Genomic DNA, 143,864 nt, shown 5'->3' on the forward strand with positions numbered 1-143,864 from the left:
TCTGTCATCTCCTCTATACCAATTGAGTCCTTAAGTCTGAGAGGGTAACAGGCAGGAAGGCCAGGGGTGTCCAAACGGAGGAAATAGCCTGCAAGTGTCAGACATTTTTATCTCTCTTAAGTGGCAGGAGGAAACAAACTAGCGATATTTTTTCCTTCTCTATACAAATTTAAAAGGAGGTTTCTCTTAAAATACTGTGTTGCCATGACACCTGGTTTCACCTGAAGTTAACTATTCTCAAACCTAGAGATAACCAATGCCTTTTTCTTATGGAAATGTTTATCTTAAGCTATGCTAATGTACTATGCATTTACCTCAAACTCTGTCTTCAAGTTGGTTCTGCCTTTTGGCTCAGAACCTACTTGATAAACCAGTATGTTATACTCAGATATTGTTCCTCCAATCGATGTAAATGAAATTATTTGTATGGTGATCTGCCCTTTTTCAAGATTCAAGTTAATCATTTTATGGTCCAGGATGAACTATTTGGTGCCAAGATTATCCCAAAATGCATCTTATGGGTGAGGGGCCTGGTGCCATTCCTTTCTTTCATTAACAAACTGCTAGTGACTATATAACATCCAGCTGAAGACAAGCAGGGGGATACTCTTTCTGCCCCTTTCTGATGCCTATGTCAGAAGCTTTCTCTATCTCCTTTATACTTTAATAAAACTTTATTACACAGGAGCTCTGAGTGATCAAGCCTCGTCTCTGGCCCCGGATTGAATTCTTCTCCTCTGGGGGCCAAGAATCCCAGCGTCGTGATTCAACAACCTTTCAAGTCTGACTCAGTTATAACCCTGTCTATGCAGATATTGCCAGACCCCAGAAGTAAAGGGCTCGGTCCTGTAAGAATGCTGCTGCCCCAGTACAGATGCCAGTTGTAAGGAGCCGGTCCCCAAGTTACCTACAACTTGTCTGACTTGGCTACAAATCCTTGCCTGGAGAATCTCACATCCAGCCTGTCAGTGGGGTCCACGAACTTTGCAGCACTCCAGGGGGTTGCAAAGAGTCAGACATGACTGAAGTGATGTCACACGGCACAGCTTGCTGAAAAGCTCACAGAACTCAGTTTATTAAATGAAATGATAAAGGGCAAAGATGAATGACCAAATGAAGAGAAAAACAGGACCGGGAGGGTCTCGAGCACAGGAGCTTCTGCTCCTACGCTGTGGTGTGTTCCTCTCCCCAGGCCTGTATGTGTTCATCCATCTAGAAGCTCTCCAAAGCACACACTATTGGGACTTTACGGAGGCTTCCTTACATAGACATGATCAGTTAGTAACTCCGTTTTTAGCCCTTCTCTGCTCTCTGGAGGATGGGAAGTGTACTGAAAATTCCAAACTTCTAATCATGGCTTGATCTTTCTGGTGACCAGCCCCCATCCAGGAGCCCACCCACAGCCACATCAATAGCATAAGAGACATTCCAGATGCTCTCATTATGTAGAATTTTCGAGGATTCAGGAGCTCTGTGCCAGAAACTGGTAACACAGACCAGCAGGTCAATTTTCTATTATTTTACAAGGTCAAACTCAAAAGGATATATGCTAAACAATTCTATTTTTCTAATATTCTCCAAATGAAAAAAGATACCTGCAAAAAGATCTGTGATGCCAAGGGTTAATTAGGGTCGGGGAAAGGTTGTGACTATGAGGATGTACCATGAGGGAGTTTGTGTTGACAAAGCATTCTGAATTTTTATTGTGGTGTTGGTTATATGAACCTACATATATGATTGTTTCTTGAAGTGATATATAAAAATCAAGCAAAACCGAGTGCATGGTAAAACTGGTGCAATCAACCCAATTGTAGTTAATAGCACTGTAACAATTTCCATTTCCTCTGTTTATGGTTAACTGTGCACTTATATAACATTTTAGCTTTGGGAAGAGTGGGCTGAAAGCATTTAGAAAATTTCTGGAATATTTCAGTTTTTGTAATTCTAAACTTATTTCAAAATTCAAAATTCTAAAAATATCACATTTATATTAATTTTATAAACCCCCAAATGCTACATATAAATTTGGCTAAATACATCCAAATACATGGAGTAGTACTTATGAAACGAATAAAGTGTTTCATTTTGAAGTACTTCAAATACCTTGAAATAACACAAACTTAGAACCAAAGAAATGCAAAAGTTAAATAATAAAATGGTCATTGAACACTCCTGCACTGTATACATTAAAATTCAATCTGGGACACGACTGAGCGACTTCACTTTCACCTTTATGCATTGGAGAAGGAAATGGCATCCCACTCCAGTGTTCTTGCCTGGAGAATCCCAGGGACAGGGAAGCCTGGTGTGCTGCCGTCTATGGGGTCGCACAGAGTCAGACACGACTGAAGCGACTTAGCAGCAGCAGCAGTGACAACACTAACTACCACTACTTAAACTGTATAAGATCAATGACAAGGCAACTAGAAATGTGGTTGAAATTATCCTTTCTCTTGGGGCTTGTGAGATGTATCATCCCTTAAGTTTAGACTTATGACATAATGCGCTTCATCCTTTGCCCAAGGCTACTTTCCTTCATTGCTACCAGATATTTTGTTAAAGCCCACGATATTGAATGGGTTTCTGCCCATATTTCCTGACAAATGATGCGGTGATATTACTCAAATCTTGCCATATTCATCGCCATAGTAAAGTATTTCTCCAGAGTTAACTGACATCTGTTGAAATGTTATTTCTGGGCAAAGGCTTCCCCACAGTTGTATTTCTATTAATTTCTAATTATAGAAATATTCACTCACCTGTGATTCATGATGACCACATATGATCTGGTCTGTTCCCACTGAAGGCTTTCCTAGACTTTCACACTACATAGGTTTTATCTCAGTATAATTTTTGGACATAATATGTCCTAATATATTTTCACCGAGGTTGGTTTTCAGTTCAGTTCAGTCGCTCAGTCGTGTCCAACTCTTTGTAAACCCATGAACCGCAGCACGCCAGGCCTCCCTGTCCATCACCAACTCCTGGAGTCTACCCAAACCCATGTCCATTGAGTCAGTGATGCCATCCAACCATCTCATCCTCTGTCGTCCCCTTCTCCTCCTGCCCTCAATCTTTCCCAGAATCAGGGTCTTTTCCAATGAGTCAGCTCTTTGCATCAGGTGGCCAAAGTATTGGAGTTTCAGCTTCAACATCAGTCCTTCCAATGAACACCCAGGACTGATCTCCTTTAGGATGGACTGGTTGGCTCTCCTTGCAGTCCAAGGGACTCTCAAGCGTCTTCTCCAACACCACAGTTCAAAAGCATCAATTCTTCAGCATTCAGCTTTCTTTATAGTCCAACTCTCATATCCATACATGACCACTGGAAAAACCATAGCCTTGACTAGATGGACGTTTGTTGACAAAGTAATGTCTCTGCTTTTTAATATGCTGTCTAGGTTGGTCATAACTTTCTTTCCAAGGAGTAAGTGTCTTTTAATTTCATGGCTGCAATCACCATCTGTGGTGAATTTGGAGCCCAGAAAAATAAAGTCAGCCACTGTTTCTACTGTTTTCCCATCTATTTGCCATGAAGTGATGGGACCAGATGCCATGATCTTCGTTTTCTGAATGTTGAGCTTTAAGCCAACTTTTTCACTCTCCTTTTTCACTTTCATCAGGAGGCTGTTTAGTTCCTCTTCACTTTCTGCCTTAAGAGTGGTGTCATCTGCATATCTGAGGTTATTGATATTTCTCCCGGCAATCTTGATTCCAGCTTGTGCTTCCTCCAGCCCAGCGTTTCTCATGATGTACTCTGCATATAAGTTAAATAAGCAGGGTGACAATATACAGCCTTGATGTGCTCCTTTTCCTATTTGGAACCAGTCTATTGTTCCATGTCCAGTTCTAACTGTTGACAGGTTTCTCAAGAGGCAGGTCAGGTGGACTGGTATGCCCATCTCTTTTAGAATTTTCCACAATTTATTGTGACCCACACAGTCAAATGCTGTGGCATAGTCAATAAAGCAGAAATAGATGTTTTTCTGGAACTCTCTTGCTTTTTCCATGATCCATCGGATGTTGGCAATTTGATCTCTGGTTCCTTTGCCTTTTCTAAAAGCAGCTTGAACATCTGGAAGTTCATGGTTCACATATTGCTGATGCCTGGCTTGGAGAATTTTAAGAATCACTTTACTAGCGTGTGAGATGAGTGCAATTGTGTGGTAATTTGAGCATTCTTTGGCATTGCCTTTCTTTGGGATTGGAATGAAAACTGACCTTTTCCAGTCCTCTGGCCACTGCTGAGTTTTCCAGGTTTGCTGGCATATTGAGTGCAGCACTTTCACAGCATCATCTTTCAGGATTTGAAACTGGAATTCCATCACCTCCACTAGCTTTGTTCATAGTGATGCTTTCTAAGGCCACTTGACTTCACATTCCAGGTTATCTGGCTCTAGGTGAGTGATCACACCATCGTGATTATCTGGGTCATGAAGATCTTTTTGTACAGTTCTGTGTATTCTTGCCACCTTTTCTTAATATCTTCTGCTTCTGTTAGGTCCCTACCATTTCTGTCCTTTATTGAGCCCATCTTTGCATGAAATGTTCCCATGGTATCTCTAATTTTCTTGAAGAGATCTCTAGTCTTTCCCATTCTGTTGTTTTCCTCTATTTCTTTGCATTGATTGCTGAGGAAGGCTTTCTTATCCCTCCTTGTTATTCTTTGGAACTTTGAATTCAAATGGGTATATCTTTCCTTTTCTCCTTTGCTTTTCACAGCTATTTGTAAGGCCTCCTCAGACAGCCATTTTGCTTTTTTGCATTTCTTTTTCTTGGGGATGGTCTTGATTCCTGTGTCCTGTACAATGTCATGTACCTCCATCCATAGTTCATCAGGCACTCTATCAGATCTAGTCCCTTAAATCTATTTTTCACTTCCACTGTAGAGTCATAAGGGATTTGATTTAGGTCATTCCTGAATGATCTAGTGGTTTTCTCCACTTCCTTCAATTTCAGTCTGAATTTGGCAATAAGGTGTTCATGATCTGAGCCACAGTCAACTCCTGGTCCTTTTTTTTTTTTTTTTTTGCTGACTGTATAGAGCTTCTCCATCTTTGGCTGCAAAGAATATAATCAATCTGATTTCAGTGTTGACCATCTGGTGATGTCTGTGTGTAGAGTCTTCTCTTGTGTTGTTGGAAGAGTGTATTTGCTACGACCAGTGCCTTCTCTTGGCAGAACTCTGTTAGCCTTTGCCCTGCTTCATTGGTATTCCAGGGCCAAATTTGCCTGTTACTCCAGGAGTGTCTTGACTTCCTACTTTTGCATTCTAGTCCCCTATAATGAAAAGGACATCTCTCTGGGGTGTTAGTTCTAGAAGGTTTTGTAGGTCTTCATAGAACTGTTCAACTTAAGTGCAGCCAAGAGGAACTACCCCACATCCGAGGTCAGGGGCAGCGGCCAAGTGGAGATACCCCATATCCGAGGTAAGGAGCAGAGGCTGTGCTTTGCTGGAGCAGCCGTGAAGAGATACCCCACATCCAAGGTAAGAGAAACCCAAGTAAGACGGTAGGCACTGAGAGAGGGCATCAGAGTGCAGACAGACTGAAATGACAATCACAGAAAACTAGCCAATCTGATCACATGGACCACAGCCTTGTCTAACTCAGTGCAACTAAATCATGCCATTTGGGGCCACCCAAGATGGACGGGTCATGGTGGAGAGGTCTGACAGAATGTGGTCCACTGGAGAAGGGAATGGCAACCCACTTGCCTTGAGAACCCCATGAACAGTATGAAAAGGCAAAAAGATAGGACACTGAAAGATGCACTCTCCAGGTCGATAGGTGCCCAATATGCTACTGGTGATCAGTAGAGAAATAACTCCAGAAAGAATGAAGGGATGAAGCCAAAGCAAAAACAATATCCAATATCCACAATGTGGATGTGACTGGTGATAGAAGCAAAGTCCGATGCTGTAAAGAGCAATACTGCATAGGAACCTGGAATGCTAGGTCCATGAATCAAGGCAAATTGGAAGCGGTCAAAGAGGAGACGACAAGAGTGAACATCAATATTCTAGGAATCAGTGAACTAAGATGGACTGGAATGGGTGAATTTAACTCAGATGACCATTATATCTACTACTGTGGGCAGAAATCCCTTAGAAGAAATGGAGTAGCCATGATGGTCAACAAGAGTCCAAAATTCAGTACTTGGATGCAATCTCAAAAAAGACAGAATGATTGTTCATTTCCAAGGCAAGCCATTCACTATCACGGTAATTCAAGTCTATGCCCTGACCAGTAACGCTGAAGAAGGCTGGTTTTACCTGAGTTGTCTCGTACATTTTTTCATCAATATAAAATACGCTGTAATCACTAAAGATAATACCACATTCTTTGCATTGCAATTCTTCTCTGCATACTATTTTTTGAGGGTCTGCAACTTACTACACACTTCCCCAAAGAGACTACCTGTGATTTCATTTATGTTTAACATGGATTAACAAGTGGGCAAAAGCCTTCCCACATTTGCTGTATCCAAAGGGCCCCTCTCCGGTATGTTTTCATTGATGAACCTTGAGCCCTGACTTCATGGTAAAGGCTTTTCCACATTCACAGCATTCATATGGCCTCTTTCCCACGTGAATTCCCTAACAGGTGATGAGATCATTTTTGTGTAAAGAGAATTTTCCACATTCAGTACATGCAAAAAAGCATTTCCTGAGTAAAATCTCTGATGTTCTATCAGGCATGTCTTCTTTCAAAATGCTTTACCACACTCGCTGCATTTGTATAGTTTCTCTCCAGTGCAAATCTGCTGATACATACCTAGAGTGCTCCTTACAGAAAGTGAAGTCGCTCAATCGTGTCTGACTGTTTGTGATCCCATGGACTGTAGCCTAGCAGGCTCCTCCATCCATGGATTTTCCAGGCAAGAATACTGAAGTGGGTTGCCATTTCCTTCTCCAGGAGATCTTCCCAACCCAGGGATTGAACCTGGGTCTCACGCGTTGTAGGCAGATGCTTTACTTCCTGAGCCACCAGGGAAATCTAATCCCTTGCCATGTTCATTACACATATATGGTTTCTCTCCAGTATGAGTTCACAGGTGTGCACTAAGCTTCCTTTTTGAGAATAAGCCTTTGCCACACATTTACTACATACATTGGGTTTCTCTACAGTGAGTTCGTTCATGCACAATGAGACTGCCTTTCTGAACGAAGCCTTTTCCACAATCACTGCATATATAGGGTTCCTCTCCAGTGTGAGTTCACTGATGTCTGATGAGGTGGGCCTTGGCTGGAGAAGCCTTTCTGCACTCACTGCATAGGTAGGATTTCTTCCCTGTATGAGTTCACTCATGTACAATCAGTTGGCTCTTCACAGTAAAGCCTTTCCCACAATCACTGCATATAAATGGTTTCTCAGTAGTATGATTGCACTGATGTACAAGATCACCCTTCATAGTGAAGCCTTTTCCGCAGACACTACACACATAGGGTTTCTCTCCTGTATGAGTTTGCTGATGTATGATGAAGTAGTGCTTCGTTGAAAAGCCTTTCCCACATTCACTGCACATATATAGTTTCTCTTCTCTGAGTTTGCTGATGTGTGCTAAGACTGTTCTTCAAGGTGAACCTTTCCCACATTCACTGCATATAAAGGGTTTCTCATATGTATGAGTTCAATGGCGTGCAATAAGACATCTCAGTGAAGCCTTTTCCACATTCACTGAATATGTAAGGTTTCTCTCCTGTGAGATCCAACCAGGTCCATCCTAAAGGAAATCAGTCCTGGATCCTCATTGGAAAGGCTGATGTTGAAACTGAAACTGCAACTTTGGCTGCCTGATGCGAAGAGCTGAGTCATTTGAAAAGACCCTGATGCTGGGAAAGATTGAAGGCAGGAGAAGAGGATGACAGAGGATGAGATGGTTGGATGGCATCACCGACTCAATGGACATGGGTTTGAATAAACTCTGGGAGTTGGTGATGGACAGGGAGGCCTGGCGTGCTGCAGTCCATGGGGTCACAGAATCAAACGCGACTGAGCGACTGATCAGGCTTAGCCTCTCATTTTTCTCATTTGCATAGTAATTAAGACGTGTCCAACATCCACAGCCTTGAATGAATTGAGATGATGTTATCAAGTTTGTCATAGTTCTAATTCAAAAAATGCTTACCAGGGACTTACCTGATGGTCCAGTGTTTAAGACTCTGTTCTCCCAATGCAGGAACCCATGATTCAATCCCTGGGCAGGGAACTCAGTACCACATAATGCAACTAAAGAGTTGGCATGCTACAACTAAAAGACCTCATGTGCCACAACTAAGACCCCACACTACCAAAAAAAAAAAAAAAACACTTCAATAAATTTTAGGTATTATGTTCAGTGTGCTTTTTGGGGCGGGGTGCAGGATTGAATCTAGAGTGTACAAATTAATAAAATGTTTTTGGGGTACAACTTGCAATTGCTCAGTTCATTCTCTTAAAGCCACCAATCAACTTTTCCTTCTCCTAAAGCCACCAATCAACTTTTAAGAATTGAAATTCAGCAGAAATTATCATTGTAAGAACAAACATGCACAAGGATATTTATGGCATCAATTTTGACAGTTTTAAGGAAGTAAGAAATCTTGTGATCATTACATAAACTTACTCTTGCATCTCTGCATTCATACCTTTCGATAGTGCCACAGCATAATGACTCTGATCAATGTGTCCCATGGGACAATAGTAAGCTTGATGCAGAGGGAAGAAAGACTTGCTCATTGAAGCATGTTCTACTCTCTTGGAGGCCTCCTAACACATTGTAATGGAGCCCAGGCGAGGCATGGGATGAGATACTATGTGAAAAGTCACCCCATCCATTCCTAGGATACCGGAGCCCAGCCCCGGTTGGATCCAGGGTATCCGAAGTGTGACAGCGTCGGCGACTAAGATTTATTTAGAGATATAGAGAGAGATAAAGAAAGAATATTGCAGTTAAGAAAATAGAGGAAAGAGGCTGATATTCCTTGGTTTACACAAAAAGCCAATAAAGCCCCAGCATGGGACTTGCTCTGTTCACATAGGCCACAGGCGCCCTCCCAAATGGGGCATCCTCTTGAGTGGGTCTTAGAAGCCTGGGCAGAGAAGTGAACTCAGAGGGCCCCTGCACTCCAGGGAGTCAGCCTGAAAAGGAAAGAGAGAGAGAGAGAACGAAAGAAAGAATGACGCAGGGAGACCAAGCTTCAGTGAGCAAGGCTTGCAACTTTATTTTCAAAAGGAGATTTATACCCTAAGTTGTACACAGAGAATAATGGAAGATGAAGAGTCAGCAGTCCTGACCCTTGTCAAGACCAGGCTTTCTTTCTGCTATACCTATCTGTATACACAGGTCTTAGGTGATTTACATCATCTTCTGGCCAGGAGGCCTATTAGCATTTTATGACCCTTTTCTGATAAGAGTCCGTCAACCAGAAAACTTATTTTCCCTAAAAGTGTTGTTCTTTCCAAAGTCTGGTGCCACTCTCAGAAAGTACTAAATAAAGTTACATTCCTATAGGGCAAAGGTGTAGTGGGCTATAACAAGGAAAGAATTTATTAACTCAAAGTTTAATGTTAATATCAAGGCTATTATATTTCTATATATCAGCTATATTAATTAATGCACTCCCAGGTACACAACGAAAGATATGAAAACTTGGCAGCAAGCATTGGCTCAACAATGAAACCCTTAACCAGTTCTATTCTATTGATTTTTAACTCCCTGAAAGGCTCTACATTCCTAGAATGTTTTAAGCTGCCCATGCCTCTCACAGTTGGGAGGCTGTAAACAATCACATGCGTAGCTGCAAGAGTCTGGAAAAACCTGTCAGCCAAGTTAGAAAGCTATCAGAGGGGTTTGAATTGAAACACTTATTATGCCCAGGAGACTTATTAACTAGAGCTCTAGGTTGATTTTCTTTAGAGAAAGGTGGTCAGGGACAGCCCCCATTAATATCAGAAGAGTTTGGCGAAAAGCTTAAGATAGTAAGACAAATCCTGGTTTGGGGGGTAGATGCTCGAGCAGGTCCAGGGGGTCCCTCAAGTCCTGATTCGCCTTTGCCCGTCAGGTCTCTTCCTCATGACCTTTGCCATGGGTGGGATCTCCTATGCTGGCTCCCGGCACAGGGATATTTCCAGATTTGTGGGAAAAAGCCATCTAGATCATGTAGCCACCAGTCAGGACAGCCCACACTAGACAATTTAACTCTCAATCCACATACTGCTGCTGCTGCTGCTAAGTTGCTGCAGTTGTGTCCGACTCTGTGTGACCCCATAGACGGCAGCCCACCAGGCTCCCCCATCCCTGGGACTCTCCAGGCAAGAACACTGGAGTGGGTTGCCATTTCCTTCTCCCAATCCACATACTAGAGAATTAATAATTAATGTTTGTTGTCTTTAGATATTTTTAGGGAGGTAGGTTTGTAATGCAGTCAAAGGTAACTAAAACCAATAGGAGTGTATATTAGTAGGTGATTAGTTAAATAAATCATGGGATGGATCTTCATGAACACTATACAGATATAAAAAGAATGAAGAAGATTGTAATTGGTACAGATACTAAGTTAAACAGTACACAGGTTCCTCAAAAAATGAAAAATAGGAGTACCATAAGATTTAGCAATTTGGGTATATATCTGGAAAAAAATAAGAACTCTAACTTGAAAAGATATGATGTTACAATGTTCAGGGCAGTGTTATTTACAACAGCCATGACATGGAACCAGTCTCAAGTGTTCACTGACAGATGAATGGATAAAGAAATTCAACCATAAAAAGAAGGAAATCTTGCCATTTGCAACCATGACAGATACTAAGTGAAATAAATCAGGCCAAGAAAGCTAAATATTCAATGATCTCTTTTATTTGTAGAATCCCCCCCCCAAACCCAAACTTATAAATAATAAAAAACAGATTGTGTGCCAGAGGCTGAAAGAGGGGTAGGAGGGCAGAAATGGTGAAGGTGGTCAAACGGTACAAACATCGTTACACCGTTTGAACATCATTAGCGGTGAGGGATTGAACATCATTAGCCATGAGGGAACATCATTAGCCATGAGGGAAATGCAAGCTCAAGATCAGATATGACTACAAACCCAATAGAATGGGTAATGTAACATGTCACAATACTAAGTGCTGGTAAGGATGAACAACTGAATCATGTGTTGCTAGCAGAATGACTAAAATATACTGAAAATACCAAGTGCCAGAGAGGATGTGGAACAAGTGGATATCATACACTGCTGGTAAAGTCACTCTGGAAGCGAGTTTGGTAGTTTCTTTTAAAGCTAAACACAACTTTCTTTATGTCCCAATAATCATACACCTGAATATTTATCACAGAGGAATGAAAATTTATGTCTGTCCAAAACCCTGGATGCAGATTTATAGCACCTTCCTTTATAAAAATTGAAACCAGGAAACAATACAAACTTATCTGAAGAGTGAATGGATAAACAAACTGGTACATCCAATAATGTATACTACTCAGTAATAAAAATAAAGCAATTCAACTCAAAAAAGTCTTAGGAGCAATTTCCTGAGGGACAAAAAATAAAAAGATTACATGGCCCTTATTAAAAAAAATTATAAATTTGTATAAATACAACATATATGTTTAAAATCGTTATAAAAATTAATTTCACAAATGACAAAATTATACTGATGGAAAACTGACACATAGTTGCCAGAGGTAGGTTAGAAGGAGTGACCATATAAAGGTAGCTTGAGGGTGTCTGTGTTGATTAAAGTTTTATGTTCTGGAAATAGCAGTTACATAAAATCTACGAATGTAATAAAGCAGCTTAGAATTCCAAAAAATACTATTTAAAAATTCATGTAAAAAAATCTAGTGAAATCTAAATTCCAAAGGTTGAGTTAATGGTTACACAAAATGTTTTTACGGGGATAAGTTACATAAAGGATACAAGGGAATTTTCTGGACTACTTTTGCATTTTCTTATAAGTTAAAAATGATCTCAAGTTATCCATTTTATAAAAACAACTTTGAAGGTGGTTTTATAAAATATTTGGTTTTATTTATAAACTTAAGCAAGCTGCAAATGTGTATTCCTATTTCATTTCCTTTTTTAAAAAGTTCAGTATGCTTATAATTAGTCTGGAGCCAAAGAAAAATAAGAGCTAATCACATATTGGGGTAGGCATGGAACACTTGCAGTAACAATCAGTGATAAAAGCAAACAGTTTTATTTAAAACTATGGAATTACTGGAACTTCCCTGGTGGTTCAGTGGTTAACACTTTGCCTTCCAGTGCAGGGGGTGTGGGTTTGATCCCTGATTGAGGAGCTAAGATCTCACATCCCTTGCAAAAAAAAAAAAAAAAAAAAGCAATACTGTAGCAAATTTAATTGGAGTTGGGAGATGGTCCATATTAAAAAATATAAAACACAAAACTATGGAATTATTCACAAGGAAATCAGAAACAAGACTCAGGTGCATCATCTGATGTCTGATGAGGTTACATTTGTAACAAAAAGCACTCATTTATTTTCATAAAAATTCATTCCTTTGTAAGTCCACTGATATTTAACTAAAGGTACTCTACCTTTAGCATGCTCCTAAAAGTTTTAATTTCTATATGATTCCCTGACAAATGATGAAGCAGAATGCTTCACTGAAATCTTGCCATATATAGTGTCTTAAAAATATTTCTCCAGTGTGACCTCTGACACTCACTGAGGTCTTCTTTCTGGGTAAAGACATTCCCATGGTCATCGTAGTTTTCTTTTCGAAATCATATTTCTACAATGAGTTCACTGATGATCAATAACAATCCCTGATAATAAAGTCTATCTTCCCACTGATGACTTTTCTAGTCTCTGCATTCACAAAATTTGTCCAAGTGTGTATGGAATATATACTTTTCAGACATATAATGAAGTCAGAAAGTTTTTCCCAAGGCATCTCCACCCTGAACATATCAAGGGTTTTTCCAACATTTTCACCAACAGAAAATGTGAGGTAGGATCATTAAGGCACTACTGCATTCACGATATTCACTGGGTTTCACTGGGTTTATCTCTTGGGCAAACCCTTTCATCTCCTCATGGCCCCCCATCTGATAACAGGTCGTCCCATGATTACACTCTGCTCTGCTAGAACCACTGATGTTTAAAGTCTTAGCTGTCACAAAAGGCATTTCCCCAATCATTGCATTAATGGGGCTTTGGTTCACTCATAAATGATCTGGGACTCTCTGTTAAAGGCATTTCCAACTTGACTGGATCTACCCATTTCTCTGATGTGCATTTTCTTATGTTTCACAAGGTTTGACAAGTGGGAGAAGGCTTTTTCACAATCACTGCACCCATACGGTCTCTCTCCTGTGTGAGTCCTTTGATGGACATTGAGTACTGACTTTGTGGTGAAGGCTTTTCCACATTCATCACACTCATAGGGTTTCTCTCCTATGTGAATTCTCTGATGGGTAATGAGACCATACTTGTGGGAATAGGATTTTCCACACTCAGTACATACAAAGGGAGTCTTTCCCGTGTGACACCTCTCATGTTGTATGAGGCATATCTTCTGACTGAAGGCTTTACCACACTCATTGCACTCATAGGGTTTCTCTCCTGTGTGAGTTCGTTGGTGTATAATAAGAGTAAGCTTTGTGGTGAAGCCTTTCCCGCATTCGTTACACCGGTAAGATTTCTCTCCTGTGTGAGTTCGCTGGTGTACCATGAGATTACTTTTCACGGTGAAGCCTTTCCCACATTCACCGCATATGTAAGATTTCTCCCCTGTGTGAGATCGCAGGTGTACCGTGAGATTACTCTTCACAGCGAAATCTTTCCCACATTCACTGCACAAATATGGTCTCTCTCCGGTATGAGTTCGTTGGTGTACAGCAAGATAGCGCTTCATGGTGAAGCCTTTCCCACACTCACTGCATACATAGGGTTTCTCCCCTGTGTGGGTGCGCTGATGCACAGTGAGATTAGTCTTCCCGGAGAAGCCTTTTCCACATTCACCACATACGTAAGGTTTCTCTCCACTATGAGTTTGCTGATGTGCAATCAAATAGCGCTTCATGGTGAAGCCTTTTCCACACTCACTGCATACATAGGCTTTCTCTCCTGTGCGGGTTTGGTGATGTACAGGAGAGCTGCTCTTCACAGTACAGCCTTTTCTGGGCGCACTGGTTAAGTGGGGTGTGCCTTGTGTTTGAGTTTTCGGATCTTTAGTTAATGTGACATTTCTGGAGAAGGATTTCTCACATGGATCACCTCTACTGGGTTTCTCTCCAGTATGAACACTCTCACGAGAAATAAGCTGAGATTTCCTGCTGCATGGCTTCTCACTTTCAACACAGGCTAGAGATTTCTCTATTTTGTGAGTCCTCTGATGCTTAAGGACTTGGAATTGAGCGCTAATGTGTTCTGTACTTTCAGGAAATATAATTCCAGAATACAACTGTCCATAATCACTATGTAGAAAGGATTTCTCATCTCCATTAAACTCCAAAGGGTTCTTTATTCCATAGCTGCTCTTCTGGTTAACTAAACTTAAGCTTGATTCCAAAGCTTTTCTATGTAAGTTAAATATACAATCTTGAATTAGGGTGAAATGTGTTTTGCTCAAATGAACACTCTTTCTAAATGCATTCTGTTCACTGCACTGTTGCATGCTCTTCAGAAATCTTTGGTTTCGAGAGTGCTCTGGCAAGTAACTGTCACCTTTCCCAATTCCTAAGAAAAAAGGAAATGATAAATTATTTCATGAGACTGGTATGGGATAAAAGGCTTAAAAAATGACATGGTGTGTAGGAGTGCTCTTTATTATCTACCATGTAATCACAGTATAAAATTATAAAGATGTATGAGGAAGTGAATGAATATCAGATCCAAAAAGAGACAAGGAATATATTTAAAGCTAAATACCCAGAAAGAGTTCTCATCTGGATAGATGAATATGGGGAACAGCTGTTGAGGGGGTGCCTCAGTCACCCTCACAGCTGTGACTCCTTCTCTAGAAGGAACTAGAATATGACTTCCATGGTCACTCCCCTTGCTGATTCTAACTCACTCACCTGGACAAATTCTATTCTGCATTTCATTTTCTATTATGCATGGTTCTTTTCCATGTTCCAACTTGGAAAGCAAATCTGGTTTGGTACCTTGATATCCTGATCATGAGAAATGATAAAAGACTTAGATGCAAGAACTGGGTTATGGTATGTCAAGATGGGAAAATACTGCATTTTATTTATTTAACATTTACTGAATTTTTAACTTTACTGGATTCCTACTAAGCATATCACATTTTATTGGATTCTGCTTTTTTAATTGGTGTATAATTGCTTTACAATGTTGTGTTAGTTTCTGCTGTACAATGTGAATCAACCTATGTGGATACATATATACCCCCTTTCTCTTAAGCCTCCCTCTCCGCCCTCCCCCCTTACCTCCACCCTTGCCAAATACTGCATTTTAGAAACAAAATTTCTTGTATGCAAAGCAAATGTTCTCTTTCAGGGTACAGGAGATTACACCTCTTTGGAGCCAGCCAGGGGACAAAAAATCTAACTCTTTGGAAGACCACAGGGACTGCAAAGCTTTCATCAGGTGATGGAGAAAAGTCCAGTGACTCAACACCTCATAAATGACATTGGGAGTAATCCTTACCCAGTGACACCAAATTGTTATAGTTCTCCAGCATCACATCCCAGTATAGGTCTCTCTGAGAAGAATCCAGGAGCTGCCACTCCTCCCTGTTGAACTCCACAGCCACATCTTCCAGTGTCAGCAATTCCTGTAATAATAAAGTCCTGTATGATGTGAATTCCTTTCATCAATATGGAAGAAACATGAGAGAAGTTATTCTGATTTTCACCATACCTCCTGCATCAATATACTTTTCTCAAATACATTTCAGTTAAAAGCAAAATCCTATCTTTCTATGTACATATTTTAGCGCCTACCTATTTGCATAATATGCAAATGACATCAGAACAAATAAAACAGTCCTACATTACCATGAAACTTCACAGCCAATATAAGAATCAACTCTGAACAGACTCCACATCTGAAATTTACAAGATAATGTTTTTAATACATGTAAAAAATAGCAGAAACTATATAAGATACATCTGCAGCAAAGAAAAAAATTAGTTGATTAGGAAGATTGAAAACAAAAACAAAGAAAAAATATAGTAATGAAGCAGTATCCCAACATCTAAAGGTGAAAATTTTCAAAACTGATTAAACTGTCCAAACCCCAGGCTCAGGAATCCCAACAAATTCCAAGCAGGAAATCTCTAGGTAGGGACATCAGACTAAAACTATAACACACAAAATACAAAAGGGAACTATAAAAGCATCCAGACACAAAAGATAGATGACCTACAACAGAACTCAAAAAACATGGAATATTATCTTCAAAGTTCTGATTTTTGTGCCAAAAAAGTCAGACATGAAGCCGCTTGGTACTGAAACACAAGACTCCATAGAATCCTGGGCAGCATTCTCTCCTTCCAGCCACACTGTGTGACAGTACTCAGGAGTACTGCCAACCAAGGAAGCTCACCTAAAGTCCAGTGTCCAGAATTTTTATTGAGGCTCCCTTAAATATGCATGATTTACTGAATCACTGACCACATGGCTGAATCCCACAACCCTCTAATCACACGGCTGGTCTTTGCGGCATGGACAGCCCTCACCTTGAATTGTCTTATTAGCACAAATCCTCTAGGGCCCACATGAGTCACCTCATAGCATAAACTATAAAGTGTGGTTGCAGTGGTCTGGGATGAAAAACAAGACACTCTTAACACACAGGTAATTCCAAGGCTTTAGAGTTTACCTCCCAGAAATTAGGGACAAAAGTCAGTTAAATTCCTTACTACACACTAGGTACTCACGCCCCCATGAGGTACTCTTCCCTTGAGCATGGGCTGAATTGCTTCTAAAAAACAAAAGACAGCAAAAATGCTGTGATACCAATTTTAATATATATATATTTTTGGTCTGCATGGTATGTGAGATTTAGTTCCCTGACCAGGGCTTGAACCCATGCCCCCCTGCAATGGAAGTGTGGAGGGTTGACCTCTGAACCACCAGGAAAATCAAGACATGCATTTTTAAATTAGGCTATATATAAGATTTCCATCTTGCTAACAGAATCTGTCTGTTGATGACTTTAACGAAACAAGATGGCACGTTGGGAGGCCCATGTGATAAGGAACTCATAGTGGTCTCACACAAGCAGACAGATAGAAACTAAGGATCTCATTTCCAGTTAATTCTGGAAATGAATTCTGCCAATAACTATGTAAGTGAACTCAGAAGTGTATCCATCCCCAGCTGAGCCTTGGATCACGGTCAAGGAGTGCTGAGCTATTATCAGTGAAGCTTGCATATTTCACGCTGAATCTATTTCTCACACTCAGAGTGAATCTCCACCACTGTTCACCAAAACATAGGTTGGATTATGTTATTTGATCATTTCAAAGGTTAAATATTTCACTTCTATCAAACTCCAATGGCTGTTTTATTGAGAAATAACTGACATATATCACCATATAAATTTAAGATGTAAAGCATGATGATATGATTTACATATATTGTGAAATCATTATCACAACAGGTTCAGTCAACATCTATCTTCTCGCATAGGTACAACAAAAAGAGAAGGAAAACGCTTTTCTCCCTGTGATGAGAACTCAGGATTTGCTCTTAACAACTTTCCTATATATCATACAGCAGTGTTAGCTATAGCCATCATGTTGTTCATTACATCCCTAGTACTTATCTTACAACTCGCTTTCTTGAGTATGATTATGAAACTCACGGAATTTTATATACCTATATAGGTAATGCTCTTCAGTAAACTGCATTCATCTTTCTTTTAGATGTGTGATTGGTACCAGGCCAGTGGGGAGCCCCTCAGAGTCACCAATGTTGTTAGGAGTATCACTCCATTCACTTAAGTGACATAAACCATTGAAAACCCCAGAGAGCTGATCTGCTCTCTCCTCACAGTCAACACGTATCATGGAGCTTTTCATGTTTTTCTGGTTGTGATGTCTGCTAAGATAAAATCCACAGGTTCCACCACAATCAGACATTCTCTTCTAATACCAGTCATCTGATGTGATCCCTATGAAAATATATTCCTGATTCACTTTGTCCTGATTCTGAATTCAGAGTCCAAATTAATTTCTCCCCAGAACCCAATCATCCCCAGTTTATACTTCGTTTAGTTGAGCTGTTATTTTTTTTTCAGCTTACCACAAATCTATTAGACAATAAAGGAAAGATATAACAAAAAATCACCTGGGCCTTGATCATTATCTTCTGTGCTCAGGAAATAGTAAGTAACATGGATTCAGACTTCTGTCTCTTCTGCATTTACTTTAAAGATGTCCCCTGGAACGATGATATCCAACTCCAAAAACCTCTTTCTTCCCTCATTCCTTGATTTGACCACTCTTTCTCCTGGAGAGCCTGGATCTGTGGGCTGAAAAGCAAACTGACTTTGAGTGTACATTTCCTCTAGGCCCAAACACTGTCACTGTCGATATGCACTTATCCTTAAAGGGACCTCAGTATTTCCAGCTGTTCCTTTATTTGCTACCCTAGAGGCTTTCATACTCTGACGCAATAAGACAAGGTTACGAATGGGTGAAAGGTGTGGCTTTCTTTTGTAAAGAGGAAGTGGCACGACTTACTCTGACGCAATAAGACAAGGTTACGAATGGGTGAAAGGTGTGGCTTTCTTTTGTAAAGAGGAAGTGGCACGACTATTAAAGGGGAAGAGGGAAAGCATAAGCAGAGCATGATACCTCAGAGCCTGATGAAAGCTCAGGGCATATCAAGTTTATGGAAGAGAACACAGGGAAGGTTCCAAGAATCTGGACACTCCATCTGTAAAATGCATGTGTACCCTTACACCACTCCAAAAATTTTTATATGCTCAGTGGGTACACATACCTCAGTTTCAAGAGGATAGCATGAGGTTGATCTTTAAGGTTGTCTTACTTCTCTTTGTGTATTAAAAGGATTAATCTTGCCCAACAGAGGTTGAGATTTGCCCTTAGTTCCTGGCAGGAAACCTCTAAGCCCTCAAATGTCAGGCCTGATTAAGAATGGCTTTGTTTACCTGAAAGGCTAGGGCCATACAGTCTATGCTAATCATGTGGTGCTTATGGTGTGAATTAGAATATGCTATGCTAATTATGGTGAATGCTTATGCTAATTATGGTGAATGCTTATACTAATCTAGTTCAACATTTACTTTAAAGCCATGGTAAAAATTTCAGAAAAACATCTATTTCTGCTTTTTTAACTATGCCAAAGCCTTTGACTGTGTGGATCACAATAAACTGTGCAAAATTCTGAAAGAGATGGGAATACCAGACCACCTGATCTGCCTCTTGAGAAACCTGCATGCAGATCAGGAAGCAACAGTTAGAACTGGACATGGAACAACAGACTGGTTCCAAATAGGGAAAGAGTACGTCAAGGATGTATATTGTCACCCTGCTTATTTAACTTATATGCAGAGTACATCATGAGAAATGCTGTAAATTCAATTTACAAAAATGTTTTTAAAAATATAAACTGACCTATTGTAACATAGAATAGATTGGTGGTTGAATAGATCAGTGGTTGCTTGGGAAGGTGTGCGGAATATGACAGGCAGAGATTAAAAAGGAACACAATGAAACTTCTCAAGATGACAGGTATGTTCACTGACTTCATGGTGTTGATACTTCCATGAGTGTATGGGAGTGAAAACTTGAGTGCACAGAGAATCAAGGAAAATTTCTGGGGTGAGAAATGTTTTAAAATTGAACTGTTGTAACTGTATAAATTCAAAGTACTGAAATGTATATTTGTACTTAGTGAATTTTATAGCAAATAAAAGTACAATAAAAAAGACTTCCTTTTCTATAGTAAAAAAAAAAAAAAACCAACCAACTAAGAAAGAACCCATCAACTGAAATTTCCAAAAAAGGTCAAGGAAAAGAGTTCACCAAGAAATAAAAGTAGCCAGAAATCTTGGGGGGGGGGGGCGGGGGGGGGGAGGGTAGAAAAAAAAGGCGCCATAAATTTTTAAGTGAAGTGGTAGAAGCAGAAAGCAATCAGAAAGTCAAAATGGATTAATGAAATTATAATCGAATACTTTTGAATACTGTATGTCAACACTACCTCCATTAATGAATACATTTGATTCCAGACACCATGCCAGTGGTTCACCAACCTGAGTTGATAGTACTGAAACTATTTTTTAAAAGTATAAATATATCAGATGCAAATGTGTTGAGAACAGAGAAATTAAGCAATACAGTCACCTATCATGCTTACACAGATAATCCAAAAAGTTAAAAAAAAAATCTCCTTTGATATAAAACCGCCTATTAAAAAAATTCGCACTGTAGAACAGAATATAGGGTAAGGGAGAAGCTTTTACTTGAGTAAGAATGACCCTAGGTGGAAATATCCAAAAGTATAATAAACTTGGGGACAAGAGGAACGGAAACTATATTAGATTACATTAAAAACAGTAAATTTATAACTACATCAACCACACTGAATTTTGTGAGGACGGTGAGAACAGTGGTGATGCGGGGAGCGAAAGGTTTTAGTAGGGTCCTTGAGGACAGACCGGGCTTCCCTGTTGGTGCAGAAGTTAAAGCGTCTGCCTGCAATGTGGGAGACCTGGGTTCGACCCCTGGGTCAGGAAGATCCCCTGGAGAAGGAAATGGCAACCCACTTCAGTATTCTTGCCTGGAGAATCCCATGGAGGGAGGAGCTTGGTGGGCTACAGTCCACGGGGTCGCAAAGAGTCGGACACGACTGAGCGACTTCACTTTGAGGACAGACTACAAGGAGAGAATTGTACTCGGATTAACAGGGGAAATGCAGCCTTCAAGTCTGTTTCCGGCATTCGACCCTGATCCTACGGATTCTCCAGGGACCCCGGACCTCCTCAAATACTGAAAGCCCCCGCCAGGCCGTCTAAATGCCAGATTAAACTCCAAACATGACCAAGAAACCGAGACAGCCCCTAACCCAGGTGTCTCTAACAGAGTCGCAGGTTAACCAGGACAAGACATCGCGTTCACCGATACAAACTTTCATCACAGTTCGCAATCACGGAGCCCCACAAGCAAAGCGATCCAAACCGTGACTGAGTCGGACCTCAGGTCAATGATTTCTTCAGACTCTTAATCACAGATTGCCAAAGGCCTCATCATTAACTCCCAGAAATCTCTGAGGCCGAATCTAAATAAAATCCCAATTACGGTCCTTCACACATGCTCCGGTTTCAAAGACCCCCACAGGCCGTGAATACAAGCCCAGAACCCGACTCACTTGATCCCAAACCCGTCCAGACACCACTGGCAGCGACAGAATGCTGGAGCCCGCTTTCTCTACCGACGCCTTTCACGCTCCCTCGGGACGCATACCTGCTGGTTCAGGTTCTCAGCCGACGACCTTGGAGCGCCGCCGGATTTCCGGATTCCGTCAGCGGACTCCGCTTTATGACGTAACATGACCCCACCCACCTCGGCGTTTCTGACGAGACTGGCCGTAACGGCTGTGGGAAGAAATTGAAATCATGCCTGGCGCCCTCAATGCTTTTGCTTCCTGGTTGCAAGGAATGACCAGCCATTCTGTACTAACTGCGTTAAGATTTCAGAGGTCAATGTAGTTCCAAGGACAACGTGGCGAGTTCAGCCGGCTGAGGCAGAAAGAAAAACTGTAGCGCCCTTTGTGAACTTTAGAGCTAGAGCCCGACGGGCACGGCCGTCTTAGAAGGCAGGTGTCCGTACGACGGAAAGGGCTCAGGCGCCCGGTGACTTGGGAAGATTAAAGATAGAAGCCGCGACCTCTCTGGAGAGGCAGCGGCCACTTGAGTTGACAAAAATAGTGGTCACTTATAATCCTAGGTTTGTGGAGATAGCAGTTAAATGTGGAGTGGGTAAAGGCTTAGGTAGTTTAGAAGAATGAACAGCTTTTGTAGAGGTGTGCATGCAAAGTCACTTCAGTCGTGTCCGACTCTTTGCGATCCCGTGGGCTGTAGCCTGCCAGGTTCTTTTGTCCATGGGATTCTCCAACCAAGAACACGAGTGGCTTCCCATGCCCTTCTGCGGGGGATCGTCCGGACCCAGGGCTCGAACCTTGGGCATCTGCATTTCAAGCAGATTGTTTACCTCTAGTTCAGTCGCTCAGTCGTGTCCGCCTCTTTGCCACTGGCTAAACCGGGGAAATAGCTAGAGGTACATGTCGATAAAAACGTTAAGATCCGCATGGGATGGACACATAGCGACATCTAGTGGTTAAGGGGATGAGGTGAAAATGTGTGAACTATGTGTTTAAAAAGTAAATGGTGACAGTGGGGCATTTGAGAATGTAAAATTATGAGATCATGCAATTATCATACTTGGCATAGTTCACAAATGAAAAAAAACAATGCTTAAAATGTTATTTTTATGTAGGCATGGGAAGTTTAATTCTAGAGGGTTTAAAGATGATTTTTTAGAAGGCAACCTAGATCCAATTTAAACTTTTCATTCTTTGACCCAGCAATTCTGATTCCTACGATTTATTTGGTAAAAAGTTTTATTTAACCACAGAGGCTTTTTTTAACAAACAAACGAAAAGCCTAAGTGTACAGTAATAGATGCTTTGGTAAATTAGGGGCTATCCACTCAGTTAACAGTATATAATATTTAAAGATTGTTACTATAAATAAGGAAAATGGTTTTTCCAGTAGTCATGTATGGATCTGAGAGTTGGACTATAAAGAAAGCTGAGCACTGGAGAAATGATGCTTTTGAACTGTGGTGTTGGAGAAGACTCTTGAGAGTCCCTTGGACTGCAAGGAGATCCAACCTGTTCATCCTAGAGGAAATCAGTCCTGAATATTCATTGGAATGACTAATGCTGAAGCTGAAACTCCAATACTTTGGCCACCTGATGCAAAGAACTGACTCATTTGAAGAGACCCTGATGCTGGGAAAGATTGAAGGCAGGAGGAGAAGGGGACGACAGAGATGATTGGATAGCATCACTGACTCAATGGACATGAGTTTGAGTAAACTCTGGGAGTTGGTGATGGACAAGGAGGCCTGGCTTGCTGCAGTCCATGGGGTTGCAAAGAGTTGGACACAGCTGAGCAACTGAACTGAAGTATTCTTTAGAAGATAAAAAGTTTCGGCAGGATAGTATATATATTTTGATCCTTTTATGAGAACAAACCATAAACGTTTGTCTTTTTGAAAATTCTGATTGGTTAAATATTTAGCTTGTATTACTTTAGGGTTTGTGCTTATGAGTGGAGAATATCTTAAGTTTATAGACTTGTCTCATTTTTCTTTTATAAAAAATATACTTACCTGCATTTAAAATTTGGAGGAGAATATATCGTTAACAGTATTTTGCTCTTAGGTACAATATGGGTGATAAAATTTGTTTATATATGCCTTTTAATTTTTATATATTAAGAATTTGTTTTCATAATTTCTTAATAGTATTACATTCCCTTCAGGGATTAAGTTTCAGCCCTATTCACCTGAGATGTCAAACTCTGAAAGGTGAGTTGAACATGTGGTCCAGAGAACTCGGGGCAGCCCATTCTGTGACTCTGACTGATCAGTTTCAGGAATGAGCGGCTGTGACCCTGCCATGGCAGCATGTGTCGGTTCACAGAAGGACAAGATGTAGAAAGCATCTGAGGACCTGGTAGGCGGGGCCCTCATGTCTGATTCTTTGTTGTAGAATATCTGCCCAGAATTCATCCTATGACAGTGTGAGGTGGGAGTGGCTGCACTAATCCGGGATTTAGGGCAGAGCTGTTCAAATTTAAGTATAGATCAGAAAGGTCATTTTATAAACCCAGAGCCTGGGGTCCCCAGTCTCACAGGTTCTGGTTTGGGTCTGCAGTGTGACTCAAGAGCTTGCATCTTTTACAAACCTCTCAGAGAATCCTGAGGCAGGAAGCCCTTAGAAAACACTTAGAAACACATCTAGAGTGTTCTTGGCTCACAACAGATCTTGTTGGCTCCCCCTGGTACATTTAGGTGTTGATTCAAATTACATTTGCCCAGAAGAGCCTTCCTTGGAAACCCTTTCTAAAATAGCTTCCCCGTGATAGCATATGTACTAGGCTTAATATTTCTCGAAAACATTTATCAGAACTGATATTCTGATGTGTATTTACTCAGTCACCTTCACTAGACTGTATGCTCCATGACGGCTGTTTTGTTCACTGATGAGTCTCCAGTGACTAAAACAGTGTCTGGCCAAATGTAGATGCTTAACAAATATTTTTAAAGGAATGAATTACTCACCATGCAGTTGGATATTGATACTGCCACAATACTATATGGCAAATGTCCTTTTCTTTTTCCCCTAAAAGCAAGACTCATCATTTGTAAACTGGGTTAAATATCCTTATTATATCAAAGAAAATAATTGGATAGAGACAAGAGATCTATTGCTTGGAAAACTAAGAATTTGTTGCAAGCAGACCTGCCCAAAAAGAACTGATAAAGGAGACTGACAGAAAATAACAGAAGGAAACATGTGACATCAGGAATGAAGAAAAAGGAATGGAAAGGGTAAATAGATCATCAAATATAATAGGCTAGTCTCCTTTTGAATTTTTTAAAATTACATTGGATGGTTGAAAGCAGACATGATAACTTTACCTGATATGGTTCTCAATGTAAGTAGAAGTGTTGAGATATCATTCACTGTTAGGGAACTGTAAATTAAGGCCATCATTATCTACTACCACATACCTGACAGGATGGCTGGAATCAAGTATGACAGTGCCAACTGCTAGAAAAGACATGGAACATCCAGGCTGTTCATACACTACTGGTGAGAATGTACATTAGTACAGCCACTAAAGAAAAATTTGGCAGTTTCTTATAAAGTCAAACACAAATGTAACATATGACTGCTGGGTATTTACCCCAAAGGAACAAATACTTACTTTCCCATAAAGTTGGGTCCATAAATGTTCATAGGGTTTTATTCAAAACAATGAAACACTGGAAAACAACCCAGACATCTGTCAATAGTAAACAGATAGTCACTGTACATCCATACAAAAGAATATTATTAACAACAAGTAAAACTACTTATACACCAAAAAAATTAGATGGATCTTAACAGCAATTTGCTGAGTGAAACGAAGCCTATCTCAAAGGCTACACATGGTATGATTCCATTTTAACAGCATTGTTGAAATAACCAAGTTGGAGTGATGGAGTTTGACCAGTGGTCACCATGGTCAGGGGTGGGGGAAGAGTGTGACCACAGAGGGGTAACATGAGGATGTTTCTTTGTGTTGGCACAATTCTGCATCCCAACTGTGGTGGGGTTTACAGAAATCTTATGTATAAGATAAAATTTCTTAAAACTATATACTATAAACAAAAAACTTCATACAAATTAGTGCATGCAGAAACCTACTAAAATCCAAATAAGATCCAGTTTACTTAACAGCACTGCACCAACGTCATTTTATTGGGTTTGATGATGTATTATGGTTATGTAAGATAACACCACTGAAGAAACTGAGTAAGGGAATGTGGGAGCTTGGTATATTTTGTAATTACTTGGGAGTCTAAAACTATTTCAAAACTAATTTTAGAAAAATCATTTTTAAAGTGTTTGTAAACTACCTAATGCTACTTATAAACTTAGATAAATACATCCAGTTATGTTGGATTACATTGATGAATATATTCCTTTTTACTTTGAAGTACATTGTAGACAGAGCTGAATTTAGAACCTAAGAAATGCAAGAGTGAAAAATATAATAATATAAAGTGGGCACAGAACACTCCTGTATTGTATATAACATTACAAATTAGTGTCGAGACTAGCCCACTTTAAAATTATGGAATCACTGATATGGTTCAAGGTATTCTGTCCCAAAATGGACATCAGGTGTATAATAAATTTAGACTTGTGATAGAAAGTTCAAGTGTATGTCATTTTCATGAGGTTTCTTTCCTTCAGAATTCTGATATTTTGCTAAAGTTACTCCATATTTAGTGGGTCCATAACCATTTTATTTCTGTGTGAATTCATGAAAAGCAATAAGGCAGAATGTATCACTGAAATCCTACCATATTCATTGCCATCTGAAAATTTTTCTCCAGCATGCATATCAGGCAACTTACTGAGGTTTTATTTCCAGGCAAAGGCTTTCCCACAATCATCATATTGTTACTATGTATGAGCTCATTGGTGATCTATTATGATCACTGATGAGATAGGGTTTTTATTTCCATAGAAGGCTTTCCTAGTCTCTCTAGTCATAGGATTTATCTTAGCACACACTTTTCAGACATATAATTAGTACCTAAAAATGCTTCCTTGAGCTTTTTCTCCATTGAATGTATCAGAGCTTTTCCTACATGTTAATTTAGACATACAATGTGAGGTAACTGATCACTGAAGGCACTAGCATATTCTCTTCATTCATTAAATTTCACCCCTATGCAAATTTCATATTTCCTAAGGATGAAATCTAGCAGCAGGCTAATCTACACTGACGATAGTCAAGTGTGCTAGCACACTGATGTTTAATGAGTTCACTGAACTATCATCTTTTTTATCCTAAAAAATACACTTGTATATAATGAGTTCAGAGTTTCTAGAAAGAATTATGTACTTTGACCTATATGTTTCTCATGTGTATTAACAAGGGTTGACAAAAGATTATCCCCAACCACTGGATTCATAGTCGGTCTCTTTTATGAGTTCTTTGAGGTACAATGAGTGTTGAATTTGTGTTGAAGGCTTTCTCACATTAATTGCATACATACAGTTTGTCTCCTGTGTAAATTTTCTGGTGGGTAATGAGACCAATACCAATGCTGAATAGGATTTTTCACAGTCAGTATATATAAAGTTTAGAAATCTCTGATGTTGGACAAAGCATATTTTCTTCCTGTAGGTGTGATCATAGTCATCGCTTTTATGGTTTGTTTCCATTATGAGTTCTCTGATGTACAAGAAGATTCCTTTTTGAGGAGAAGCCTTTTCCACAATCACTGCATACAAAAGGTTTCTCTCCTGTATGAGTCCGCTGATGAACCACTAGACGGCTTTTCACAGTGAAGCCTTTGCCACATTCACTGCAGGCATAAGGTTTCTCTCCAGTATGAATCTGCTGATGTAAAATGAGCTCTGTTTCCATGACAAAACCTATTCTACATTCACTGCATACATAGGACTTCTCGCCCATATGAATTTGTTGATGTACGATGAGATAGCGTTTCATGGTGAAACCTTTTCCACACTCACTGCATGTAAAGGGTTTCTCTCCAGTATGAGTTCGCTGATGTACCACAAGATTGCTCTTAAAGGCAAACTCTTTTCCACATTTATTACATCTATAGGGTTTCTCTCCAGTGTGAGTTCGCTGATGTAACATCAGTCCACTGTTCACAATGAAGCCTTTCCCACATTCACTGCATCGGTAAGGTTTTTCACCAGTGTGTGTTCGCTGATGCACGACCAGCCGACTCTTCAATGGGAAGCCTTTCCCACACTCACTGCAGATGTACGGTTTCTCGCCAGTGTGAGTTCGTTGATGTATGGTAAGCATGCTCTTCATGGTGAAGCCTTTTCCACATTCACTACATACATAGGATTTCTCTACTGTATGAGTCTTCTGATGTACAATCAGATTACCCTTCCTGGGAAAGCCTTTTCCACATTCATGGCACACATACGGCTTCTCCCCTGTATGAATTCGTTGATGTTCGGTCAGACGGCTTTTCATGATGAAACCTTTCCCACATTCATTGCATATGTAGGGTTTCTCTCCTGTATGATTCCGTTGGTGGATGATGACATAGTGCTTTGTGGTAAAGCCTTTCCCACATTCACTGCAGATGTAGGGTTTCTCTCCGGTGTGAGTTCGCTGGTGTACAGTGAGCATGCTCTTTCCAGTAAAGCCTTTTCCACATTCACTACATACATAGCATTTCTCTCCAGTATGATTTCGCCGATGTAAAATGAGATTACGCTTCCCTGGGAAGCCTTTTCCACAGTCACTGCATACATAAGGTTTCTCTCCTGTGTGAGTTCGCTGGTGTTCAATAAGACGGCTCTTTGTAGTAAAGACTTTTGCACAATCACTGCATATAAAAGATTTCTCTCTCTCATGAATTCTCTGATGTTCATTGAGCCTGGACTTCCGGGAGAATACTTTTGCACACAGACTGCATCCATAAGGTTTCTCTCCTGTATGAACTCTCTGATGATCAGTGAGCTGAGACTTCTTAACAAAGGCTTTCCCACATTCACTGCATATATGGGCTTTCTCTATGTTGTGAGTTATTTGGTGCTTAATGACTTGGGACTTAGTGCTGATGGGTTTTGCCCTTACAGGGCATTTAGCTGCAGAATGACATTTTTCATGTTTACCAAACAGAAATGATTTCCCATCTCCATTACATTTAATAGAGTTTTTAATTTCATAGCTTTGGCTCTGGATGACTAAACTTAAATTTGACTTCAAAGTTTTTATATAGTACTCAAACATATCATGATTTTGCCTGAAACAGAAATAACTTTGGCTTTGAGGAACAGGATTTCCAAATGTATTATGTTCCTGGTATTGTTCAATACCTTTCAGCATTTTTTTATTTTCCCAGTCAACCTGCAGATGATTACCAATGTTGCCAGTTTCTAGGAAAGAAGAGAATAATGAATCCTTTTATTCCTGTTTGGAATAAAATTGGTTAAAAAATTCCTTGGTGTTTTTTAAAAATGGTACTTTAGTGGCAACCTTATGATAACAGTATGAAACAAACACTCCCTGTATAAATGTTCCTTATTTCTTACACATTGGTAAAACCAAAGTAACACAGGGACTTCCCTGGTGGGCCAGTGGTCAAGACTCTGTACTTCCACTGTAGGGCATATGGGTTTGATCTCACATGCAGTGTGGCCAAAAATTTAAAACAAAACAAACAAACAAACAAAAAACACACAAAGATTTCTTCTTGAGCTGAGGCCTGGAAGGTGGAATTCCACAGCCAGGGAAGTGAAAGAGATTTGTGATAGGGTTCAAAGGAGTGAGTATAAAATCCAAGGAAGGTGAAAACAAGGCAAACAAAAATCAAGATGTGAAATAAAATCAAGGATCAAATCTCAGAAGTGAAAACGGGTATATTTCCCTCTCAAGTCTAAAAGTTCTTTTATGGGAGAGAGCTATGCAGAGGCACAGTTTCTCTATTTTCAGACACTCCCCAGCCCCTTCTCCCTCTCTAGCTCAGGACATCTGCAGTTACCAACCAGTACTCACTCACCTGGCCAGGTACGACTGTGGATTTCATCTTCTGTAATCCATCGTTCTTTCCCTTGTTCCAACTTGGACAGTACATCTGATTTGCTGACTCGATACCCTGTTCATGGGAAATGATAGAAGATTTAGTCCCACTGAATTGGGCTGGGGCTGGTCAAGACAAGAGAATTTTACATTTAAGGGACTGGTTTTCCCATCTGCCAAGCAGAGGCTTTGCACTCAGGAGAGACTCATGGGATGTTATGATATGATGATATCTCTTTGGTCTCCACCCCTGGTTTTTGGCAGAGAGCTTCTGCAGCCCTTATAGGGATTTCCCTGGTGGCCCAGTGGCTAAGACTCCAAGCTCCCAATGCAGAAGGTCTGGGTTTGATCCGTGGTCATGGAACTAGATCCCATATGCTACAACTAAAGATCCCATATGCCACAACAGAGCTTGAAGATCCTTTTTGCCACAACTAAGACCTGGTGTGCGTACTAAGTCACTTCAGTTGTGTCTGACTCTTTGTGACCCTATGGACTCTAACCCGCCGGTTCTCTGTCCATGGGATTCTTCAGCATGAATACTGGAGTGGGTTGCCATGACCTTCTCCAGGGGATCTTCCTGACCCAGGGATCAAACCATAGTCTCTTGTATCTCCTACACTGGCAGGCAGGTTCTTTACCACTAGCACCACCTGGGAAGACCTGGCACAGCCAAATAAATATTTTTTAAATTAAAATAAAAATGATGCCCTTGTAATTTCCTATGTGAGAGGCATGGCAGAAACCTCTTTTGTTACAGCATTTGGTTTAAATTCCAGTTCCTGGAACAAGAACTTCCAACACCCTTGGTCTCCAAGAGTGATGGGTGTCCTCTGTGTGCTGATAAGATGACTGGTGACTAGAGGCCCTAGGGAGTTTAAGAGTGGAGACTGGCTGCCAGAAAAACCAAGGCCTGAACTGAAGGTTAAAATTTCAGCTCCTCGTACCCCTGCCATGAGCTTCCCTGATAGCTCAGTTGGTAAAGAATCCACCTGCAATGCAGGAGACCCCCGTTCGATTCCTGGGTCAGGAAGATCACTGCAGAAGCAATAGGCTAACCACTCCAGTATTCTGGCCTGGAAAATTCTGTGGACTGTATAGCCCATGAGGTTGCAAACAGTTGGGCATGACTGAGCAACTTTCACTTTCTTTCACTTTTCACCCCCGCCACACAGAGAGAGGGGACTGGAGACTGAATTAACCACCCACAGCCAGTGATTTTAAAAAACATGCCCACACAATGAAATCAGCATAAAAACCCCTACACAACCAGGCTGGGGGAGCTTCTGGGCTGATGACCACATCAAGGTGACACACTTGGAGCCGTCATGGAAGGACCATGATCCCTCCCCCTTAACTCTGTCCCAGCATCTCTTCCATTTGGCTATTCCTGAGTTTATCCTTTATAATAAACTGGTAATGGTAAGTTAAGTGCTTTCCTGAGTTCTGTGAGCCATTCTGTCAAATGTTGAGGGGTGGAGAATGGGAATGCTTGATTTTTTTTTTTTAATGTAATTTTCTTTTTTGGCTATGCCCTGTGGCATGTGGGACCTTAGTTTCCCAACCAGGGATCACACCTGTGCTCCCTGCATTCGAAGTGTGAAGTCTTAACCACTGGACCACCAGGGAAGTCCCAAAGGCTCAGTTTATAGTCAAGTCAGACAGAAGTGTGGGTACCCTGGACACCTAATATGTTTAACTTACATCTGACGTGAGCCCATAAGTTTCTGGGGTACGATGCTGAATTTGGGTGGTTAGTGTCAAAAGAGGATTAAATTGCGGGACACCCAGGCTGTACATGGAGAGTAGGAGAATTGGTTACTAATATAGAAAAAACCCAGACATTTGGTATCAGTCGTGTTGGGCGTAAAAACAGTTCATAGCACATTGTATATATCCTTTTATCAGGAGTTAGAAGAGGCAATAAGAATCTGCCATAGGGCACTGCAGTGATTTCAAAGTTTAAGCAGCTGAGAAAATAAAGGCCACTGACTGGGGACCCTATGAAGGACCCAAGGGAGCTGTCCTCACCCACAGACACCAGGTTGCTATAGTTCTCCAGCATCACATCCCGGTACAGGGTCTTCTGAGCAGGGGCCAGGAGCTGCCACTCTTCCCACGTGAAGTCCACAGCCACATCCTTGAATGACAAGGTTTCCTGGAGTAACAGATTCCCGGTTTAATATGAGTGTTTCTCTTCAATTCATTCATAAAGAATATAAAGGAAGTTGTCTTGCTCATATTAAGTACGATTTTGTCACCAATTCTCATGTGTATGTTTTTTTTAAACATACCACCAAGCAATTGTCTGACACCAGCTGTGTGTCCTACCATTCAATTCTGACACAATCAACCTGAAGAGAGCACCATGTGGCATAGGGTAAGGGCTCAGTCCCATGTCTAAAATATGACACAAAGGAACCTAGCTACAAAATAGAGACAGATTCACACAGAGAATAGACTTATGGTTGCCAAAGTGGAAGCTGGAGGAGAAATGGGTTGGGAGTTTGGGATTAGCAGATGCAAACCATTGTATATATAGAATGGATAAAGTTCTAATGTTCAACACAGAGAACTATATTCAATATACTGTGACAAGCCATAACAGAAAATAGTATGAAAAAAGAATGTATATACATGTATAACAGAATCACTTTGGTATACAGCAGAAATTAACACAACATTGTAAATCAACTATACTTCAATTTTAAAAAGATTTTAAAGAAGATATCATGAGCAAAGCTGAAATAAAAGTGACAAGCCAGGAAAATATTTTTTATAAACAAAAGAAAGAGGACTTCCCCAGGAGTCCAGTGTTTAAGAATCCATGCTTCCACTGCAGGGAGCGCATGTTTAATCCCTGGTCAGGGAAATAAGGTCCCACATGCCACGTTGTGAGGTTAAAATAAAAGAGAGAGAAAGAATCAATATATAGTACATAGGAATGACTCATTAATCAGAAGAAAAAGGTAATCTTGTTAATGTAAAAATGATAAGGACAGACATTTCTCAAGAGAAAAAATGCAGCTGATCAATTAATATACAAGACAGATTTCAACTTCATCTGTGATGAGGTAAATGCAAAATATGGCAAAAAAAAAAAACTGATTACTGAAAATCATACAATTGGATAATATCCTAGTATAAAGTGCTGTCAAAGACTAAAGGCATGGATGATCTCATACACCCCTTACCATGTGGCAGGCACTCCTCTAAATGCTTTACGTAGCTTAACACAGTTTTTGAGTATGACTATAGACAAATGGCTCAGTGGGTAAAGAATCTGTCTGCAATGCAGGACACACAGGAGACGTGGGTTCAATCCCTGGGCTTGGAAGATCCCCTGGAGAAGGAAATGGCAACCCACTCCAGTATTCTTGCCTGGAGAATTCCATGGACAGAGGAACTCGGCAGGTTAAAGCCCATGGAGTCACACAGAGTCAGACACGACTGAGTGACTAAGCACAGTACAGCACAAAGACAAATGGAATTTTACACAGCTAATATTTACTGCACAACTGCAGTCATTATTTGTTTGGATGTTTAAATTATATCATCGTGGGCAATAGGATGTCCTTTAAGAGTGTAATTTTTTGCACAAAACGTCCTAACAGATGTGTACACAGATATATGCACAAACCCACATACATTTGTAAATAGACACATATCTACAGGTGTGCACACAGAGTCAGTGACAGCTACACATGATGTTCTAACACTAGTTACACAGGAATCACATAAACATTGCATTCTTAATCCCACTTTGCCATGGTGTTGGGGTTAGATTCAGTTTATTTCTCTCTACTGAACTGGATTTTTTTATAGGCTCTACAAATCCATTAAGGAATAAAGGAGAGAATAAAATAAGACATGAGTCACCTGTGCCTGGATCATATTCTCTGTTCTCTGAAAACAGTTGGCAATGCAGAGGTTCTGTCTCTGTCTCTTCTGGATATTCCTGTTAATTTCTAGTTAGATATCACAGCTACCAGAGTGTCCTCAGAAATAACAATACATAGGTCCTGGAACCTCCTCTTTCTTCATTCATATCTTATCTGTTGTTTAAATCTGTGGGTTGAAAAGCAAAATTACTTTTAGGATTATATTCCTTTTTTCTGTGCACTCACCTTAATACTACAGTCTCCAGTATTTCTGTCTCTCCATTTAGTTTCCCAGAGAATTTCACACCTCCAGCCAGTGAAACCTAATTCCCTGAATATGTGGGAGTAGCATGAATTTGATGGGGGGAAGTGACCAAGGAGAATTAACACAGCACTACATTTCAGTGGCAGGTAATTTTCAGTTATACAGACGAAGCCATCTGGGCATTGAGAAACTGTAAAATTCTTCCTTTAAACTTTGTTGCCCTGACACCTCTTTAAAAGTCTTCATATTCCTTGTTTAAATACATTTTCAACACGAGGGCCAATGAGCAAATCAGAAAAAGAATATGCGCTATACAATCTTGAGAAAGAAGAATGGAACTGGAGGAATCAACCTGCCTGACTTCAGGCTATACTACAAAGCTACAGTAATCAAGACAGTATGGTACCGGCACAAGACAGAAACATAGATTAATGAAACAAAACAGAAAGCCCAGAGATAAATCCACGCACCTATGGACACCGTATCTTTGAAAAAGGAGGCAAGAATATACAATGGAGAAAAGACAATCTCTTTAACAAGTGGTGCTGGGAAAACTGGTCAACCACTTGTAAAAGAATAAACTAGAACACTTTCTCAGAGAAGGCAATGGCACACCACTCCAGTACTCTTGCCTGGAAAATCTCATGGACGGAGGAGCCTGGAAGGCTGCAGCCCATGGGGTTGCTGAAAGTCAGACACGACTGAGCGACTTCCCTTTCACTTTTCACTTTCATGCATTGGAGAAGGAAATGGCAACCCACTCCAGTGCTCTTGCCTGGAGAATCCCAGGGACGGGGGAGCCTGGTGGGCTGCTGTTTATGGGGTCACAGAGTCAGACACGACTGAAGCAACTTAGCAGCAGCAGCAGCAGCAGAACACTTTCTAACACCATACACAAAAATAAACTCAAAATGGATTAAAGATCTAAATGTAAGGCCAGAAACTATAAAACTCCTAGAGGAAAACATAGGCAAAACACCCTCTGGCATAAATCACAACAGGATCCTCTATGACCCACTTCCCAGAATACTGGAAATAAAAGCAAAAATAAACAAATGGGACCTAATTAAACTTAAAAGCTTTTGCACAATGAATGAAACTATGAGCAAGGTGAAAAAACAACCTTCAGAATGGAAGAAATTAAAAGCCAACGAAGCAAATGACAAAGAATTATTCTAAAAAATATATAAGGAGCACCTGCAGCTCAATTCCAGAAAAATAAATGACCCAATCAAAAAATAAGCCAAAGAACTAAATAGACATTTCTCCAAAGAAGACATACAGATGGCTAACAAACACTTGAAAAGATGCTCAACATCTCTCATTATCAGAGAAATGCAAATCAAAACCACAATGAGGTACCATCTCACACCGGTCAGAATGGCTGTTATCAAAAAGTCTACAAACAATAAATGCTGGAGAGGGTGTGGAGAAAAGGGAACCCTCTTACACTGTTGGTGGGAATGCAAACTAGTACAGCCACTATGGAGGACAGTGTGGAGATTCCTTAAAAAACTGGAAGTAGAACTTCCATACGACCCAGCAATCCCACTGCTGGGCATACACAACGGGGAAACTGGAATTGAAAGAGACATGTGTACCCCAATGTTCACTGCAGGACTGTTTACAATAGGCAGGACAGAGAAGCAACCTAGATGTCCATCAGCAAATGAATGGATAAGAAAGCTGTGGTACATGTACACAATGGACTATTACTCAGCTATTAAAAAGACTGTATTTGAATCAGTTCTAATGAGGTGGATGAAACTGGAGCCTATTATACAGAGCAAAGTAAGAAAGAAAAACACCAATACATATATTAACACATATATATGGAATTTAGAAAGACAGTAATAATGACCCTATATGCAAGACAGCGAAAGAGACACAGATGTAAAGAACAGACTTTTGGACTCTGTGGGAGAAGGTGACGGTGGGATGATCTGGGAGAATAGCATTGAAACATGTATATTATCATATGTGAAATAGATCGCCAGTCCAGGTTCAATGCAGGAGACAGGGTGCTCAGGGCTGGTGCACTGGGAGGACCCTGAGGGAAGGGATGGGGAGGGAGGTGGGAGGGAGGGTCAGGATGAGGAACACATATACACCCATGGCTGATTCATGTGAATGTATGGCAAAAACCACCACAATATTGTAAAGTAATTAGCCTCCAATTAAAATTAAAAAAAAAAACCCACAAAACTAAAACAACAAAAAAAGAATATGAGCTATAAATATAAACATAAAAACAATTCAAAAATATAAATACTGGGGAAATGAATAAGGCAGTCAACTTGCAGGAAGAAGAATAAAGACAAAATTTAAAGGGACTAGAAAACGGGTGGGTCAGGGACTTGGACCTGAAGTTTTCGGGGAACGTTATGTTCATTAGCCAAAGTCTGAGCTAAACACACGAACCTACCAGGGCTCCTGAGCCTCCAAGCCTTCTGCGTCACGCATCTCTGCGCGAAACACGGTGACCATTACTGACCCAACCCCCCCACCCGACTAATACCAAACCAGGTCAGATACACACGTATACTGACCTCCCTTAACGGTTCCTCGACTTTGCTGCCAAGTCGTTTCAGTTGCGTTCGACTCTGTGCGACCCCAGAGACGGCAGCCCACCAGGCTCCCCGGTCCCTGGGATGCTCCAGGCAAGAACACTGGAGTGGGTTGCCATTTCCTTCTCCATCCTCGACTTTGAGCTCCAAATTATTCGAAAACCCGAATAAGACGCCGCATTCACTGACAATCCCCACCACACTAGTTGTCAACCGCCAAGACGCTAAACCCTGACCTCAGGACTCTCGGTAGTCGATCTGTTCAGACTTTTAATCGGTGACCACCAGAGCCCATGACTGACCCCAAAGACGCCCCGATCACGGACGTTCAGTACACGCTCCCCTCCAAAACAAAATCAAACCGCCACCCGCCCTCGAGCTACCTTCACGGGCTGGAAGGAGCCACAACCCACCTAAAGGCCGACAGACCGCCCCCGGCCCCGCCCTTTTTACAGCCAGACACACAAACCCGCCTGGTTCTCTCCTGAACCTGCAGCCACCTCTTTCTTCAGGGCCTATCTTTCTTCCCTCAGCTTCTTTCACTTCTGGGCCCCTCGCCCAGCCCCCTCTACAGACACCAACCGTCAAGGCTCGGCGGCGTTTCTTCCGCGTTTCTATGGTGAACGATAGGGCGTTTCCGGCATGTCCTTATGAGCTAATATATACGCGCCACCACTGCCGCCTCGGCCACCTGGAGGCCGCCATGTTTGCCTGTCTGTCGTATAGATGGCGAACGGGTCTGCTGAGGAACCACGGCTGAAATTCTATTTCCTGGCCCAAGGAAAATGGGGCGATTTTAAGAGGTTTGAGCTCATACAAAGCAATCATGACGTGAAGGTAAATTCGTTTGAATGGACAGGGCCCTCTTTCTGAGGTCGGAGCCCATCCAGACCAGAAGGGTGCAGGCATACATTCTAAGCGGCTGTTAATGGCTGTGGCGTCTCAGCTCCGTGGGAAATTAAAATTACTTCCGGACATCTCGATCATTGGTTTAACCCCGAAAAGATCTAGAGACCGTATGAAAACTTAAGCGTGCTTGGAAAAAAAAAAAAAAAAAAACTGGAGGCGCTCTGTATAGCCACTGGGCAGGAGCACCGTGGAAGCAGCCATCTTAGAAGAGGTTCGGTGTCCGTACGCAGAGCAAGTGCTTTGTGCGGGGCGGGGCTAGGCGTGGAATTGTCAGGTTAAGTGTTTGCGGAAAACCGAGGTTTGGGAAACTGATTAGTATAGCGATCACAATGTGAGCAGAAACAGTGGACGTTGTGAGCCACTTCTCAAGTGTGCTAATTACACGGCCGAAATACAAAACTTGCCTTCTGTCACTATACATTAGTCTGTATTCTTTTCATAAAATTAGTGCTGTAGGTTCTGGCTTCTTTCACATAGTATAATTGTTTTGAAATTCATCATTACTAAAGTATCAATAGTTCGTTCCTTTTTGTTGCTTTAGTATTCATTGTTGGATACTCTTTGGATAATCATTCACCAATGGGTGGACCTTTGAATTGGTTCGTTTTTTTTTTTTGGATACTGCAAATAGAACTATGAATATCCGTGTACAACAATGACCTCAAAGAACTGTTTTTCCCAGTCCTGTGCATCTTTGTCACCTCCCGAAGAAGTCTTTGCCAGACATTTACAGAGGTACTACCCATTTTATGCCTTGCTCTAGCTCATTTTTCTCCCATCACGCCAGCCCTAAGCTCGAAGACTCACTCACACTGAGGAAACAGATCTTGAAGACACAGGCTGTGGCACAGACCCCAGGTTCACCTGTTGGCTTCAATATGTTTAACTCTATAGCCAATGCCATAAACAATTCTCAGAAAGTGACTGATAGTCATGTAACCAAAGGTCATAGCAAGAAGCTAGTTCCATTTTCCAATATTCCCTAATAACAATAATTTGCAAGAGGGGCTCAGAATTACTGAAAGCTGTTCTACTCAGAGTGAGGGTTCATAACAGCTAAAGGATACACATTAACATCAGCCAAGGGAAGAGACTGGAAGGGCAGAGTCTGGGGAAGTTCCAAATGGAGATTCCAGCTGCCTTTCCAACAATGGAATCATGGGCAGTGTGACTTTTTCCCCCCTTATTTTTTAATTGAAGTATAGCTGATTTACAATGTTGTGTTAGTTTCAGATGCACAGCAAAGTGATTCAGTTTTACATGGTGTTAGTCGCTGAGTAGTGTCTGACTCTGCAACGCTGTGGACTGCAGCCAGCTAGGCTCCTGTATCCATGGGATTCTCCAGGCAGGAATACTGGACTGGGTTGCCATTCCCTTCTCCAGATCGCAACCCAAGGATCAAACCCAGGTCTCCAGAATTGCAGGCAGATTCTTTACCATCTGAGCCACCAGGGAAGCCAGAGTTTGACATATACATAATAAATCCCTTTAATTTAAAAAAACATTAAATTTTTAAAAGTGAAGTATAGTTGATTTACATTGTGTTAGTTTCAGATATATAGCAAAACAATTCAATTCTCCATATATATTGGGCTTCTCACATGGTGCTAGTGGTAGAGAACCCACCTGCCAATGCAGGAGACATAAGAGACGCAGGTTTGATCCCCAGGTCGGGAAGATCTGGAGGAGGGCATAGCAACCTACTCCAGTATTCTTGCCTGGAGAATCCCATGGACAGATGAGCCTGACAGTCTATAGTCCATAGAGTCAGAAAGCGTCAGACATGACTCAAGTGACTTAGCATGCACATACGTGAATATATATTCTTTTTCAGATTCTTTTCCTTAATAGGTTGCTACAAAATATTTAGTATAGTTCTCCGTCCTATACTATAGGCTCTTGTTGGTTATGTTTTTTGTTTGGCCACACCTTGAGGCTTGCAGAATAGTAGTTCCCCAACCAAGGATGGAATCTGTGTCCCCTGCAGTAGAAGGGCAGAGTTCTAACCACAGGACTGCCAGAGAATTCCCATGGTTGTCTATTTTGTATATAATAGTGAGGGTTACCTTCCTGACATAAATGTGTGACAGCAGGCAGGCAGGGGGTATCACCAACCTGGAGCTCCCCTGAACCCCAATGTCCAGTCTTTATCTGGGGCTGGATCCCAGCAGGCTGCAAGGAAACCCACAGGCCTGATTTTAGTTTCCAGTCCCTGCAGAGGTCTACTGACACCATGGGATCTATAGCTTCCGCCCTAAATCAGTGTGGGTGTGGTTTTTCCTTTTTCCCTTGCTGATTTTAGTGTCTATTCTATAATACATGTAACCTTGAGGATAACAAGTTTTCTGAGTTCTATCAGTATTTCTAGCAGATTATCAGACCTGAGGGTGGTCTTGGGGACCCCCAACACAATAGTGAAAGTCACTCAGTTGTGTCCGACTCTTTGTGACCTCACAGACTGTAGCCTGCCAGGCTCCTCTGTCCATGGAATTCTCCACATAAGAATACTGAAATGGGTAGCCATTCCTTTTTCCAGGGGATCTTCCCAACCCAGCGATCGAACCCCGGTCTCCCACATTTTAGGTGGATTCTTTACCAGCTGAGCTACCGGGGAAGCCCCCCAGTACAATATGGAAGGTCCTTTTTTGACAAACATGTATATGTCATTACACATATTATTAAATATATACATATGTATGTTGCCTTTCCTTTAAAAAATGATATACTTGACTCATGGCTACATTTTAAAGATAGGAAATTCAAATGATGACACATATATATTTAAATGAATAATTATTAACTCAATTTCTAGCCCCTCTCCCATCCCAATAGTATATGAGGATAAAGTAGAAAGTTCCAAGCTTCTAATCATGGTTTGGTCTTTCTGGTGACCAGTCGCACTTAAGAGATAGGCAGAAACCCATCCAGAGTCACTTTATGAGAGCAGACGTTCCTATCACCTAGGAAATTCCAAGGGATTTAACAGTTCTGTGTAAGATGTTCCTGAAGGTGAAGGTGAAGTCACTCAGTCGTGTCCGACTCTTTGCGACCCCGTGGACTGTAACCTACTAGGCTTCTCTGTCCATGGGATTCTCCAGGCAAGAATACTGGAGTGGATTGCCATTTCCTTCTCCAGGGGATCTTCCCGACCCAGGGATCGAACCCGGGTCTCTGGCATCGAAGGCAGATGCTTTAACCTCTGAGCCACCAGGGAAGCCCCTTCACCCAGGAAATTCCAAGGGTTTCATGACCTTTGTGTCAGGAACCAAGAGCAGTGACCAAATACATTCATCATTATGTCACACTAAGACGTTAGGATTAACTATCTCACTATTTCTTCTCTGATCTGCCCATCTTATATTCTGACAGGAGCCTCTGTTCAAAAAGGTTTCTTGCAATAATTCTGACCCTGAGAATCGCTTTCCAGTAGGTCCTTTCCTTCAGTGACAAAATAACTTTGATTGGTTAGTTCCTGACGTCATTAATTTTTCAAATCTACATATAATTCATTTCCTATTTTGCTATGAACTGGGGACTATACCGTTATGTATAAACTAACAAAGAATTTATAATCTAGGTGGAATGATGTGAATATTTTTTAAAAGTATCCATACCCTCTTCTATGTAAAATTAAGTGAATTATTTCCTCTTTCTCTTCTAATATGTCCCTTTGAGAGGATAACAGGCAGGAAGGCCAGGGATCACCAAAGGGAGGAAATAGGCTGCAAGTGTCAGAATTTTTTCTCTCCCTTACGCAGCAGGTGTCAAATTTTTTTCCTTCTCTATACAAAAATAAAAGGTTTCTCATAAAATTCTGTGTTGCCATGATGACACCTGTTTCCACCTGAGCTGAACTTTTCTCAAACTTTGAGCTAACCAATGCGTTTTCCTTATGGAAATGTTTTACTTAAGCTATGTTAATGAAACTACGTATTTGCTTTAGAATTTGCCTTTCTTCAAAATGGTTCTACCTAACTTTTTCTTTTCTCAAACCTTGGGCTGATAGTAGCTCAACAAACCAGTATTCATATCAATTGTTTTATGGCTGGGGGATGACACACCTCATTCCATCCTATCTCAAAAATGTATACTGTGGGAGAGGGGTCTGGTGAAACTCCCTCAGTCTTGATCGCTCTTATCTGATTAATACCTTTCTAACAGACATAAAACAGCTTGTGAAAAACTAGCAAGGGGGCACTCTTTCTGCCCCCTTCTGATGTCAATGTCAGAAGCTTTGTCTATCACTTTTATACTTTAATAAAAGTTTGTCACACAAAGCTCTGAGTGATCAAGCCTCGTCACTGGCCCCGGATTGAATTCCTCTCCTCCAGAGGCCAAGAATCCTGGCATCTTTCATGCAACAATCTTTCACCTTGAAGAGAAAATTATCAGAAATACTTCGTTTCTTATATGTCCTTTTCAACTCATGTAGGTGTACACATACTTTGATTATCTTTGACTATGGGTAAAATTACCATAGGCATGAAATCTAGCCTTAAAAAAATTGCCAGCTCAAAGGTGGAAAGGATTTCCTCTTAAGTTCATCACTGTCATCATCTCTAGGTACTAGGACAGGACCAAGTCAAGGGAAACAGTTGTTAAAGTTTTTTTTTCTGGATGGTGTGTGTACAGGAAGGGAACTGTCTTCTAGAGCCAGAGCTTGGCTGATAGATTTATTCATGAATTTTGAGCTCTGTTCCTCCAAGTGAGATGTATAAAGTTAAGCACATCCAAACATGCTGTGTTACATTGTCAGATTAAACATATTTCATTTCCTTTTGAAGGACTTTGGTAGGCTGAAACAACAAACTGAGTAAAGTTAGAACTGAAGAAATGCAAGAGCTAACCATATAATGATCCTGGGTGGGAAAAGAAGACTCATGTCCCTTTCAAAGAGGGGAGTGTTTGTTAGTGTTAGCTGCTCAGTCATGTCTGACTCTTTGTGACCCCATGGTCTGTCCATAGGATTCTCCAGGCAAAAATACTGCAGTAGGTTGCCATTTCCTTTTCCAAGGGATCTCTCCGACCCAGGGATCAAACCCAGGTCTCCTGCAGTCCAGGCAGATTCTTTACCATGTGAACCACCAGGGAAGCCCACAGAGGGGAACGGACCACATTATAACTTTCAGAGATGAAGTGCAAGAGAGATGCTTTCCTTTCAGTTAAGGAGTCACTGAGGTCAACATTCAGAAAACTAAGATCATGGCATCTGGTCCCATCATTTCATAGGAAATAGATGGGGAAACAGTGGAACAGTGTCAAACTTTATTTTGTGAGAGCTCCAAAATCACTGCAGATGGTGACTGCAGCCATGAAATTAAAAGACACTTACTCCTTGGAAGGAAAGTTATGACCAACCTAGATAGCATATTCAAAAGCAGAGACATTATTTTGCCAACAAAGGTCCATCTAGTCAAGGCTATGGTTTTTCCAGTGGTCTTGTATGTATGTGAGAGTTGGACTGTGAAGAAAGCTGAGCACAGAAGAATTGATGCTTTTGAACTGTGGTGTTGGAGAAGACTCTTGAGAGTCCCTTGGACTGCAAGGAGATCCAACCAGTCCATTCTAAAGGAGATCAGTCCTGGGTGTTCATTAGAAGGACTGATGCTAAAGCTAATGCTTTAGGACTCCAATACTTTGGCTACCTCATGCTAAGAGTTGACTCATTGGAAAAGACTGATGCTGGGAGGGATTGGGGGCAGAAGGGGACAACAGAGGATGAGATGGCTGGATGGCATCACCGACTCGATGGACATGAGTTTGAGTGAACTCTGGGAGTTGGTGATGGACAGGGAGGCCTGGCATGCTGCAATTCATGGGGTCGCAAAGAGTCGGACACGACTGAGCGACTGAACTGAACTGAAATGACATCAAAACTAGGAATTTGATTCCAGGTGTACTGTCCTAGAGTGTACACTATGTATACAATTTGATATATCATGTTAAAATTGTGACAGACATCTCTAAAAGATTCATTTTAACAGGGTTTATTTGTTATTTGCTTCATGCACTTTCTGATATTTTGCTGAAGACGTGCCATAGTTGGTGTGTTCAGAGTTTTATTTCTACGATTTTCTCTGCCAACCGATGAAAAGGAACATACCACTGACCCATTTACTGCCTTCAGAGGTCCATCAGTTTCTTTTAGTGTGAACTCTGACACCTACTGAAGTCTTATTTCTGGGGAAGGACTTCTCCACAGTCATTACATTTCTGCCAACTATGACCTCACTCACTAACTTATGTGACCTATGAAAGCCCTGTTAGGGTCTATCTTTCCATGAGAGGCTTTCCCAGGCTCTGTGTTTATACTATTTGTCTCAGTATACACTCGCCAGCCACACAAAGAGCTAGGTTTTATTTAAGGGTTTTCCAGCTTGATTGAATGAGTTTATTCCTGGGTGTCTTTTGTGACAAAAATAAGATGTAACTGACCACTGAGGGTGCTACCACATTCACTGCATTCACTAGGTTTCTCTTCTGTGCAAATTCTATTATCTGCTGAAGGTGCATATCTGCCCCCTAGCTGTCCCACAAGGGTTATGTTCTCATCTTCTAGGGGCTTATCACTGTGGGATGGAGTCTGAGGTGCCACAGAAGGCATCTGCACAGTCACCACACTAACAGGGTTTTTCCTCTGTACCATATCACTTGGACGTGATGGGCTGAGATGCTTTGAGAAAGGATTTTCCAACTTGACTGAGTCGCCACGTTTCTCTCTTGCATGTAGCATCCCCTTGTGATACACAAGGCATGACAAGTGGGAGAAAGCTTTCCCGCAGTCGTTGCAGCCATAGGGTCTCTCTCCTGTGTGAATTCTCCGGTGTCTGTTGAGACACGACTTATCCCTGAATGCTTTCCCACAGTCATTACACGTGTAGGGTTTCTCTCCTGTGTGAATTCTCTGGTGGTTAATGAGACCCGATTTGTGTGAACAGGATTTTCCACACTCGGTACACACAAAGGGAGTCTTTCCAGTGTGAAATCTCTGATGTGAGATGAGGCAGGTTTTCTGGCTGAAGCCTTTCCCACATTCAGGGCATACATAGGGTTTCTCTCCAGTGTGAGTTCGCTGATGTATCAGGAGATTGCCCTTCTGGATGAAGCCTTTCCCACATTCAGTGCATACATAGGGTTTCTCTCCAGTGTGAGTTCGCTGATGTACAATGAGATTGCCCTTCTGAATGAAGCCCTTTCCACAATCGCTACATATATATGATTTCTCCCCTGTATGAGTTTTCTGGTGTGCATTGAGCTGCGATTTCCAGCGGAAGGCTTTGTCACATTCCGTGCATTCATAAGGTTTTTCTCCCGTGTGAGTTCTCTGGTGTTCCATGAGCCTGGACTTCCTGGAGAATGCTTTGTCACACAGGCTGCACCCATGAGGTTTCTCTCCTGTATGAACTCTCTGATGATTAATGAGCCGAGACTTCTTGACAAAGCCTTTTCCACAATCGTCGCATATGTAGGGCTTCTCACCTGTATGAGTTTTTTGATGGATAAGCAGCCGTGACTTCTTAGGGAAGACTTTGTCACACTCAGTGCATGCATACCGTTTCTCTCCTATGTGGGTTTTCTGGTGTTCAGTGAGTCTAGACTTTCTAGAGAACGCTTTCCCACATACACTGCATCCGTGGGGTTTTTCTCCTGTGTGAACTCTCTGATGATCGATAAGGCGGGACTTCTTGATGAAGGCTTTCCCACATTCAGTGCAAACATGAGGTTTATTTATCTGTTGAGTTCCCAGACATGTAATGATCTGTGAATTTGTGCTCATAGGAATTCCACACTCAGGAAGCTTACTTTCACTGTGAAATTCCTCATGCTTTGCATGGAGGAAGAATTTCCCACCTACATTAGCCTTAACGGGGTTCTTTACTTCATAGTTTCTGTTCTGGCTGATTGAACTTAAGTTTGATTTCAGTGTTTTCCCATGTAAGTAAAGTATATCATGATTTTGGCATAAAGGACAATGACTTTCGCTCTGATAAACATTTCCAAGTGCATTATGTTCGTGACATCGTTCCACTCTTTTTGGACAGCTTTGATTTTGCAAGTTCTCCTGTAGAAGACAGTCATCTTTCCTCATTTCTAGGAAAGAAGAGAAGAATGAACCTTCCCATGAACTTGGTAAAGAGTGAAACTGTTTAACAAATTTTGGGTAGGTGGGCTCTTTATAGACAACACTATGACCTCAGTTTAAAGAAACTCCAAGTAGAAAAGAGAACCCTCCTACATTGTTGGTGGGAATGTAAATTAAATTGGTGTAGCCACTCTGGAAAACAGTATGGATGTTTTAAAAAACTAAAAATAGAGATGCCATACAATCCAGCAATCCCACTCTTGAGCATATATCTGAAAAATCTATAATTTGAAAAGATACATGCACCCCTATGTTCATAGCAGCAGAATTCACAATAGCCAAAACATGGAACAACCTAAATGTCCATCAGCATTCGAATGGATAAAGAAGATGTGGTACATAATGTAATACTACCCAGACATAAAAAAAAGAATGAAATAATGCTATTTGTAGCAACATGGATGGACCTAGAAATTATCAAACTAAGTGAAGTAAGTCAGAAAGAGAAAGATATGATATCACTTATATGTGGAATCTAAAATATGACACAAATGAATTTGTCTACGAAACAGAAAGACTTACAGACTTAGAGAACAGACTTGTAGTTGCCAAAAGGGAAGCAGGGGATGGATTGGAGTTTGGGATGAGCAGATGTAAACTATTATAAACAGGATAGATAAACAACAATGTCCTCCTGTATAGCACAGGGAATTATATTCAATATACTGTGAGAAATTATAATGGAAAAGAATATGAAAAAGAATGAAACACTTTGTATAGCAGAAATTAACACAAAGCTGTAAATCAACTATACCTTAACTCAAAAAAAAGAAAGAAAGAAAGAAAGAAACTTCAAGTAAATATGTTTGTTATTACCAGGACAAGAGTACAACACAGTAATATAAATAAAGGGTAAAATAGGGCACAAATGAGGTTAGAGCATTCAAATTAAGCAAATACAGATTTGGCTGCTTTGTAATTGTGAACTTATAAAGTATGCTAAGAGAGTAAAATAAAATCAAGTTATTATGAGGTTCAGACAGTAAAGAGTCTGCCTGCAACATGAGAGACCAGGTTCAATCCCTGGGTCAGGAAGATCTCCTGGACAAAGAAGTGGCAACCCACTCCAGTATTCTTGCCTGGAGAATTTCATGGACAGAGGAGCCTGGAGCGCTGCAGTCCATGGGGTCACAAAGAGTCAGACATAACTGAGTGACTAACACTTTCACTTTCATAATGAACAGAGGGCTATTTGTTTCCAAATGATGTGGCACACTTTCATACATCCATAAACCTTTATTAAATTATGGCTATGTATCAAGCATTATGCCAGTGATGAGGAAATAGAAACAAAGTCCTTATTGTCACTGAGCATAAATTCCAGTTAGGGTAAAACTGAACATTAAAGCAACAATTAAGAAGGCAGGAGCAAATTGCGAATAGTGGTTTGAGGAAGCAATAGAGAACCAGGTGGAAAAAATTAGGATATAATCTAGAGAGAGAAAAAACAAGATTCATTCATGGTTGCTATGATAAATGTAAGGAATCAAGTGTTATTCCTGATTACCTGACCTAGGCCACTGGATAGATGAGTAGTGGTTTTTAATGAGATGAGGACTATCACTGAGGTTCACAATGTTGCTAAATCAAGTGTGCATTTCAAAGCAAATCAATCTTCAGGTAGGTTCTGGATATTCAAAGCAGACATGAAGAATTCAACTGAACATACAGATCCTGATAAAGGTCCTCACTGAAAACAACACTGTGGGAATCATCTGTATATAAATATTATATAAAGATAGGGGATAGGATGAGATATTTGGAAAAAAGTGTAGACTGAAAGTAGATGAAGGCCTGGGTCAAAGTTTATAGTTTTTGTAACATTAAGCCTTCGGGTTATTTTCAAAATATTTATTTATTTATTGGCTGCACTGTGTCTTAGTTGTAGCATATAGTATTTTTTTTTAAGTTGCAGCATGTGGGATCTAGTTCCCTAGCCAGGGATCAAACCCAGGCCTCCTGCATTGGGAGCTCAGAGACCCAGCCACTGGACCAACAGGAAAGTCTCACAACTTTGAGTTTTAAAAAGCCCAGTGAGGAGCATTCAACATTGACTATACCAATACTGATAAAGGAAATAAGCAGTCCTGTACTCAGGAAACTACAAGGGTTTTAGGAGTGCTAAACCAGAGTCAAAGACCAAGATATATATGTATCTTATAACACAATTTCATACTAGGGAACTGGCACCTTTTTCTTTTACCCTTTGTACATGTACACATGTAATATCCAAATTGTTCCCATTTCATTGTAACAATCCCTAAGCCTACCTCTTGCCACTAACAGCCTTTTCTTTCAATAGCTTACATATTCATCCTGGTTTCCATCATTTAAGGAATCCTAAAGGATCACACTACTGATGTCAGGACTCTTGACAGTTCACCTGCCATTTGTCTCAGAACTATTGGATGTACTTAACTACAGCTCACACTACTGCCACCCAATTAAAAAGTAAGACTACATATACAAGGATAATATAAACCAAACTCACAACGCCACCACTATACCTCAATTACAGCTGACCCTTGAACGACACAGGGTTAGGGGTACAGACCCTCCTTGAAGTCAAGATCAAATTTAACTTTATAAAGATAAAATTTATAGACATCCCTCCATAGTCAAGGATTCAAGCAACCTCAGATGGCATAGCACTCCATTATGTATTTATGGAAAAAAATTCCAGATATAAGTGGACCCATTCAAACCTGTGTTATTCAGGGGCAACTCTACTAACAAAGAGCAGAACAGTTAGCCTGGAAATTAAAGTTATATGACCAACATCTACTTTATTTATTTATTGTACACATTCCACTTGTTCCTGTACAACTACCTCGTAAAACCGGCCTTCAAGGGACTTCAGGCTAATCTTTCAACAGTTCCCTCAAGACCTAGCATGTTTCCAACTTCACACCTTCATTCTTTGCTCTCCATCATCTTTACACAAATCTCAGCTATGCCTTCTATATATCAGACTATTGCTTTCTCATTCTATGTCATTTTGTAAGCTCTATTTCCCCTATATTTTGGGGTGGGGGATGCTGGATAGGGCTGATCACCAGAAAGACCAAACCTTGATCAGATGCTTGGATCTGATCCAATTTTCAGTCTCACCTCCACCTCCGTTCTCCAGAGAGGGGAGAAGGGCTGGAGACAAAGTCAGTGATCAATCATGCCTAGGGGGATGAAGTCTCCATAAAAATAACACAATTATAGGATTTAGAGGGCTTCTGGGTGCCTGAACACATGGTGGTGATGGGAGAGCATTATGCCCAGACACGCTGTGGAAGTCCCTAAGCCCCTTCCCCACACCCTGCCCTGGGCACCTCCTTCCTCTGGCTGTTCCTGACTTAGATCCTTTCATAACAAACTGGTGATCTAGTGTGTGCAATGGTTCTCTGAGTTTTGTGAGCTGCTCTAACAAATGAATTGACCCTGAAGGGGGAGGGAGTCTTGGGAAGCCCCAGTCTAGAGCAAGTGAGTCAGAAGCACAGGGTACAACCTGGACTTGTGTTTGGAAGTGGAGTTGAGGGGGGGTGTCTGGTGTGATGGAGCCCTTAACCTGTGGGATCTGATGCTTTCTCCAGGAAGACAGTGTCAGAACTGAGTTAAACTGTAGGACATTCTGCTGGTGTCAGGCTTCCCAGGGGGCGCGAGTGGTTAAGACTCCACCTACAAATGCAGGAGATGCAAGAGACGCAGGTTAGATCACTGGGTCGGAAAGATCCCTTGTAGAGGGAGACAGTAACCCACTCCAGTATCCTTGCCTGGGAAATCCCATGGACAGAGGAGCCTGCTGGGCTACAGTCCATGGGGTTGCAAAGAGTCCGACACGACTGAGCACACAAACATACAGCTGGTGTCACAGAGAACTGCTTATTATGGGGAAAACCCAACACAGATCCGGTGTCAGAAGTGCTGTGAGTGTAGCAGTGGTGTGAGAACAGAGGAGAAACACAGAAGACCGAGGCTTTCCCAACACAGATCTATGAAGAAAGAAATCGAAGGTTCCAGAGACTGCCTTAAGGGTTTATCTTTCCTCCCTCCACAGTTTATATGTTGAAACTCTATCTGCCAATCAAAGATGATGTGAATGTTAGGACTGGAAATAAATATTATCCAAAGGGGCAAGAAGGTATAATTGCCAGAAGACAGTGCTAAAACTCTTGGGACTTCCTTGGTGGTCGAGTGGTTAAGACTCCATGCTTCCAGTGCAGGGGCCCCAGGTTTGATCCCTGGCCAGGGAACTAAAAAATTTCCCTAAAACAAGTTCTGACTAAAAAATTGTGTGGCCAAAATTTTTAAAAAAGAATTAAACGTGTCTCTTCAGAGAGAGGCGTGGAAGGTGTTATTTCATAGCAAGGAAGCAGAAGAAACCGTCAGTGATACAGTGCTGGGGGCAGGAGAGCAAGATTTGAGAATTCTAAATAGAAACTTCAGAGGAAAAAAAAAAATCAAGACCAAGATGAAATAAACAAGGATGAAATCCAAGAAGAGAGACATTCGACACACCTAAAAGATAAAGAGCTCGTCTATGAGAGTATCGTGGAAGCCAAGCTTCCATGTTATCAGATGCTCACGGCTGTGACATCTCCGAATGATGAGAATGTAAGTCCTGCGGCCAACCCAGTGCTGGTGCTCTCACTCACCTGGACAGGTTCGACTGTGGACTTCGTCTTCCACGGGCCACAGTTCTCCTCGTTCCAATCTGGAGAGAGCAGCTGGCTTGCTGGCTTGATACCCTGTTCATGGGAAATGAGAGACAGATAGGCTCTTGACTTGGGTTGTGGTCTGCCAGCGTGGAGTTATATTTTAGGAAGTACACAGTGTGCAGCTCAGCCAAGAGAAGGCTCATCTCTTAGGAAAGGGCATGTCATACTCTCTAGTCTGGGACCAGAGAAGAAAGTGAGACTCAGGTACCACTTCAGGGCACCATGGACACTGCAGAGCTTTCAGAAGCCGAAGCTGAAATAGGAAAGGCCACTGACTGGGGACTCTCTGAGGGACCCGGGGGAGCCATCCTCACCCACAGACACCAGGTTGCTATAGTTCTCCAGCATCACGTCCCGGTACAGGGCCTTCTGAGGAGGGGCCAGGAGCTGCCACTCCTCCCACGTGAAGTCCACGGCCACATCCTCCAGTGTCAGTGATCCCTGTAACAACACAGTCCTGCTAGAGTGTTTCTCTGGTTACCATAATGGAAGGCATGTGAAGGAAGTTGTTCTGCTCTCTTCCCTTTTATCATTTAGGCTACATCTATATACAGAAGTGTTTTTATTTTTTTTTTAAACTACATTGTCATAGAAGCAAAATCTAACCATGTTCAAACCTGTCTCCCCTAATATTCTGTAACTGTTCAGTCAACCATCATTCAACAAATCAGAAGTTTCTATAATAAGTCCTCATTAAATCCTTTTGCTAAACTAGAAACATTTGCAATATAGAGTTGAACCATTTGCTACATATGTAACTTTTTTTGAAGCAAGTACATATGTACCAGGCACTAAGTGTATTCTAGTGACACCAGGATGAATAGAACACATTACTACATTCACCATGAATCTTTGTAACCATTATCAGAATCAACTGTGAAGAAACACCGCACACTATAATTACAAGATAGGTTTGTTAGGAGGAATAAAGACATCCTTCTCAAACATGTCCAAACAGTGAGAGACTAGGAAAGCACATTATGCAAACTAAGAAAATACATAGCTTCCTTCCAAAAACACACAAATACTTATGTACCTATGTACATTATTTATATTTACATTACCAGTCAAATTCACAGCATATCAAATACATTGAAGAGATAATAAAATGAATGGTAAGATCTGAAGAAATTACTCAAAATGCAGCACAAACAGATAATGATGGACCAGAACAATATAAACCAGAACAATAAATAGAGAGGACTGAGAGAGATCTCACATTCCCCAACTCAGTTTATGAAACTGTAAATACAAAGAAGGGCACCATCCAAAGGCCTAAGAGCTGAGCGAGATCCATGCACAAACATCTGCATAGACACAGAGGTAGACATACTCAGGGGATTAGGAAAGAAGCCTGTGAAGAAGACTCTTACTTTTTTGCTAGATGTACTTCGTAATCACTGCAGGTCTTTATTATTATTATTATTATTATTATTTATTAGGCTGTACCAAGTCTTCAATGTGGCAGGATCATCTACTTGTAGCTGTGAACTCCTGGGCTTCCCTGCTGGCTCAGCGGTAAAGAATCCACCTCCCGATGCAGGGGACGTGGGTTTGATCCTTGGTCTAAGAAGATCCCCCATGCCTCGGAGCAACTAAGCACAACCACTGAACCTGTACCTGAGAGCCTGTGCTCTGCAACAATAGAAGCCACGGCAACGAGAAGTTCTCGCACTGCAATTAGACAGCAGCCCTTGTTCGCCACAACTACAGAAAAGCCTGCACATCAATGAAGACCCAGCACAGCCAAAAATAAATAAAATTATAAAGGAAAAAAAGAAATGTTAAACATAAGTTGACAGCAAATATAACCCATAGGATACTGCAATCACACACGTTGTTCCAACATTAGTCCTTCAGTGTAGATCCCGCTAACAATATATTCCTGGTGCTACTTTCCCTTGATGCTGAAAATCTAAATTTATTTCTGCACAAATCCTACTTTTCCAATTTGTTATTTTCTATTGAATTCCATTGCATTTTACAGTCCCCCCCGCCCCAGAATGATGGAAGGAATAAGACAAGCCAAAAAGTTACCTGGTCCTTGATCATCTTCTTCTGATATATTGAGAACTGGCCAAGGACTAGGATGTGTCTTGAGTCTCTTTTTGGACTTTCCTCAATTTCGGATTAGAAATCTTAGTGCCAAGGCAGTGATGTCCCTGCAAGTGATGACGTCCAGGAAGGGAAACCTCCTCATGTCACTTGACGTATCTTGTATCTTGATGTATCAGGGAGCCAGGACCTGTGGGGTGAAAAGTAAAGTCACTGTTGAGTGTTCATTTCCTCAGGGCCCAGATGTTTGTCATTGATATCATCACTGACCTAATTTCAAGGTCACTTGTCCCTTTATTTGGGGACTCACAGGCTATTACATGCTGGAGCAATAAAATAGAAGACTGGAAATGTGTGGATAGTGTTTCTTCCTTCTGTGAGGTGGAAGTGGGGTGACCGTGAAACGGGAGATGGGAAAAGAGAACCAGCACAACATGAAGCTCCCGCAGCAGGGGAATTATCACAGGCCAGCTTCTGGAAAGAGAACATACAAACAGGACGACCTGGACAGCTTTGCCCGGGAAACCATGTGTGCTCATGGACCTGCTGAACTACTCCACAGTGTGAAAGAAGCAAATGAAGGAAAACCAAGGGGGAAAAATTAAAGTGTACAGATCAAGATTATTATTTGTGGATATATCCACATTTAGTGGGCTTTCCAGGTGGCTCAATAGTAAAGAATTCACCTACCAAGCAGGAGACACAGGAAACAAGGGTTCGATCCCTGGGTTGGGAAGATCCCCTGCAGAAAGAAATAGCAACCCACTCCAGTATTCCTGCCTGGAGAATCCCATGGACAGAGGAGCCTGGTGGGATACAGTCCACGGAGCAGCAAAAGAGTAGAACATGACTTGGCAAAAAAACAACAATAACTCATTTAGTAAAAGTATAAAAACAAGTTCAAGAAATGTGATTACAATAAAAACCACTAAAGTGTACACTTGAAGCAGATAAACTGTATGATGTTTGAATAAAAAAGCTATTAGGAAAAAACTATGAGTAGAGCTCTAATTATTTGCTTACTAAAATATTTAGAGGGAAATGCATAAGTGTCTGCAACTTACAGTGAAATATACCCCCAAAAAAGTAAAAAGGTGGGTTGATGATGAATAGAAGAGTGATATAGAGATACATATACAATAAAGGAAACACAAAAAAATCATGATGATAAAATCTAGGTGACAGGTGCACAGGAATTCAAATGTATAATTCTGTAATCCTTGATATATGTTTGAAAATTTTCATAATAAAATCATGGGGGATGGGGAAGCCTGTAATAATGAGCAGGGTGAGCAAAAAAACAAATCTTTTCAATATAATTGCTCTTCTATGCAATAGAAAATTAAAAGTCAGTAAAAAGATCCAAAGTAAAAAGACACCATTCACAATGGCAAAAAAGTTAAAAATCAAGATGGAGATGAGGGACAGGGAACCACACTCTTGTGTAAATCCAGAATCATAACCTGTTCTCAAAAGTGCTGCCTATTTAAGCATTTAAATTCCAACTAAATGAATGTACATATTGAGTGATGCCAGTCATTAATGGCTTAAGTTTGTCTCTTGGTATTTTGTTAGGAATTTTTTAAAAAGAATTTTCACAGAAAAAAAAAATTGTATGATACATTCATTATGAATATTTATGATAGGAAATTAAAAATGAGGCTAATTATATCAATATTTCGGCAGTTTACTGGAATTGTGAAAATCAAGCATAGAAAAATGAAGACTAAAAAGTAAACTTATGAAAACTTTAAAAAACGTGATCATTGGAGAACAGAATTGGGATAACAGAGATGCTATTGTACTATATGCTATTGTTCTATATGTTAGAACTTTGAAAGGAAATATTTACAAGTGTGTATAGGTACACACATAGTAAACGAGCAGAAAAGGCAAAATCCTCGTTTTTAGTAGAAACCTTACCACTTTAGATGTGCTTAGTCCTCGGTCTCCGACAACGCTCTCATTTCTAGCGGTCCGAGAGGAAAAGATACAAAAAGCCAAAGGCGATTTTACAAACGAAGCCCTGGACTTGAGGAGCTGAAGGAGAAAGTAACGTTTGAAACACCCACCCACCGAACAGCTTCAGCTTTCACAAACCTCTCAACGACTGACACAACTGGACACCACCACCCCTCTCGCAAACACTGGATTATCCCCAAACCTGCACTAGACACCCAGGTTCGCTAACCAGGAGTCCCCCGATCCTGTCATTAAACCGCCTACTAAATCCCGAATCCAAACCAGACACCACTTTTATTGACAAATATCACTCCCTGCCGCAGTCCTCAATCAAGCACGGCCAAGAGACACAAAACCCCGATCACGGATTTTCAATCCTTGATCTCGACTGGACTAAACGCCAGAATCCTTCAGAACTGACTCCAACGTCACCCCAACCATAAATAGCCCAGTCACCAACTCCCACTTGCTTCCTCTTCCTCTACGGACAGCATGGCTCCACCCCACCCAGACGCGAACTACACCTCGGTCCTCTCATCCTATTCCACGCAGAAATCCACACACTATCCTGATTTTCTCCTGATCCCACCGCGACCTCCTCGAACCCGCACTTCCGAGAATTCTTTTTACTACTGCGCCCTAGCGGGACTACGGCGGCCGACGAGGGGCTGCGGCATTTGTACGGAGAACGCACACCCGTTTTTGTTTGTTTGTTTGTTTGTTTCCGGCTTTTCCAGGGAGCTAATGTCTGCGCTCTGCTCGCCACGGTACCCAAGGCTGCCATCTTTTAGGAACTGCCGTACAGAAAGCCAGGCACAAGCACATAAGCGACAAAACCAAACCACCCTCACTTCTCTGCTCCTCTTTGCTCCTTCGCGTCCGATTGTAGCCCGACAGGCTCCTCTGTCCATGGGATTTTTTTTTTTTTTTTTTTTTTAAAGGCAAGAATACTGGAGTGGGTTTCCACTTCGTTCTCCGGGAGAATCTTCCCAACCCAAGAATGGAACTCGCGTCTCCTGTATTACAGGAGGATTCTTCACGCTGAGCCAGCAGTGATTTGCACCTTAAACCCTCCTCGGTAAACTACACTGATTTCCGCCCAGAAAAGGGGAGAAGAGTAGCCAGGAGCCAATGGGAAGAGGGAATCCAACGTACGAGGAAATTTTTTGCCCCTGATACCGGGCTAAGCTTGAGCCAGTATCAAGGGCCGGGCTTTCTGAAAACGAGAGTCCAGAAATTTTGTAAGGAATAAATAAGATAATTCCGGGCAGAATAAAAAGTCGTACAAGAAAGGAAAAGTAATCATAGTATACTAGTGGTTGAACTACAGTAGTATACAGTATATAGTAGTATATAGTCATATATAAATAAATAGTACTTATAGTTTCCAGGTCCGGCCGCAATCCAGGAGACACAGAAGACGAGGGTTCGATCCCTGGATCGGGTATCTCCCCTGGAGGAGGGCATTACCAACGCGATGGACATGAGTTTGAGTAAGCTGCGGGAATTGGTGATGGACAGGGAAGCCTGGCGTGCTGCAGTTCATGTGGTTGCAAAGAGTCGGACATGACTGAGTGACTGAACTGAACTGAACTAAAAGATGGGGAGAATGGAGGCTGAATTGATAGTTATAAATATCTACAATATGATTAAGAAAAAGATAACCTAAAACAAAAAAGCAATAATGATATAAGAAAATAAATAATTTATAAAATTAATAAAAGAATTCCCTTGTGGTCCAGTGGTCTACTAAAGGGGACCGGGGTTCAATCCCAGGTTGGGGACCAAGGTTCCCAAAACCTCCAGCACACGAAGAATACAACAAAAGACTTAATAAATGTTATCAAGTAAAATAAATAAGCAAAGTTAAAATAATATTTTTTCACTCTTTAGAACAGGCAAAGACTAAAAGATGGATGAGGTATTTAGAAAGCAGGCACTCTGATAGAATTAGACCTTTTTTCCCCATATCTAAAATGAGGATAATATTTCTGCCCACCATTGACAGCTTTCATAATATTAAGTAAAATAATAAAATTACTATGTTTGAAATACTCCCCTAATCAAAAAAAAATGTGCATACATTTAGTAAAAATTAGCTCTTACTTTTCAGCTGGAGCTCTTGAGGGAGGATAGATTAGTAAAGTGGACTCAACTAATAGAACAGTTTTGGACAACAACCTGGAATAATCAATCCAATTCAAACTTTTCATTCTCTCTCTTTCAACAACTCCAATTCTAAACGATTCTTCACTAGACAAATGTGAAAACATTTCAACTGAGATAAAGCCTGCACAGAAACTTCTCCCAACAATTTCTGGCCTGGAAAAAAGTGTGTTTGTAACTCAGTGGTGCCCCACTCTTGCTCCTCTATCCATGGGATTCTCCAGGCAAGAATGCTGGAGTGGCTGTAGTCATTCCCTTTTCCAGGGATCTTCCCGACCCAGGGATCGAATCCGATCTTCTGCATTGCAGACGGATTCTGTACCCACATTTTCTGATCTTCTATTCCTCCCCAATTCACTACCTTTCATCTTAGTCAGAACAAAACCCCTCCAAGCTAGCTCAACCCTGCCAGCAACACTCTCACCTTTCACCCTAGGGATGTCATCAAACTTCCACCCCCAACTTTGACTGAAGACCTTTTCCTTCAACTAAATGTGTTTCCTGTGTGTCCGCAGAAAGGCATGCTGCCTTCCTCTACCAACTAGGCTTCTGCAAACCCTGCACCGTTCCCTGAAATCGCTCCTGCTGCTGCTGCTGCTAAATCGCTTCAGTCGTGTCCGACTCTGTGCGACCCCATAGACGGCAGCCCACCAGGCTTCCCGTCCCTAGGATTCTCCAGGCAAGAACACTGCAGTGGGTTGCCCATTTCCTTCTCCAGTGCATGAAAGTGAAAAGTGAAAGGGAAGTCGCTCAGTCGTGTCCAACTCCTCGCGACCCCATGCACTGTAGCCCACCAGGCTCCTCCATCCATGGGATTTTCCGGGCAAGAGTACTGGAGTGGGGTGCCATTGCCTTCTCCTTTCGCGGTTCGGACATGCGCACCTTTTTAAATATGGCTGCGCCCACTGTGAAGTTTTGTACCTCGCACGTACCAGCGGCAAAGCGAAGGCGTACATGTTTGAGTTTAGTGCGCCTTACTAGGAGGACACCAGTATTCCGCCGAGATAGACTAGAGCATGCTAATTCCCCTTTGCAACGCTAGCGATTGGCGTAACAATCGCTACAAGACAAGTTTTGTAGGGCAGGGAAATTGGTTGTACGGCTGGCTTCCAAAATGGCGGGCCCCATAGATATCAGCTAATAGGGTGCTGCCATACTCTTGTCATAGTGTCTTTGTTTCAAAGACGCGAAAACTAAAAGGAATTTTCGTTGGTGGAAGGACGCCCCGGGGTGACGGTTATCAGCCTGCAGACTCGGGTGCTATAGAGAATAAACTTGACCTGCGAGGTGAAACAGCCGGGCTTGTGACTCTGAAGAAAGTGATGGACTGTGCCTATTGCTACCCACGCAGCGGTGCGTGAAGAATCTATTAAGGGGTCTCAGTTTCGCTTTCTGGGAGCAGAATCAGTTTGAGCTTTGTGGAGATATGAGCTTTGAGGTAAGGAAGGCCTATGGGGAGTCTTTAGGAGAAGCAAGCCCTTGTTGGGGAGGGGATGCATTCCGTTAATGAGGGAACAGAATGGTCAGAAATAAGGCAGCCCTGGGGGTCAGGGTGTCGCAGTAGCGTGGAGACAGATTTGGGGTGGCTTGGGGTTAGCATTTATGGGAGAGGTCAGTGACTTTGCGGTCTTGGAGGCAAACCAGTGTTTGGCATGGTTTAGCGGGGTAGTCAGCGACTGGGATGCACTTAGGGGATAGGTCAGTGATTTGGGGCATCCTTCGGGGGAATGTTATCGATTGGAGGTGAATGGCATGAGGTGTTAGAGGAAGTCAGAAATTCGGGTTTGAGAGTGCGTCAGAGCCTGAAAACGTCTTCTGGAGGAAGATGTTCTTAGGACAGCCTTAGAGGGATGTCAGCGATTGGAGCTTTCCTGGATGAAGGTCAGTGACTGGGGAATCTTCGGGCATAAGTCAGTGATTGAGACATCTTTTGGGAGGTTCTCTAATGGAAGTGTCCACAATGGCAGGTTCGTGATTCAGACATCCTTGGTTGGCAGTTCAGTGTTTTTGGTGTTCTTGGCCTGGGCGAATATTTGGGATGTACTTAGTGAGGGGTTCAGTGTTTGGAATATCCTTCTGGGTGGCCTTGTAGGGAGGTTAGTGCTTGGGGCAACTGTTTCTTGTCTTTGAGTCCCCAGTGGTCACTGAGAGTCATGGGGATCTATGTATTTGAGTCTGGATAAACGAATGATAATCTGTTAGAAGTCATGAACTATGAAATAGCCATGTGGTCCATATTTTGGCTGTGATGTTGTTAGGCATTGATACATAAATTTATGGGAGTTGGAACTTGAGAGATCTCTGCATTTTAGAGGACTTTGGTGTTTTAAAGCCCATTGACTTCTCATAGACTACATTACTGCCTTCGTAAAAACCTGCTTTTCTCTGTCCTCTAAATCACCTCCTCCTCTCGCTGTCTTCACAGTGCTTTGTAATGACCAAGATTTACATAAAATCTAAGGTTAAATGCTTATTCTGAAGGATGTGGTATCTGCCCCTCTAATTTTCAAACTTACTGCATATTTCTCTGGGATCCTTCCTTTTTTCATCCTTCTGATGCATGAGAGGACTTTCCTACATCCAAAATCTTGGTAACCATAAATACACGTTGTTAAAATTTTGATATGTTTCCTTTTCCAATTTTTTCTATGATTCATTTTATTACAAAAATGTGATAACAGTGCATAAATAGCTTATAATTTGCATTTTTAAAGAAACTTCAAAACCTTCAAAAAAAGAAAATTAACCTTATATGGTAAAATTGTTCCAGATTACTGACTTTTGGTACAAAGTCTTATTGATAGCTGCGTAGTATTCTACAATGTGAATCTCCTTGCAGTGTTGACTGAAGTTATATTCTTTGCACTAATTTGGATAGACATGACTTTGAAATATTCACATAGGTCTGGACATTGCTTGTTAAGTTTATGCCTAGATCTTATCTATGTTTGCTGCCATTTCAAACAGCTTCTCTTTCTTTTGAACCTTCAGTTATTTTTATTTTATAGGTATAAAAGTAATCAACTTTTTTTCTCTTCAATAGCCTTACTGAGGAGAAGGCAATGGCACCCCACTCCAGTACTCTTGCCTGGAAAATCCCATGGACGGAAGAGCCTGGTAGGCTGCAGTCCATGGGGTCTCGAAGAGTCAGACATGACTGAGCGACTTCCCTTTCACTTTTCACTTTCATGCATTGGAGAAGGAAATGGCAACCCACTCCAGTGTTCTTGCCTGGAGAATCCCAGGGACAGGGGAGCCTGATGGGCTTCTGTCTATGGGATCACACAGAGTCAGACATGACTGAAATGAGTTAGCAGCAGCAGCATAGCCTTACTGAACTCCTTTTATTACTAATGTGTTTGAACTGATCCTTTTAGGTTTTCCAGGTGAGCAGTTAGAACACCTGCAGATAAATTTAACTCAGAGAAAAGAATATGGACTTCAGATTTGGGCAGACCTAGGTTTTTATTCATATTCTGCCACTTACTATGTGAACTTGGGCATTTCTAAACCTCTGCTGCTTTTCCCATTTGGTTAAAAAATTACCAGTACTAACTATTCAAATACTTAGAATACCTAGCGCATAGTAAGTACCCAAGAGAGGTTAGCAAGCACTATTCCAGTATACACACACACACTTACATGCACACATGCTTCCCAGATGGCTCTAGTGATAAAGAACTCACCTTCCAATGCAGGAGACATAAGAGACTTGGGTTTGATCTGGGCCAGGAAGATCCCCTGAAAGAGGGCATGGCAACCCACTCCAGTATTCTCGCCTAGAGAATCCCATAGACAGAGGAGCCTGACAGGCTATAGTCCATAGGGTCACAACGAATTGGACATGACTGAAGCCAGGCTTCAGCAATACGTGAACCATGAACTTCCTGATGTTCAAGCTGGTTTTAGAAAAGGCAGAGGAACCAGAGCTTAAATTGCCAACATCCACTGGATCATGGAAAAAGCAAGAGAGTTCCAGAAAAGCATCTATTTCTGCTTTACTGACTATGCCAAAGCCTTTGACTGTGTGGGTCACAAGAAACTGTGGAAAATTCTGAAAGAGATGGGAATACCAGACCACCTGACCTACCTCTTGAGAAATGTTTGCAGGTCAGGAAGCAACAGTTAGAACTGGACATGGAACACACAGACTGGTTCCAAATAGGAAAAGGAGTACGTCAAGGCTATATATTGTCACCCTGCTTCTTTAATTTATATGCAGAGTACATTATGAGAAACGCTGGACTGGAAGAAACACAAGCTGGAATCAAGATTGCCGGGAGAAATATCAATAACCTCAGATATGCAGATGACACCATCCTTATGGCAGAAAGTGAAGAGGAACTCAAAAGCCTCTTGATGAAAGTGAAAGAAGAGAGCGAAAAAGTTGGCTTAAAGCTCAACATTCAGAAAACGAAGATCATGGCATCTGGTCCCATCACTTCATGGGAAATAGATGGGGAAACGGTGTCAGACTTTTTGGGGGGGGGGCTCCAAAATCACTGCAGATGGTGACTGCATCCATGAAATTAAAAGACACTTACTCCTTGGAAGAAAAGTTATGACCAACCTAGATAGCATATTCAAAAGCAGAGACATTACTTTGCCGACTAAGGTCCGTCTAGTCCAGGGGCTATGGTTTTTCCAGTAGTCATGTATGGATATGAGAGTTGGACTGTGAAGAAGGCTGAGCGCCGAAGAATTGATGCTTTTGAACTGTGGTGTTGGAGAAGACGCTTGAGAGTCCCTTGGACTGCAAGGAGATCCAACCAGTCCATTCTGAAGGAGATCAACCCTGGGATTTCTTTGGAAGGAATGATGCTGAAGCTGAAACTCCAGTACTTTGGCCACCTCATGCAAAGAGTTGACTCATTGGAAAAGACTCTGATGCTGGAAGGGATTGGGGGCAGGAGGAGAAGGGGACGACAGAGGACGAGATGGCTGGATGGCATCACTGACTCAATGGACGTGAATCTGAGTGAACTCCAGGAGCTGGTGATAGACAGGGAGGCCTGGCGTGCTGCGATTCATGGGGTCGCAAAGAGTCAGACACAACTGAGCGACTGAACTGAACTGAACTGAAGCAACTTAGCACACACACATATATACACATATATATACTGTTTCTCTGGATTTTAGCCTTTTAAAAACTTAGTTTAAAAAAATTTTCTTTATAGTGACCCTTCTCTAAATGTAGATTTAGTTTTCAATACAGTTTTAGCACAATTACATAATTTAATGAAGATAGCTTTGTTGCTTGTGTTTCTTTCTTGTAAAATAGACCATCAGGTAGTATATGGTACTTTTTTTCTCCTTAAACTATCACGTTAACCTACCACCACATACAAATAAAAACTCACACAACTCAGAAAAATATTGTGCTTCCAGTTATAGTTTGTCACAGGAGTGAATTTCTGTAATCCCCAGGTCGTGGCTTCCTGGGATGAAACAGTTCCAGTGAAGGAAGGAACTGAAGGTGCCAGAGCAGCCTGGCGTCCTTCACCAGAGACCTTGTACTGGAGCTGCAGGGAGGCAGCCAGAACCAACAAGAGAGCAGATACAAGAGGTGCTGGCTGAACCTAGGGCTCCAGAAAATGCCTGCATCCCAAGTGAGTAGTATTCTGCATATTTATTTTCCTTTCGGCTTTCTAGTGGATTTTAGGAGGTTAAATAATACATATATTAAGAGAAAATGTTTATTCAGTATTTATGAAGGTTACTCTATACAACACACAGCATGGAAAGATGAATGTCTGAATTCAGAAAGAAGTACTGAGACAAAAGACCAACTTCACAGTAAGGTTTATAAATTTATAAAATTTATTATTTTATAACATAAATTTTACTAATAAATTTATAAAATTTATAAATCATATGTTTATATAAATTGTTTGAAGTTAGAACATAGATTATAGCCTGTGAGGCTCTAAATGTTTAGTAACACATGGGAGTCCTGTGTGCCAGTCCTGGCAGTCCAGTGGTTAAGACTGTCCTTCCACTGCAAGGGGCATGGGTTTGATCCCTGGTTAGTACACTAACATCTCACCGTGCCTCACAGTGTGCCAAAATAAATAAATAAAGAGTAGAAACTTGTCTCTGGTATCCCCTGTTTTTCCACTTATCTATTGTTGCCTTGTTAGTCACCCCAAAATCTGGTGGTAAACATTTATAATCCTCATGGATTCAGTGGGTATAAATATTCTGTCCACACAGTTTTTGTGTGACACTGAATTCTAGGATGGATCTTCGAGTGTTTACATGTGTCCCATTAGTTATGATTGTTTCCAGAGAGCTTATGTAGGAGCAACACATTACAAATTTTGAAAAAAAAAAAAAAAAATTAAGTATCAGCCTGGTAGACTGCAGTCCATGGGGTCGCTAAGAGTCGGACATGACTGAGCAACTTCACTTTCACTTTTCACCTTCATGCATTGGAGAAGGAAATGGCAACCCACTCCAGTGTTCTTGCCTGGAGAATCCCAAGGACAGCGGAGCCTGGTGGGCTGCCGTCTACAGGGTCGCACAGAGTCAGACACGACTGAAGCAACTTAGCAGCAGCAGCAGCAGTTTTTTTGGATACATAATACTTTTGTTCTATAATGAGTGAGAATTTCTTAAACATTACAAATGGTGACACAAATATACTAGCTTACAGATATGTACAATGTACTACTTTATGCTTCAAAAATGCAGGAAGATAAATTTTAGATCTAATGAACAATTTAGTGGGCCCTATGGGCCCTATGGCGATGGCATGTATCTTTTCAGGTTTCAAAGACCATCCTCAGTTTCAGTGATTTGCTGTAAGACCTCAACAGTACTCAGCAAAGCATTTATTCTCATGGTTATGATTTATTACAACAAAAGGATACAGATTAAAATCAGCAACAGAAAATGGTACGTAAGGCCAGGTCTAGAAGACACCAGGCAGAAGCTTCCTGTTGTCTCAGTGAAGTCATATGGATTTTGTTTCCTTTTCCCAACGATGATTTGTAAGAACACATCTCGGGTGTGTGCTCAGTTGCTTCAGTTGTGTCCAACTCTTTGTGACCCTATGGTCTGTAGCCCACCAGACTCCTCTGTCCATGGGATTTGCCAGGTAAGAATACTGGAGTGGGCTGTGCCCTCCTCCAGGGGATCTTCCTGACCTGGGGATCGAACCCACGTCTCTTACATCTCCTTCATTGGCAGGCGGGTTCTTTGGTTCTTTACCACTAGCGCCACCTGGGAAGCCCAACAACACATCTCTGATATTGCTAATTAGTGTCTAGGCTTTTTATTTGCAGTGGGTCACATAGGGAAGCCTGACTACATCAATGGCTGACATTGGTGTCCAGCCCGTGGACAACTTCAGAAGTCAAGCAACTTCCAGAAGTCAAGTTGCTACAATGTGGCCCAAGACCTCTAATATAAATCACATTGATAATATTAGTGAAGCTTAAGATATTCTCAGTGTCAAAGTTTCATATAGTCCAGAAGCTTATAGAGTTAAACCCATATGTCCCCCATCAGTCCTTTTTCTTTACCTGCAAGATAAATAATCCAAAAACTTATGTATATTCTTCTGACTTCCTGTGTCAGTACTCACATATGTAAATGTGTATTTGTATGAATTTGAGTTGAGGGCCCATGACTCAAACTCAGTGATTCTCTAGAAGACCTCACAGGACTCAAAAGAGCAATGTGTTATATTTCTCTCTCTGTAAGCTAGTGTGTTCCTTCAGGGTAAAAGAAAGTCTTCCTTATGAAGGAATACTTAATACATTGTCATAGGTGCATACACATAGGCTGTAGGTGGTTTCCAGATTAAAGATTTAAGGATATTCTCTGTTCTATTCTTCTTTTGTGAATTGATGAACATGTGAGTCTCAGAATGACTGAATAGAAGCACAGGCAGAAGACACCAGGCAGAAGCTTCTCAATGAAGTCATGTGGATTTTGTTTCCTTTTCCCAACAATGATTTGTAAGAACACATCTCGGGTGTGTGCTCAGTTGCTTCAGTTTTAAATTTTAAAAAATTGGCTTTTCCTACAAAGTAAAATGCAAAACTTATTACACAGAAAGCAGTCAAATAGCTCATCATGGGAAAACTTACAGGAAAACTTCTGAGACATTCCTATTTATCTTCATAGTGGTAATCAATGATAATTCCTTTAGGATGAATAGGAATGTTCTATTATAGGGCTTGGTGTCATTCTAGAATGTGGCTGTGGTTTTCAACTGGGAGGAGTAGCAGCTACTGGACCCCCTTCAGAAGAACTTGTATCAAGATGTGATGCTGGAAAATTTTATCAACTTAGTATCAGTGGGTAAGAAGAGCATTCTGGGTACTGTAGGCAGTGGACTGCCTTTTCTTTCTCAGGGATGGAAGGGGTGGAGTCTTACAACTGCCTTACTTTTCTAGACTTGAGTTTCATACATCATAGATTTTAGTACCTTCTGGCCTCTTAGTTTTCTTCTCCCACTCCCAAAGCAAAAGTTCTTTTCTTGGCCAAGTTGGAATTTGTTCAACCCCTTAAATATAACCTTATTCTACAGGGGACTTGTATTTGGGTCTGTGGGTCCTCTGTAATTCCCCTTGAGTAGGGTATGATGTTACCAAAGCACATGCATTCTACCAGTTGCAACAAGCACCATGGATAACAGGAAAAAATCCAGAGTCAGACTCATTCCGGTGAATGAAAAACCAGCACCATGGGATAAAGGGAAATATCAGTCTTTGCTGGCCAGAAAGAGGGAGGCACCTCAAAAATATCTGGAGAAATCTTCTTGAAATTTTTAAGCTCTCAATATGACTCAGAACAGCTGACCTGAGTTCCCACCTAACGCGAACATTGACTCCTTTTCTCTTTTTCTTGGCCATGCAGCATGGCTTGTGGAATCTTAGTTCCCTGACCACCAGGGATCCAACTCGGGCCCTTGGCAGTGAAAGTGCTGTGACTTCACATTTTAATCTCTCCATGTTAGGTCTCCTGCATTGGCAGGTAGATTCTTCACCACTGAGCCACCTGGGAAACCTGTATTACGTCTCTTTTGCCTGGTTTAAAAAATACACACACACACACTTCTTTATTTTAGATATTCTGATCAGATCCCTCTCTAGTCCATCTTGGAACTTGCTCTCCTAATTAATCTTTCTCTCTGTTATCCTCAGTGTACTTGCCTTCTCCTTGTCTCCATCTCCTTAATCCATGTTTATATTAATAGCTCTCTTTTCTTATATATTCAAGCATACATAAATTCTCCATTCTTCTCATTCTGTGTATCTCTCATGCCTCTTGTGCATGCATGCTAAGTTGCTTCAGTCGTGTCCGACTCTTTGTGACCCCATAGACTGTAGCCTGCCAGGCCCCTCTGTCCATGGGATTCTCCAGGCAAGAATACTGAAGTTGGTTGCCATGCCCTTCTCCAGGGGATCTCTCGGACCCAAGGATTGAACCTGCATCTCCTGCATTGGCAGGCGAGTTCTTTACCACTATCGTTACCTGGGAAGATGCTTGTAGTTTATTCCTGTTTTCTTTTCCCATCTTTAAATCTCCTTTTATTATAAATGTCACAGACTTTAGGTTTATACTCACAGTCTCCCTTCCTCTTTTCTCTTTGGCCTTTGCGGAGATCCTCTTCCTTGTGTTACATGGTCATTGTGGATTCATTGGTCTGTTTCTAGAAGACACCTGGCAAGTTGATAATTACAGAGACTGGCACGAAGTAAACCATGGCAACCTGGAAACTATGGAGAGTCACCACAGAGATAATGCATTTGGAAAAGTATCTTCTCTGAGCTTAAACCTTGAAGTTTCTTTAGCACAAATATCTCATACACCTGACATACTTGGGAAATACTTGAAACCTAATCCAGAATGTATTACTCAGAATAAAAGCTACACAAGAAATGAAGTGGAATTTAATCAATGTGACAAGTTATTTCTTTATACTAAGCATGAGAAAATTCTTAATAGACAAAAATACGATGAATATAGGGAACACATTAAAGCTTTCAGCTGTAAGTCACAGCTTATTAAACACTGGAAAACTCAAATGGCAGAGACACTACAGCTGCATTGACTGTGGGAAAGCCTTTTCCCAGAAGTCAGACCTCATTAAGCATCAGAGAACACACACCGGAGAGAAACCCTACGGGTGCAGTGGGTGTCAGAAAGCCTTCAGCCAGAAGTCCCATCTCATTTTACACCAGAGAACCCACACAGGAGAGAAATGGTTTGAGTGCTGCCTATGTCAGAAAGGCTTCAGTGATGAGTCACAAGTCACATTACATCGAAGAACACACAGAGGAGAGAAGTCCTACAGATGTGATGAATGTCAGAAAAGCTTCGGCAATAAGTCACAGCTCATTATTCATCAGAGATCTCACACGGGAGAGAAAGCCTATGGTTGCCATGAATGCAGAAAGACATTTCCCCTTAAGTTTAGCCTCATTTTACATCAAAAAACACATACAGGGGGAAAACCTTATGGATGCAGTGAATGTGGGAAAGCCTTCATCCAGAGATCTGAGCTCATCGGACGTCAGAGAACTCACACAGGAGAGAACCCTTATAATTGCAGTGAATGTGGAAAAGGCTTTAGTGTAAAGTCACTCCTCAACACTCACTGGAGAACTCAGGCAGCAGAGAAGCCCTATGGATGCAGTGAACGTGGAAAAACATTCTCCATCAAATTTAGTCTCATCCTACACCAAAGAACTCATACAGGTGAGAAACCCTACGAATGCCATCAGTGTCAGAAAGCTTCCACCCAAAAGTCACATCGCACTATTTATCAGAGGTCTCACACAGGAGAAAAACCCTGCAAATGCAGTGAATGCCACAAATTCAGCCGGAAGTCATATTTCCTTATTCATCAGAGAATTCGCTCTGAAGAGAAGCCTTATCAATGCCACAAATGTGGGAAAACTTTCTCCCACAAGTTTAGCCTCATCATTCATCAGAGAATCCATGCAGGAGAGAAACCCTATGGATGCAGTGGATGTGGGAAAACTTTCCCTCTGAAGTTTAGCCTTGTTTTACATCAGAAAACACATACGGGAGAAAACCCCACGAATGCCATGAGTGTCAAATCTTTTGCCCAGATGTCACATCTTACTATATCTCAAAGAACTCACACAGGTGAGAAATGTTACAGATGCAGTGAGTGCTGGAAAACTTTCTCCCACAAATTTAGCCTCATTTTACATCAGAAAACTCATCAAGAAAAGTCATGAAGAAAGTTAATATCCAAAAGTTGTCATTGAAAGGAAATAGCTCATTACACTCCAGAGTTTACGTAGGAGTGAAACCTTAAGAATGAAGCAGATTTGGACACTTTCCAGATTCATACCACGTTACTTTTATCAGACAGTGGTACCACATAGAATGCCAGACAGGAGGAAATACCTTTCCCGATAAATGTCAATTGAATGTAGGCTAGAGGGAACAAATAGGAACTTCTGTGTATGTATTAATGGTGGGGATGTTGTCGGTATGAAATTCAGCTACAGAGAATTGACATTTAGAGGGAAAGTCATGCTTTCATGGTATCATTTATGAGGGAATTCATTTCCTGTAATTTTGACATAATACACAGCATTACTGAAATTATTAAATATGTAAATAAATACAGTAGTTAGAAAACAAAGCAAAAATTATAGCAGAACCATGTGAAAATCTATAAATGTTCTGCACCTATTTTAATAATAACATGACTTTTGTATTTGGGAATTGGGTGTGTGAGCATCAATGACTGTGACTCCCTAGATCATGTGCTTAAATGTCATAAAATTTTACCACAGAATATCTGCACTCTGTCTTTGTATCATCATAAGGCGACATGAATTGTAACTGAACTACATGGTTCATTATTTTAGTAAAAGAATCTTATGACTTAATATCTTGCCACCTCTACCATGCCCCACTGTATGCTTTATTAGTAAGTGGGCCTGGAAATTTCTGAGTCTTTCTTGAGTAAAACTTTTGTTTTCATTGAACCCAAGATGGAAAAATTGTCCCGTGTATTAATAACGCTTAAGTGAAAATGCAGCACACAGTTGATCGCTTGACATATTTAAATGGAGAAATGGGTACACAAAATATTAGTGTATCATACAACCAAAGGTACCTTAAGTGAAAGTGAAAGTGAAGTCGCTCAGTCGTGTCCGACTCTTTGTGACCCCATGGACTGCAGCCCACCAGGCTCCTCTGTCCATGGGATTCTCCAGGTAAGAATACAGGAGTGGGTTGCCATTTCCTTCTCCAGGGGATCTTCCCAACCCAGGGATCGAACCCGGGTCTCCTGCATTGCAGGCAGACGCTTTATCCTCTGAGACACCAGGGAAGCCCAAAGGTGCCTTAGATTGGATGAAATATAGTAGAAATCATCATCTTTATAATAGTCTTTCTTCTAAACCAGCCAGATATTTAGGGTTTGAAGATGATGACTATTCATAGGTTTTATATACCCCCTTTGAATTCTGAACAGTTTGAGATAAAGTCCCTGGTATCAGAAGATAAAATTAAATATTAGCTTGAGTCCTGGTATTGCCTGATAGGATGTGTGGTTTGTTCCTAAGGACAAATAAAATATTTCCCCCATACAGCTCAAGATGCACTTCCTTTTGAAAGAGTATAAACCAAACTTTAGAGATGTTTTTATTAATCCCTTTCTAGAATGGAATACAAAATCTCAATTTTTTTCTTAAATGAGAATTAAACTCTTAAGTTACAAGGAGCTTGACTCTGGTTTCCTTTTGAAGCACATTTTACATTAAAGTAAAACACAAACCTCAAAGAACAATCCGCAGACTGGGAGACTATACCTCAACACTTAACTGAAAAAGATGAAAACTTAGAGTGTATAAAGAACTCTTATGAATCTGTGGGTGCAGAAAAATTAGGATCATTAAGACAAAGAGGGTTGCTCACCATCCAGTTTTGACAGGGGGTTAATGGCAACCCACTCCAGTATTCTTGCCTGAAGAATCCCATGGACGGAGGAGCTTGGTGGGCTACAGTACACGGGTCGCAAAGAGTCAGACACGACTGAGCGACTTCACTCAATCACTTCACTCAAGTTGTAACCCACTACAGTTGCTGACAGTGCACTGAGAGGAATTTAAATAGAAAACAGGCATTCTGTGCTTAGAATGCAAGTGAATAGGCAGGCAGGGCTCACGGATCGTTAGGTGTCTGTCTCAGGAAGAATTTCAGTGACACTGGATTCGAGCATCTTCCCATACGGAGATAAGCCTTAAAAAGATTAACTTGAGACATTTTTTTTCCCTTTATGATTAGCAGTAAATCTTTTACCAAGATGTATGCCTAACTGCATGTACTTCCTATCCAGAAAGTATATATAAACGGGCTTCTCCCTTACCTTTTCGGAGCAACTTCCTCAGAGCTAATGTCATCCCCAAACTGGGTTCACCTCTTGGTGGGTGTCAAGCCAATAGGTACACCCAAGCCAAAGAATAGAAGAAGGAAGGATTTATTACTTGCAGCAAGTAAGAACACCAGGGATCTTTACCAAAGCAGTGGCTCCTGGGAACTGTAAAAGTGAAGAAGTTTTAAGCTAAGGGCACATGCACATTCATGAAGGGGCTTGAGCAGAGAATTCAGCATAAAACTGGGCAAAAGTTGAGTGTCCAGCTTTAGTAGATTGAAGTCAGAGGGTCAAGATCATCAATTTGGTCCTTTACCTAGTGAAAGTGAAAGTTTAGCTGCTTAGTGGTGTCCAATTCTTTGCGACCCCATGGACTCTAGCCTACCAGGCTACATCGAATTCTCCAGGCAAGAATACTGGAGTGGGCTGCCATTCCCTTCTCCAGGGGGTCTTCCTGACTCAGGGATCAAAGCCACGTCTCCTGTGGCTCCTGCACTGGCTGGTGGATTCTTTACCACCGCGTTACCTGGGAAGCCCCATTGTCCCCTTAAGATCATTGATTACGGAGACTGTTCAAGGGCAAGAATTATGGCCAGGCTTAGACAACAAAACGGCTTAGGCTAAAATGGGTTCTCTCATGTCAAGAAAGCCACACCTGGTTCTCTTTCTCTGAGAAATCTCCCTAACCCATATGCTTACACTAACTGGGTCGCTGTGGTCCTTAGCAAGAACCTGAATAAAACTTAAAGCTCACAACTGTTATTTGTGTGTTTTCCAGTCAACAGATCAATAAGAAAATAAGAGAGTAAAAATCAATAGGTAAATATCCATAGAAGAGATGATTCTGAATAGCCAGTTAACATGAAAAGATACTAAACTGCATTTTTAACTGAAAGCAGGCCCATTTTTGGACAGCCAATGCTCAGATTTTACTTCTTTTATCTTAAAAATTATAGCAATTCCTGCTGGATAGGATAGTTTTAATAGTTTTGGGGAACGTATCTGTAAAGTGACACCTGACCAACTTATAGTATCCTAAAAATTTGTAAGGAACACTTGATTTGTCTTTGCCAAAGTATGACAGGATGGAAGGGGGCACGGCACAGCCATTACAAGAATGACACAGCCATTGAAGATATGACAAACTGGTTAGAACCTACAAGGCTCTGACTAGCCTTACGACTTCCCATAGACCTTGAGCCTCATTATACACTCATTGTAGTACATTAACAGAGAAGGCTATGGCACCCCACTCCAGGACTCTTGCCTGGAAAATCCCATGGGCGGAGGAGCCTGGTAGGCTGCAGTCCATGGGGTCGCGAAGAGTCAGACACGACTGAGTGACTTCACTTTCACTTTTCACTTTCATGCATTGGAGAAGGAAATGGCAACCCACTCCAGTGTTCTTGCCTGGAGAATCCCAGGGACGGGGGAGCCTGGTGGGCTGCCATCTATGGGGTCACACAGAGTCGGACACGACTGAAGCGACTTAGCAGCAGCAGTAGTACATTAATATGCTAAATAACACACCCACCAGTGCCAGGACAAGGTTGACCATTTTAAAAGACCAAAAAGGGGGTGGTGGCCCAATTCCTGAAAACTGCTTTTCCCCACAAATAGTTTAAATAATCCTCCCACTTGTTAGCCTATAAAATTATTCAACCCATAAAAACTAACAACCCTCTACCCCTAGACTGCTCTCACTTGCCTAGGGCATGTGTATTTCTCTGAATAAACTCACTTTCACTTTACTATGGCTCACTCTCTCGACCTGGGATGTGATCATTCTCTTGCTCCTCCCTTCTCCTGCAACCACAACCCACTGCTGCTACAGCTGGAAGAAGCTTGGACTAAGATGCACAGATAGGGTGATGGGTGAGCAGAGAGAAGGGGCTGTACATTAGTTCAGTTCAGTTGCTCAGTCGTGTCTGACTCTTTGTGACCCCATGAACCACAGCATGCCAGTCCTCCCTGTCCATCACCAACTCCCAGAGTTTACCCAAACTCATGTCCATTGAGTCGGTGATACCATCCAACCATCTCATCCTCTGTTGTCCCCTTCTCCTCCTGCCTTAAATCTTCCCCAACATCAGGGTCTTTTCAAATGAGTCAGCTCTTCACATCAGGTGGCCGGACATTTTTGGCTGGACATTAAAAAGTAACAAAACAGCACAAAGATGCCCCAGAATTGTCTCCCAATAATACTAGATGAAAGCAGAGGTGCTAAGGCCTTAAAGATGTTGTCCCAGAAAGAATGGTTGTGTGTATTTTGAGACCTACCAGAACCCTGTGGGGCTTCCTGTTCATAGGAAAAAGGCTTTGGGCTCCTTGCCTTTCCAGGAGTTCACAAGAGCAGATTCAAACAGTTCTTCTAATTAAGGAAGTAAGGGAACTCAGTAACAAAGGAAAAGCAGTCAAGAAATAATATTGCAGCAATAAAGCAGGGTCCTGGTTCTTTTTCCAAGGATATACATAACAATATACCTTTCAGCTTTTGGCTGAGCACAACATTCCTGGAACACTATCCATTACCTCACCACCAACCAAACAGAAGAAAGTCACATATCCTGTAGCCCCCGCCCCGAATTTTGCCTTTAAAAACTCTTCCCCAGATTTCCCTGGTGGTCTAGTGGATAAGAATCCTCCTGCCAATGCATGGGACAAAGTTTCAATCCTTGGTCTGGGAGGATCTCCACATACCTGTGGGCCACAACTACTGAGCTGGCAAGCTTCAACTACTGAAGCCCTTGTGCCTAGAGCCGTTGCTCTGCAACAAGAGAAGCCACCGTAATGAGAAGCCCATGCACTGCAGTGAAGAACTGCCCCGACTCTGCCACTAGAGAAAGCCAGCACACAGCAACAAGGGCCCAATGCAGCCACAAATTAATTAATTAAAAACAAACAGGGACTTCGCTGGTGGTCCAGTGGTTAAGAGTCTGCCTTCCAACATGGGGAATGCATTTTTGATCCCTGGTCAGGGAACTAAGAGCCCATATGCTTCAATTAAGCATGGTGACTAAGCTCCCATGCTGCAATGAAGATCCCATGTGCCTCAACTAAGATCTGATGCACCCAAATAAATAAATATTTAAAAAAAAAACAACTCAAACAAATACTCTTCCCTCAAAACCATCAGGGAGTTCAGGGTTTTAGCACAAGCCATCCTTCTCCTTCCTTGGCCCTGCAGTAAACCTCTCTCTGCTCCAAACTGCAACATTTTGGTTTGTCTGGCCTCACTCTGTATCTGGCACATGAACTTGTGGTCAACAACCTGTGTCTCCTGCATTGCAGGCGGATTCTTTACCTGTTGAGCCATCAGGGAAGCCCCTGTATTGCCTTTAATTACACAAATGACTTATTGTCACATATTTGGTCTTTGTACATACTTGGTCTTTGTCGCTGGTTCTTGGGACAGAGTTCCTGAAACATCTGCAATTTCCTGAGAAATAGAGGAGTATCCTTTTTTTATTCATAACAAGCCCCTCTGAACCATCTCTGAGTGTATGCTAATGAGGTGACTCAGGAGAGGTCCCTAGAAAACTTTAAGATGGGAGCTGATCCCAGAAAGACCAAGCCTTGACTGGAATGTTTGGTCTACCTTCTGATCTCAGTAGACAGGAAAGGAACTGGAGATTGAACTGTCACTAGTAGGCAGGGGTTTAATCTATCATTCCTGTGTAATAGAACCACCAAAAAAAACCCCAACAGGGTTCAGAGAACTTCCAAGGAGGCAGGCCGATCCCCGTGCTGGGAGGGTGACTCATCCCAACTCGATGGGGAAAGAGGCCCTTGCACTCAGGACCTTTTTTACACTTGGCTCTCCTTACCTTTCCATGTGGGTGTTCATTAATATCCTTGATGAAACTGAAAGTCGCTCAGTCATGTCCGACTCTTTACAACCACATGAACTATACAGTCCATGGAATTCTCCAGGCCAGAATACTGGAGTGGGTAGCCTTTCCCTTTTCCAGGGGATCTTACCAACCCAGGGATTGAACCCAGGTCTCCCACATTGCAGGCGGATTCTTTCCTCACTGAGCCACACACGTAAGGCCCTATATCCTTGATAATAAACTATAAAGGTAAACATAACATTGTCCTCAGTTCTGTCAGTTGTTCTAGCAATTTATCCAATCTTAGCACGGAAATTATGGGAACCCCTGAGTCGCAGCCAAGCTGGACACAAATGCAGGGAAGCTGGGGCTTTGGACCGGTGTCAGCCCTGAAGGCACTCTGGTGATCCTGAGCCCTCTCGCCTGTGGAGCCTGATGCTAATTCTGAGTTGTCAGTGTCGGATTGGGGCTGAAGCTGAAGACCAAATATTAGAACAAAAGGCGTTCCTAGTGCTTTCACCACTTAGACTAGAAGGGTTTTAGGATCTCTAAGCCAACAACCAGGGATAGAAACCTCTATTATTTCACACCCTCCATTTTAGTGATAAGAGAAACACTCCTATTAGAGGGGACTGTGTTATAGAGATCGCTGACACTGTAACACGGATGTGGCCGTGGATGTCATGTGGGAGGAGTGGCAGCTCCTGGCCCCTGCTCAGAAGGCCCTGTCCCGGGATGTGATGCTGGAGAACTACAGCAACCTGGTGTCTATGGGTGAGGACAGTGGCTTTTCTTTCTTCAGCTTCTGAAGGCTTTGTTGTGTCTGTCATGCTCTGAAGTGGTAGATTTTTGGTCTCGTCTCTTGTCCCAGACGAGAAGGTATACTCTCTTTTCATTTTAGAGAAAAGCCTTTAATTTACAAATGTACAAATTGTGTAGTCCCTAAAAAGCATACTGTTCTCAGCATCACAAATCCCTGGTGACATCTGATGAGCCTGAGTCTTCTGGCATTTCCCATGAACAGGGTATCATGTTAGCAAACCTGATGTACTCTCCAAGTTGGAATAAGAACCACCATGGACCTTAGATGATTAAGTTCCCAGTCACCCTCATCCAAGTAGGTGAGAGAGAAGCAGCAAGATGGGCAAGGCTGTGGAAATCACCTTCAGTTCCTTAGAGAAGGCATCCCAGTGGGGAGGGGTGCAGAGGACACAGAAACAGCCTCCATGTAGCCCTCTCTCCATAAGAACTCTTTTTCTGGGTGGGAATTTAAAGGAAAATATACCCCTTTATCTCTTCTTGGAAAGAATCCATTTATTTCTCTTTAGATGTCAACATTCCCCCCTGCCACACCCCACAGTCTTGCTTGGATTTTCCAATCTTCCCATACTTCATCATTTGTCAGAGTATGATTTTATGTTCCTTTCATGTCTCTTGCTATGAAACTACTCCTTCTATGTCTCGCTTCTAAGAGGAAACTTTGAATTCATCATTATCTTCTCACACATACACGTTCCTGCCCCATTGGAAAATATTTCCCCTTACGACATCCAGCCACACCTTGGAAGCCTTTATTCTTATGATGACATGATCTCTTCACATGTATTTATGTTTTTCTTTGTTCCCACTCTGAGCTGCTTCAAAGGTTCTGTTGTTATCCTCTGCTCTCATAGACTATAAAACCTTATTTATTTAAATGTGTTAAGCCCTTGTTCTCTGGCCCATGTTCCGTAACAATGTCTAATACATCTGCTGCTACCATGTATTTTACCTGTCTCCATGGCAACTCCCAATAAGTTCACACTTTTTGTGTGAGACACTAGAACCATCTTCCCTCCAAGAAAATCCCTTTCCAGCATCCCTTCTGAAATTGAGATTCTGCTGTGCCTCTGTACACCTGAAATCCTGACATTACCTTGAATCTTCTTTACCTTCTGTGTGTGTGCATGTGTCACTTCAGTCATTTCCAGCTCTTTGCAACGCTATGGACTGTAGCCTGCCAGCCCCATCTGTGCATGAGACTCTCCAGGCAAGAATACTGGAGAGGGGTGCCATTTCGTTCTCCAGGGGAGCCTCCTGACCCAGGGATCGAACCTGCATCTCCCACATCTCCTGCACTGGCAGGCGGGTTCTGTACAAGCACCACCTGGGACGCCCCTCTTTACCCTCTGTGCTCCTGCGTTTAACACCTTTGCTGTTCCTATTCTTTGTTTCATGAGAGAAGATCTTTCTAAAATTTCTCATTCTCAGTTCGTTAGGCTAGGGAGCCTCAACAAAGTCGTGACATCTCATTAGTGAGTCTTAGCCTTCCTTGTAAATAAATCCTCGTTCTTCTGCACCTCGTTACTTCCTTCCACTGCCATGTTTGAACTGCCTACTTTATTCCTTGTCTTGTTTATTCTGTTTCCTTTCCACCCACAGAATATGGCTTCAGTTTAAGAACTTTTTTGTGCTTCTCCAGTACCAGCACCATGTCTGGTTTGTGGAGTAGCCATTTAATAAGGATGTTGAATGAACAGCTTTCACCATTTTGAAACTGGGTGTCCCTCCAGTCTCTGTGAGGTGATGCTAACCGTGACGGTATTTAACTGTCCCCAGGGCCTTATTTATAAAGCAAACAAATCTATATTTATTCATTGTGAATTTACTCTATTTTACACTGATGGCTGACATCGTTTGGGTTGTTGGTGTTTTATATTATCATGTTTTTAACCATTTCCAAGAGATAGGAGTTAGTGCTTAATGGAGGCAGAGTTTTTCAGTTGGAGAAGATGGAAAAAAAAAACCAAAAAAACTAGCGATGAAAGGTGCTGATGGTTGTACAACATTGTGATTATACTTAATGCCACAGAACTGTACACTTAAAAAATGGTTAAGGGACTTCCCTGGTGGTCCAGTGGTAGGACTCTGCTTCCACTGTAGGGAGCATGGGTTCAATCCCTGGTCAGGGAACTAAGATCCTGCACGGCCCAGCCCCCCTAAAACCATTAAAACAGTAAAATTTATCTTATATATATTTAACTATAATTTTGAAAAGTTTTTTAAAGATAAGGTACTTTTATGCTTGGAATTTCTTTTCTATTTGATATCTTGAGTTTTTCATTAAAGAGCCAGATCACCCCAAGGTATTTTTGAAATAGTTTTATTCCATCTGATGCTCATAAAGTGTTCATTGTTATCTTTCCTAAACATTAAGGAAGTGGATGATCATGTGCAGTTGCACTGGCAAAACCAAAATATGCTGAAGTGTTATGAACAGAATGCATTTGGGAATATTATTCATCACAGCAGAAGTTGTTTTCCTTTAAGGCCAAATTATGATGTATTTGATTTACACAGGAAAACTCTAACTAACCAGAATAAAAGCTGCAACAAAAAGGAGTCTGTTGAGCTTAATGGGGATGGGAGATCCTTGCTCCATGCTCATCATGAACAAACTCATACTGAAATTGAACATCAGGAAATAAACACAACAGAGAATGCCCATGAATGTACTGAATATGGGAAAGCCTTCCTCAAGAAGTCTCAGCTCAATGAACATAAAATAATTCACACAGGAAAGAAACCCCATGGATGTAGTCTGTGTGGGAAAACCTTCTACAGGAAGTTCAAGCTCACTGAACATCAGCAAACTTACAAAGGAGAGAAACTCCATGAGTGTTGTGTGGAAGAGCCTTCCTCAGGGAATTTTAGCTTATTGAACATCAGAAGACACATATGGGAAATAAACTCCATGTATGCAGTATATGTGGGAAAGCATTCTACAGAAAGTTCAAGCTAACTGAGCACCAGAGAACTCATATAGGAGAGAAAGCCTACAAATGTACTGAACGTGGAAAAGCCTTCTTTAGGAAGGCAGAACTCACTATACACCAACAAAACAAAACAGGAGAAAAACTCCATGTATGCAGTGAGTGTGGAAAAGCTTTCTCCAGAAAATCACAGCTCATTCTGCATCAGAAAATTTATACAGGAGAGAAATCTTATATATGCAGTGAGTGTGGGAAAGGTTTCATACAGAAGGGCAATCTCCTCATACATCAACTAACTCACACTGGAGAGAAACCCTATGGATGCACTGAATGTGGTAAGGCCTTCATCTAGAAGGCATGCTTCATAGCACATCAGCGATTCTATACAGGAAAGACTTCCTTTGTATGTACTGACCGTGGAAAATCTTGTTCGCAGAAATCAGGACTCTAAACCTCAGAGAATTCACACAAGAGATAAACCTTATGTGTGCAGCGACTGTAGGAAAGCCTTCACCACAAAGACAATGCTCACTGTCCATCGAAGAACTCACATGGGAGAGAGGCCCTATGGATGCAACAAGTGTGGGAGAGCTTTCTCCCACGTCATGTCTGGTTAAACATAAGAGGACACACACAAGAGAGAAACAAGTAGATTCCGTGAAGGTGGAATACTCTTTCACAAAGGGTCACAGCTTCTTAGATACTAGTGAACTCTTGCAGGGGAAAAACCCTGTTAATATAGTGACTGTGCAGATGCCTCTGTGTCCCCTCAGACATCATTACACATCAGTGGACTCCTAGCAGGTGGGAATGTAGTCCTGATGGAACAGCCAGCTGCCAGATGTGCACCCTCAGGAGGTAACAGAGAGTCTGTGCAGGAGAGAAAGGTTTATGGATGCCATGAATGTGGTTATGCCTTCAGTGGTCAATTACATCTTATTTTATGTCACGAAAAATACATAGGAAGAAAACTGGTACATTCTATTTGGAAAAGCCTTGGGCCATAATGTATAGCTGATTGCATGGTTATATGTAAACAGGAAGCCTGTGAATGCAGAAGTTAGAAAAGCTGTGTTTTGGAAGAAAGACCGCATCATCAGTGATTACCATTGGTCACAGGTGAGCTTATAGTGGGTAAAAAATATGAGAGTGGTAAAACCCTTGCCCCCAGTAGGTATCATTACATACTAGAGAGAAACTGTTGGAAGGCAGTGAATGTGGCAAGGTTTTCAGTGGTACATTCTGCCTCATCCATCAGCTGGTGAAATTATACACAAAACACTGTGAACATCACTACTTGACAAGTATCTTAATTAGTTCTTGTGAGGCAAAGCCTGTGAAAATGAGGGGTATTTGAAAGCTTTATGTACCATTTCCCACTTTAATGCATTACATAATATACCTGATGTACATTTTTGGACAGGAAACCTGGAACCATATTCTTAATTACTATGCTTAAAAGTGAAAATGTTAGTCACTCAGTCATGTCTGACTCTTTGTGACCCCATGGACTGTACCTGCCAAGCTCCTCTGTCCATGGAATTCTCCAAGCAAGAATACTGGAGTAGGTTGCCATTCCATTTGCCAGGGGTTTGACCCAGGGATCAAACTAAGGTCTCCTATATTGCTAGCAGATTCTTTCCTGTCTGAGCAACCAGGGAAGCCTGGTTACTATGCTTATGTTTCCATAATTTTAAGGAGATAATCTACCTCACATCACTGGTTATATTCATTTCATATATTCATTCATTTCTCCCAACTGAAAAAAAAAAATTATCTTCAACACCCATCCAGTATATGATACTTAGCTGCTACATTTCTTTGACTCTAAATATATTTAAATATTATTTCAGAAAATTGAGTTTTCTAATAAGAAAAATGAATATTAAGGTCATAAATGCAACTTAATGTCCTTGAATGAGCTTAACTTCAACTGATAAATAAGACCAAGCATTATACAATAAAGGTCACCTTAAATGTGATTTTTTAAGATTTCCTAGACTTGCAAAGGTAGTGAAATGAAGGTTTGCAAAGTGAACTGAAAGCCCAAAGACAATTAGTAATTTAAACCTATAAATTAGATAATAAAATACATTGCAACACAGACCTTGGGTTTTTTTTTCTTCCTTAAAACATGAAAAGATGGGCAATCTGAACACAAATTAAGATTGCTTCTCTCCTAGCTCTCCCCTTCTCTGGTTATCCAGATTATTCTCAGAATCCTGGGAATATGAAAGTCTACACTGGTTAACTCAGGTGCATTCTTCCTTCTGGACATAGTTCCCTAACCCTATCTTTTGCCTCACTGATGGGATGGAAACAGATGCCAGGAAGAAAGGTGGGTAGTTCCATTTCCTCCTAACTCAGGCACTCTTGAGTCTAACATGTTTGGGAGTCACATGAGGAAGAGAGAAGTAGATTTTGTAGAATCAACTTTGGCCTGTTACCTCCTTCTCCACAGAGCTGGAGAGACTGAATCAGACTGAGAATGAGTCGAGGAGCCCTGCAAGACTGGGCTGAATCTGGTTCTAGACTGGAATACTACAGGCCTTTAACCAATCTGGCAAATGTTTTCTGAATCTCTATAATCACTGAGCTGTAGCCAGGAGTAATGTCAGTAGTGACTACTGCTGGAAAACTGGGTTTGAGGAAGGGCATGATGTCAGGTCCCTTAGGGAGAAGCTAGCGGTAGAGGCATATAAGTAGATGAGGTATCTTAATGGCATTATAAATGTTCTTTAACAATTAACACATGACGTGAAAACTTAAGACTCACTTGGAGTGAACATCTTAATTGTTTTCTTAAGGGTTTTAATGTGGAATATATTAAGATCTTAGGCCATACATAAACATTCCTGTATTACACTGCTCTGGCTGCCATACTGAAATACCAGCGTAGGTGGCTTAAACAGAAGTTAATTTTCTCATAGTTCCAGAGACTAGAAGTCCAAGGTCAAGGTTCCAGCAGATACAACTGGAGTAGAGCCCCACCCTTACAACTTCATTTAACCTGAATTACTTACCTTAGGAGTCCCATCTCCAAACAGAGCCACACTGGGTTTCAGGGCTTCAGCATGTGAATCTGAGGGGACACAAACATTCAGTCCTTAAAATTCCACCACTGGCCTTGTCCCCTCCAATCACACCCCTCTGGCATGCAAAATACATACATTTCATCCCAAGAGCATCCCAATAGCCCCCTGGATTAACTCTAATCCAGGACTTCCCTGGTGGTTCACTGGTTAAGAATCCACCTGCCAATGCAAGGGAAATGGGTTTGATCCTTGGTCCAGGAAGATTCCACATGCCTATGGCAACTAAGCCTGTGTGCCACAACTACTGAGCCCACATACTGCAACTAAATAAAGCCCCTGCCCAACAAGGAAGACCCAACACAGCCAAAAACAATACCTTAAAAAAAAAAGTCTATATCCAAAGTCTCATCTGAGCCAAATATAGGTGAGACGTGATGTACAATTCATCCTGAGGAAAAATTCCTCTCCATCTTTGGACCCGTGAAACCAGGTTAAGTTATTTTCTTCAAAAATACAATGGTGGGACAGAGGTACGATACATACTTCCATCATAAGACATAAATCATAAGGAAAAAAGAGTGACTGGTCCCAAGCAAGTCCAAAAGCTAGAGAAACAAATTCCATTAAATCTTAGGGCTAATGTCTTTGGTTCACTGCTCTGCCCTCCAGGCACTATAGATCACATTGTAGGTGGGAATCAAAACTCTCACTATAATGAGGAAGACAAACCAAGAACTTTCCTTTTACATTCTGCACACCAGTACTGAGACAGGCTGGGACCCAGGACACTTTGCTGCAGTGCCTGCATCTGGACAAACGGCCCATCCAGAATACAGAGGAACTATAAGGGACTAAAAATAACTGCCTGGCATAGGCAATAGGGGCAAATTATGAACAAGATACACAAAGACCCAAACCCAACTGCTACTTCTGAGGTACTGTGAGCAAAAGCAGGCTCCTATGTGTGTTCCCTGCAAACAGCCCTAAAAGGAATGGGCAGACCACGCAAGCCACCCCTCCCCTGGACCTGCCCTACCCTCACACCATTTAATACACCAGCTCACCACCTGCCCTGTAGCAAGAAAGGGTACCTGTTACTTGTTTTCACTTTCTCCTGCTACAGCACCAGGCCCAGTAAAGCATTGCCTGAATTTATCTGGCCTCTTACCAATTTCTATTGGCTAGAATCCAAGAACTTGGTCAGTAACAGAATGTACAGCTCAATGAAACCATGTTATTTTTCCTGCACTTATACCTTCTATATTTCCAGCACCCAGATCCGTTTGCCACAGAGTATGCGTTTTATAAACATCTGCTGGGTCAATAAATAAATGAGTAACCCCTTTAGCTTGAATGTTCTCTGAACCAAGTTGTATAATTACAGGGTTGTTGTTTAGTTGGTACATCGTGTCCGACTTTTGCGACCCCATGGACTGTAGCTCTCCAGGCACCTTTGTCCATGGGATTTCACAGGCAAGAATACGGGAGGGGGTTGCCATTTCCTTTTCTGACCTTCCTCACGTAGGGAGCGGTGCTTCATCAGTTTCGTCACAGTACTCAACAGAATCACTTCCCTTAGAGCTTTTGATTCAAGTATTTCTCACCTTTGTGCAAGTGTGCAAGTAAAACCTTACCCCATCTTTGGCTCATCCCACTGTGGAAGGGGGGAACTATGCTTCTCCGCTGGCTTTGCCCCTGATCAAAAGTGTTTCCCATTTCCTCTACACCAGTCATTACAAGAGCTGTATAATCCCGCCGTTTTACCCACTTTCAGACCTGTGCGCTTCTGAACGGTTCTCTAAACTCTACAACACCCTCTCCAGTCCGCATTCCTAGAATACTGCTCGGTTCTCCTTCAATTGTTGCTAGGTTTGTCTTGGGATCCTTCCCTGTTGGATTTCTTTGAGACGGTCGCGCTTCTTAGCTTCTCTTCATCTTAAATCAAAGGGCCTTCATGTCCGCGAACATCTCTGCCCAGCCTGCAGAGATCCAGGTACCCTTGTTTCTGAGAAGCTAAGCGTTTGTGCAGCGCCCCTGGCAAATGTTCAAAGTCATGGCCCAGTGGGTCAGGTGGGATGAAAATAGGGTGAAATAAGTCCTTTTCGATAGCTTCTCACCGTTTTACACCTTCCCGCGAAAGGAAGAAAAACGAAGCCCTCACCGATCAAACGGAACTATGTGGAAAAACAGCTGCTACTGGTAAAGAGCCGCGAACCCGGCGCGGAAATATTGCGTCATCGAAGGCTCGCGAGAAGTCAGGATCCGGGTCTTTGGAACGGTCGCTTGTGAACCTCGTCGGCAGCCTTCCTTTCAGCTTCCAGAATTCTTGCCTGCGGCGGGGGGTGGTCGCCAGGTTTTAAAACAGCTGTCCTGTGATTTGCCTCCAGCAGTGAAGACAGAAGTCATCCATCAGGTCAGTGCTGGGTTCTGGGCGTGTTTCAGGGCCAGGGAGAGCGCCTTAGGGTGTTGTTGTTGTTCCAGATTGCGTAGGGGTAGGCGTTGGGGTGGAGCGAGTGGTTATGCCGGCTGGTGCCTTTTGTGTTTGTGGACCAACCCGGGGATTCGTGTTGAGTGTTTTCTCTGGTAGGGGAGCACGGGTTACCGTGTTGGATCTGTAACCTAGCTGGACGCCACCAGGCCTTCCTGGCACAGGCCTTCCCTCATATCCTGTGCTTCAGCTCCTCTCTGAAGTACCTAGATAATAGTACTTGATGTACATTTCATGAGTTGTTTTGCAGAAGTTTAAAAAAAAAAAAAAACTCCCCCTCTCTAACAAAGAAGAAGATATTAATAAACTATTTAGTGAGGTAGGGCACAGAACCCCACGCCTCCTGGAACCCAAGACTGATAATGTTAACCCCTGTGAAACCATCCTGCTGCCTCACCATCAGCCAATTAAAGAATTGTGCACAAGCTGATCTTAGACCCTGCAAACCCCCTCCCTCCCTCACCTGGCTTTTTAAAGTGCTTTGCCAGATCCCTTGGCATTTTAGGGCAAGAGCCGTCTTGTCTCATTGCAAGGCCTTGAAATAAACATTTCACTGTTCCAGACAACTCCGTTTCAGTTTGTTTGGCTTTGCTGTGTCTTGAACATGATTAACAGCATGACAAATTGGGAGGTCTTTGCTGGAGAGTAACATTTGGGATGTCTGTTGTTGGGGATTGGAACTTGTGTCTGCATTAGGGACAGCGTTTGGGGAGCTTATTGCATGTTTAATTTTAGATGTGAAGTTTCTGGTCTTGAATCCATGTTTACTGTATATTCCTATTGAAAATACTTGGTTTTCAGGTTCATCCTAAAATCAGGGCTTCCCTGGTGTTGAGCAGTAAAGAATCTGCCTGCCAATACAGGAGACCGAGGTTTGATCCCTGGGTAGGGAAAATCCCTTGGAGAAGGGAATGGCAACCCACTCCAGTATTCTTGGGCTTCCCTTGTGGGTCAGCTGGTAAACAATCCGCCTGCAATGCGGGAGACCTGGGTTTGATCCCTGGGTTGGGAAGATCCCCTGGAGAAGGGAAAGGCTACCCACTCCAGTATTCTGGCCTAGAGAATTCCATGGACTGTATAGTCCATGGGGCCGCAAAGAGTCAGACACAAGTGAACAACTTTCACTTTCCAGTATTCTTGTTTGGGAAATCCCATGGACAGAGGAGCCTGGCAGGCTACAGTCCATGGGCTCACAAGAATTGGACACGACTGAGCGACTAACACACTTTAAATACTCCTCCAGAAAGCAACTCTTATTAAAATTTAGTATATTTCATTTTTAGCATTGGGATCAGGTGTGTAGGTATTGGTATGATTTTATACATTTTAATCTAACATCCTATCTTAACATTTGAAAGTTTTATTTCTTTTCTTTTAAAAAAACTATCGCAGTTATGTTCCGTCAAGTGGGTATTTTAATTTGGGAAGAAGCGATACAGATGTAGGTACTACACTTTTAGGAACGCGTAAATGGATTTCTTTTAACTCAAGTTTTTTTGTTTCTTTGACCAGCTGTGATGTTTTTCTCTATGTGTTTTGGACATGTTTTATTACGTTTGTTTGTAATACAAACAGGTTATACTTTTGTTGTAACTGTAAATAGTGTCATTTTTTCCCCATACTACCCCACTCCCTCAATTTTGTGTCTTCTAATTTTATGTAATGCACAAGAGCAAAAATTAAAAAGATATACTTATTTTGTCACCTCATTCCACTCAGATATTACTAATTGATTCCTTCAAATTGATTCCTTTATGTTTTCTAGTTGAGCATCTTTGTTATCTGCAAATAGAGCTGGCCAGGTGGCAAGTTTATGGACTGGAGTAAGAAGAACCTGCTTCTCCCTCTAACTTGGGTAGGTTAATCTCTGAGTCAGGCTTCATCAGTTGTGAAAAAAGCTGTCATGATTCCCACTTCATAGCTGTTAGAAATATGGAATGAGCAAAAGTTCTTTGAGTACAAAGCAGAGTGCCTGATAGTCTGAATAAATGGTACCTGCACTTTATCAAGTTATTACTCTCTCTCAAAGGTGTCCCACACACTTTATTGAGATGTAGTTGGCATATACATATGTAATTCTGTAAGTTTAAAGGTGTACAGTTGTGTTTATTTAATACACTTACAAATTGCAAAATGATCACCACCGTAAGTTAGCCAACATCTGCATCATGTGACGTAATTACCATTTCTTTTTAGAGGTGAGAACTCTGAAGATCTACTTTTGTTTTATTAACTTTCAAGTGTACGTGCTTAGTTGCTCAGTTGTGTCCGACTCTTTGTGACCCCATGGACTGTAGCCCTCCAGGCTCTGCTTTCCATGAGGATTCTTCAGGCCAGAATACTGGAATGGGTTGCCATGCCCTCCTCCAGGCGATCGTCGCAACCCAGGGATTGAACCCAGGTCTAATATGGTATTTAACTGTAATCACCATGCTGTACATTACAGTCCCCTTAAAAGCTTTTAATTTTATTTTCATTGATAATTTCTTTCTTTTTAAAGTTTTCTTTATGTTGTGAGATTTCTCAATATTTTATATTTTGGGAATAAACCATACCTGTTCATAATGATTTGTTCTTTTAACATGGGAGTAAATTCTGTTTGCTTATAGTCTACCTAATATTTTTGCACCTAGAAATAAAAAAATGTTTTGGATTTGCTTCAAAATAATCCAGTGGTGGTGGGGGAGTGAATGGCAGTGTAGATAAAACAAATTAAGTTTGAGTTGATAATTATTGAAGTCACACAATGGATATGTGGAGTTTGATTATGCTGTTCTTTTTTTTTTTTTTTTTTTAATCTACACCTGCACTGGGTCTTCATTGCTGCACACGGGCTTTCTCTAGTGTGGCAAGTGGAATTTACTTTCTGGTTGTGCACGGGGCTTCTCACTGAGGTGGCTTCTCTTGTCGCAGAGCACGGACTCTAGGCACACGGGCTCAGTAGTTGTATGTGCCTGGGCTTAGTTGCCCCAAGGCGTGTGGGATCTTTCTGGACCATGGATCGAACCTGTGTTCCCTGCGTTGGCAGGCAGGTTCTTAAGCACTGAACCACCAGGGGGGGGTCCCTGAGTACACTGTTCTCTATGAGGGTTTTTGTACATGAGGTTTAAATGACTGTTCTTTCTTTTGCTTGAAATTGTAAAAAAAAAAGATTGTGAAAATGTAAAAGTGAAACTGATCTGTACTTTTCTTTAAAAGCTTTTTTCAAGTATACACCCCAAATTAAAGGCTAGAATGTTACAGAAATAAAATAAAAACCAAATTAAAAAGAATAGAATATTACAGGGACTTCCTTGGTAGTCCAGTGGTTAAGACACTGCCCTTCCACTACAGAGGCATGGGTTCAATTCCTGGTCATCCCTGGTTAGGGAACTAAGATCTCACATGCCAAACAGCATGGCTAAAAAAAAAAAGAATAGAGTATTCCACTACCCTAGAAGCCTCCACCTGCTAATCTCCCTCCTCTTCTGAGGCAATTACTTTCCTAAAAATATATTAAATTTGCCTGACTTAAGTTTCTGTAAGTGGAATCATATATTACATGTTCTCTTGTGTCTGGCTTCTTATGTTCAATATTTTGTTGTGAAATTCATCTAAGTTACTGCATGTAGCAAAATATTATTTCTTTTCATTGCTATTAGTATCCCACTGTATGAAAGTAAAAGAAATTGTTAGTCCCTCAGATGAGTCTGCCTCTTGGCGACCCCGTGCGCTGTAGCACCCTCCAGGCTCCTCTGTCCATGGAATTCTCCAGGCAAGAGTTCTGGAGTGGGTAGCCATCCCCTTCTCCAGAGAATCGTCCCAACTCAGATTGAACCCAGGTCTCCTGCATTGCAGGCAGATTCTTTACCATCTCATTTCTTTTTATTGCTCAGTCATGTCTGATTCTTGCAACCCCATGGACTGTAACCATCAGGCTTCTCTGTCCATGGAATTCTCCTGCCACTCCAGGCAAGAAACTGGACTGGATTGCCATTTCCTACTCCACTATGTTATATATATGTACACATTCTGTTATATTCTTTTCCAGTGCTGTTTGTTGTAAGACACTGAATATATAGTTCCCTGTGCTATACAGTAGGACCTTGTTGTTTATAGGGCCAACATTTTCGTACTTCATTTTTCCTGAACTGGGTCTGTGTGAGATCTTAGCTATGGACAAGACCATGAACTGGTTTTTATTTCCCATCTTCTCTTCTGCTTTCACTCTTTTCCAGCTTTGTCAAAAAAGGCATTCCTTTCACCCATTTCATGTTTCTGTGGGACCCAGCCCCATGATAGAAAAGCCTTTCAAGGAGTTAAAGAGACTTGAACTATTGGGACATTCTGTTAGAATGAGTACTCATGGCTAGAAAGAGCTGTGGCCACAGGTTCAGTCATTGAATTTGCTCTTGAATCCACAGGTTCTAGTCTACAGGAACATTTTCAGTGATAGAAGAAGGAGGCTCCAGGCTTGGGAGAGCATGGATTCTGGCAGCAGCCTGACCTGAGATCCCTGACCATAACCTCCAGGCAGGCCTGGAAAGAGAAGACAGAACACAGCCTGGAGTTACACGCCCTTTCTTAAGAAGTGGAGAAGATGAGCAAGGTCCAGGTGAGGTTTGTGTTATCTGTTTTAATCCTTTGTTTCCCAGGGGACTTGTGGAAGCTTCTAAAAAGCAGTCTGGTGAAATGAGAACAGTATGAAGTGAAAAGTGAAAATGATGGTCACTAAGCTGTGTCAGACTCTTTGGGACTCCCATGGAGTGTAGCCCACCAGGCTCCTCTGTCTGTGGAGTTCTCCAGGCCAGAATACTGGAGTGGTTAACCATTCCCTTCTCTAGAGGATCTTTCCGACCTGGAGACAGAACCCTGGTCTCCTCCATTGCACACATTCTTTACCTTCTGAGCCACCAGGAAAGCCCTGAGAAGAGTATATGTTAATACAAAGTAGGATCTGCTGGACAGTAAGTTTAGGCTAAAATCTTAAAATAGAGGCAAATTCTTCCCTTATAACTTCTTAACCCCAGTTTCCAAAAAATAAAGTCAAAGCCAATTATTCTTGGGTGATCTTTGTGTTTTTACTTACACAAATGATACATAGCTCCGTTCGCGTGCACGAGGTTTAAGCATACACAAGTCTTTGCACCAAAAGAGAATATCCTCTTTTACTTTTTTCTCACCAAAGGCCCAACCTGAAGGGTAACTTGTTAATAATTTGGGTTTCCTATCAAATTCATGTTTGGTAAAATATATCTATATTTAGATTAATTTATGTATATCTTAATATATGTATTTGTATGCGCATACATATGTAAACGTATAGATATGTAGCTGAATATATTATTAAGAGTTTTTCGTATGTCTGGGATGAGACTATATACTATATAGACTATATACTATAGACTATATACTATTTGGGGGCTTGATTCTTTTCATTTAAGAGAATGCCTTGAAAATCATTGATACCAGTATATTTAAGTCCATCTCATTGATGTTAATGTTTGCATAATATTTCATAGCATGGAGGTTTAGGATACCTTGTCTGCCTCTAATAGACATCTAAATTAATAACAAATTTTTCACTCATACAAACAAAGACATTCTTACTGCACAGTGTCTTTTATTTCTATGCAAATATTATTTTAGTTCTTTTCTAGGCTGGGAAGGACTAATTTGTAGAATTCCACAGGGCTATGGTTTGAATGTTTGTGTGCCTCTACAATTCATTGTTGAAATCTTAACCAATCAAAGATGATGGTATTAGGAGGTGGGACCATTTGGAGGTGTGTAGATCAGTCATGAGGGTGAGGTCTTCACAAATAGGATGAGTGTCCTTTTAAGAGAGAATGCACAGGGATCCCTCCCCCTTCCCTGCGAAGGTTCCCGCTATGAACCAGGGAGTGGGCCCTCACTAAAAGGTGGCCGTGATGGCCCTTGATCCCAGACTTCCCAGCCCCCTCAAATGTGAGAAATAAATTTGTTTTTATAAGCTACCCAGTCTGTGGTATTTTATTATAGCAACCCAAGTGGACTAAGACACAGTCACAGGCTTTTCCCTGGTGGCTCAGTGGTAAAGAACCCACCTGCCAATGCAGGGGACACAGGTTCATTCCCTGGGCCAGGAAGGTCCCACATTGCCACAGAGCTAAGCCCAAGCACCACAGCTACTGAGCCTGTGCTCTGGAGCACGGGAGGCGCAACTGCTAAAGCCCACTGGCCTAGAGCTTGTGCTCTGCAACAGGAGAAGCCGTGACAGTGAGAGGCCCACACACCACAGCTAGGGAGTGGCCCCCACAACTAGAGAAAAGCCCATGCAGCAACAAAGACACAGCACAAAAAAAATAAATACAGATTTTTTTTAAAAAGACACATGGTCTGTCCTATGTGAAATAGCCACAGCCACTGTGCACATAATTTTTTATCATGGGGAAGATAAACAGAACGTGTTCCTGGGACTTCTGTGGTGGTCTAGTGGTTAGGATTCCGGGCTTTCTCTGCTGTGATCTGGGTTCAGTCCCTGATCAGGAAACTGAGATCCCATGAGCTATGTTGTACGGCCAAAAAATAAAATAAAAATGAGATCTCTTCTGATTTATAAAAAAATAAAAGAACATGTTCTTATTCTTTTTTCCACATCATATATTCCATCGCGAATTGCATTGGAATTTGTCATTACAGGGCTCTGTGTCATTCGAGGATGTGGCTGTGGGCTTCAGCGGGGAGGAGTGGCAGCTACTGGGCCCATCTCAGAAGGCCCTGTACTGGGACGTCATGTTGGAGAACTACTGCAACTTAGTGTCAGTAGGTAAGGGCAACGTGTGCTCAGGCCACCCAGGATGGCTGTTCTCCTGCTCTCTGTCCATCTCTAGCTCAACCCAGGCCTGCTTCACCTACACCCTTCTCAAATGACTAACCTCCCTGTCTACAAATTTACCCCGGCCCCAGCTAATGCCCATTCTAGCTTTAGATCAGAACATCTCCACTATGAGAGCTTATCATAGGGATGGTGACGGGTGTGCCTCTCTGCTGGTTTCCCTGGTAACCAATGAGCCAACCTGACATCAGTTTCCCCTGTAACTGGTAACGCACCCCCCACCCCAGCAAAGACTGCCGTCATGTCCCACCTGCCATGTACCGCACACAGTGGGGTGTTGCTCCAGGACCTTGTGTCAGACAAGTAAGCTCCTCCCTCCGTTAAACCATTGATGTCTCTGTCGCCAACTCTGGGCTCTTTTTCTTTGGTTTGAAGTTGGGTGAGTCCAGGGCTTGGCTTGGAGGACTGCAAGGTGCATCCCAGCAGACAGCATTATAGTCAGTTGCCTTTTCTTTCTCATTCAGTGAAATCTGTAGGGTTCCTGGAATGTTGTATTTTATGGTTGGGACTAAAGCACTGTAGGTCCTAGAATGCATGTTTTCCCTTTCCAAGTTAAAGGTTTTTACTTTACCAAAGTACAAGGGATGTGGTCCCCAAAATCGAACTTTATACAGTTCTCGTAGATCACCCTGGCTCAAATGCTCAGCACCAGCCATCCCATGATTTCCCATTTACAGGATATCAGGCTCCCAAACCAGATTCACTCTTTCAGTTGGAACAAGGAGGACCCCCATGGACGGTCAAGGGAGCAGCCCTGAGTCCAACCTGCCCAGGTGAGTGAGCTCAAACCAAGAAGGTGGGAAGAAATGACACGAAAATTCAGTTAGTCAGTGACAGGTTGACATTTCTGAAGTGTTATCTAGAGAACTTCCCTGACACCGTTGGTGACCCAATAACCTAACACTTTTCTGCATGTTGTTATTAGGGCTGTTCTTTGCCTGCTATTAAAGGATGATGTCTTCTTTTTTTACAGTTTTCGGGATCTTACTGTGGTTTGTCTCATCCTAGACCTTGCAGTCTTAAGCTGGTTCCATGCTTCCCAGCATGCTCCCTCATGCCTTCTCCTTTCCTTTGTCTGCAAGGGCTCACTTTCTGTCCTCCACCTTACTCACTATGAGGTCCCTCTCACCACCCATACAGATCGTTTTGCACTTAGTGCTGCTCCCTGCCTCTGCAGTATCAGCTCCCCTTTTGACAGAGCTGTTCTCCCTCCCTGACAACCCATGTCACCTTCATTCATCTGAAAACCACACACACCTTGTCTCCCAGGGTACCTCTGTCTACTGATTGACCCTCTGCTTCCCCAGCTTTCAGGTTAGGGGTTTTGTTAATCTTCTATTAAAAGTTTGACTCAGTCTCAGGGCCTCAGCTTTCTGTTCTCTGCTGGAGGGCCCCAGGTTGACTCCTGCTAACGTCTGACCTGCACTCTAACCCTCTGTGTGTTGTCAGCCACCAGGGCCACTGGCCTGTGTTGCTCTATCCTGTGCGTGAGACCAGAATCCTCTTTTCTCCCAGATCCTGTCTTCACCCTCAGAGTGTGTGTTCACACATATGGAATATTTAAGCTCTCTGACAGATATCCCTGGATTGACAACTCTCTGTCTATAGTCTAATCTGCCCTCTGATTCCGCATTTTGCCTGCATCCAAAGTAATTGTCCTGCGAAATCCTTTTTCCTTCAGTTTCATGAATGAGATCATTTTTCCTCCTGGTGAATTCTTTTCCTCCCCATGCATTTTGTTTAGGTTCTACCATATTGCTCTGCCTTTCAGTTACCTTGAGTCTTTCCTATTTGCTCTATTATTTCTGAAGGTCTCTGTGGTGGTCCAGTAGTTAAGACTCCATGCTTCCTCTGCAGGGGTCACAGGTTTGATCCCTGGTCAGGGAACTAAGGTCCCATATGGCACAGGACACGGCCAAAAAAAATTTGAAAGACCTTCTGTATGGATTCCAGGTGCCTTCTTTTGGGCTTCCCTGGTGGCTCAGATGGTAAAGAATCTGCCTACAATGCAGGAGACCTGGGTTCAAGCCCTGGGTCAGGAAGATCCCCTGGAGAAGGAAATGGCTACCCATTCCAGTATTCTTGCCTGGAGAATTCCATGGATAGAGGAGCCTGGCAGGCTACAGTCCATAGGATCACAAAAAGTTGGACATGACTGAGTGACTAACACTAACTAACTGCCTTTCCTATTGAATTTTGTTTTATAATACTGTCATTTTTTTCACAGAGCATAGCATACACTTCCATAGTAGACATTTCTCTTAGACTGGGATCTTATGAGAGCTAACTCAAACCATGGCATTTTTGTACTCTGTTCCCCCCCGCTAGAATTATGGATGTTTTCATTGTTCTTTGTCCTAGAAGAAATGTGGGAGATTGATCCCATGCAATGGCACCCAGAAAACCAAAACAGGATTAAAACTTTGGAAAGATGTCCACAAAGTTATGCAAATAATTTTGACTTATGCAAAAGCCTTGTTCCTTTAACAGAAAAACACAATAAGTTTGGCTCACACTGTAAAAGTTTGAAGTCACAGTTAGGTTTTGTTGCTGAGAATAGAAGATAGGCAGGAAAGGACTGATGGGTTCAGTGGGTATGGGAAATCATCCGTCTGCCTCCAGGATAATAAAACTCTTAGTGGAATCAAATACCATGGTTGTGTGAAACCCAGTAGCACTGAATCACCGCTCAGTGGCCGTCAGAAAACTTGTTCAGGAAAGAAGCCACATGCATGCAGTGAATGTGGAAGGCACAGCTCAGTAGACATCAGAGAACTGAAAGGGGAGAGAAGCCCCACAGATGCAACGCGTGTGGAAAAGCATTCATCAAGATTCAGCTCACTGAACATCAGAGAACTCATATGGGAGGGAAGCCCCATGAACCTAATGAATGGGAAAGCCTTTTCCAGAAGGTTGCAGCTCATGGGCCTCCAGAGAAGTCACACAGGAGAGAAGCCCTACAGGATGCGGTGAGTGTGGAAAAGCCTTCAGCCAGAGGTTACCGGCTCAAGAGACATCAGCGTTCTCACACCAGAGAGAAACTGTATAGCTGCGGTGTGTGGGGGAAGGCCTTTTCCCAAAGGCTTACCTCATTGCCCATCAGAGATGCCACACAGGAGAGAAGCCTTATGAGTGCCTCAAATGCAGAAGAAACTTCTTTTTTAAGTCTGACCTGACCAAGCATCAGAGAATTCACAGGGAAGAGAAACTGTGTGAATGCAGTGACTGCAAAAAGGCCTTCTGAAGCAAGGCAAAGCTCATTCAGCACCAGCGGACTCACACCAGAGAGACTGTGTGGCTGCAGTGAATGTGGTGAAGCCTTGGCCCACATGTTCTCATCAAACATAAGAAGACTCACTGGGGAGAGAAAGCTGTAGAATCCCCAGAGCTGGAGATACCCTCCTCCGGGCATCATAGCTCTTTATGCCTGAGTGAACTCATACAAGAGCAAAGCCCTGTTAACACAGTGCCTGCGGAGATGGTGTCTTTGGGAACCCAGTCCTTACCAAGCAGTGAGCTGCTAATGGGCAGAAACAGAGTGATTGTGGCCCAGTCTTTTCTAAGAAGTCAGGCCTCAGTAGATAATCAGGGGTTTACCCAGGGAATAAGCCTCAGAAATGCAGTGAATGTGATCACCCCTTCAGTAATAAATTATGTCTTGTATGTTACAGATACTGCATAGAAAGAAAAATCCTTGGGGGATTTTTCCTCCAGAGATGGGGGAGCCTTGAGCCAGAATCTTCCCCACATTCATGTGTCAGTGCTCACTTAGGGCAGAAATGCTGGATTTCCCTGGAGGTCCAGTGGTTAAGACTCTAAGCTTCCAATGCCAAGGGGCACAGGTTCAATCCCTGGTTGAGGAACTAAAATCTCACAGGCTGTTGTGGGGTGCAGCCAAAAATATATATATAAAGAGTTGATTTCGGGACAGAAATGCCGTGGATGCAGTGATTGTGTAGAACACTTCCATGAGAAGTTAGACTTAGTAAATATCAGTGAGATCATATGGAGCAGAAATGTAGCTCTTGTGGGGAACCTTTTTCCCAGAAGTGATATCCTAGTGAGTTTCAAAGAGTTCCCATGGGACTGAAACCTTAGGAAAGAGTGTGATGGTCTTCAGTGATCAATTATACCTTCTCACTTGTCAGAGAAGCATAGAAAGACAACTCTAGAGGCACTGAAAGTGGAAAAAACACATTTATAAAGTGTGGAAGAACTCATAGAAAAGAGAAATCCCCTGAAAGCCATTTAAAAAAAAAAAAAGAAATTGTATCCCCAAATTAAGTCCTGTATCACAGTTTTACCTTGGGAAATGGGGAGAGACTTCTCTAAGTAAAGGAAATCTTCAGTCGCTCAGTCCGACTCTTTGCAACCCCGTGAATCGCAGCACGCCAGGCCTCCCTGTCCATCACCAACTCCCGGAGTTCACTCAGACTCACGTCCATTAAACGTCAGGAATTGCAGTATGGAGTGAAAACCTCAGAATATAATGAATGTAAAAGTACAGCTGTATTAGTTTCTTGTGGCTGGTGTAACCAATTTTCACAAAGTTAGTGTTTCAGAATAACACCGTGTATTAGTCCAGAGATCTGAAATCCAAAAAATGCATCTCTCTGGGCTTAAAAACAAGGTGTTGGCAAGGTCACATTTCTTTATGGAGGTTCTAGAGCAGACTCGGTTTCTTTGTTTTCCCAGCTTCTAGCAGCTGCCCAAATTCCATGACTTTTGGCCCCTTTCCTTCCTTAAGGCCAGTGATGACTGGTCAACTCTTCATCTCTCACTTTTCTGCCTCTTCCTTCCACGCTTAAGGACCCTTGTGATTACATTGGGCCCACCCAGAAAATTCAAAATAATCTATCTTAAAATCAGCTAATTAGCAACTTTAACTTCATCGCTAACTTGTGTCCCCTTTGCCTTAGAATATAGCATATTCACAAGTCCTGGATATAAGGATGTAGACATCTTTGGGAGGCCACTATGCTGCCTACCAAAGGTCCCCTTTGGCACCCAGTGGTTCATGTCCATCCCACATGTAAAATGGATTCACCCTATCCCACCATCTCCAAGTGTCTCAGCCTGTTATAGGACCAACTCAGAGTCCAAAATCTCACCTAAAATGGATCCACTCGGGAGTGCCAAATCTCACCTTCTAAAGCTAATATTGGTGAGCCTCTGGATATAATCTGCCCTGGGGCACCATGTGAACCTTAAAACTCTAGAAACAATTTATTTGGCCTTAAAATGACTTAATGCCATCTTCTGCCTTAATTCCCCTTCACCATACAATGTAACAGGTTTCCATATTCTGGGATTTGGGACATGAACATCTTTGGGATTTGCCATGATATTGCCTACCACAAAAGCATTAGATTTCAGAGTTGCACTTCAGTAAATTCCTGCCTACCCCTTAAATGAATTTGAAACAGCATGTTCTCAGTGAAGTAGTTATCTAAAGTAATTATGATCTAAATACAGTTCAGTTCAGTTGCTCAGTCGTGTCCGACTCTTTGCAACCCCATGAATTGCAGCACGCCAGGCCTCCCTGTCCATCACCAACTCCTGGAGTTCACTCAGACTCACGTCCATTGAGTCGGTGATGCCATCCAGCCATCTCATCCTCTGTCGTCCCCTTCTCCTGCCCCCAGTCCCTCCCAGCATCAGAGTCTTTTCCAATGGGTCAACTCTTCGCATGAGGTGGCCAAAGTACCGGTGTTTCAGCTTTAGCATCATTCCTTCCAAAGAACACCCAAGACCGATCTCCTTTAGAATGGACTGGTTGGATCTCCTTGCACTCCAAGGGACTCTCAAGAGTCTTCTCCAACACCACAGTTCAAAAGCATCAATTCTTCAGCACTCAGCTTTCTTCACAGTCCAACTCTCACATCCATACATGACTACTGGAAAAACCATAGCCTTGACTAGACGGACCGTTCTTGGCAAAGTAATGTCTCTGCTTTTGAATATGCTATCTAGGTTGGTCATAACTTTCCTTCCAAGGAGTAAGCATCTTTTAATTTCATGGCTGCAGTCACCATCTGCAGTGATTTTGGAGCCCAGAAAAATAAAGTCTGACACTGTTTCCACTGTTGCCCCATCTATTTCCCATGAAGTGATGGGACCAGATGCCATGATCTTCATTTTCTGAATGTTGAGCTTTAAGCCAACTTTTTCACTCTGCTCTTTCACTTTCATCAGGAGGCTTTTTAGTTCCTCTTCACTTTTCTGCCATAAGGGTGGTGTCATCTGCATATCTGAGGTGATTGATATTTCTCCCGGGAATCTTGATTCCAGCTTGTGCTTCTTCCAGCCCAGCATTTCTCATGATGTACTCTGCATATAAGTTAAATAAGCAGGCTGACAACATACAGCCTTGACGTACTCCTTTTCCTATTTGGAACCAGTCTGTTGTTCCATGTCCAGTTCTAACTGTTGCTTCCTGACCTGCACATTAACATTTTTTTTCTTTAATCAGAGAATCTTGTACTAATTCTTAGATGTGAACACCGTGGAATGCTCTTGAAACATAAGAATCAAATTGTCAGCACTGAAAAAGAACTCTCTCCTAATGGAACATGAGATTTTTACTGCTGGAAATACTACCAAACATACCTTTGTATCTATTCTGAAATTGAATAGATTAACATATCCACATATAAAATTCCATGGGCAGAGGATCCTGGCGGGCTATAGTCCACAGGGTCACAAAGGTAGGACATGACTCAGCAGGCATGGATCAACCAGTAATGTTATTTTCACAGTCAGACATCCAATCAGAACCTATGCATGTAAGCCAAGAAACAGGAAAATAGGACCCATAAACATGAAGGAAAGTCTATAGAAAGAGACCCAGAAAATTAAAAAATGAAAAAATATTTCTTAAAGAAAATAAAAACAATAAAAAATACAGAAAACAATCTGAAAAGAGGGGAAAAGTAGTAAAAGAGACCCAGAAATGACATGGGTGATAGAATTAGTAGAAAATGATGTTAAAATAGTTATTATAAATATTATATATGGTCAAGGCTGTGTCAAGTGGATTATGGAAATTATAATTTTCTGTGGAATTCTCTCCACATGAAGAAAGGGACAGATTGCTCCCCTGGTGGCTCACAGGGTAAAGATCTACCTGCAACGTGGGAGACCTGGGTTCAATCCCTGTGTCAGGAAGATCCCCTGGAGAAGGGAATGGCTACCCTCTCTAGTATTCTTGCCTGGTGAATCTCATGGGCAGAGGAGCCCAGTAGTCTATAGCCCATGGGGTTGCAAAGAGTCGGACACAGCTGAGCAACTGACACACACATGGCCAATTGCACAGTGTCTCTTTAAAATTTTTATTTATTTTTGGCTGAGCTGGGCCTTTGTTGCTGTGTGTGGGCTTTCTCTAGTTGTGGTGTCCAGGCTTCTCGTTGCAGTGACTTCTCTTTTTGCAGAGCATGGGCTCTAGTGCACATGGGATCAGTAGTTGCCCATCACGAGCTCTAGAGCTCAGGCTCAGTAGTTGTGGCACACAGGTTTAGTTGTTCTGTGACATGTGGGATCCTCCCAGATCAGGGATTGAACCCGAGTCCCCCGCATTGGCAGGCAGATTCTCCACTACTGAGCCACAAGGGAAGCCTTGAACAAAGCTTATCTAACACCTTGCTCCATAAGGTACATCAGTGCCTTCTTGCACTTGAAGACATTAGATGGTACTTGAACACTGTGCTTGGGACCATTTTAATCAGCAGAATTACCAAGAAAAAGTATAAAAGTATAAATTACCAAGAAAAGGGTCATGAAAAACATGACACTAAGTAGACCATGAAAAGGGTGCTTGTTTGCAATAGGAGAACTGAAATAGGACAGCATCATTTTGTTCAGACTCAGCCAGGATCATACACATCGAGCAACTCAAATTATTTATTGCTCAAATTATTCTATGCAGATGTCTGCAGATGTTCATGCAAGTGCTGTGATTATTGATTTTGGGTTAAAAAGAAATTTTAGCAGTCAGGTGAATTCACAGTAAATCCATGAATAATGAGAACTGACTGAACTTTATTTTTTAATTTTTCTGCTGGTTTATGTACATCCAAATGGTCATTTAAATAATATCCCTTCTACATATTTTAGATATCCTGTTTCTCAATACAGTAAACCTTTATATTAAACATATTACTATCTTGTACTGATAATTTCTGCATGTGTAGTTATTTCATATCTGATTCTGTTATTTGTTCTGTCTGTTGAAATGTGTCCAAAAGCTCCTTGAGGGCATATTTTTGCTGTGTTTATATGTTAGCACTTAGTTCTTCTTCACCTCTTAAATAATTGTCTGAAATGTTTTATAGAGACATTTTATATCCCTGTTTTAGGGATATTTTACCTGTAAAATATAGTGAATATGCTTTTCAGAAACTTCTGATTTACTAGACTAGTTGATAATTAAGTGTTCAATTGCAAAATCAGTATAAGGGCATTTTACTTCTTTTCATAGTAACTAATGAAAACTGTTACCCAGAGAGAGATAGCCTTGGTAACTTATGGTGAAAACAGCCAGAACATATACCTGTAGGTCTTTTGCTTATTAGTAATGACCATCACCGGCTTCCTAGGTGGTGCAGTGGGAAAGAATCCACCTGCCAACACAGGAGGCCCAAGAGACATGAGTTCAATTCCTAGGTTGGGAAGATCCCCTGGAGGAGGAAATGGCAACCCACTCCAGTATTTTTGCCTAGAAAAATTCCATGCACAGAGGATCCGCCAGGCTATAGTCCATGGGATCACAAAGAGTTGGATACAGTTGAGCACACACACACACACACTCATAATGATCACCACACATTGGAAGAAGAATCTGTGATAATTAATAGGGACTAGTGTCATTTGAGGATATTTCTATGGACTTCACCTGGGAGGGGGGCTTCCCTTTTGGCTCAGATGGTAAAGCGTCTGCCTACAATGCGGGAGACCTAGGTTCGATCCCTGGGTCGGGAATATCCCCTGGAGAAGGAAATGGCAACCCACTCCAGTATTCTTGCCTGGAAAATTCCATGGACAGAGGAGCCTGGTAGGCTATAGTCCATGGGGTCATAAAGAGTTGGACACCACTGAGCAACTTCACTTCTACTTCTTTACCTGAGAGGAGTGGTAGCCACTAGGTTCTGCTTAGAAGAGCCAACATCAGGATGTCTTACTGGAGAATTCTAATAACCTGTGACACTAGTTAACTGTGTCATTCAGAACACAGCCAATAGCCTTTCCTTTTTTAGTTGCCCTAACGTCCAAAGAGACTCAAGATACTGGATTTGAGTTTATAGACAATCGATTTTCAGTCCTTCTGTTCCCATCAGAACTTAATGTGCTTTCATCTTCATTAGCTCTTTAATGTGCCAAGATGAGAGTGTGTCCGTTCCTTTTGTGCTCTTCCTAGACATCCCCCACCAAGTCGAATTGTAAGCATCCAAGTCTTTGTCATTTCCCATGAACAGGCTATCAAGCTCCCAAACCAGTTCTGATCCTTAACTTCGAGCCCAGAGAAGAGCCATGGAAAGTAGAAGTGCACCATCAGTACTTTTCAGGTAAGTAAGCAGATGAGAAGCCGCAAGATGGGAGACCTTGAAAGTAGTTGGACGTGAAAGGTTGACCCTTCCGAGTGTGTTTAGCAAGGCTAAAGCTCTGAAGGTTATTGTTGTTGTTTAGTCACTAAGTTGTGTCTGACTCTTTGCAACCCCATGAACTGCAGCATGCTAGTCTTTCCTGTCCTTCAGTGTCTCCCAGGGTGAAAATAAACTCATGTCTGTTGAGTCTGTGGAACTATCTCATTCTCTGTTGCCCCCCTGTCCTGCCCTCAGTCTTTCCCAGCATCAGGGTCTTCTCCAGTGAGTCAGTTCTTTGCATCAGGTAGCCAGAGTATTGGAGCTTCAGCTTCTGCATCAGTCCTTCCAGTGAATATTCAGGTTTAATTTCCTTTAGGATGGATTGATCTCCCTGCTGTCCAAGGGACTGTGAAGGTCTTTACAAACACCTAAATCATTGACAAGGCTCTCTTGCATGCTGTTTCCAGGAAAATGTGCCTCTTTTTCTCTCAGATTGACTCACTGTTCAGGAATTAGTTTCCTTACAGCATCCAGACTTCCTCCTTCTTCCTCTTTGGCAGCGTCACTTCCTTTCTCCACATTCTCTTTAGCTTCTTGCACAACTGAGTGACTAACACTTACCTGATCAAATAATGCCACAATTCTTCCAGTTAATACAGCAACACCCGTGCTGGTGGCTTTCTGTGGGCTGTGTGAGAATGTATCAGAGCAAACCAGAAGGTGGGGATATTGACCACTGGTGGTCTATAAATGTGATATTAGAGTTTTGGGAAGGTTCACTGTCTATTGCCTGCAGAATTAATTAGACAAGAAAGAATCAGTAAGAAAGGGTGACGACACTTTAAAAGCTGAGGATCCTTTATTCTAAACTGCTTCCCCCAGATGTTTGTTCAAGACTTAACTTGGTGTCTTTCCTTTGTTGTCATTGTTTGTGCCTGATGAATGGACCTTCTCCATTCATCTCTGGGCATCTCCTAAAGTCTTCAGAGTTGCAAAGCATGAAGCTTCATTTTTGCCTGTTTCTGTCATTTGTTAACCAGTGTAAATTCATTAAATTTCATGGCCTTAACGATACTATTTATTTGCTGATGACCCCCAAATTTCTGTCTACTGACCAAACCTTCCCTCATCCTCATATAGTCACCTGATGCTTCTTTTCTGCACTCAGAGATCTGAAACCTACCTCATATTCACATCACTTTTTGTTCCTCTTTTCGCTCACACCACAAATTTAATCTATCAGCAAGTTTGGTCTATTTCCTTATATCCCAAGGGCTCCACTCTTTTCTGTTACTGTTGTTTTCACTCACACATCAATGTCCAGTATTTTTTGCCAAAATTGTTATAGTCTTCTTGAAAATACTCTTGACTTCTTTAATCTTGCTTCTCTCTGTTCTCCACACAATAATCAAGTGATTTTTTCTCAAAAATTTTGCTGTTTTTATTTATTTATAAAAAGGAAGTAAGGAAAGTCAGTGTTTGTAGCTACTTACCACCCCACCCCCACAATGATCATGAGCATAAGCTTCAGAAACATCTGGCTTTTTAAAGACATACTGTTTTGACAGTTACCTGGATTGGAAAAACGAGGAATGACAAGATAAACCATCATGTAGAATAACCTTCTGAGTGGGAGGGTAGAGTGCAAAATCTAAAGTGTAATCTAAGAACAATGCTATATGACATAGCAGATCATTACCAATTTTCGTAACCATAGTCCAAAGCCTAAAAATAGTGTTATGTCACAATATTTAAGACCTTGTAATTCACATACACAAAGGATGACATTTTTGAAGTGAAAGCTAAGACATCTCTCTCCTAGTATTACCTTGAATGGCATCCTGTTACTGTTATTAATAATATAATATCTGAATCCTTCCAGAGTCCTACACATGAGCATTTCCTGACTACTCCCTACTTTCTTACTTCTTTATGTAAAAATGAAGTATAATGAAGTTAATTTTTGTAATCAACCCACAGTATAACCAGCATTTAGATCGGAAATACTAGAGTACTGTGCAAGATGCCATTGTGGGAATCTAAAACAAATTAGTCATTCTGCATTCAGGCCATTATGAGTAATCCTCCTATATAACTTAATAAAAGTGTCTTCTTTTATTTTCTGTTTTTTCCTTTTGAAAATATTTATTCCTAAATAGTTTAGACTTCATGTGAAATCCCAAGATTATGCACAGATTTCATGTACATTGTTTTTGCAGATTCCCTTAAGTGGTAGTATTTTACCACATTCGCTTTATCATAATCTGTCATTTTACACACACACACACACACACACACAAGTACATATCGCTTTCCTGAACTCTTGACCTCTAATAATGACCCTTTATAAATACATAATTGTGTATTTCCTGGAAACAGGTAATTTAAAAAACATAAACAGAATAGTTATCAAAATCAGAATATTACTACTTATACAGAACTATTACCCAATCTAGAGTTTCCTCAAATTTTACTAATTATTTCACTCTTATTTTTATAATAATAATTTAAAAAACAACCTTTTTCTGGACCTTTACTTGCTATGTTGTTCATTCTGCTATGAGTACTCTGGCTTTCATCTAGCTGTCAGGGTTTGCTAATTATAACTCAACTTCTTTAGGCAAGAAACTATATGGATGCAGTCAAAATGCAGTGGATACTTGTCAACCACTCACAACCATGCCTTGGAGAATTCACACAGGAAATAATTCCCATGGATGCCATGATTGTAAGAGAACCTTTCCCGGTGAGTTAAAGCTGGTTACTCATCAGGACACTCACACAGGAGAAAACCCATATGGATGCAGTCGATGTCAGAAAGCCTTCATTACAAAGTCAGCACTTGCCTATCATCAGAAGACCCGACACAGAGAAGGAAAGTCCCACAGATGCAGCAAATGTGGGAAGGCTTTTCCTTGGAAGTCAAAGCTCAGCTTACATCAGAGGACTCACTCAGGAGAAAGACCCTTCAGATGTGGAGTTTGTGATAAAGCCTTCATGGTGAAAGCACATCTCACTGTACATCAGAGAACTCACACGGGAGAGAAGCCATACAAATGCTCTGATTGTGAGAAAGCCTTCTCAAAAAAGGCTCAGCTCCTGATTCATCAGCGAATCCACACAGGAGAGAGACCGTATGGATGCAGTGAGTGTCAGCAAGCCTTCATCCAAAAGTCAGATCTCAGCGATCATAAGAAAAGTCATCACGCAGCAGAGAAATCCCACGAATGCAGTGAATGTGGGAAGATTCTGTCCTCTAAGTCAACTCTCATTGTACATCAGAGAACCCATACTGGCGAGAAGCCCTTCAAATGCAGTGCATGTGATAGAGCCTTCACGTCAAAGGCCCATCTCGTTATCCATGAGAGAGTTCATACAGGAGAGAGACCATATGAATGCTCAAACTGTGAGAAGGCCTTCTCCACTAAGGCATATCTCATGATCCATCAGCGAATTCACACAGGAGAGAGACCTTATGGATGCAGTGAATGTCCACAGGCTTTCATCCAGAAGTCAGGTCTCACTAACCATCTAAAAAATTGTCATGCTAAAGTGAAATTGTGTGAATGCCCCGAATGCGGGAAGGTTCTGTCGTGTAAGTCAACACTCATTATACATCAGAGAACCCACACAGGTGAAAAACCATTCAAATGCAGTGTGTGTGATAAGGCTTTCACAGCCAAGTCCTATCTCACTGTACATCAGCGAATTCATACAGGAGAGAAACCATATGAATGCCCCCATTGTAAGAAAGCGTTTACTACTCTGTCAGCTCTTATCAGTCACCGGAGAACTCACACAGGAGAGAGGCCCTATGGATGCAACGAATGTCAGAAAGCCTTCTTTCGGAAATCAGTGCTTGCTAATCATCAGCGAACTCAGCATAGAGGAAAATACTGTGCACAGTGACTCTGAGAACGTGACAGAGCTCTTTCTATTAACCTTATCTACTCACAGAACTCAAACAGGATGGAAATGCCGTAAGTGTTCTCATTATACAGACTGTTCTGGAACTCCTTAATAGGAAAGAAACCTTGTACATGGAATGAAAGTTTTACATCTTCCATCTGAAGACATTCACCTTGTTATACCTTAGGGATCTTGCCATAAAAAGAAACATTATAAAGTCAGCGAGAATGGCCTTGTCTGGTGGTGCAGTGGTATAAACAATCTGCCTGCCAACGCAGGAGATGCAGGTTTGATCCCTGGATCAGGAGGATCCCCTGGAGTAGTAAAAGGCAACCCACTCCAGTATTCTGGCCTAGTGAATTCTGTGGGCAGAGGAGCCTGGCAGGCTACAGTCCATGGGGTCACATAGAGTCAGACATGACTGAGCATGCAATGTAGTATAAAGGCAACGATTGTCAAAAGACTTTATTTGAAAGTCACAGGCTATGCATTTAAGAGGCAGCCCATGTGGGTGCAGGGAAAGTGGGAAATTTTTCTTTTTCAAGTCATGTTGGTTATACATTAGGGTATTCATTCAGGAGAGGGACCCTGCAGTTGCAGTGAATACAAGCAAGCTAAGAAAAGTCACATCTCATTGTACATAAAAATGGAAGTTTCAGGAATGTTTTGATAATGACAGTATCCCCTAGAAAAGTCAAAACTCTTTGATCATCTTGTATAGGAGAGAGATGCTATGGATGTGGTGAATGTGGTAGTCTTCCCACATCAACCTGATGTAAGATCTTCCATACGTCAACAAACTCAGAGAGGAGGAGAGCCTTACTAATGTAGTAAACGTAGTACCTCCTTAATGTATATGATCTCCTTGGACTGCAAGGAGATCAAACCAGTCAGTCCTAAGGGAAACCAACACATAATATTTCATCAGAAGGACTTATACTGAAGCCGAAGCTCCAGTTCTTTGGCCAACTGATTCAAAGAATGACTCATAAGAAAAGACCCTGATGCTGGGACAGATTGAGGGCAGGAGGACAAGGGGGTGACAATGGAGAAAAGGTTGGATGGCATCACTGACTCAATGGACATGAGTTTGAGCAAGCTCTGGGAGATAGTGGGAGACAGGGAAGCCTGGCATGCTGCAGTCCATGGGGTCACAAAGAGTCAAACACGACTTAGCAAGTGAACAATGACCCAGGAATTCCACTCTTGGATATATACCCAATAAAGGTGAAAACAGATAATTAAATACTTACATAAGAATATTCATAGCAGCACACTGTTCACAAAAACCAGAGGGTGGAAACAACCCAGATGCCCATCAGTGGCTAAATGGGTAAACAAAATACATGTATATATGTAATAGAGTATTAATCACTCATACAAGTGAACTATCGATACATATTATAAAATGAATAAGCCTTAGAAATAGTCAAGTGAACTATCGATACATATTATAAAATGAATAAGCCTTAGAAACAGTACACTGAGTGAAAGAAACCAGACCCAAAATACCACGCATTGGGACTTTCCTGGTGGTCCGCTAGTTAAGACTGCACTTCCAATGCAGGAAGCATGAGTTTGGTCCCTGGATGGGGAACTAAGATCCCACATGCCACCCAACTGAAAAAAAAAAAAGATCACATACTATGTTTCTATAAAATGTGGAGAATGCATAAATCTATAGAGACATAAGAGCTTCCCTGGTGGCTCAGTGGTAAAGAATCACTTGCCAATTCAGAGACGATCCCCTGAAATGGCAACCCACTCCAGTATTCTTACCTGGAAAATCCCATGGACAGATGAGCCTGGCAGCCTACAGTCCAGGGTGTCTCAAAAGAGACATGACTGAGTGACTAAACAACAACATAGAGGCATAAAGGAAATTGGTGGTTACCAGGACCTGGGGGGAATGGGGAATAGAGACTGAGTGATTAATGGCTACAGATTTTTCTTTTAGAATGATGAAAATGCTTTGGAATTAGATATAGGTGGTGATTGCATAACATTCTCAGTGTAGTAAATGCTCAATGAATAGTTTGAAATGGTTAACTATATTTTGTGCATTTTTACATCAATAAAAAATTTGAGAAGAATAACATTGCAAGAACCTGGAAAATCTCATGGACAGATGAGCCTGGCAGCCTACAGTCCTGCTCTTGGGCATCTGGGTTGTTTCCACCCTCTGGTTTTTATTTGCACTCAAAATGCAAATAAAAATCATTTGTTGTTGTCCAGTAGGTAAGTCATGTCTGACTCTTTGCAACCCTATGGTCACACCAGGCTTCCCTGTCCTTCACTATCTCCCAGAGTTTGCTCAAATTCATGTCCATTGAGTCAGTGATGATACTTACAGAAAAAAAAAAAAAAAGAAACCAAAAACCCTGCACAGCAAAACCAGTGTAAATATACAACCTTTAACTTAATAGATATTAGCTACCAAAACTTTATAGCTAACATCATATTTAATGATGAAATTTTGAAGATATTCTCTAGTTATTCACCAGTGAGGTACACAAATCTGCTGTCTCTATTACTGCTCAACACTGCTGGAGGTCTTAACCACCATAGCATGACAGTAATAACAACTAATGGGTTTAAAAATTGGAAACAAAATTGTCATTATTTGCAGATGATTTGATTGCCTTTGTGGAGAGATTAGAACCCATAGACAACCATGTAGAAGAAGAGAGTCCACTGCATAACACAGGGAACTATATTCAATATTCAGTGATAAATCATATTGGGAAAGAGTATAAAAAAGAATGGGTATAACTGAGTTATTTTGCTGTACAGCAGAAATTAACATGGTAAATAAACTATTGGGAGAGAAGTGAGGACAGAAAATAAAAGGTAATATATGAACATTGGTCTAATCATTTTAGTCTAGGGAGCAAGCTAGATATCATCTAAGCTGACATAAAAAAAATAGAAGACAAGTACATGTCAATGAAAAATTCGTCAATCTAAGGAAAATTTTATTCGAGCTCAGTTGAGAATTATAACCCAGAAACAGCCTCTCAGAAAGTTCCAAAACCTGTTCTACCTGTTGTAAGTCAAAACACACATATATATTTTCTGAGACAGATGGCTGTACGTTAAATGACCTACTGTTGACAGTTTACACAACCCAGATCTAAGCATCATTGTGGTCCCTTACAAGGTCAAGAAGGAGTGTTAAGGAGTTGTCTTGATTCTGGGAGGATGTTGCTCTTAATGGTTGAGCCAGTATTTCTCTTGATGGGGGAGTTTTGGTCGATGCCTAATGTAGGTACACAAGGCACAGTGGGGGATGAGGGAAGGCCACTGGACAGGAAAAATTTTTTATGTTTAAATTTTTCTGAGAATTCCCTGGTGGTCCAGTGGTGAGGACTCCGTGCTCTCACTGTCAAGGGCTGGAGTTTGATCCCTGCTTGGGGAACTAAAATCCCATCAGGCTCATGGCACAGCCAAAAAATAATAATATTAAAAACACACATATTTCTTGTCTTAGCATAAAGCGTGAATTTTATTTCACATACACATAAAAAGAAACATGAAGACAAGTGTACAGTTAACCCTGGGCAGTGGAAGGAAAAAAAGAGAAAGTGGAACTATACGAATTGTATCATTACATAGAATAGGCACTCAACAAGTTAGTGTGGAAACAGTTTCAAAAGTGATTGGGTCACTTTTGTTGACTTGGCCCCAAGATGGTTCAAAAAGACAGATTTGGGCACGAAAGGTGGAGGGACTAGCAGCAGTAATCAGGGCTCCTGCAAGCGAGAATAAGACCCAGCCAGAGCCTTCCCAGCAGTCCAGCACCTCAGACACAGCTTGTGTCCTTAACGATGACACACTGTTAGCCAAACGCAAGTTCATGTGCTTGACACACTGTGAAACCAAACAACCTGAAATGTGAAAGTTTGGAGCAGGGAAGATTGTATTGCGGGGCTATGTGAAACCAAACAACCTGAAATGTGAAAGTTTGGAGCAGGGAAGATTGTATTGCGGTGCTCAAAAAAGCCCCAGCTCCTGGAAGGGTTTCGGCAAAGCCCTTTTAAAGGCAAGGAGAGGGAGGGGCATGGTTAGTTATCACTGACTTCTTGGTGTGAGTATCCTTGCTTCTTGCAGCTGTTGTCCACATAGGTCAGTTCACTTTGTTCCTGTAAACCTCCAGCAAGACAAAGGTTATTGTCTCTTCGGCAACTTTTTATATGAATTGGCTTTTTTTTTTAACAAGGGGAGTAAAATATATAGATCTTCTATTTCTTTTTAAATATTTCATTCTTGCTTCCTATTTTAATGTTGCTAGTGGACAACAGAAAGTGTCTGACATTGAATCTACACCAAAGGAGTACCATTGTTCATTTCTGCTTTAGTTCAGTTCATTTCAGTCGCTCAGTTGTGTCTGACTCTTTGCAACCCTATGGACTGCAGCACGCCACGTCCATCACCAACTCCTGGAGTTTACTCAGACTCATGTCCATTGAATCGGTGATCCCACCCAACCATCTCGTCCTCTGTTGTCCCTTCTCCTGCCTTCAATCTTTCCCAGCATCAGGGTCTTTTCCAGTGAGTCAGTTCTTCGCATCAGGTGGCCAAAGTATTGGAGTTTCAGCTTCAACATCAGTCCTTTCAATGAATATTCAGGACTGATTTCCTTTAGGATAAACTAGTCGGATCTCCTTGCAGTCCAAGGGACTCTCAAGAGAGTGAGATTCAAGTGAGATTAAATTAAAAAAAAGGTTGGAGCACTTTATGAAGCAATCAATGATTTTTTTTAAACATTTAAAAAATATACATATTTATTTTTTACTGCATTAGGTCTTCACTGCTTTGTGCAGGCTTTCTCTAGTTGCAGAGAGGGAACTACTCTCAAGTTGCAGCACATGGGCTTCTCATTGCGGTGGCTTCTCTTGTTGCAGAGCACAGGCTTAATGGTCAGAGTCTTGAGGATGGGCTGTCCTATATATTTCAGGTTTTAGGCAACATTCTTTTGCAAAATGTGCATTATGACTAAGGACAGGCAATAGCACAATGTTTAGGAAGAAACAGATCTAATACGGAGTCAGATTTACTCTTCCCTCTTACAACGCCACAGCTCAGAGTCCAACATGAACGTGACAGGTCTCATCTCTGTGACCCTGGTTTGCAGGGGAGGGGAGGGAGGGCTGGGGGGAGCATGGGGGCAGGATTTGAGGATCCACTTTGCCTTCCCAGCACAGTGCTGAGTGCCCTGTCTGTGCTGCACTCCCTTGGACACACAGGATTCACTGCAGTGGGGGCAGGAAAATGTTGCCCTCAGCTGCACCTGCTTTTAATTAGTTCTGTCTTAATCCCCAGGAACTGCGGATGCCGACTTGTCTTGGGACTAACACTGGCAGCTTCTTTGCAGATGTACCTTGGTCCCTCTGCAGAAGCTGTCAGTGCCTTGCAAGTGCCAGGGTAATTGCAACTCTTCAGTGGGGGAGATGAACTCAGGATCTCAAGACACATAGCTACCATGGCTTGCACGGCACATATTTACTGACAGCCACAGTCCTGCTGCCCGTTCCAGCAGCAGTGATCTACCCTGGTGAGTGTGTCCTTACAACTCAGACTCCAACAAGGTGAGAGAGACAGTGTCCAGGAGGAAAGGGCAGCTGGGGAACTGGGTGGGACAGTGGCTTTTCCCCCTTGTGTCTCAGGACAGCTTTGTCTCAGCTGGACTCCTTTCTGGGCTGAGACGAGTGACGGAGCAAGTATAACAGCAGAGACCCCCAGAGCAGGCAGGGGAGGGCGGTGGGTACTCAGCTGGAAGGGGGATGGGCATTGCCCAGGCTGTGCCCAGCCTAAGAGTAAGGGTTGCTTTTCTTCCTCCTGCTCTTGCCCCTTAAGATTGGAGACGAGATTTTCCATCAACCCAAACCACTCAGCGCTGGACCCAGAGTTGAGACATTTTGATGTCTAGAGTTCAGGGTTAACATGTAGACTCTTGAGCCGTGGCCCCTGTTCTCTGCACACACGTGGGCACTCACACTCACACTGCTCCACTATTGCCTCACAGACCAATTCCACAATCTGGAAGGACCTGCAGAAATGGACGGGCGTGGGACCTAGTGAGGTTGTAATATCATACATGTTTTTCTTTGCCACCAAAAGGCACAGCTTCAAAGCAACACTGAGTAAGAGCCCAGTCTTACTCAGGGGGTGGGAGCAGCTTATCTTCAATTCCTGGCTCTGCCTCCTACAATCTGGGGGACCGGGGACTCCTGACAGCAAGTCTCAGCCTCCCAGCCAGTGAGCCGGGATTAGGACAGTATCACTCTGAATAGTGAGCAGGGTGGCTGAATGTTTAAGAGAGTGACAGGCAGGTGCACAGCAAGTCTCTGGTAAATGGTGGTCGTGATGGTCTCACCTGCATGATGTTAGAGCCAATATTTTGCAGCTAGACAGACACACGCTGCAACAACTCATTAAATTTCACCCCATCTCAGTGATTCTGTGTTGATTTCCCAATTCCATCTGATGGTGTTTTGGAGGTTTTGTGGGATGGATCTGAATGACTTGGTGTATTTGTGTGTGTGAGACAGAGACAGAGACAGAAAGACTGCCTAGACTGTGCCCACATTTACCAACCTACCAGTGATTTAATCCTAAGATACTTATGAAAAATGAGGCAGTACATCCAAACATGATGTCTTATTCAGTAAAGAAGGCTATTGATGTGTTTAGGAGTTTCTTCTTAGTAAAGATTTCCATAGTAGAGAAGAATAACCCCTTTACAACACAGATCAGTACTTTTCTTTTATTCTTTTTTTGCTTTAGCTTTGTGAAAGTGCCTCTTACACCTTAAAAGGCAGGAGTGGGGTCGGAGAGGGGACTGCTTTTTAAAAAAATGTATTGAAGTGTGGTTGATATACAGTATTAATGTCTGCTGTACAGCAAAGTGATTCAGTTATATATGTGTGTATATAACTTTATAAATTATTTTTCATGATGGTTTATCACAGGATATTAAATTTAGTTCTCTGTGCTATACAGTAGCATAAACAACAAGGTAGGACAAAAAACTGCCTCTGGGAATTCCCTGTCCAGTGGTTAAGATTCAGCACTTTCACTGCCAGGGCCCTGATTCAATATCTGGTTGGGTGGCTGAGACCCTGCAAGCCAAGTGGTGCAGCGAAAAAAAAAAAAAAAAAAAATGCCTTCTTAAAATCAGCTAGTAGGATTTGAATCACCCACTGATTCACTTAATATATTGAGTAAACTTTAGTAGCAAAGGAGAAACCAATCTGGCTTCAAGACTAAAGAATGAATTTATTTTTTAAAAAATCAGAAGTATATACCTTGAGTCACATCAGAGCTAGGCTGCAATTTACTGGAACTGAGTGACCTTGAGAACGTTAAAAAAAAGTCTCTCTGGCTCATTTTCCATCCATGTAAAATAGGATAATATTCATCGGATAATGATCTTTGACACTGTACATTCAATATTAACTTATAAGGGCCTATTCTTGGCCCTATGTGCAAAAGCTCATCAATAAATTGTATTTCCTGGTATATTCTCTGAATGGACTGTGAGCCGCTTATTGGGAAGTGTGTTAAAAATACAGAAATTGGGGCTTTCCTTGTGATTCACTGGTAAAGAATCTGCCTGCCAATGCTGGAGACACAGGTTTGATCCCTGATCTGGGAAGATCTCACATGCCACAGAGCAACTAAGAAGCCTGTGCATATTAAATTTAAAAAAAAAATACAGAAGTTGGTGAAAAGAGAAAGTGAAAGTCACTCAGTCGTGTCCAGCTCTTTAGGACTCCATGGTCTATACAGTCCGTGGAATTCTCCAGGCCAGAATACTGGAGTGGGTAGCTGTTCCCTTCTCCAGGGGATCTTCCCAAGCCTGTGATCGATTCCAGATTTCCTACATTGCAGGTGGATTCTTTACCAGCTGAGCTACCAGGGAGGGTACAGAAATTGGTGGCTCTGTTAATTACTTCTGTCTTCCTAATCACTTCCAATTCTTTTACCTCTCAAAGAATTCCCCTTTGGGTGAATAGGCCTCTTCTAAGGCCATTCTGGGAGGGATTGGGGGCAGAAGGAGAAGGGGACGACCGAGGATGAGATGGCTGGACAGCATCACGGACTCGATGGACGTGAGTCTGAGTGAACTCCGGGAGTTGGTGATGGACAGGGAGGCCTGGCGTGCTGCGGTTCATGGGGTCGCAGAGTCGGACACGACTGAGCGACTGAACTGAACTGAACTAAACTGAACTGAAGGCCATTCTTCCTTTTTATTTTTTAACAACTGTCTTCATGTCGGTCTCCTTGAAGATTCAGGGTTTATTTCCAGTGCTCTTACAGCTGGCAGGCTTTCTCAAATGTCACAGTCCCTGACTCCAAAGAGCAAGTCTAACCATGCCTGACTCACCAGTGCTTGACCTGATCTTCAGAATTCCATTTTCATTTTCATATTTATTTCTGCCCGATGCTTGCCCCTGTGGCACTTGGAACACTCAAGACTTGTTTTTCCGCTTGTCCTTGCTGTCAGTTTAATTTTTTTTTCCATAAAGAGAAACCCCTGAAGCACCAAGCATCCAGTGGAAAAGGCAAAATCAAGAGACATCTTGAGTCTTATTGCAGAAACTTATCATCTGTAGTAAAGCGGGTAAAGACCGGATCCCTAGAACCTGCAGTTCTAGAAGTGTGCTGCACTGCAGCACGCTATGGTGGACTGTTTGCTGTCTGGCCCCTTGCAAGCACATTCAGGGGTCAGCCAGAGTCTTGGATAGATGTTCTGGTTAAGATTTATGGTCACATTTTTCTGGCTCTCTTTTTTTCTTTTTTTAAGATTTTTTTTTTTTTTCACTTTGCACCCTCTGTGGTTATCCTGTCGTTTGGTTCTTTAGACCAGTAGGATTATGGAGAATCTATTTGGGCTTAAGGCATGATGCTAACTACAGCCTGCCCTCAGGAAGAGTCATTTAAAAAAATAAAGAAAAGGAAACTCATGCTTCTTCCAAGTGTCATCCCAGCAGGATTTGCCTGCTGCTGTTCACTCTTTAGTGAACTACTTCTGTTGTTTTTTAGTCGCTCAGTTGTGTCCAACTCTTTTGCGACCCCAGGGACTGTAGCCTGCCAGGCTCATGTGTCCGTGGGATTTCCCAGGCAAGAATACTGGAGTGGGTTGCCATTTCCTTTTCCAGGGGATCTTCCCAACCCAGGGATCTAACCCACATCTCCTGCACTGGCAGACGGTTCTTCACCACTGCGCCACCAGGGAAGCTGAACTAACTCTTTAGATATTCATTTAAAAATATAAATAATATAACATAAAGAAATAAATGTATGTATATATGTATCTTTTGTCCAGGGTCTATGATTGTTATTTGTAGAATTTGCCCAGCTGTTAACAGAAGCAGAAACTGTTCTTTGTCTTTTATTTTACTTATAGTGTTTCATGAAAACTTTCTTCTTTTTAACCTTTATATAGTTGATTTTATCAATATTTTATTGTCTTTTGATATTCAGTCCTAGTTAGAAAGCCTTTCCCTATGTTGGGTCATAGAGGAATTCACCTATAGTCTCATATACACAATATATTGAGGGCTCCGTTTTAAAATATTTTGATCTTTCATCTGTTCTACTGCTCAGTTTGTCCATCTGTATGTGAGTACGGGCTTCCCAGGTAGCACAGTGGTAAGGAGCCCACCTGCAATATAAGATATATATACTATATATATTATATAATTATATGTATTATATTATACGTACATTATATGAAAGAAAAGTGAAAGTCAGTTAATCATGTCCGACTCTTTGTGACCCCATGGAATACACAGTCCATGGAATTCTGGACTAGAATATTGGAGTAGGTAGCTGTTCCCTTCTCCAGGGGGTCTTCCTAACCCAGGGATTGAACCCAGGTCTCCCGCATTGCAGGTGGATTCTTTACCAGCTGAGCCACCAGGGAAGCCTGTATATTACATATATATGTTATATTATATTTTTTAATGAATATACAGTTAGTTCAGCTTCCCTAGTGGCTCAGTGGTGAGGAACTGCCACCAATGCAGGAGATGTGGGTTAGATTCCTGGGTCGGAAAGATCCCCTGGAGAAGGAAATGGCAACCCATCCAGTATTCTTGTCTGGGAAATCCCATGAACAGAGGAGACTGGTGGGCTATGGTCCTTGGAGTTCCAAAGAATTGGACATGACTGAGCACACACACACAAACATGCGAGTACAACCCTTTTAATTACAGACATTTTGAATTATGTTTTAACAACTGCTAGAACTACTCCATAGCCCATCACACTTCTTTTATGCTCTTCCTACCTAATCTTGCATGTTACTTTCCATGTAATTTAAAAAACCAACTCCTTTGGTTCCAGAAAAAAAGCTTGTTGTTATTTTTACTAGGTCCATTAGATTTTAAAATTATCTTAGAGAGAACTGATGTCTTTAGAATGTTTAGAAAGCATGGAATGTCCTTTCACTTGACTTTGATATTTTCTTTGATATTATATTGACTTTGATATTACTTTGATATTTTCTTTGATATTATATTGACTTTGATATTACTTTGATATTTTCTTTGATATTATATTGACTTTGGTATTACTTTGATATTTTCTTTGATATTATATTGACTTTGATATTACTTTGATATTTTCTGTTTTTGTTAAGTTTATCCCTAAAAAATTATAAATCTTCATTGGTTTTGTAAATAAAATTTCTCTTCCATTACATAATCTGATTGTTATATGTGTATATGACTCATATATTAATTTTAAAGCTTTCTACCTTCCAAAATTTATTATTTATTTGTTTATTCATGGGGCTTGGGGGAATCTTAGTTCCCTGACCAGGGATTGAATCCAGGCCCTCTACAATGGGCAGTGAGAGGGCAGAGAGCTAACCACTGGACTGCCAGGGAATTCCCATAAATTATTTTATTAGTTGAATTAGTTTCAACATAGATTCTCTAGGGTTTTCATGCTATACCATCATATCATATGCAAGAATAATTTTGCTTCTTTTAAAATGCTTATGCTTATTTGTTTTCTGTTGTGTAATTATATTGACTTACACTTAGAGGACAATGTGAATTACTAATTGAAATACTATTCCTCCTTGCTTTGTTCTGGCAATACTTCCCCTTCAGTAAAGTGCTAATATATAAATTCATAATCATGCCAAGGAGGTATCCATAAACTCCTATATCCTAGAGTGGTTTAAAAAAAAAATGATGTGGTTGATTTTTGTCAAAGGCTTTTTTAACATCAATGAAGATAGTCATATGAATTTTCTCCTTAGATATATCAAGTGGATTTTATAATATCAAGATATATCTATATGGTGAATTTCAGTAATAAAATTCCTTGCATTCCTTGTCTCACATGGCCACAGGACCTTGTTTTCTTAGTGTCAGGTTTTCAGTATGACTTTTTTTTCCCCTTTGGTCCATGTTTTATCAGAGAGAATGTCTTAAATTTCTAAACATAAGTGGCACATGTAGTCCTATACTTATTATTACTGATTGCTAACACACCCACACGCACACTTTTTGTGTGAACGGGTGTGAAAGAATGCACACCTAAAATATATGATTATCTCAGGGGAGAGAGGAATAAGACTAGAAATGAGAGACAGAGGACACAGATGAACTTTTTCCTCTATATCTTTGTAATTATTTTATTCCTTAATAGGAGATGCACAGGAACAGGAACGTCGCTCAGTCGTATCTGACTCTTTGCGGCCCCATGGACTGTAGCCTACCAGGCTCCTCTGTCCATGGGATTTTCCAGGCAATAGTACTGGAGTGGATTGCCATTTCCTTCTCCAGCAGATCTTCCTGACCCAGGGATCGAACCTGGGTCTCCTGCATTGTAGACAGACGCTTTAACCTCTCCCACCTTATTTAAGGCTGCAGGGAAGAATACATAACAGTGAACTATTAGGCAGCACAGTGGGATGACATCTGTTACTGCCCTTAAGCCTCATATAATTTGATCATGTATTTCCCATCATTTATCCATTGTACTTTTTCCCCCTCTCTGTAACTGCAGGGACACTGTGGTGGTTCTAATAAGAAGGATCATAGAGAGTACTGTTGAGAGCTTCCCTGACTGCTCCGTGCTGTTGCTGCCTCAGCGTCTGTATGGGGAGCAGGCAGCCTGCAGGTCCTCGAACTCACACCAGCCAGTCCTGTGAGCACCTCCACTAGACCCCCTTCCTTGAGATCAGCAGTCTTGCTGAACCCCAGGTCTACTGCACAGGCCCCCCTTCAGTGACACCCTCAGAGCTCACCAGAATCCTGCTCCTCTGGTTTGAATGGACCCATCCACGTTCAGCCTGGGAAACCCACAGCACTTCACCCAGGGTCCCTTAGAAAGGCCTGAACTCCAAGAACTGGAGCTTTCTCTGCCTGGTTCTAGCCTGACCTCCCTCAGAAATTCCCACCCTAAACCCTCCCCTCCTGAGATGTCTCAGCTGTGCTGAGTGAGAAGGCTCAAGCTCAGGGCTCCTGAGTGTGGGTCTTGGGGAAGAAGCATCAGAACAGAGAATGTGCTAAAGACGTATTTAACGACCCCACCTCAGACCTGCAGATTCATAACTTCTTAGAGCTGGGACCTGACCTCGAGGGGTTCATATTCACTGAAATGGTTCAGAAAGAATCTGAACCATTGGCCAAGTGATTTCCATCGGTTTCCCATCAGGGTCACGTGACCAGTGTTAGGACAGGACCTCCCTGGTGCCTTCCCCACAGAGTTTTCTCTTGGTCCTGTGGGAGCATCAGTGGGAGAGCAGTTTTACTAAATTAATTAAAATGTCTATATATTATCACAGATTCTTTAAGTGCTGGAATCCCTGACGCACATATCCACAATACTGTTTATATCCTTTATTCGTTTTTGCGTGATTTTATTTTATCTTATTGTATTTTATATAGGTGTCACCCACACTAGGCTCCCTGCCCTTTGGAACAATGATCCAGGTCAGCTAATTTTTGTATATCTGTGCACTGACAGCCTGTCCTGTCATATAGTCTAAGAAGAGTTTTTTAAATGAAATATGAGTTTATACCTTGGAGCTTATGACCTCAACACATACACTGAAGGATCTGGGTAATGGACTAAATAGTGAACCATTTTGCATGACTGTGTGAGCATAAGCAGACATACGCCAAGATGGCTACTCTGAGTGGTGATTTTGAGCTCATTCCTGTGGACTCCCCTCCCCAGAAATGTGAATCTCTATCCTCAGAAAGGGAGTTCCTAAGGGCCCAAGACCCCCTATCAGAACTGGGAATAGTGGAGCAAATCTGTGATTAGTGCTATCACTCTGAGTTCTAACTTCATGACCCTCAGGTTCTTTTCTGAGCTCCTTCCTCCCATGATCTCATGAGGATGATTTTTGGTGACTTGATCCTGAGGCTACTCTTCCTGGTCCAAATGGGGCTTGGGGTCCTGGGAAACACCTTTCTGCTCTCAACTTACGCTTCTACATCCTGTACTGGCTGTGCCTGAAGCCCATACACTTGATTATCACCAACATGGCAGTGGCCAACTTTTTGGTTCTTCTCTTCAAGGGGATCCCCCAGATGATTTTTATCTGGGGAATGACACACATCCTGGACAACACGGGGTGTAAACTTGTCTATTACATCTGTAGACTAGCCGGAGGTCTTTCTCTCTGCACCACTTGCCTCTTGAGCAGTTTTCAGGCAATCACCATCAGCCCCAGAACTGGTGGATGGATGAGGCTCAAGGACAGAGCTTGGAAGAACATCCTTTCTTCCTGCTTTCTTTGTTGGATCTCCAACCTGCTGATAAATGTCTGTCCCTATAAATTTAGAGGCTCATTGGCATACTCACAATTCAACCAAGCTACGGGATTATGGGCTGTGTTCTTCGAAAAATCCTGAAATGTCTAGTGCTGCAAAATACACCATTATCATGACTTTCCCAGAAGCTGTGTTCATGGGACTCATGACTGGAGCCAGTGTTTACATGGTCCTTCTCTTGCATAGACACCACCAGCGAGTGAAGCATATTCACACCCTCAGAAACGGCCACAGCTTCTCTCCTGAGGCAAAAGCCGCTCAAACCGTCCTGCATCTAGCAAGCACCTTCATTTTGTTTTACTTGACCAATTCTCTCCTTACAATCTATAATTTTTTTCCAAGTCTCACCTCTGGGTGCAGCACACTACCACCTTTCTAGCTGCATGTTATCCTTCCCTGAGCCCCCTGATATTGTTGCTTTGAGATCTCAGGCACCAAGATTCTGCTCTTAAATGGTGAAAAGAAAAAATCCCAAATGACTCATGGCCCATTCACAACAGTTTCTCTTTTCTTCAAATAATCTGGTTATTCACTTATTCAAAGCAAAGATATATGGATATCTAGCACGTGACACATACACTTAAGATACTGGAATGTATCTTGATGACGATGGAAAGATTTAGAAGACACTGACTTAACCATATAGAAGCTTTCAGCTTCACTAAGAAGGCAGACAAATAACCAAATGAATATAATTCTGCATAGGTGTTAGTATTATCTTGATGCTTTGTGATTATTTTTTCTTTGAAACAGTGGATGAAAGTGAAGTTGGATAGACATAATTTGGGGACACATCAAAATTTTGAATGGTTTACTAGGGCAATTAGTCAGTTGTATTCAGGGTCTTCCCCTCCAGTTAAGAGTCTGCCTCCCAATGCAAGGAGCATGGATGGATTCAATCTAGTTGGGGAACTAAAGATTCCACATAATGCACAGTGTGGCCAAAAATAGTAATAATAAAATGTCTAGCTTCAATAGAAAGTTGTGATACACAAAGCACAGAAAAGTATTACTTTTTACCTTTACACAGGAAAAAAGTAATCTATAGACATTGTCACTGAGCAGTCTCATATATTAGGTTTACTACACAAAGACATTAAATCAGCAATTATAAATATAGTCAAGGAACTAAAAGAAACCATCTCTGAAAAACTGAAGGAAAGTATGACAATGATGTTTCATGAAATGCAGGATATCAACAAAGAGATCATGAAAAAAAAAATTTACTGGAGGGGCTTCACAGCAGATTTCAGTTGTAGAAGACAGCATAGGTAAACATGAAGACCAGTCAATAAAGATCCATGTGAGAAACAGGGAAAAGTCAGAGAAAAAAGTGAAAAAGTAAACAGAGCCTCAGAAATCCATGGTACACTCTCAAGCATACCGACATATGCATAATGGAAGTCCTAGACGCAGAGGAGAGACAATAGTGGGCATAAAGAACATCTGAAGAAATAATGACAAAGGGAATTCCCAGTGGTTAGGACTCTGCACTTTCACTACTGCGGGCCTGGGTTCACATAGCATTAAATTATTTTCTTCCTCAAAGGTTTCAATTTCAGGATACTAAACAGGAAACTGGTTCTTTCCAGAGATGGGTACAAAATGGGTTCTTACTGGATGAATGCTGAGAACATTTCTACAGTGATCTGGGGTATAATAAATAGAAACTCTACTTTCTTCTCCAACTTCCTGCCGCACAAAAAGCAAATCACTTCCAAATCAGTTACATATCATCCAAAACCAGTCACTAGTAGCTTCTCACAAGTTTCTTATTATAAAAATGTTCTTACATATATAGAAACTCATAATACCATGGACATCCTTATACTATCACATAAATTCAATAAATGTTAAATTTTGCCATTTTGTTTTGGGTATATCTAGATTCTAGCTATCATGTATCTATCCATCTCCCTCTGTCTTCTATCCAACTTACTTTTGGCTGAACTATTTTGAAAGTAAATTGCAGACATCACGATCCTTCACCCCCAAAAACCTCAGTTAGAATCTCCTAATAATAAAAAATATTCTCCTACAAGCCACAAGGTCTTCATGATGCCAGTCTTTTGAGAGTGTGGTATTGGGAAAGAAAGAGGACCAGATACTGAAGAACATCTGCAAACTGAAAAAGAGAAGCCTAGTTTCAATAAGAGTTTTAGCCAAGAAAGCCACAATGAGGCTTCCTGAATCCAAAAAGGCGAAAAAAACAAATATACCATGTAAGGCAACAACAGAGCCTTCATTAGATTTGAAAATCATCCAACCAGGTTCAGAATCAGGCCCCCCAATATGTAAACTTCCACGTGGTTATCAAATCTTGGGACCGGACAACCACAGTCCTTTAAGTTGGTCACATTTAAGACTGAAGTTCTCTAATGCCTGTAGAAAAAGACTAAAACAATTGAGTTCATCACTGAAGACCCATCAGGTGAAAGAGAAGGAGGAAAAGTGGTAGATCTTAGGATAGTACTCCCTCTCTTTTTTAAGATTTTTCTTTTGTAATATTTATTTATTTGGCTGCTGAAATGCTAGATGGAAGTGCCCAAGATGAAAAACGTCAAAGATAAAGAATCGCTTGGATTGGCACTTTGCCGGCCTGGTCAGCCCCAGTGTCCAACTCAGCTCTCAGGAGGTCACGTGATGCAGAACGGCAACGCACTAGCCAAAATGGCAGCTCCCATCATAACGTAAGGGCGTCGACGAGGCCATATTGCCCGGCGCTAGTTCCCTCCAGGCATCAGAAACCATCGCTCACTTCCAAAGTGGCCTGGAATGTGAGTGACAGCAGGGACCTGCCACTCACGTCGGCGGAACCGGAACTGTCGGAAGCTTAAGGTCGCGGAATTGGTCTTTGACGTTGCTTGAGATTTCTGCGAGCGGCTTTTAGAATCCCTCGTAGTGGAAATTCTGTGGCTTGAGATGTGGTGTGTGGTGGGTACTTGTGGATGATTATTGTTTAAGGCGTCCTCGGAGTTTGAAGGACGTTTTGGGTGGTTTGGGCCCGCGTCAGTCTTGGGGAGTGGGGTTGAGGAAGACACCAGAGACCGTTGCTGTTGACAGTGACAGGTCGGCGCCGGCTCGCACCTCCTAGTCCCTAAGCCCGCAGCCCCCAGGCAGTGGAGAGAGGCAATGGAAGAGTCAGTGATCAAGGGGACCGTCTGGCCCGTCAGGATAAGGCTTGGGGGTCATCATTCATTGGAATACCCGTTGTTGGGGTTTGAGCTTCAGAGGGCCTAGTGGTCGGGATGAAAAGAGGTGTCTGGGGAACCGTGCGAACGACAGTCAAGTGCAGGGTGGAGAGCTGTGTGGGCTTAGGAAAGGCTGAGAGGGGTTGGAGCGTAGAGACCTCAGGTGGACAGATATTTGGGTGTATACTGAGTACTGGGGTACTTTATTTCCCAACATTTTAGACTGAAGAATTTCAAGCATACAGAAAAATTGAAAGACTAGCAAAATGTTCTCCAGTATAGCTGCCACTTAGATCCACGAATTGTTAAAATCAACAAAGGTCCATCTAGTCAAGGCTGTGGTTTTTCCAGTAGTCATGTATGGATGTGAGAGTTGGACTATAAGGAAAGCTGAGTGCTGAAGAATTGATGTTTTTGAACTGTGTTGTTGGAGAAGACTCTTGAGGGTCCCTTGGACTGCAAGGAGATCCAACCAGTCCATTCTAAAGGAAATCAGTCCTCAATATTCATTGGAAGGACTGATGTTGAAGCAGAAACTCCAATACTTTGGCCACCTGATGCAAAGAGCTGACTCATTTGAAAAGACCCTGATGCTGGGAAAGATTGAAGACAGGAGGAAAAGGGGACGACAGAGGATGAGATGGTTGGATGGCATCACCAACTCGATGGACATGAGTTTGAGTAGACTCCGGGAGTTGGTGATGGACAGGGAGGGCTGGTGTGCTGCAGTCCATGGGGTCGCAAAGAGTCAGACTCGACTGAGCAACTGAACTGAACTGCCATAAATATATGAGTTTAATGTATGTGAGTCAGCCAGTATACACATGTGTTTGTAAGCACTTGAAATCAAATGAATCCTAGCTTTTTATGTCAGTTTTTCCACTGGTTTGTGTGACTTTAGATAAAGTATCAAGTTCTATAAGTCTGTTTTCCCATTCGAATAAATCAATTTCTACCTCACCAGTCCTGAAGGCTCCATCTTCCTGACCTCCTGCCTATATGCTCACTTAGTCATGTCATGAAGCCAGGCAAAGCCACGAAGACCCAGAAAAGTCAATAAATAAATAAATCATTTTTTTAAAAAAGCTAGTGCAGTTGACCCTTGAACAGTGCAGGGTTTAGAGGTGCTGATCCCCTATGCATTTGGGAATCCATATATAACTTGATTCCCTCAGAACTTAACTACTAATAGATTTCTGTTGACCAAAAGCCTTACCAATAACATAAATAGTTGACTAACCACATATTTTTTATGTTTTATATACTAGAGAAAAGAAAATGTTATTAAGAAAGTCATAAGGGGAAATTCCCTGGCAATCCAGTGGTTAGGACTCTTAGACTCTTACTGTTGAGAGCCTGAGTTCAATCCCTGTAACATCCCACAAGCCAGGAAGTGTGGTCAAAACAAAACAAACAAAAAACACCTGTGATGATAGGCTGATACGCAGTTTCTCCAACAATGAAAGAGAAGCAAAGTTATAAATCAGAAAACTAACACATTAATTTTATACTAAATATCACTCATCTTAGGCCTAGGTAAGGATAGTCTGTCCACTTTCGGTCTTGCACATGATATTCTGCATGATGAATACTTAGGCAATGATAATGATGATGACATAAAAACGTCTCACAGTTCTTGCTATCTCATTATTAGATACGGAGAAGGCAATGGCAACCCACTCCAGTACTCTTGCCCGGAAAACCCCATGGACGGAGAGCCTCGTAGGCTGCAACACATGGGGTCGTGAAGAGATGGACACAACTGAGCGACTTCACTTTTGACTTTCATGCATTGGAGAAGTCAATGGCAAACCCACTCCAGTGTTCTTGCCTGGAGAATCCCACGGACGGGGGAGCCTGTTGGGCTGCTGTCTGTGGGGTCGCACAGAGTCGGACACGACTGAAGCGACTTAGCAGCAGCAGCAGCAGCATTGTTAGATAACTGAGTACTACTCAGAAACCTATATACAGAATGGATAAACAAGAGCCTACTGTATAGCACAGGGAACTCTATTCAATACCCTGTGATAAACCATAGTGGAAAAGAATATGAAAAAGAATGTATCTGTATGTATAACTGAATCACTTTGCTGTACAGCAGAAGTTAATGCAACATTGTAAATCAGTTCTACTTCAGTAAAAAAAATTTTTTTAAAGAAGGCATGTTTAATCATTAACAGAGTAGAACCAGGATGTGTGTCTTCCAAACCAGTCAAGGGCAAAAGTAAAGAGCAAAAATAGAATGACTAAAAAATAGTGTGAACCCAAAGAAAGGCTAATAAGCAGAGTACAGGGAATACCTCAGAGATATTGCAGATTTTTTTCAGATCACAACAATAAAGATAATATTGCAATAAAGTGAATCACACAAAAGTTTTTACTTCCCAGTGCATATAAAAGTTCTGCTTGGGGCGTTATTTGGTGGTCCAGTGGTTGGTTAGAACTAGGCGCTTTCATTGCCACGGACCCTGGTTTTAATCCCTGCTCAGGGAACTAAGATCCTGCTATCATGGCAAAAAAGAAAAAAAAATTATGTTTACATTACATTGTAGTGGGTTAAGTGTGCAACGGTATTATACCTTAAAAAGCAAGTTACATACCTTGAGATTAAAATATGCTTTTTGCTTATCTGAAGAAATTATGTATAAATATAACTAAATCACTTTGCTGTATACCTGAAACAATATTGTAAATCAACTATACTTCAATTAAAAATGATTTTTCACTAAAAAAAAAATACTAACCATCACCTGAGACTTCAGCAAGTCATAATTTTCTTTTCAGTAGCAACATCAAAGATCACTGATCACAAGGACTTCCCTGGCAGTCCAGTGGTTAAGACTTCGCACTTCCACTGCTGGGGGTGAGGGTTCAATTCCTGGTCGGGGACCTGAGCTCCTACATACCACACAGCGCAGATAGAAGAAAAAAGTCACAGATCGCCATAAAGTGTATAATAATAATTTTCATCTGTCTAGTAACAGTAAGTTTTTGGGTGAGGTGAGGGCCAATCTCCTGAAATATATTCCAGATAAGGATATTGGGATTTCTTGGAAGGTTATTTATTCTGGAGGTCCCTGAATACTCACTCTGGAGAAGCTGACGGAGACTGTAAGGTTCTCCTGAGGGTCTCTCAGTGACATTTAGCAAAACTTCCTTAATCATGTGTCCTAGCTCCAAGCAACCACTAGGTGGAAGTGAGTGAAGTTCGCTCAGTCGTGTCCAACTCTTTGCGACCCCATGGACTACACAGTCCATGGAATTCTCCAGGCTAGAATACTGAAGTGTATCTGTAGTCTTTCCCTTCTCCAGGGGATCTTCCCAACCCAGGAAACGAACCCAGGTCTCCCAGCAGATTCTTTACCAGCTGAGCCACAAGGGAAGCCTAGGTGGAAACTGAGTTCTAATCTGAGTTTTCATCCGCTCTTGGGACAAAGAAAGGTGACATGAGTGCCATCATCAGGTCACACCAGAGCTGTTTTACTTTTGGGGTCTTTTGATCCTCCGGGTTTCTAATTAGTTTATTTTTATCTTTTGGTCATGACGTGAGTCATGTGGGACCTTAGTTCCCTGACCAGGGTTGAACCCATGCCCTCTGTAGTGGAACTGCAGGGTCTTAATGACTGGACTGCCAGGGAAGTCCCTAACCTATATTTTTTAAAAGTACCTCCCCGGCTTTCCCTGGAGACGGGTTCAATCCGTGATCCGGGAAGATCCCAAAGGCCAGGAGCAACTAAGCCCGTGCGCCACAACTATTGGGTCTGTTCTCTAGAACCCGGGAGCTGCAACTCCTGAAGCCCATGGGTCTTAGAGCCTGTGCTCCTCAACAAGAGAAGCCAAAGCAATGAGAAGCCTGCTACCACACCTAGAGAGTAGCCCTGCTCTCCATGAGTAGGGAAAAGTCCACACAGGAAGAAAGTTCCAGCACAGGCAAAAATAAATAACGTAATTAATTAGTTAAAAAAAAATACCCACCTCAGGCGATGTTGATGGACAGCATTGGCTGTAAATCAACTTTGGGAGACAGTTTACCTGGATGGTATTTGCCACCTGGAGAGGCGTGAGATGGGAATGGGAGGGGAAAAAAACAGTTGAACAATCCACAGCATCCCGAGGTTATGAAACATTTACCTAGGTTCTTTCTTATCTTGTAGCCCTGGTAACTCTTAGGATGGGATGAGATGCTTGAGAGATCTCCAGTCTCTGGAATGTACATTCTGGAATGAAGGGGACTTCCTAGATTACTTAAAAAAAAAAAAAAGTTCCTTGGATAAACAAAGTCTTACTGTATTGCACTATTCTGTGATAAACCATAAAGGGAAAGAAAAAAAAAACGTTTCTCGTTCAGATGCCCTTAGAGATTCACTCTAGAAGCTCCCATGGAAAATAATTTAACTCTCCTAAACATTCTCTCCTAATGAAGTCGGAGAGCTGTTCTTGTTTGTTATTCAGTCGCTAAGTTGTGTTCGACTCTTTGCGACCCCATGGACTGCAGCATGCCAGGCTCCTCTGTTGTTCACTATCTCCCAGACTTGGCTCAGATTCATGTCCATTGAGTCAGTGATGTTATCTAACCATCTCATCCTCTGTCACCTCCTTCTCCTTTTGCCTTCAATCTCTCCCAGCATCAGGATCTTTTACAATGAGTGGGCTCTTCGCATCAAGTGGCCAAAGTTTGGAGCTTCAGCTTCAGAGAACTGAGGGTGAGACAAGCCTCATATTTCCTTGCTTTGTGTCTTAGGAGCCACCAGGTGGCGCTTGGGTCCTAACAAGTTTTCATTACCTGTTGGGACAGAGTGACACCACACCAAACCTAGTCATGCCGGACTGTTCACTGCTGCTGCCTTCTGGCCCCTCAGCTCTCCCCGTCCTACTTATGAATTGATGTGATACCACAGTTGCATCTCATTGCTTGGAATGAATGCTCAAACTACTGCACAATTGCAATCATCTCACATGCTAGTAAAGTAGTGCTCAAAATTCTCCAAGCCAGGCTTCAGCAATACGTGAACCGTGAACTTCCTGATGTTCAAGCTGGTTTTAGAAAAGGTAGAGGAACCAGAGATCAAATTGCCAACATCTGCTGGATCATGGAAAAAGCAAGAGAGTTCCAGAAAAACATCTATTTCTGCTTTATTGACTATGCCAAAGCCTTTGACTGTGTGGATCACAATAAACTGTGGAAAATTCTGAAAGAGATGGGAATACCAGACCGCCTGACCTGCCTCTTGAGAAATCTGTATGCAGGTCAGGAAGCAACAGTTAGAACTGGACATGGAACAACAGACTGGTTCCAAATAGGAAAAGGAGTATGTTAAGGCTCTATATTGTCACCCTGCTTATTTAACTTCTATGCCAAGTACATCATGAGAAATGCTGGGCTGGAGGAAGCACAAGCTGGAATCAAGATTGCCAGGAGAAATATCAATAACCTCAGATATGCAGATGACACCACCCTTATGGCAAAAAGTGAAGAAGAACTGAGAAGCCTCTTGATGTGTGAAAGAGGAGAGCGAAAAAGTTGGCTTAAAGCTCAACATTCAGAAAACGATCATGGCATTTGGTCCCATCACTTCATGGGAAATAGATGGGGCAACAGTGGAAACAGTGTCAGATTTTATTTTGGCGGGCTCCAGAATCACTGCAGATGGTGATTGCAGCCATGAAATTAAAAGATTCTTACTCCTTGGAAGGAAAGTTATGACCAACCTAGATAGCATATTGAAAAGCAGAGACATTACTTTGCCAACAAAGGTCCGTCTAGTCAAGGCTGTGGTTTTTCCTGTGGTCATGTATGGATGTGAGAGTTGGACTGTGAAGAAGGCTGAGCACCGAAGAATTGATGCTTTTGAACTGTGGTGTTGGAGAAGACTCCTGAGAGTCACTTGGAGTGCAAGGAGATCCAACCAGTCCATTCTAAAGGAGATCAGTCCTGGGTGTTCATTGGAAGGACTGATGCTGAAGCTGAAACTCCAATACTTTGGCCACCTCATGCGAAGAGTTGACCCATTGGAAAAGACTCTGATGCTGGGAGGGATTGGGGGCAAGAGGAGAAGGGGACGACACAGGATGAGATGGCTGGATGGCATCACCAAATTGATGGACATGAGTTTGAGTGAACTCCGAGAGTTGGTGATGGACAGGGAGGCCTGGTGTGTTGCAATTCATGGGGTTGCAAAGAGTCAGACACAACTGAGCGACTGAACTGAACTGAACTGAACTGAAAGGATGGCTGAGAAACCTATTGTTTTAGGCAGATGAATTTCTACCCACATCTGGCCACAAGGAAGAGACATGAATATTGAGCAGGAAGCTGCCAGTCTATACCACATCCTACCCTTTTGTCTACCCAGCATCTTTATATACTCTTCTCCTCAAATGGAAGTAGACCAATATTCTTCCTAAGGGGGAGAGTGCCAAAGTTTTATTTTGGAGTTTTAGACTCAGTCAGGTCTAGAAGTCACTCAGTTGTGTCCTACTCTTTGCAACCCCATGGACTATACAGCCCATGCAATTCTCCAGGCCAGAATACTGGAGTGGGTAGCAGTTCCCTTCTCCAGGGGATCTTCCCAACCCAGGGATCAAACCCAGGTCTCCCACATTGCAGGCATATTCTTTACCAGCTGAGCCAACTTTGTGGTGAGTATTCTATACATTGCTTTGACAACAAAGGTTCATATAGTCAAAGCTGTGGTTTTTCCAGTAGTCATGTACAGATGTGAGAGTTGGACCATAAAGAAGGCTGAGCACCAAAGAACTGATGCTTTCAATTTGCAATGCTGGAGAAGACTCTTGAGAGTCGCTTGGAAAGCAAGGAGATCAAACCAGTCAATCCTAAAGGAAATCAACCCTGAATATTCATTGGAAGGACGGATGCTGAAACTCAACCTCCAATACTTTGCCCACCTGATGCAAACAGACGACTCACTGGAAAAGATCCCGCGGCTGGAAAAGAATGAGGGCAGGAGGAGAAGGGGGAGACAGAGGACGAGATGGGTGGATGGCATCACCAACTTGATGGACATGAGTTGGAGCAAACTCCGGGAGATAGTGATGGACAGGGAAGCCTGGCATGCTGCAGTCCATGAGTTGCAAAGAGTCGGACAGGACTTAGTGACTGAACAAAAATAGCTAGTTCATGTTGTTGTACAGCAGCAATTAGCACAATATTGTAAAGCAATTCTACTCCAATCAAAAGAATACTGGAGAGAATATTCAACAAGTGCTATTGTATTGCAACCAAGGCCAGTGGGCAGGGATATTAAGAGTTCCCTGCCCTGGCAGCCACTTTGGAAGCACTTATTCTCCTATACAGAGGATGTACACACCATCTTTCAGGCCTCCTAGTTTGCTCTCTCGTCTTTATTGTTGTGGTTTAGTCGCTAAGTCATGTCTGACTCTTGTGTGACCCCATGGGCTGTAGCTTGCCAGGCTTCTCTGTCCAGGGCATTTCCCAGACAAGAGTACTGGAGTGGGTTGCCATTTCCTTCTCCAGGGGATCTTCTGACCCAGAGGTGGAGCCCTCGTCTCCAGCACTGGCAGGTGGGTTCTTTACCACTGAGCCACCAGGGAAGCCTCTTGTCTTTATTAGTTGTTCCTTATTTTCTATAGCCACATCTTGGTTGGGCATTGAAGAGAATCCATTTCTTGGAAATTAAAATGCTTTTCTAGGAGTCAAGAGTGCAAATGAGATGGGTAAACTTCTTTGCACTGAAAATGCAAAAACTTTAGGGGTGACATGGAGGGGGAGAAGATGATGGAGGAAAAACAGTGGAGTGGGTGGATGACTTTTGATAACAAGACCAGGTGATATTCACTTTGAGTTCTTTCTTTTGCCAGTGTATTAAGAATGCTCGTTACACAATGAAGGGCAATTTGTGAGTGATCCTTTGCAGAAAGCAAGGGAAAAGACCAAGTCCTTTTTCAGATTGATTTATTGCAAAACAAAGGGGTCAGGCAACAAGTTAGGCAGGGTACTTTGCCAGGCACAGGGGTTGACCTTGCCTGAAACAATGCATTCTTTGCTAATAATCCCCACCTCCTTGCCCACTACCTCCACCTTTAAAAACCTTTCCTTTTCTGCGGCTCATTGAAGTTCCTTTCCATTTGCTAGATGGGATGCTGTCTGATTCATGAGTTGTTCGAGCAAGCCAGTTTGATCTTTAAATCACTCAGTTGGATTTGTGTTGTTCAACAGCACAGAAGACCTTTTGTTCAGACCTCACCCTATATGTCTCTAGCTGTTGATTCATATCCTCTGTAATAACCCAGTAATGTCATGAATAAATGGGTGTCCAGAGTTCCCTGAGCTACTCTAGCAAATTAATAAACCCAGAGAGGAGATGCCACAGGAAACTCCGGGTTATAGTCAGTCGATCAGAAGCACAGGTAACAACCTGGAGTTGGGATCAGTGTGTGAAGTGGGGGAGAGAGCAGTCTTGAGGGGACTGAGACCTTCTTAACATGATGGAATCTGATGTGGAATCTAGACCATGTCAGAACTGAACTGTAGTGATGGGCCTCTGCAAACAAGTGCCAAATAAAATGTTGGAGACAGAGTTTGGGGTGAAGTAGAAAAGAGTAGCTTTATTACTTTGCCAGGCAAAGGGGACCACAGTGTGTGTGTGTGTGTGTGTGTAGGATGTCTGGAAGGGGGCAGTGGGAACATTCTGCTTCTCTGGGTGCTGGTTCTTCAGATGTGTTGAAATTGTGAATATTGAATCAGTTCAGTTCAGTTCAGTCTCTCAGTCGTGTCCGGCTCCTTGTGACACCATGAACAGCAGCACGCCAGCCCTCCTTGTTCATCACCAACTCCCGGAGTCCACCCAAGCCCATGTCCATTGAGTCGGTGATGCCATCCAACCATCTCATCCTCTGTCGTCCCTTTCTCCTCCTGCCCTCAATCTTTCCCAGCATCAGGATCTTTTCTAATGAGTCAGCTCTTCACATGAGGTGGCCAAAGTATTGGAGTTTCAGCTTTAGCATCAGTCCTTCCAATGAACACCCAGGACTGATCTGCTTTAGGATGGACTGATTGGATCTCCTTGCAGTCCAAGGGACTCTCAAGAATATTACATGCGCAATGGCCTGTGTGTATATTACATTTCAGTGAAAATTTTACTGAGAGAGGAAAAAGGAGGGAGAGGGGAGAGAGGTGAGAGATGAGAGAGAAGTGAAGGAGTGAGGGAGAGGAGAAGGAGGAAAGAAAAAGGGAGAGAGAAAAAAGAGAGGGAGGGACAGAGGGATGGAGAAGGGAGGAAGGGGTGGAAGAAGCTATTTCCTGGAACAGCGAATGTAAAGGGCAGTGAGTTTTAGCATCTTCCACAGCTGAATGGATGACACGGAGTGAGTGGATACAGGCATTCAGTAGAGTCCGTGAAAATACTTTCATATCCTTCCCCACCCCCGCCCCATCCACACACCTGGAGGCTGGGAGGAACACCAGCACCACAGACAGAAATAGCCGAGTTCCAAGCACAATCACCAGTGACCTGGGGCAGCTGGACAGGCCCGAGGCAGAGAGATCACTGTGGACAAGGGTCCTCTGTTGTCAAGACTATTTCCAGGGGCTGGAGCTGGCCTCCATCTCCCAAGCCTCAAAGTAGCCAGGGCGCATGACTCCTGGGACTCCGACATGACGGCCACCCGTGTCTTTCCCCCTCCTACCCACCCACTCATATATCAGAGGGGGCAACACCAGCCGTGTGTTGAGATGGCTCATGATGGCTTCCAGACAGCCGTTAACATGTCAGGAATTTTATGAGCCACTATTAGAAATCAATCTTGTAGAGACATCTCTGGTGGTCCCTTGGCTAAGACTCCTTGCTCCCAATGCCAGGGGCCTGGGGTTCAACCCCAGTTCAGGGAACTAGATCTCACATGCAGCAACTAAAGATCCTGCACGCATGCCTCCAGGAAGATCAGAGATCCTGGGTGCTGCAACTAAGACCCAGTGCAGCCAATAAATAATTTTTAAAAATTAAATAAATATTTTTTAAAAAAGAAATCAGTCCTATAAAATTACAATGAATAAGTGGTAATCAAAACAAAGGTAACAAATTCTCAGATTCAGCCCTTCCTAATTATTTTGTTACATTTCGATGGACCCTTGAAGTTTCAACATCCATATTCCATGTTTCACGTTTGCCTCTTATTAACATAAACAAAGATACCGACAGACACTCACATCATCAGTTGTAAGAAGTAGCAAGTTGCCCAGAAACCACCATGGTATGGAATTTACAGTAGAGGATTGTGTGTTGAAGTCTGATTTGTAAGCTGTCTGCTTTGTTGTTGTCATTGTTTAGTTGCTAAGTCATGTCCAACTCTTCTTCGACCCCAAGGACTACTAGCTCACCAGGCTCCTCTGTCCATGGGATTCTCCAGGCAAGAATACTGGAGTGGGTTGCCATGCCCTCCTCCAAGGGATCATCCCAGCTCAGGGATCGAACCCGAGTCTCCTGCACTGGCAGGTGGATTCTTTACCACTGAGCCACCAGAGAAGCCCCAAAGTATCTGCTACGTATCATTTATAATCAGTAAAATTTATTGTAAACATACATATTTATATACAGACCTACTTTTTTCCCTTGAGAGCTGGCTGTTAATGTTTACCAGCATACCACAGTCCAGACAGCACCTGTGCTTGAGATTCTGGAAGAGCGCGTTCAAACCCTGGCTCTGTTAGTACTCGTATGACCCTAGAGACCTCATCCCTCCTTTTTTGAACTTCAGTTTTTCTCTTCTTTAATATGGAAGCTATTATAACTGAGGTCGATGTTTTGCTGGAGCTAATGTCATATACGGATGTGAGAATTAGACCATAAAGAAGGCCGAGTGCTGAAGAATTGATGCTTTCGAACGGTGGTACTGGAGATGACTGTTGAGATTCCCGTGGACTGCAAGGAGATCAAACCAGTCAATCCTAAAGGAAATCAGCCCTGCATAGTCATCGGAAGGACTGATGCTGAAGCTGAAGCTCCAATACTTCGGCCACCTGATGTGAAGAGCTGACTCATTGGAAAAGACCCTGCTGTTGGGAAAGATTCAGGGCAGGAGGCGAAGGGATGAGATACTTGGATGGCATCATCGACTCAGTAGACATGAATTTGAGCAAACTCAGGGAAATGGTGAAGGATGGGAAAGCCTGATGTGCTACAGTCCGTGGGGTCGCAAAAAGTCACTGAGCGACTGAACAACGTTGAATACGAAGTGAGTATGTATGTATCCCACGCGGATTTGGCATGTATCGCGGCACCCTCCACAGTATGGCTATTTCGACTTGCTGGAGACAAGCCTGCTCTCCTTCTTGCCTTTTCAGCCCTCTGAGGTCCAGACCACAGTGACGTGGCCCTTCCCCCTCCTCCCCACAACCTTCCTTCCTCCGGCCCCACCCTTCGGCAGTCAACACAGGGACAAATCCTTCAGCACAATTTACTGTGACTCCTCGGACCTGGGGAGGGAGGCAAGGGAAAACCTTCCTTGTAAGCCGTTCTGGTCCCTGCTGCCTGAGAAGAGGAGGGTCCCCGTGAGCTTCTCCAGGGCAAAGACCGGTTCCTGGTTTACTGCAGGCCGGGCATCAGGCTGATGTATTGGTCTGCTAGGACTGTTGTAACTCATGACCACAAGCTGGGTGGGTTCAAACCACAGAAATGTATTCTCTCACAGCTCTGGGGCCTAGAAGTCTGAAATCAAGGTGTGTGTGTGGGGTGGGGAGGGGTTCTTTCTGATGGTTCTCAGGGAGATCCGTTTGAGACTTCCTCCTCCTTTCTAGTGGTTCCCAGCAATCCTTGATGCGATAAATTAAATTGTAACCCCCACTCCTCCAAATTCTTAAGTTGAAGTTCTAACCCTCCAGCACCTCTGAAAGTGACCTTATTTGGATATGAGGTTGTTGCCTATATAGTCATTTCAGTTAAGATGAAGTCATCGTGAAGTCTGGTCAGCCCTTAGTATGACCAGATGTCCTTAGGAAAAAGGGAACCAGCACACAGATGCACACACAGGGTAAACGTCATGTGAAGATGAGATTCGGGTGATGCTTCTACAAAACGAGAGAGACAGAGACAGAGAGACCACCAAAAACTCAAGAAGAAGGCCCAAAAAGACTCAGAGCCTTCAGAGTCACAGTTCAGTTGCTCAGTCATGTCTGACTCTGCGACCCCGTGGACCCAGCATGACAGGCTTCCCTGTCCATCACCAACTCCTGGAGTTTGCTCACACTCATGTCCATCCAGTTGGATGGTGAGGCCATCCAACTGTCTCATTCTCTGGCGCCCTGTACTCCTGCCTTCAGTATTTCCCAGCATCAGGGTCTTTTCCAATGAGTCAGTTTTTCACATCAGAGGTGGCCAAAGTATTGGAGTTTCAGCTTCAGCATCAGCCCTTCCAATGAATATTCAGGACTGATTTCCTTTAGGATGGACTGGTTGAATCTCCTTGCAGTCCAAGGGACTCTCAAGAGTCTTCTCCAACACCACAGTTCACAGTTCAGAGTCACAACCTGTCCAAAACCTTGACCTCAGCCTTCCAGCCTCAAGATCTATGGGGCAGCAACTTTCTCTTGTTTTTAGCCAAAAGGTTGCGGTCAGCTATTCAGAAGTCCCGGAAAATGAATACACTTGGCTGACAGACACATCCCTCCAGTTTCTACCTCTGTCTTCACATCACCTTCTCCTTTCCGTCTCCTATTTACTAACTAATCTCCCTCAGCCTTACTCTTTTTTTTTTTTTTAATTTGGTCACTCATTGTTTTTAAAATTTTATTCCTGGAATACAGTTGCTTTACAACGTTGTGTCAGTTTCTGCTCTACAACAACGTGAATCAGCTGTATGAATGCATATATCCCCTGCCTCTTGAGCCTCCCTCCACCACCACCCCCATCCCACCCCTCTAAGGCATCACAGAGCCCCAGGCAGAGCTCCCTGTGTTGTACAGCAGCTTCCCTCTAGCTCCCTGCTTTAAACATGGTAGTGCATATGTGTTAATACCACTCTGTCAACTCATCCCACCCTCTCCTTCCCTGCTGTGTCCGCATGTCTGTTCTCTACCTCGGCGTCTCATTTCCTGCCCTGCATAAGGTCCGTATGTATTTCTAGAGTCCATATATTACACATTAATATACAATAATTCTTTTTATTAGAGTATGACTGCTTTGCGATGTTGTGTTAGTTTCTGCTCTACAACAACGTGAATCAGCTGTATGAATACACATATCCCCTGCCTCTTGAGCCTCCCTCCACCACCACCCCTATAGGCCATCGCAGAGCCCCAGACTGAGCCCCTGTGCTATTACAGCAGCCTCCCTCTAGCCATCCGTCTCACACGTGGTAGTGTCTATATCTCCATGCTACTCTCCCAATTCGTCCCACCCTCTGCTCCCCCCGTGTCCATATGTCCTTTCTCTATGTCTTCGTCTCTATTTCTGCCTTGGAAATAAATTCATCTGTGCCACTTTTCTAGATTTCATATACATGCCTTAACGTATGTGCCTTACTCTGGTAAGGATTCCAGCATTGGATTTAGGTAGGGGTGATCTCACATAAAAATCCTTAACCTCATCACACCCACAAAGACTTTTCCCACCTGAGGTCACACTCAGAGGTTCAGGGCGTGAGGACTCTGGGGAGGGGGTGGGCACCAGCCACCCCAGGATATGTAGGGACTCGACCCTCTCATGAAACTGCGCTCCAAAATGATGTCTGAGGCGGAAACTGAGGCTATGAGCGAACAAATCACTTTCCAAACCCACACGCTTCGGTCGGATGTGGGCTTAGAATACAGGTTCCTCCAGTATGCTGCAAGTCCTGAAGCCGGTTCACCTAGAGCCCGCACTCCGCAACAAGAGACGCCCCCGCAGTGAGAAGCCCGGGACCCCAACTAGGGCACGGCCGCCGCTCGCCCCAACGAGAGAAAAGCCCACGCACAGCAACAAAGACCCCGTTCAACCAGAAACTAATTCGTTAATTTAAAATAAAGATTTTCCTTCCCTTTTTAATTGTTATTATTTTTTTTCTTAAAAAGACGGACTTCCCTGGTGGTCTAGTGGTTGAGTCCGCCTGCCAATGCGCGGGACACAGGTTCGATTCCCGATCCGGGAAGATTCCACAGGCCCCCGAGCAACTAAGCCCATGAGCCACAACTACTGAAACTGTGGGCCTAGGGCCCGCGCTCCGCACTAAGAAAATGACTGCAGTGAGAAGCCTGAGGTACACAGTGAAAAGTATTCCTGGCTCACTGCAACTAGGGAAAAGCTCGAAGGAAGGAAGACCCAGCACAGACAAAATTAAATAATTGTTTCTAAAAAAAAAAGAATACAGGTCCCTCCAACCTATTGCTCTTCCATGCTTTGTCCCACAGGAGGCCTTGGTAACGGTGTCTGATGAGTGAGTGAATGTGCTGGGCTGAGTGGCTCAGTTGTGTTCAACTCTGTGTGACCCCATGGACTGCAGCCCGCCAGGCTCCTCTGTCCATGAGATTCTCCAGGAAAGAATACTGGAGTGGGTTGCCATTTCCTACTCCAGGGGATCTTCCCGATCCAAGGATGGAACCTAGGTCTCCCACATTGCAGGCAGATTCTTTACCATCCTAGCCAGGATGAAGCAAATTACTCACAGGCCCAGAAAGCAATCTTGTGCAACTATTTCCTGTAAATAACAAATTATCCATGAATTTGGGAGCTCATTTAAGGCAGTTTCTGGGCTTGGGACCTCCAGCTCTCTGGAGAACATTGAGTATATCAAGACCTTAGTTTATTAGTAAAATGAGGATATAATACTTGCTTCAAAAGGTTTTCAAAGCAGTTAAATGAGGGCAAGCACATAGATCAATGCTAAGCATGAAACAGGAGCCTGGGGAGGGTGCAGGGGTAATGCCACTTCAGAAGTCATTTTTTCCTAGTCAGATGGTTCTCAAACTTCACAGAGTCTAAGAACCCTGTAGGGTTTTTTTGTGGGGTGTTTTTTTTTTTGTTTGTTTGTTTGTTTTTTGCCACACTGCACAGCTTACAGGGTCTCAATTCCCCAACTAGGGATTGAACCCAGGTCACAGCAGTGAGAGCCTGGAATCCTAACCATTAGGTCACCAGGGAACACCCTGATGTTTTGTTGTTCAGTCACTAAGTCACGTCAGACTTGTTCCAACCCTGTGGACTGCAGCACACCAGGCTTCCCTGTCCTTCATTGTCTTTGCTCAAACTCATGTCCATTGAGTTGGTGATGCCATCCAACCATCTCATCCTCTGTCGCCCCCTTCTCCTCCTGCGTTTTATCTTTCCCAGCATCCGGGTCTTTTCCAATGAGTCAACTCTTTCCACCAGTTGGCCCAAGTATTGGACCTTCAGCTTTAGCATCAGTCCTTCCAATGAATATTCAGGGTTGATTTCCTTTAGGATGGACTGATTGGATCTCCTTGCAGTCCAAGGGGCTCTATGGGGCATATGTTTGACTCATTTGTGGGGTCCTGAGCTCGCTGAGTCAGAATATATGGGAGCAGGGCCCAGAAATCTATATTTTTAGCAAATCCACACAGTGGACGCTCTGAGGCCCCTAGACCGCTCTGCAGGACGCTTGGATGGATGATAAGAGCAGACGTTAGAACAGGTTTCTGGGTCTGAGCTTTGGGTGCCTTGCATCAGCTGGTCTGATCCCCAGGTCTGTGCTGAGGTTGCCAGGGGAAGGTTGGGGGCCTGCCTGTTGCAGCCTGAGGCAGTCATGCAGACCCTCAGCTGTGGCTGGCTCAGGAACAGCTAAAACCCACCTCCAATTCCATATGCTCTCCTAACCTGTAGGGCTGTCCTTGAGGGACCATTTGTATGTGCGTACTCAGTCATGTCTGGCTGTTTGCAATCCCATAGACTGTAGCCTGCCAGGCTCCTCTGCCCATGGAATTCTCCAGGCAAGAATACTGGAGTCGGTTGCCATTTCCTTCTCCGAGGTCGGATGGAACCTGCGTCTCTTGTGTCTCTAGTATTGCAGGTGGATTCTTTACCCCTGAGCCACGAGGGAAGCACAGGGGACAACTTGAGATGGTCCCATTTTACAGATGCAGAAAGAGAGGCTCAGGGACTCAAGAACACACAAGTGGCTGGCTCCCACCTGGGGGGCCCAGGCGGTCCCTCCTGGTCCCCATCATCCTGTCTTCTGACTCTGATCGTTGTGTTTCTCTCCTGGGAGGCTCTTCAGGCCCTGGTCTGTGTGGAGGCACAGGCAGGACTCAACGTGGACAATGGGAACTTTGCTCGGGAAGGGAGCCAGGGAGGCACAGAACCAAAGTCATATGTGCAGCGTGACCCGGCTCCAACAGTTCTGTCAGAGCTCAGAAGGTGATGGACTTGAAGGGCCAGGGTCCAGGGCCATCCTCTTCAGCATGCAGGAGTGCAGATCCTCAACGCCTCCTCCCTCAGTCCCAGCGGTCCAGACCCCCAGCTCCCTCCCACCTCAGACCCAAGAGTCCTCCTCCCCCAGCCCCTCCTCCCTCCAGTCCTCCCCCTGGTGGCCTGTCCACCGGCCTCTGACCAGGAACCAGCTCCTCCCAGGCCTCAGTCTCTGTCTCTCAAGATGAGACTCTTCTCTTGTTTTCCTGGAAGAAGAGAGAGCTGCTGACCTGGGAATCCTGGCCCTGTCTGTCTGTCTCCCTCTGGGAGAAGGGTAGTAACAAAGACAAGCAGCGGAGGCCGGGGGTGGGGGTGGGGCGGTGTCTGCAGCTGGAGGGAGGGTTACAGCCTGACAGGGCGGCCCTCTCCTCAGGCCCCAGAGGCCCCCCAGCTTCTCCCAAGGGCGGAGGGCGGACCTGCAGCCATCATCCCCTTCCCTCCGCCCTCCACTCCCCCTCCCAGGATTTCGGCAGAATCTGGCGGCCTAGGCATTGATTTCCGCAGAATCTGGAGGCCTAGGTGTTTCCCAGAACGCGGCTGAATGGGAGGAATGGCCAGCGGAACCAGCTGCAGCCTGTCCAGGGCCCAGCCCTGGAACTCCTGGAAGGCCACCCACCTGCTTCCGGATCTGAATACTCACTCATCCTGGGAAGCCTTGTCCAGGGTCCCACCTTCCTGGGAACACCTCCTCCCATCCCTCCAGAGCTGCAGGTAGCTGGGGGGTCCTCAGCTCTGGGCTTTCTCCCCCTCAACCCCTCACTTTCCCATCTCCCCCCATCTCCTTCCTCCTCCTCTGCCCTCCTCCTTACCCTCCCCCTCCCTTTTCCCTCCTCTCCTTCCCTCCTTTCCCTCCTGTCGCCCTCCCCCTTTTCCTCCTCTTCTTTCTCTTCCCTTTTTTATTTTTCTTTCTTTGACAGCACCCGAGGCTTGTGGGATACAGCATTGTAGTTGCCCAACCACGGATGGAACCCCAGCCCTTGGCTGTGAAAGCATGAAGGCCTAACCACTGGGCCACCAGGGAGTTCCATCTCCTTCCTCTTTCCTGCCTCCACCCAGCATTCTGACTCTCCACCCCAGTCTCACTCACTCATTCACCCCGTATTTATCCATCCAACACTTGCTACACAACAGGTACCAGTCCAGACCCAAGGAAATGGAGTCACCGACGACGCAAAGACCACTGTCTATGAGCAGCTCGCATTCCAGCAAGGGAGAGGCAGGTTATACAGGAAAGAGACTCCATGGACAAGTTATGCTTTATATAGAAATATATGCTGTGGGGAAAAAGAGAATTAGCAGTGAGATTTAGGAGTCCCAGAGTGGGACAGCTTTCCGTATTAAATAGGGGGGTCAGGCTAACCAGCCTCCCTCCCCTCCTCCCTTCCCCCTCCCCTCCTCCCTTCCCTCCTTCCCTACTCTCTTCTTCTTCCTCTTCCCTTCCCTCCTCCTCCCTCTTTTCCTTCCTCCTCTGACTCTCAGTGTCTAAATTCTCCCAAAGCACTTCGCTTCTACCCAGGACTCCTTGCAGACAAGTCATTCGCCTGGACTTAAGCATTTAACAAAACACAGACTTCTTCAAGCTGCCTCCCTAGGCCCGGCACCCTCCCTAGTTCTGAAAGGAGGCAAATGTAGTCAGAAGGAGCTCAGAAAGAGGACTTCCCTGCTGGTTCAGTGGCTAAGACTCTGAGCTGCCAATGCAGGGGGCACAGGGGCACTAAGACCCACTAAGATCCCACATGCCGTGCAGTGTGGCCAAACTACTAACATTTAAGATAAATTTTAAAAGAAGGAGCTCACGAAATATGCTTCTAATGAGCAGTCTTGTTTAAGAACAACTGGACTAGATGATGATCATTTCATTTTATCTAGTTTGTTTCACTTTTTCTATTTCTTATTCAGTGCTCCCATCTCATTTAGTTTATGTTTTCCAACTTCTCTGTCTCTTCTCTTTTTTTTATGTTGTTTCTCAAGCATTTATGCAATAGAAACGTTTTTGTATACATATATAAATAATATGTATAATATACGTATTTTAGAAAGCTTATGAATTTTTACCTAACTAGAAAATTTATGACATTTTGATTCCACTTGTTTGACTTCATATGAATAGAATACTAGATTTCTAATTTAAAAATATGCAAAAAACAAACAAGGAGCTCAGACAAAAAGGGTCAGTGTGCCCGCCCCCACACCTGCTGTCTGCCTCCCTCTCTCAGCCACCCTCAGGGCTTCCCCTCTGGCCTCTGCTCCCCCAGCTCTGCAGGTCCCCGATGCTCCTCCAAACCCACGGCTGCTGCCTGCATCCCAGCTCACATTCCATGCTCCTTTCCTCCCAGAGAAGATGCTGAGGTGAACCCGCCACGCACACACCCTGGCCAAATGCCCCTAGTCTCTCATTCCCTGTGTCCCTCCCAGGCACCCAGAGCGGACTCTGTCCCTCCCCTGCCCCCAGCCCGCCCCTGGCTCCCCAGCACCCAGGACAAAGTCCTAGCCTCTGAAGCTGGCATTCAAAATCCTGCCCAGGGTGGACTGTGTTATGCACCCAGCCCTGTGCTTCACCCTTTCAGCTTCTGCACCATCAACTCTCAGGTACTTTCCTGACTGTCTAGGACATTCCTTGCCTCGGATGCCCTTCTTGTTCCATCTTTCAAACCCCAGCCCCACCCCCACCACCCTTACCCTGACTAACTCCTCCACACTCAAGGACTCGGCTCCTCCAGGATATCACCTCCTCCAGAAAGCCCTCCCTGACTCTCCTGCTGGGTTCGTGCATCCTTGCTCGCACTGGTCTGTGATCCTCTGTTTACACAGCTGTCTTCTCCACCAGATTGGCATCTCCTCAAGGGCAGGGCCCGGGTCTGAGTCATTTCTGTGTGCCAGGCATCGCCCAGCTGAGAGCCCAGCCCCATCAGGAGCTGGGGGCACAGGAGATGTCCCTCCAGTGAGCACATGCCCTTCCCGCTGCCTTTTCTCCCCTTCAGCCTTATGGTCTCCCCGCTTTCGCTCTTTCCGTCCTGTGTTCCGTAAACCACACCCTGAGTTTTTCGATGATGATGGAAATCTTGGGAGGGTCACTGTGGACCCAGGACAGGGACCCGAGGGCCACTATTGGAGTGGAGGATTCTGGGAGAGATGGCTGTTAGTGAGGAGAGCAGGGGGTGGTCCTGCCACTATCAGCCCCTGCCTCCTGTGTGAGTGCCCGTTTTATCTGTCCTTGTCTTTCAGCTCTTGCTTGGCTGTTTCCAGCCTTGGTCATCTCTCCCTGCAAGGAATTCTGGGAGACTGGACATTTAGGTCCGAAGGAGGAGAGCATTAGGGTCCTGAACTCTTGGATCCGAGGGAGGAAAAGGCTGGGGTCCTGGACCCCTGGTTCTGAGTCAGGAGGGACTGAGGGTCTGGACCTCTGGGTCTGAGGGAGGAGGGGCTGGGGTCTGGGGGCCCCAAATCCTGGGTCCTGGAGAAAGACACCATTGGGTCTAAAGTCCTGGTCCCTCCTTCCTCGTCCGCACTCTGGTTTTAGAAACAGCTGGTTTTATACAGCTGCTCCACCCCGGCAGGGCGGCGTGGGGGCTGGGCAGCCAAATGCCCGGCTTCTGAGTGGAGCCTGGGCTCCCGCCAGGCTCCCCCTGGGGTAGAGGGATTGCCCTCCCCTCGTGCTCTGGGCTGGGCTCCCACCGGAGGACCCATCACCCTGACACGGCCAGACACCAGGCGGCAGCCGGGCTCCCAGCAACCGCGTCAGAGACGCCCTGCCCTGGAGAGGGGGCAGGGTACCCCTGACTTGGGGCCTGAAGTCGCCTTCTTCTCGCTGACAGCCGGGCTCAGGCAGAGACCCAACCTGGCTGGGGCTCCCCCACACCCTGCCTGTCTGGGGAAACTCAGGGAGTGAGAACTTGGCACCTTGCAGGGGAAAGTGCCAGAACAGGCGGGGAGAGATGGAGCAGCAGGGAGATACGAGGACCTGGAGACAGGAAAACAGAGACAAACAGTGTGAGAGAGAGCGTGTGAGTCAGAGAGAGACACACACACCGAGAGCCTCGGAGGCACACAGAGATGCAGAGAGACTTACAGAGGAGACACACACATACAGATGGACAAACAGACAGATGAACACGCAGACAAAGGAGAAACAGGCAGCCACTGAGAGGATCCAGGAGAAACAGAGAATCAGATACTGGGAGACAGGAAAAAACAAAGAGTTAAAGATCCAGATAGAATCAGAGAGAAGGAGATAGATGTACGCAAAGAGAGACAGGGACAGAGGGAAACCCACAGAGAGCGAGGAATAGAGAAAGAGAGAAAAATGATAAGATAGAGAGAGAGAAATAGTATAAGGAAGTCAGGAGGTGCGGAGTCAGAAATTAAGAGACAGAAACAAAGCCACAGAGAGAGAGACAAAGTGTGAGATTTAAAGAAAGACAGATATAAAGAGAGGAGATGGTCAGGCATTCAGAAACATAGTCAGGCTCACAGAGAGATGTTAGCAGTTCATTCTAAGAGGAGCAGAGAGAATTCAGTTCAGTTCAATTGCTCAGTCATGTCCGACTTTTTGCGACCCCATGAACCGCAGCAAGCCAGGCCTCCCTGTCCATAACCAACTACTGGAGTCCACCCAAACCCATGTCCATTGAGTCGGTGATGCCATTCAACCATCTCATTCTCTGTCATCCCCTTCTCTTCCTGCCCTCAATCCCTCCCAGCATCAGGGTCTTTTCCAATGAGTCAAGTCTTCACATCAGGTGGCCAAAGTATTGGAGTTTCAGCTTCAGCATCAGTCCTTCCAATGAACACCCAAGACTGATCTCCTTTAGAATGGACTGGTTGGGTCTCCTTGCAGTCCAAGGGACCCTCAAGAGTCTTCTCCAACAAAAGCATCAATTCTTCAGCACTCAGTTTTCTTTATAGTCCAAGTCTCACATCCATACATGACCACTGGAAAAAACATAGCTTTGACTAGGCAGACCTTTGTTGACAAAATAATGTCTCTGCTTTTTAATATGCTGTCTAGGTTGGTCATAACTTTCCTTCCAAGGAATAAGCATCTTTTAATTTCGTGGCTGCAATCACCATCTGCAGTGATTTTGGAGCCCAAAAAAATAAAGTCTTGCACTGTTTCCACTGTTTCCCCATCTATCTGCCATGAAGTGATGAGACCGCATGCCATGACCTTAGTTATCTGAGTTGTTGAGCTTTAAACCAAGAAGATATTAAGACGAGATGGCAAGAATACCCAGAAGAAGTGTACAAAAAAGATCTTCACGACCCGGATAATCACGATGGTGTGATCACTCATCTAGAGCCAGACATCCTGGAATGTGAAGTCAAGTGGGCCTTAGAAAGCATCACTACAAACAAAGCTAGTGGAGGTGATGGAATTCCAGTTGAGCTGTTTCAAATCCTGAAAGATGATGCTGTGAAAGTGCTGCACTCAATATGCCAACAAATTTGGAAAACTCAGCAGTGGCCACAGGACTGGAAAAGGTCAGTTTTCATTCCAATCCCAAAGAAAGGCAATGCCAAAGAATGCTCAAAATACCGCACAATTGCACTCATCTCACATGCTAGTAAAATAATGCTCAAAATTCTCCAAGCCAGGCTTCAGCAATACGTGAACCGTGAACTTCCTGAGTTCAAGCTGGTTTTAGAAAAGGCAGAGGAACCAGAGATCAAATTGCCAACATCCGCTGGATCATCAAAAAAGCAAGAGAGTTCCAGAAAAACATCTATTTCTGCTTTATTGACTATGCCAAAGCCTTTGACTGTGTAGATCACAATAAACTGTGGAAAATTCTGAAAGAGATGGGAATACCAGACCACCTGACCTGCCTCTTGAGAAATCTGTATGCAGGTCAGGAAGCAACAGTTAGAACTGGACATGGAACAACAGACTGGTTCCAAATAGGAAAAGGAGTACGTCAAGGCTACATATTGTCACCTGCTTATTTAACTTATATGCAGAATACATCATGAGAAACGCTGGACTGGAAGAAACACAAGCTGGAATCAAGATTGCCGGGAGAAATATCAATAACCTCAGATATGCAGATGACACCACCCTTATGGCAGAAAGTGAAGAGGAACTAAAGAGCCTCTTGATGAAAGTAAAAGAGGAGAGCGAAAAAGTTGGCTTAAAGCTCAACATTTAGAAAATGAAGATCATGGCATCCGGTCCCATCACTTCATGGGAAATAGATGGGGAAACAGTGGAAACAGTGTCAGACTTTATTTTGGGGGGCTCCAAAATCACTGCAGATGGTGACTGCAGCCATGAAATTAAAAGACGCTGACTCCTTGGAAGAAAAGTTATGAGCAACCTAGATAGTATATTCAAAAGCAGAGACATTACTTTGCCAGCTAATGTCCGTCTAGTCAAGGCTATGGTTTTTCCAGTAGTCGTGTATGGATGTGAGAGTTGGACTGTGAAGAAGGCTGAGCGCCAAAGAATTGATGCTTTTGAACTGTGGTGTTGGAGAAGACTCTTGAGAGTCCCTTGGACTGCAAGGAGATCCAACCAGTCCATTCTGAAGGAGATCAACCCTGGGATTTCTTTGGAAGGAAGGATGCTAAAGCTGAAACTCCGGTATTTTGGCCACGTCATGTGAAGACTTGACTCATTGGAAAAGACTTTGATGCTGGGAGGAGTTGGGGGCAGGAGAAGAAGGGGACGACAGAGGATGAGATGGCTGGATGGCATCACGGACTCGATGGACGTGAGTCTGAGTGAACTCCGGGATTTGGTAATGGACAGGGAGGCCTGGCATGCTGCGATTCATGGGGTCGCAAAGAGTCGGACACGACTGAGCGACTGAACTGAACTGAACTTCACTCTCCTCTTTCACTTTTATCAAGAAGCTCTTTAGTTCTTCTTCACTTTCTGCCATAAGGGTGGTGTCATCTGTGTATCTGAGGTTACTGATATTTCTCCCGGCAACCTTGATTCCAGCTTGTGCTTCATCCAGCCCAGCGTTTCTCATGATGTATTCTGCATATAAGTTAAATAAGCAGGTGACAACATGCAGCCTTGACGTACTCCTTTTCCTATTTGGAACCAGTCTGTTGTTCCATGTCCAGTTCTAACTGTTGCTTCCTGACCTACATATAGGTTTCTCAAGAGGCAGGTCAGGTGGTCTGGTATTCCCATCTCTTTCAGAATTTTCCAGTTTATTGTGATCCACACAGTCAAAGGCTTTGGCATAGTCAATAAAGCAGAAATAGATGTTTTTTTTTCTAGAACTCTCTTGCTTTTTTGATGATCCAGCGGATGTTGGCAATTTGATCTCTGGTTCCTCTGCCTTTCTAAAACCAGCTTGAACATCTGGAAGTTCATGGTTCACGTATTGCTGAAGCCTGGCTTGGAGAATTTTGAGCATTATTTTACTAGCCTGTGAGATGAGTGCAATTGTGCGCTATTTTGAGCATTCTTTGGCATTGCCTTTCTTTGGGATTGGAATGAAAACTGACCTTTTCCAGTCCTGTGGCCACTGCTGAGTTTTCCAAATTTGCTGGTATATTGAGTACAGCACTTTCACAGCATCATCTTTCAGGATTTGAAATAGCTCAGCTGGAATCCCATCACCTCCAGAGATTTTTTTTTTTTAATCATGAAAACAAGGGCATAGAAACAACGACATTTATGAGTCTCTGGTTCTGAGAAATCAGAGATTCAGACTCCCAAATAATCCCCATTCCACTTCTGCCT

At 42.7% G+C, this 143,864-nt stretch overlaps 6 protein-coding genes, 1 non-coding gene and 1 pseudogene across 19 annotated transcripts; 5 read left to right on the forward strand and 3 right to left on the reverse strand.

Annotated features, from left to right (window-relative positions):
* Positions 1–10,821: 10,821 nt before the first annotated feature.
* Positions 10,822–21,501, reverse strand: ZNF614 (zinc finger protein 614). Of its 2 annotated transcripts, XM_040252066.1 has the most exons (5): positions 21,318–21,476; positions 18,273–18,456; positions 15,624–15,750; positions 15,029–15,124; positions 10,822–14,687 (listed from the first exon to the last, which is right to left on the reverse strand). In XM_040252066.1, exons 2-5 carry the CDS (start codon positions 18,285–18,287, stop codon positions 13,168–13,170), a joined length of 1,758 nt encoding a protein of 585 aa, XP_040108000.1. In that variant the 5' UTR covers positions 18,288–18,456; positions 21,318–21,476; the 3' UTR covers positions 10,822–13,167. The 2 variants fall into 2 exon arrangements, 1 of the variants encoding a protein (XP_040108000.1); XR_005723141.1 differs by having other exon boundaries at positions 10,822–15,750; positions 21,413–21,501.
* Positions 21,502–24,960: 3,459 nt separating this feature from the next.
* On the reverse strand, positions 24,961–82,134 carry LOC120871956 (zinc finger protein 432-like). Of its 2 annotated transcripts, XM_040252028.1 has the most exons (9): positions 82,080–82,134; positions 79,951–80,009; positions 51,822–52,029; positions 50,099–50,225; positions 49,722–49,814; positions 33,190–33,378; positions 31,342–31,468; positions 29,291–29,386; positions 24,961–28,667 (listed from the first exon to the last, which is right to left on the reverse strand). In XM_040252028.1, exons 6-9 carry the CDS (start codon positions 33,202–33,204, stop codon positions 26,947–26,949), a joined length of 1,959 nt encoding a protein of 652 aa, XP_040107962.1. In that variant the 5' UTR covers positions 33,205–33,378; positions 49,722–49,814; positions 50,099–50,225; positions 51,822–52,029; positions 79,951–80,009; positions 82,080–82,134; the 3' UTR covers positions 24,961–26,946. The 2 variants fall into 2 exon arrangements, with proteins under 2 accessions (XP_040107962.1, XP_040107964.1); XM_040252030.1 differs by lacking the exons at positions 49,722–49,814; positions 50,099–50,225; positions 51,822–52,029; positions 79,951–80,009; positions 82,080–82,134 and adding an exon at positions 36,497–36,680.
* On the reverse strand, positions 42,904–82,167 carry ZNF613 (zinc finger protein 613). 8 transcript variants are annotated; one of them, XM_040252036.1, is made up of 6 exons: positions 82,080–82,167; positions 79,951–80,009; positions 51,822–52,029; positions 50,099–50,225; positions 49,722–49,814; positions 42,904–45,023 (listed from the first exon to the last, which is right to left on the reverse strand). In XM_040252036.1, exons 3-6 carry the CDS (start codon positions 51,834–51,836, stop codon positions 43,324–43,326), a joined length of 1,935 nt encoding a protein of 644 aa, XP_040107970.1. In that variant the 5' UTR covers positions 51,837–52,029; positions 79,951–80,009; positions 82,080–82,167; the 3' UTR covers positions 42,904–43,323. The 8 variants fall into 8 exon arrangements, with proteins under 8 accessions (XP_040107970.1, XP_040107968.1, XP_040107966.1 ...); XM_040252034.1 differs by lacking the exons at positions 79,951–80,009; positions 82,080–82,167 and adding exons at positions 53,763–53,808; positions 54,326–56,369; XM_040252032.1 differs by lacking the exons at positions 79,951–80,009; positions 82,080–82,167 and adding exons at positions 53,763–53,879; positions 54,326–56,369.
* TRNAW-CCA lies at positions 49,247–49,319 on the forward strand. Its single transcript has one exon. It is a non-coding gene; the product is annotated as a tRNA-Trp (tRNA).
* LOC120871998 (zinc finger protein 182-like) lies at positions 56,867–67,953 on the forward strand. The gene is made up of 3 exons (XM_040252134.1): positions 56,867–57,405; positions 64,151–64,277; positions 65,302–67,953. Exon 3 carries the CDS (start codon positions 65,861–65,863, stop codon positions 67,187–67,189), a length of 1,329 nt encoding a protein of 442 aa, XP_040108068.1. The 5' UTR covers positions 56,867–57,405; positions 64,151–64,277; positions 65,302–65,860; the 3' UTR covers positions 67,190–67,953.
* Positions 73,348–79,222, forward strand: LOC120872022 (annotated as a pseudogene).
* A 44-nt stretch (positions 82,168–82,211) lies between the features above and the next one.
* Positions 82,212–106,252, forward strand: LOC120871982 (zinc finger protein 182-like). Of its 4 annotated transcripts, XM_040252084.1 has the most exons (7): positions 82,235–82,375; positions 84,216–84,305; positions 86,854–87,044; positions 89,111–89,237; positions 89,984–90,079; positions 98,777–98,866; positions 101,505–106,252. In XM_040252084.1, exons 3-7 carry the CDS (start codon positions 87,030–87,032, stop codon positions 102,791–102,793), a joined length of 1,617 nt encoding a protein of 538 aa, XP_040108018.1. In that variant the 5' UTR covers positions 82,235–82,375; positions 84,216–84,305; positions 86,854–87,029; the 3' UTR covers positions 102,794–106,252. The 4 variants fall into 4 exon arrangements, with proteins under 4 accessions (XP_040108019.1, XP_040108021.1, XP_040108018.1 ...); XM_040252085.1 differs by lacking the exon at positions 84,216–84,305 and having other exon boundaries at positions 82,212–82,375; XM_040252086.1 differs by lacking the exon at positions 89,984–90,079.
* Positions 91,206–93,644, forward strand: ZNF577 (zinc finger protein 577). Its single transcript, XM_040253736.1, is given in 9 exon segments — positions 91,206–91,259; positions 91,848–92,055; positions 92,058–92,196; positions 92,198–92,270; positions 92,272–92,307; positions 92,309–92,381; positions 92,384–92,588; positions 92,590–92,636; positions 92,639–93,644. Coding segments are annotated over 9 exon segments (1,185 nt in total). The 3' UTR covers positions 92,989–93,644.
* Positions 106,253–143,864: the final 37,612 nt, after the last annotated feature.

This window comes from Oryx dammah, unplaced genomic scaffold, assembly GCF_014754425.2.
Source record: "Oryx dammah isolate SB20612 unplaced genomic scaffold, SCBI_Odam_1.1 HiC_scaffold_13, whole genome shotgun sequence".
NCBI classification, from domain to species: Eukaryota; Metazoa; Chordata; class Mammalia; order Artiodactyla; family Bovidae; genus Oryx; species Oryx dammah.

Bases quoted from the DNA above. Each gene is read 5' to 3' on its own strand.
- ZNF614 (XM_040252066.1), bottom strand. The intron at 15,125-15,623 runs GTAAGGATTACT...TCTCATGATCAG, and splicing joins TAACAATTTGGTGTCACTGG to GATATCAAGGTACCAAACCA. The intron at 14,688-15,028 runs GTGAGTGAGTTA...CTTTTTTCTTAG, and splicing joins GCAGAATAGAATTTGTCCAG to GAATTGGGAAAGGTGACAGT.
- LOC120871956 (XM_040252028.1), bottom strand. The intron at 29,387-31,341 runs GTGAGGACAGCT...TCCCATGAACAG, and splicing joins TAGCAACCTGGTGTCTGTGG to GGTATCGAGTCAGCAAATCA. The intron at 28,668-29,290 runs GTGAGTGAGTAC...CTTCTTTCCTAG, and splicing joins CCACAGTCGTACCTGGCCAG to AAACTGGCAACATTGGTAAT.
- ZNF613 (XM_040252036.1), bottom strand. The intron at 49,815-50,098 runs GTGAGGATGGCT...TCCCATGAACAG, and splicing joins TAGCAACCTGGTGTCTGTGG to GGTATCAAGCCAGCAAGCCA. The intron at 45,024-49,721 runs GTGAGTGAGAGC...CTTCTTTCCTAG, and splicing joins CCACAGTCGAACCTGTCCAG to AAATGAGGAAAGATGACTGT.
- LOC120871998 (XM_040252134.1), top strand. From the start codon at position 65,861: ATGAAGTGGAATTTAATCAATGTGACAAGTTATTTCTTTATACTAAGC.
- LOC120871982 (XM_040252085.1), top strand. The intron at 89,238-89,983 runs GTAAGGGCAACG...TCCCATTTACAG, and splicing joins CTGCAACTTAGTGTCAGTAG to GATATCAGGCTCCCAAACCA. The intron at 90,080-98,776 runs GTGAGTGAGCTC...TCCCATGAACAG, and splicing joins CCTGAGTCCAACCTGCCCAG to GCTATCAAGCTCCCAAACCA.